We start from the raw sequence: 121896 nt of genomic DNA, 5'->3' as shown, positions 1-121896 counted from the left end.
ACACTTTTATCTCAGAGATAAACGGAAGAGTGCATCCTCACCACATCTCTGTAACAAGTCTATAAAGACTGAGGGGAAAAGGTTCTTCACCCTGTAATACATTTAATGTCCTTAAAAGGCTTCAAATGGCCATACCACAATCAGGTTACTATCAGAATTAAATACTTAGTTCTATATCCTGTATTATAAAAGATTATATATATATATATATATATATTATATATACACATTTCGCTGTTATTATTTGAGTTGTATAACCACTTTCAAAAAGTAGACACACAAAAAAGACATTTTTGTCTTGTTAAACTAGGAAATATAATTTATTGCATAAAAATTATATTTAGTTACAGTAAGAAGTCTAAACATTTATGTACAGTATTACTTTACAGCATTACATGGAAAAAAAACTCCTGACTTCTTGTGTACCTTCTTTGATACAAAATAACATCTGAACAAAAAAAACAAAAAAAAGTTACGTTCAGCCACACTTGAGTATCCATGAACAGCAACTACCATCCAGAGAGAAGCAAAGCCCATTCAGCTTCACATGTGAAAGGCTCAAAGGCGTTTTCATGTTACATTGACTGAGAGACGACTGGAGACATTTCAGAGCCAGTTAAAAGCTTCAGCGTTCACAATCCATCAGGGATTTTCAATGTTCTTTGCTGTCTTCATCATGTAGAGGGTTAAAAAGAAATAATCCTCTGAACAAACTTCCTGTTGTTTATTGTGAGGACGTAAGTGACGGCCCAAAAGCTTCCTAAACAAATGAGGAGAACGGCACAGAGGTCATGGATCCCTGACCCCCAATTACAGTCGTTTTGCTTGCATTTATTACAGCTGAGAGGCCTAAGAGGTCCAGTTTTCCCCAGCTTAGTTACAGCAGTGATCAGAAGAGGGAAAGTAATAAGATTCCCATTCCACGTACTTCATACACGAGACATCAAGACGTCCACAGATTCACTTTTTGTTGTGCACTTGCATAGTACTTATAATGGGAAAAGGGGACAACAGATATGATGAAGCCTGTTCATTCATATACACTGTAGCACTGACAGATAGGTTGGTGCAAACAAGCTCTGTAACATTGTATTTTTCCATCTCTCTCTCTCTCTCTCTCTCTCTCTCTCTCTCGCACACAACACACACATACCTTGGTTATTTAATTCACACCTTTACAGGCATAGACAGATACTGCACATTTCCTTTTTGTTTTGTTTGTTGCCATTTGAACACTTGTGAAGAAAAGGTCAAGAAAAATAAAAGAAATGGACCGGCATCCACTTCAAATGATTATATGACGTCTGATAATAAGTAGTACGTGGCTTTCAGGCTTACTCAAGGGAAACCCATTAAAACCCGAAAGTCAAAACAGACAATAAAGAGCAAGCGGGTCATACTGCAATCAACAGAGCACTTACGCCACCTTTCAAGGCTACTATTTATAATTTAAACAGCACAACTGACTGGCATCAAACCCTCAAAAGGGCTTTCTGCCATCCGCACAATTTCATACTCTTTAACCAGTGCTGCATATTTGCAGTACGCTTTCCCAAGAAGGATCAAAGCATATTTAACCTCAGCATAACATTTCAATTTCATCCCATCTCAATTTCAACGACCAAAAAAGCCAGCTCTTACTTGTGAAGTACATCACAAAAACCTTTAAATGCACGGTTTTACTGCCTATTTTCAGTCAGAGACGAAAGCAACAACGCAGCAGTTTTTAAAAAAGAACATTACGAACAGAAGAGTGAAAAACAATGATCCACAAATAGGGATAATAACTTAAAAAAGTCCGTTCCCTATAGGAAACTAATATGAGTTTATCAGAAAGCTCTCCTGCATTAAAAATGATCAACTGAATATAAAAAAAAAGAGAGATAACGGAGGCTAATGGAAGTATGATCAGAGAAAGAAGAAAGATTGGTTTCCTCCACACAAATCCATTCCTGTATGCTTTTTCAAAAGAAACACACAGAAAATGATGCTTCAAACTAAATTCAGAGTGAAGCAACTCTCTGAAGAATGTGGTTTGTTTCAAGTGAAATCGTTATGAAAGCTGATTTTAGTGCAGGTGTTTTTAGCTCCTAGTTTTTCAATGTTTCTACCTTTACTCTTGTTTATTTGTGTGCGAGCATGTTTCCTGAGGAGCTTGGCGCACTGCTGTTTTACCGGACACAGAATCTCAGTGTCTTTAAGCATCTAGCGGTCGCTAGGAAACAAAGCCAGCTGCTCGATGTGCAATGTTGTTTGATCGTGTACTTTCACACTTGCTATGTGTAACAGAGGATCAGTGTGTATCAGTATGATGCAACTATCATTTAATCATGAGCTGATCGAAACCGTACCAGCAAATGCACCATAGAACTGACTTCCTTTTCAGACAACATCTCTGTTTTGTGATTGCAGCATCATCGCATTTGCTACATGTAGATATGTTTTATTCAAAGATCATCCAGAGTGCCTGACCACAGCTCATACGCATTGCAATCCTTGGAATATTCCGCATGAGCACAAAGGAACTGAGGTAAAAGGCAAGTTGTAACGATGTACTGGAGTGCAGTTTCCATCCGCTTGCATTAATTCTAGGTTTTTAGTGGCAAATATGTCCCTTTTCACACTTTTTGATTTGCCGATCAGCAATCTCCGTCCGTCGTCATGACGACCAAGACCTCACTCTTGCCCATCTCTTCAAGAGCTGTCGCCAAGGAGACCAGGTCTGCGTCACCCTGGTGACAAGCTTCCCACAGGTCTAGCAGCACACCTGTGGGGCTGGGTTTGGTTGCAAAGTAGTTCAGATACCTGAGGGAGAAACGTGGAAAGAGATGAAACCATTCTCATCGTCGACCGTTTGTAAATAAATATGCAGATTTTTTTTTTTTTTTTTTTTGGTGCCGTGAAAGATGCAAGCAAAAATACCTGTCAAAGTCCAGGCTGCGAGCCAGCATTCTCCAGTCACAGCCGCGTGCGCTGGGGGCATCCAGACTGGCACAAATTTTCTGCCGTATGGATACGGGCAGTCGGAAAGCATATGGGCCCACTTGAGATGAAGGCAGACACGAACCTCCTGCTGGCAATGGTGAGTGGGGGGGCAAGGTCTGAAGAGCATATGCACAAATTCAGGAAATGAAATCAGTGCCAGTAACCATATATTATTTTCAAGTTATTAATAAATCATATATAAAAATATATCTACATCCTGTTTTCTGTACCTCTTGGATGTCAGTGTTAAGCTGGAAGATCTGTCCCTCCCCCTCCACCTGTCTGACACAGATCTTGCAGGTGAGCTGGGAAACCACCAGGCTTCCTCTCTCCAGACTGAAGGTGCAATGCAACGGCCGCTGACTCCCGCTCCAAATGTGATAGAATGGGATTTCCTGGGACACACAATACACACAATTAAGAGGCAAATTTTTAGTGAAATGGAACATCGTGAAGTACATCTGAGGATGCTCCAATGGGTAACATTTTAATAATACTATACAATTATATGTATATAATTTTAAAAATATTTAAAATATTATAGTAAATATAATAATTAGTCCTAAAAAAATCCTTTAGTTATATATAAAAGTTAACTGCTTAGTAGTTCCTGTACATTTAAAATCAAATCAAACTGTCTATTTGAACATTAAAGGTAATGTGAAATATCATTAGCAACTCAGTTCAGTTCTGTAATCTGATGTTATTCTGATGAATATTTATAGAATATAATAATAGAATATTTAGAATTTCTAATAATTTTATAATTTACATGTAATATAAATGTATATTATTATAATTACATGTAATCTATACACTCTAAAAATGCTGGGTTGTTGTGTCAAATATGGACAAACCCAACTGTTGGGTTTAAAAATTTAATTAAAAAATTTAAACCAATGGTTGGGATTGTCCATATTTGGCAGCATTTTTTAGATAATAATAATAGCAATATCAAAAATAAGTTCTTAACAAACAATATATAATGCTTAAATGCTAAGCAGTTCCTGTACATTCACTAAAAAATGTATATGAAAATATAGGAATCAAAGCGTTTATTTGTATGTTAATGTCAAAATGAAATACCACCAGCAATGGGACTTTATTTTTTTATCTATCTATATAAAGTGGTCAGACAGGAATCAGGGGCCAGTTGCATAAACTTAGCCAATTAAGACTGTTTTAAGAATTAGTTTGACCAACTAATAATTAGCCATGGGGTAATAAGTCTTGCTTTTCAATTTCAAAGTAGACCAAACTACACTTTATGTAACTGAATTTAAAAAGTTAGGACCAGTCTTGAGGAAAAAATGAAGTGACTCTCTTTAAGACTAGTCTAAGCAGCTTATGCAATGGACCACAGGTGTTCGGAGGAGAGGGTTTGAAAACCAAGAAGGATTTGTGACAAAAATCAAAGTCGTTTCACAGACGGAGCAAGTTAATACAAGTCTACTTATCTAAAAGGTTTATTTAAACAAAACAAAACAAGGAAAAATTATAAATTCTAACCATATAACCAATAACACTAAAAAATCTCTCACCTGATACTTAGCCAGGAGTTTACTCCTCCAATGCGAATGAGGAATGTCATGGATTGATAGCCGCAGGTTGTGGTAACTGTCCTTAAAGAGAAGGGGTTTGGGATCCTCTAGTAAAACCCCACCCAGACTTCGCTCAACTTCTAATACTTCCTGCAAGAAGAAGACGACAAGATTTCTGCTTATTTTCAATAAATAAATTTGGGAAGGCCCATTAAACGAGGCAGGCAGACTGACCTTAAGGGCATGTGGGGTGTCCTGTATACAGTAGACCCTTAGGCTGTAGTCCAATGAGAGGCACGGGGCCCGAGGAGCAAAGAGGGCCAACTGCAGTCTCTTGCAGGCTGGCCGAGGAGGAGCCGACTGTCCCACCAGACCATACGTTCCCAGTTGCTCCATAAGAATATGACAGCTTTGCTCCTCCACTTGTAGGTAGCAGGGAGATGACAGACTCTCCTCTCCCACAGTTAACACCTCCTAGTGGATGGGAGGAAAACAAAGTTGTTACACTATGGCCTGGTGTCACAGACAGGGCTTAGATTAAGCCAGGATTAGGCCTTAGTTCAATTAGGACATTTAAGTAGCTTTTATAAACATAAAAAAACATAACTGGTATGCATCTTGAGATAAAACAATGGCACTGGCATATTTTAACATTATCATATTTTAAAACAGCTCAAACATGCATTTTACCATGGGATTAGGCTTAAGCCTTGTCTGTGAAACCAGGGGTATGTCTAATGATGCGGTGTCTGTCAAGAGTATATATCCTGAATTAACTTGTCATCCGTTAACACTCATTATTCCTCTTCTTCTTTCAAATTCCCACCCTCCTCCTAAACTGATTCTCTGTCATTATCCAATGATCTAGCCTCTCTCATCTTTTAGACATCATGCTCACCTCCCAGGCGCCTTGATGGTTCTGCATTTTGAGGGTGAGGGTCCAGTCTGGGGGCTCTAGCTGTGCGCAGTGGGGCAGACTGAGGACCACAGGTCTGCTCAGCAGCATGCCGGAGGGTCCGCAGCTCACCACTGGACTTAATACCGTCTGACTACCATCTGATGGCAACCTGACACAAAACACGGAGCAAGAGAGGTAAGCAGTCTGAAATCAATGCCACTTCCCAAATTAAAGTGCACAACATCAAAAACACAACAGCACATTCTGTAATCCCTTATTTGGAGTAATATAAGATTGAAAAAATTGTTTGTTTTTGACACTTACTTTTGTACTTTTGTCACTTTTACTTATTATGACAGTGGAAAGGAAAGATGGGGAAGTGGGATATAAAAATGCTGTATGCCAGATTCAAACTTGTGTCGGCCACATGAGAAACAAGACTCACTGTGCCAAAAAAGACAAGCCAAAGCTAAGCCTCTAACAATAATTGTTTAGGTTTTGAGAAAATTTATGATGCATACAAATGGTGAGAGGAAGACAAAGTTTGAAAGCTCTTAAGGCACAGTGATATTTTTATATTTCATATCTGACAATAACAGTATAGAAAGAAAGAACAAAAGAGAAAGCCTCAGCAAAAAAGTCAGAGCTCAGACAACCATTCAGTGTTTTCAAGACATATTTGTTTGTTTGTGTTTTTCTGCTGTGTCATAGTTTTGAAATGTTATGTTTTTCCCTAGCGCTGCCACAGGGGTCAAAACGTTTCTGCAGTCAATATTGCTCTGCAAGGGCTGTCGAGATGTTTTGAACTGTTTGCAACTGCACAAAGTGACAGATAGATTCAAGAGTTACATGTCGGGAAATGACAGTGGGATGGGGGCAGGGCACTGAGAAACTGTTTTAAGTGGCTGACTTACGTTGTTTTTTCCCATTTGTTTATAATGAGATACATCTCGTAGAATTTGCCCTGAGGAATTGTCCCTGGTGGAACCAACAGGCTCACCCCTGGCAGAAGGAAGGGGGAACAGAGGAAGGATAAAAAAAACACAATATACATTTTTAATTAAATAGTTTCAGTATATAATTGCAGTATTTTGCACTGTAATGCGAGCTATAAGGATGTCTGCAGAGATTTCAGAACAGTAAAACCTATTTATAAACAGCAAATTCTATGAAAAATACAGTACAGTCCAAAAGTTTGGAACCACTAAGATTTTTAATGTTTTTAAAAGAAGTTTCGTCTGCTCTCCAAGGCTACATTTATTTAATTAAAAATACAGTAAAAAAACGTAATATTGTGAAATATTATTACAATTTAAAATAACTGTTTTCTATTTAAATATATTTGACAAAGTAATTTATTCCTGTGATGGCAAAGCTGAATTTTCAGCATCGTTACTCCAGTCTTCAGTGTCACATGATCCTTCAGAAATCATTCTAATATGCTGATCTGCTGCTCAAGAAACATTTATGATTATTATCAATGTTGAAAACAGTTGTGTACTTTTTTTTTCAGGATTCCTTGATGAATAGAAAGTTCAAAAGAACAGCATTTATCTGAAATACAAAGCTTCTGTAGCATTATACACTACCGTTCAAAAGTTTGGGGTCAGTAAGAATTTTTATTTTTATTTTTTTGAAAAGAAATTAAAGAAATGAATACTTTTATTCAGCAAGGATGCATTAAATCAATCAAAAGTGGCAGTAAAGACATTTATAATGTTACAAAAGATTAGATTTCAGATAAACACTGTTCTTTTGAACTTTCTATTCATCAAATAATCCTGAAAAAAAAAATTGTACACAAATATTTTGTACAATTGTACACATTAAATGTTTCTTGAGCAGCAGATCAGCCTATTAGAATGATTTCTGAAGGATCATGTGACACTGAAGACTGGAGTAATGATGCTGAAAATTCAGCTTTGCCATCACAGGAATAAATTACTTTGTGAAATATATTCAAATAGAAAACAGTTATTTTAAATTGTAATAACATTTCACAATATTACAGTTTTTACTGTATTTTTAATTAAATAAATGTAGCCTTGGTGAGCAGACAAAACTTCTTTTAAAAACATTAAAAATCTTAGTGGTTCCAAACTTTTGGACTGTACTGTACATACTAATATATATATATATATATATATATATATATATATATATATATACACACACGGGTGTGTGTGTTTTGGTCCAACAAACTAATAAATGTATTTAACACAAGTAGACTTGACTAACAGAAATTCAAAAGACCCTATAAAAGAGTCATATACGGCTCCTTTAAAGCCTATTACCTGTATTAGGGATGGTGAGACGACCACCCAGGGAGCCCAGTGTGGCGCTGGCACTGTGACTGGGCTCCCTGGGCAGCGTATGTCCATGGTAGTCTTTAGGTCCAGAGCCCACGGTCTTCAGGCTCATGATCTCCCCATCATTAGATCCCGGGCCTGTCGGCAGCTCGAGGGAGGACATGGTAGAGGAGTTGTACACCTTTATCTTCAGGCTAGGAAGTGGGTCCAGCAGGGGAGACGTGGTCATAGGGATTTTATGCTGAGAGTCCAGTGTGGCCTGCTGCAGTGCGAAAAGCGGCCCGCGGAAGGTTCCGGCACTGGCTGTGAGGTCAGGAGGGGCTGTCGGATGCAGTAGGTGTGGATTATCTAACAAAGTAGAGAAGCGGAAAGAGAGAAGGAAATGTTTCTGGCTAGCTGCAAAGTTACAAGAGAGGATTTGCCTAAGAAATGAGAGTATTAAAGGGGAGAGGATTTAAAAGAGGAGCCATATAAACAAGTTATAGCAGATTAAATACTTTTGTGAGAGCAGGTGACAGCAGGAGAAGGGATTAAAACTTAACATATCGGAAAAAAGAGTTTATAATAGGTTTGAAGGGGTGAGAGGAGTGAGAATGAACAATTTCAAAAAAAAGTGAGTGAGGAAGAGAAAGTGAGGAAACACTGATGTCTCACCCTGTCGTGGTGGTTTGTAGTTGCCAGGGTGGAAGGCAGCAGTAAGGGCCGATGACGAATCTGTGATTTCACCATGGAAATGGCGGCAGCTCCGGCGATAGACCAGGATGCCCACACACAGCACGAGGATCACGCACAGCAGCAAAGCCCCCACCAGCCCTGCGTACACCACTACACCAGCACCGGGGCCAAGAGCTGAGACAAATACAGGTACAGATTTACTCATACATACAAACCTGTCACTGATGTAAATAAATACATTATGCAACACAAAAATGCGATCAAAGGAAAATAAATAGGGCGGAAAAAGGAGAAGAGCTTAGTACCCAGACTCTTCACTATCTGCATAAAGCCTTATAGCTTGTTCTGGTCAAGAGCTTCCCACTTATGCAGGAAACAACAGCATGTAAAGTGACCAATCTGAGTTTTTGTTTTCTTTTTATATATAATTTACAGAGGTAAATATCCACCATATTTTTAACGTAAGTACGGGTGCGACTATTTTTATCTTCAATGTGTGAGGCTTCCAGTGTCATCTGCTTCATGTTATTTTTAGATGTACAAAACAGCTCGTAATGCAGCTTGATATTGCAAACTGGTATTTCTTATACTATTTTAATGTATAATCATACTTATAAACACTTGTTTGTAGCGCAGATAGTTTTACTGTTTACTGCACTTGGTTATTGTTCTAGTTATTTACAATTATTGTACCTATAGACCTTAATCAGGGTAGTGCCATATATTTCATTTTTGACAGGAATGAAAATGAGGTTGTAAGAGATAGAAGTACAGTTTGTTCAATGGATTGAACTGTTGTTTAACAACATACCGACTGTCCAACTGACAAAACAAAAACTTCATAAGATCTTTTGAGAGCTTTCAGTTGTGAAAATTATGTGATCTAGGACCTTTGTACAGTGCCTGCCATTGTAAAGATTGTAAGTTTATCCCTCACAGCCTCATTTTCAACCACATTAAATTCAATATGGCGTCTAATCTGACTAAGGTCTAAAGCTGCTAATGTATTAGAAATCTCGCACATTCACAGAAAATAGCATTGCAAAATAAGGTGGATATGCAATACTTCAAATACTTCAGCTGTTTTATTTCCAGGAAGTAAACCAGATTACAATTAGATTGTAACTGGTGATGCTTGCAATTTTTGTGGCCAATAAACAGTGTGTGGGTGGTCTGAGGATAAGTGAAAGTGACATGCAAAGGCCAAGTAGGGTAACCCATACTCAGAATTTGTCATCTGCATTTAACCCATCCAAGTTAATGCACATACATGAGTAGTGAACACACACTGCAAACTGTGCACACACACACCCGGAACAGTGGGCAACCATTATTGCTGTGGCACACGGAGAGTGATTGGGGGTTAGGTGCCGTGAACCTGTATGAACAGTTGGGGGTGCTGTCGATCTAACCATTATGGGACTCTCTTCCCTGTCTCCTGATTCCTGTCTCTTTTTTTATTCAGTCATCGCTGAATTAAGCACTATATTTACATAGTATACTATAAAAAGTCTTTAGGAGGAGAGGAGAGATAGAGGTGATCACATAGGTACTGCACCCAAGAGACATAGAGGAGAAAAAACGAGGAAGAGAGCAGATACGTGTGAAGAGTGAGAGTGGGCAAAAGGCCTCACGTGGCGGGACGGAAGTGAACCTGACAGCCATCTTAACTTATTATAGCAAATGGAACCAAGCCGAATTAGGTGCGTTATTTTTTGGTCTCTCAAGTGCTGAATGTCACATTGATCTCAGAATATTAGCATCACTTGAACTGTAAGCTACACTATTGATCGCTCTGGGCCAGTAAGATGCACAGTCATTAACTTCAATGTCTTCAAAAAGCACTCTATATCTGAACCAAGACTGCATATGTATTATACATCATCTTCCAGGAAGGCGTATGCACATTTTCCTCTCTGTGTGTGTGTATGTGTGTTTATAAATTGCATAACTCTGCATAATATACTGAACAACCTCTTACGCCTGAAAATGATATTTAAATGCTAATCATGAAAGATGAACCTATATTGAAGCCAAACCAATTAAATCAAACAATATTTGGTCATTTTGAGACTCTCACTTGGCCAGTTAACAGAAGTGCTACATGTCAGTTCCAAAATATTGTGACAGACTACACAATGTACAATTATAGTGAATTTTGAGTAATATAAAGGTTTAATTTATTTTAAATTTAAATTGACAGGTACAATATGTAATAATTTTGTCCGCTAGAGGTCGCTAGAAGCCTATTCAAAACAAAGGCGTAGCTTGATGATGCCAAGTTTTAGAGCGGACTCTTGGGACATGTGGTCTCCACCTCAACGGATGGTGCAAAAGAATAGGGATTGGAGTCGGGAAGAAATCATGTTCATGGATGCGATTATTAACGTTAATGTAGTATGAAGCAGAGCAGGACCGAGTGTTGTGGGAGCTGAACGAGGCTGCTGGAGCAATTGCGTAACACACGCCTCACGAGCAGCAGAACTTTTATTATGTCACAGTCGCCGGCGCCGCTTCCGCTTTTCCGGTCGAGAGGTAACGGAGCTCTATTTAGTGTGTTGAAAATTGTTATAACGTTACTCTGTGGGTTCGCTCGACGGCTGCTGTGAGACATTGTTGCACAATGCAGTAAGATAGATCGATTTTAGAATATCATATTAAATATTGGATGGCGTGTGTTGATAAATGGCATGCAGTTAATTTTAACGTATCGTATTGTATGATGGAGAAAATTATGTATTACTGTTAATAAAAATAAATTTGCATCTGATTATGTTATGTTAGCTACTTCACAAAATAGTGTTTTTCTCTGAGGCATGGTAAAGCATGGTACTCGCAAAAAATCAAGAAAATTAGATTTAAACAATAAGACTAAATTGAGCTAACTTATATAACAATAATTCGTTTTCTGCATATAAATATATCAAAACATTTGTTCCCTTGTCTATTAAACATGTACATGTAATATATTAAAGCGTCTTTGGTGTTTCTATGGTTTCTACAAAATAAAACCGGAAACCGAGGCATACCGAGGGTAACGCGGGTATGACGCAATTGAAAGGCGACTCCTCACACGTCCCGGAGCCTTGGTTAAAATTGCAATTTTCTCACGATTTACAAATAGTTGGAAACATTTGGGATATTGTAAGTACTCAAGTTAACAAAATACATAACAGTGGCCTAGTGGTTCTTGGATATTTTACTGCAAAAATATTACATATTGCACCTTTAAATTTATAAATTAAAAATTAGTAATGGTAATAAGAAAATAAATAAATAATCAAGAAAATAAATAAATAATCATAAAAACAACCCCCAAGCTGCACAATATGTCTCATGCCTGTAGATAATTTAAAAATTTACTGCTTATTTATTCAATCAATCAATCAATAATAAAATTGTCTGAAAAAATGTCTGTAGATAATTTTTAACAGACTATGAGGTGCTGTCATCTATATTTCATAATCTCAATTCACATGTTTTCACTTTATTTCATGTGGCTCTGTTTTATCATGCAAGACAAGTGTGCTGCATATCAAGAGAGGAACAGGAGAGAAATGACAGAGTGAAAAAGTGCACACACAAACACACACACATCGTACATATATTGCATCTTTTAGATTAATATTTCCAGTCACTTTTTCATGGCTTTCCCAGACACAATCACATAAGTAGCCAGGCACACAGAGGGAGAGGGTGAAAAGTGGATGCAACGAAGTGTCAAATAAAAAAAAAACACTGTTATTAAAAGGAAAACTTACGATGGCTTGAATGTTCAATAGAAACCTTTTTATCTGTTAGAAAAAAAGGCAAAAACAGAAAAAAAAAACAAAGAATGAACACAAGGATGGATGAACAAAGTTATGAGCATAGATCAGAGATGACTGCAAATGAAAGTGGAACAAGTAATCAATAAATGCAAATACAAGATTCAGCAAATGAAACATCAAAGCATACACACTGAAATCATACTGTAGGTTTATGGCAGGCAGAGCAAAAGTAAATATCTTACAGCTCTCAAGGGATGGTAGGCACTAGAGGAATCATTTGTCTGCAGATATATACTGTATATGAGTGTGTGCGTGCATGTCTATGCTGCATTATTAATGCTGGAATCTGGGTTTTAAACCCAGACAGACCGCACTAAAACTTCCAGTCTGCACTGTGTTCTGGCTGAACAGTGTGTGCATATGTGAGTGAGTGTGTGAGCAAGCTATTGATGTTCTCCTGAGAGTATTCAATGCTGTCAGCTGTGCTCTTCCAAAACCAGCCCTGGGATGAGCACCCCGTGTCAAGATGAATCTGGCTCACCGTCACATGGCTGATGTGTTTCTTCACTTGCTAGTATTAAAGTACATTTCGTCCGACTGCACAAAGCTCACCGTTTACCCTCCTGTCCATCTGTGCTCAGAACCCTGTGCTAACTCATTTCCGAGGATGTGAGGACCAGCATTATTTTAGTATCATTTAAATACCATTTCATGCTTTTTTAATATTTTGAATTTTATTTTTCTGTTTTCGGTTTAATTTTAGTTAAAGTTTTACTAATTTTGTTGTTTGTTCTGACATTTTTATTAGTTTTATTTTATTTTATTTTTTTAAAGTTTTAGTAATTTTAGTAAAATCAAGTTAAACTAAATAGAAAGGAAAATGTTGACTTTTTGTTTGGAAAAAGTACATACTTTTGAGTATGTAGCAGAAAAGTATGCAAGCTTTGGGAAATACCACTTCATCATAATTGCATCTTTAACGGACGCCCTGTCGCTTAGTTACCTGTAACCGTTTAAACTGCCCTGTCAATCATCTTGTCACAGTTAAAATCCTCCACATTCAATTAAATTTAATTTCCTACCGTTTCAGAGAGAAATGTAGTGGCACGTTGATCTGCCAGTCATGGGTCTTTTATGCGGAGAACTCTCCTCATGATTCCATAATGATGTATTTAAAAGTTAATGACCAAACGCATCGTTATAAAATTTCACAATGCTGTTGCAGATGGAATATAATGTGGATAACATTTAATAAATATCTTTTCGTCAGGTTAGATACTGACTAAAGGGTTAGTTCACCCAAAAATGAAAATTGTCATTAATTGCTATAAGTAATTAATATAGTAATTACTTACTAGTAAATAATATAGTAATTACTTACTATATTAATTACTTATGTTCCGAAGATGAACAAAGGTCTTTTAGATGTTTTGGAACAATATGAGGGTGTCATGTTGTTCCAAAACATCCAAAAGACCTTTGTTCATCTTCGGAACACAAATTAAGATATTTTTGATCAAATTCAATGGCTCAGTGAGGCCTCCATTGCAGTTTGATGCACGCTCCGAACCACTGATTCGAAACAAAAGATTCGTAAAGCTTTGAAGCCTAATGAAGCAGTGTTTTGAAATCGCCCATCACTAGATATTGTTGAATAAAGTCATTATTTTGGGGGGGTTTTTGCCGCACAAAAAGTATTCTTGTCACTTCATAACATTAAGGTTGAACCACTGTAGTCCTATGAACTGTTTTAAATATGTCTTTAGTATTTTTCTGGGCATCTGAAAGTGTTAATTATCTTGCTGGCAATTCAGGCCTCACTGAGCCATCGGATTTTATCAAAAATATCTTAATTTGTGTTCTGAAGATGAACGAAGGTCTTATGGGTGTGGAACGACATTAGGGTGAGTAATTAATGACAGAATTTTTATTTTTGGCTGAACTAACCCTTTAACCGTCGGTCTCGCACATCTGTCATGTTTGTAGATTTTTAACACTTTTTATTTGTGTTTGCAGTTCTAATCGAATCCTCATCCAAAGTGCAATATTAGCCGTTAGAGTGTGCACGGATCTGCACTTCGGATTCTAACCAGAAAAAGTAGAGGTATCTTTGGAGTACTCATTTCAACATACTACGGTTTGGGACACACTAATTCTAATTTCAAATACTATTTAAGACAGATAGTATGCGAATTGGTATACAGCATAAGTTTACTTTTTTATATTTTATTTTACTTTAAAAATGACATTTTGTCACTGTTGATGCTGGGTCATGTGACTTACTGCGGGCACACAGTCCCTCTGTGCAGTTCTTGCTCTCCATCATGCTGCCGCTGCAGTGGCGTCCTCCGTTACGGGGTGGTGGCGCTTGACATTCACGGCTGCGCCAGTGTGTGCACTCCGTCCCGCACGCGGACCACTTGGCCCACTCTGTCCAGCCTCCATCCACTAAGAAAATACATAATGAGCAATTAAGCACTGGATCATGTGTGAATATATTAGTGGGGGGTTATACAATGTGTCATGTGAAGTTGTTACAGATGTCAGTCTTCACCTGGACAGAGGGTGGTGCAGGTGACTCTTTGGAATGGTGGGCCATCACAGAAGGCTCCTCCATTGAGTGGTGCTGGATTGGTGCAACTGCGTGTCCGTCGCTGCCAGCCCCGCCCACATTGAGCATTGCACTCTGACCACTCTGTCCAGGATGACCAGCCCCCACTCACTAAGGAAGGAAAGCCAGATAGACATATACATATCATGAGACATGCAGTTTGATCTGAGGAGAATGGAGCCTACAGTAACTGGACTACAAAAGAAAAAACAAGCAGCAATGCAAAAGAAACCACTTTGAGCCATACAGCAGGATAAGATGTACAAGAGAGTTGCATAGTATATCATGCATGAGGAATACTGTACAGTCAGCCAGATATTATCATTACATAAACCTTTACAGGGCTAACCAGGACCCCAGTTTGAAGCAGAGAGAGTCTTGAAACATCCTGAAGGGGTTTATTTTGCAATAATGACCAGATGAATGTATTTTATCCCATTTATTACACAGGTGCTTAGCAAATGAATTAATAACTGAACCAGAAATATTGATTTTGTGCTGAAATATTATTTACACTACTGTTCAAAAGCTTGGAGTTGGTAAGATTTAATTTTTTTTTTTGAAAATGAGTTTCTTATGCTGACCAAGGATGCATTTATTTGAACAAAAACACAGTAAAAGTGTAATATTGTGACATATTATTACAATTTAATTTATGTTTTCTATTTGAATATATTTAAAAATAAATAAATAAATGTACTACTGTGGTGACAAAGCTAAAGTTTCAGTAGCCATTACACCAGTCTCCAGTGTCACATGAACTTTCAGAAATCATTTCAATATGCTATTTATTATGCTGAAAACAGTTGTGCTTCTTAAAGGTGTCATCAAACGTTTTTTTACAAGATGTAATATAAGTCTAAGGTGTCCCCTGAATGTGTCTGTGAAGTTGCAGCTTAAAATACCCCATAGATTTTTTTTAATTAATTTTTTTAACTGCCTATTTTGAGGCATAACTAGAAATGCGCCGATTCAGGATGCGGCCCCTTTAATTGCTCGCGCTCTCCGCCCCCTTCCGAGCTCTCAACTCTATCACTGCATAAACAAAGTTCACACAGCTAATATAACCCTCAAAATGGATCTTTACAAAGTGTTCGTCATGCAGCATGTCTTATCACGTCAGTACAGTGTTTATTTTGATGTTTACATTTGATTCTGAATGAATTTGAGGCTATGCTCCGTGGCTAACGGCTAATGCTTCACTGTTGGAGAGATTTATAAAGAATGAAGTTGTGTTTATGAATTATACAGGCTGCAAGTGTTTAAAAATGAAAATAGCGACGGCTCTTGTCTCCGTGAATACAGTAAGAAACGATGGTAACTTTAACCACATTTAACAGTACATTAGCAACATGCTAACAAAACATTTAGAAAGACAATTCACAAATATCACTAAAAATATCATATCATGGATCATGTCAGTTATTATTGCTCCATCTGCCATTTTTCGTTATTGTTCTTGCTTGCTTACCTAGTCTGATGATTCAGCTGTGCACAGATCTAGACGTTAATACTGCCTGCCCATAATGATATTAATATTAATGACCCCGACTGTTATGTAACAGTCGGTGTTATGTTGAGATTCGCCTGTTCTTCGGAGGTCTTTTAAACAAATGAGATTTATATAAGAAGGAGGAAACAATGGAGTTTGAGACTCACTGTATGTCATTTCCATGTACTGAACTCTTGTTATTCAACTATGCCGAGGTAAATTCAATTTTCAATTCGATGGCACCTTTAATATTTTTGAGGAAAGCGTGAAACATTTTTTTTCAGGATTCTTTGATAAATAGAAAGTTCACATGCACAGCATTTATTTAAAATAGACATTTTTGTATGTTCTTATGGTCACTTTGTTTTGATCAATTAATGCATCCTTGCAGAATAAAAATATTAATTTCTTTAATCTTACAGATCCCAAACTTTTGAATGGTAGTGTATATATTTCAACTATTTGATTATATAAGAAGTAAAATAACACAATAGAGAGTAATACGAAAGACATCAAACTAGCACAGTTTAGGTCAAATATACAGTTAACGATCATTATAGACTGTAGAATGCTGGAACTGACCAATAAGGATTAAGTATTTCATGTAATATTCATAAACAACAGGGGCGATTCTAGTTTTCTTTTGTGTTGTGAATATTCTGATTGGTCAAGTGGTTACCATAGACGATGAGTGTGGCAGTGCTGCTGCGTCGCTTAGCGACCACATTGCGAGCAACGCAGGTGTAGTTAGCCGTGTCAGAGAGTCGAGCCTGCTTGATGATTAGGTCATGGTCGATGGTAATAAGAAAGTTAGAATCCAGCGCCGGGTCAATGAGCTCTTCGTTCTTTAGCCAGTCCACCTGTGGCATTATTAAAAAAAAAAAAAAAAAATCAATCCATTCAGTTTGTAGAAGAATGATGAGTATCGGGACCAAAAACTGTACTTAAAATCATTTGAATTGAAAATTAAAAAGCACCATGCTCTGAATACAAAAGAGGTGCAATTTAATGAAAATGAACAGTGTAAAATATCCTGAATGTCCCAAAACAGTGTAAAATATCCTGAAATATCCTGAATGTTTTATCAAAGCCTGCAATATTAAAGCAACCCCGCCCACAGGTTTAACTGTAAATGTCAAGCAATCAAACATTGTTTTTTATAAGGCATTAAACAAACTGATGAAAAACCCAGATGAAGGTTGAGACAATAACAGAAAGGATAGGAAGGTGAGATGGCACCTCAGCAGGCGGGATGCCCTCTGGTGGACGACACTGCAACAAGACTTCCTGCTCCAGACGCACCTCCCTGCCAAGTGGCTCCTGCTCAAAGTTCTTCCTTAGGTCTGATAAGCAAAGAAATTATTTTTTAAAAACAAAAACACACAATAAATAAAAGTCTTTCCGTTTTTTTTTTGTTTTTGTTTTTATTATAAGCAAAGAAGTATTCATATGTGTTATGGATTAAATAGCATAAGCAAAAATAGTGAGTGTTTATAGTCAAAATACTTGGTTTCTCTTCAGGTGCTGTCTTCTGAAGGCAGAGTGCCTGCCTCAAAAGGCATGTCACACCGACAGATCACATAAGCTGCTGAACACAAACTCACAGGCGATGCGGACGTAAGCCCGCCGGCTCTTTGTGGTGCCTGCCGAGCTCCAGGCAACACACTGGCACCAATAATCCTCCAGCCCAAACAACTCCTCTACCTGCGTCCGGGAGACAGAGATATCTACTTCTCTTACTACCAGACCTAAGACAGGAAAAATGAAAAGAGGGGAAATGTGAATATATATCTATCACATTTCAAACCTACGTGTCACTGAGTGATACATCCTGAGTGTAGTGAAATTGCAAGCTCCCAGACTGTGCTTTTTATTTAAAAAATAAAACATTTGCATTTACACTGACGCATTTGGCGTACATAATAAAAGGTATATAATTATACAAATTTATAAATATAGTAAAAATAAATTAATTAATAATTTATATAAAATATATTTATTATTTTGTTTTAAAAATGTAAAAAAAAAATCATGAAAATAAAAAATATTTACAATAATGTAAAGCTAATGTAAATATAGTTATTGGGAAGATCATAGGCACTCAAGGAAAATAAGCTTGATTAGAACAGAAAGGGTGATAATATTATGATTCAGGTTTCCCTCAGAAAATTGGACAAATAGACAAAAGGTACAAGACTGTGTACTTTAATGAGGAAAGAACTACAATCCCATGAAGCATAGCGAATGACACATTTGAATTAAAAACAACAGCTAAATATAAAACTATTGATTTAAAGATGTTGCTTGTGTATAGAAACAACATATATGTTTATTAAAATATATATAGTAGTCACCATTTGAAGTGGATCAAAACCTTTCATCAAAGTTGTCCTAAAACCTTCTTCTTAGGACAACTTTGATGAACTTTTTTGATACACTTCAAATGTTGACTACTATATATATTTTAAAAATATACTATACATATTTACTTAAAAATATTTAAGTAGTTTGAGAATGTAAGAAGATGAACTCAGTTGTGTCATTCAAACAGGGAGTGGGTGGGTGAATTGGTGGAGATGTTTTTGCAGAATCATGGGTAATGTAGTTTTTCATCAGGAATTCTGCTCTTAAACAATTAACTAAAAAATAAGTTGATACAATGCAGGCTGATGACTTCAACAGAAGTATTATACCATTGATAAACAAACATGTTCACAGTAGGTCTGTCTTTCAAGGTTTATACGTTATCATTCAAAATCATTTCCTCTATGGAGAAAATGAACAGAATTTTTATTTCCGGAACTCGACTGTTGCACTCTATTCTGTACAGCCAACTTTCTGGAATCAGTCTGGGAAGGGGCTATCCCTATGCTACAGCACACAGAAACTTCAGCAGTCCAAGACCTGAACCCTACTTAACACTTTTGGGATGAACTGAAATGTATAACGCCATATTAATGTCCATAGTCGTACAAATGTGGGTCTTGTGTTCAGGTGTCCACATATTTTTGGTTAGCAGACTTTACCTGTAATAGGGTCCAGACTCTCCTTGGTCACATGGTCATTCTGGTTCACCCATTCTCCATTGCATTTGAAGTATATTTGAGTGGCAGGAGCAGCCTTGCAGGAAAGTTTGACAGGTCTGTTTTTCACTATGAAGGCGTCCTCTGGCTCACTCTGGAATTCCGGCAATGGTTCAGCCGGAGCAGACGGAAACGAATCCGGGAGAACTTCGCTGTAATCGCTGCCATCTACAAAACCAAAGAGAGAGTGGTAAGAACATGTGTACGGTTTACGCGAGTGTGTATTCACAAGCGTGTATCTGTCACAGCAAATGAGTTTGGCCTCAGGGGTAATGGCGAGACATTCGGTGTGTGTTGAGAAAGTCTTGGTCTCTGGCATTTCAAATGTACTCTAGTAATACAGAATTTGCTCTTCTCCATCCCAGTGAATTTAAACGGAGCCAAGATGAAGGAAGGGGAGCTTGACCTTCCATTGAAACACCCAGTGATCACGCATTATCCCTTGACATTTTCCCAGTGACAGATCCCTCCCAGCACCACAGCACAGAGCTCATCCAGGGGCCAGCATGTTTCACGGCTCCGCGCCCAGGCCCTGTCACCTCCAACACGACAATGCTGTTAACCTTTCAAGCATTAAACGCTACACAGGCTATTGACTACCAAGTGAAAATGAGGTCTGAAGACACCGGCCCCGCAGGGCATAATGGTAAAGTTGTTTTGCACTTTCTGTGATTTGTAGTACACACTTTTCCAAGCTGACAAATTTTTAGGTTTGTCAACTGTGAAATGGTATTTTTCTGACTAACCTTAATTATAGTGGGGTGATAATGTGCTATAACTTAAAAGCATATGTTCAGATGTCCTTGGTTCTCCTCTTCCCCCAATTAAATACAAGGTTATTGCGCATCATTTGTTTTAATTTTCTATTCTTCCCTAGTCTGCACTGTCAAGCCTAAAAATGTATCCCAGAGTTGCTCTGTCATTGACAGGCATAATCACAAATGACAACAAAGAAAATTACAAACAAAATAAGACTCTGAGCGAGATGACAACTCCCTTTGGCCATAACAGGAGGGAGTTCGGCCATTAAACTGCAAATGCTATCATGGTTGAACAAACTGCTTTAATTATCACGCACATACAACTGTCATCATTTGGCATTGTAATGATGTGACTAAAACATTATGTTGGCATAACTTAGCTGGCTATAGTGCATGAATATTATTTAGTTCTCATTCATATCCTGATGCTGGTTGTTGAAGCAATTATGGCGAATGTAAAGAGAAAGATTGAAGCACAGAATTGGAGAGAGCGTCAGAGACTGGGTGGGGAGAGGACATCATAAGTGCTCTGAAGGCTGACATGTGGGTCAACCGTCTTCGTGCACCTCTGTGTTTGATGGAGCAAGCGTGTGTGAGAGGTACAGGGGTCTGGACTTGTCCGCAGACTGCAGAGGTGAAAGAGGTGAGGGAAGAGCAAACTGAAAATTGGATTTGGGAGGGTGTTTTCACATACAAAGAGGAAGGAACACCATACAGGTCAGTTTGAAATAGAAAGGGCAGAATAGAGGGAGAATAAGAGATAGAGAGCAAACAAACTGGGCTTGACCAGTTTTGTTGAATAATTGTGAACATAAATACTGTTATACAAGAAAAATTTCAGACTTCATATAAAGTATTATCATATCATACAGTTTGACCAAAGACCAGAATACACTAATGCATTATCACAAACATTTACATCTTCAGTGCTGGTATTTCAGTTAATATAGCCTAATAAAAATAGGGGCTTTCACAACTAGCCACCAGAGAACTGCATTTTCCTATAGGGCCATTATCCTGGTTGCATTTGCACCGCCAGTAGGAACTCTGAAGTGACGTAAGCTGGCCGACAGTCATGTGAAGCGTGGCATTCAACAACGTCATGATCGGAGCTGTGATTTTGTTGTATTTCGTGGATTCCGTGATAATGTAAATGGAATGTAAACATAAGTTATGCAATTGAAAGACCAAAAAGGAGGGCTAAGAGACAAAATCTGCTATGACAACTTCATATCATCGAGGCTGAGAAACACAACGCTGCAGACAAATGCGACAGGTAAATGCGACAGGTAAATGCCATCCACTGCTGTGTTCCATGTTCATAGAGTAAGTATAACAGCTTTACATGGCTTTTTAAAAATGGCAGGTACCGGTGTTTCGTATATGGCATGTGTTCGACCAATCAATGTACACTTACTGTATGTCACTGGTAGTTCCTATTGCGCTGGGTTAGACCCACTTACTCTGAAGTAGGAGTTAATTTAGTCCCCCCCCAAAAGGCGTTCCTATAACTAAAATTTTTCCCTGTTCCTGGTACGAACATGCGAAAAAGCGTGTACTTCCGCCAATAGTTATAGGAACTATGAAACGTTTCTCAGGTGCGAAAGCCCTAATATCTCAATATTATTTAAGACACAGCATCTTGAAATTTTAATTCACAATACATGCTGAAATGGGTGAAGCCCTGTGTAGTGTTATTGTGTGCTCTACACACAACAAAATCTAATTTATCAACACACATCAGATAGGTCAGTGGCTGGAAGGCCACTCGAAGGTCCTAGCAGAAAGTGTCAGTCCAACTTTGTGTCATTACGTGACAGCTACAGTACGTCCTCTCTCCAAGCTCACAGCAAGAAAACATTAAGAGACATGTATCTATGTATCTATAAATAAATTAAATTAAATTAAAAAAAATAAATCGGGGTCACAAACCAAATTTGATTTTGTTGCATGTTGTGGGCCTGATATTGTATGTAAACAAGTTATGCGATTGAAAGAGCAAAAAGGAGGACTAAGAGACAAAATCTTCTACGACAACTTGATATCATCGAGGCTGAGAAACAATGCTGCAGACAAATGCGACAGGTAAATGCCACCCACCACTGTGTTCCATGTTCGTAGAGTAAGTATAAACTGTATTTACACAGCTTTTTAAAAATGGCAGGTACTGGTGTTTCATATGGCATAATAAAATAAAATTATATAAAATAAAAGTGTTCTATCTATCTATTGATCAGGATCACAAAAACACAAAACATTTTTTTTCCAATCTCATCCTTAAAACATGCTGTTAATATAATTATCACTATTATATACTCTCCATGTCATAAAAAACGACAAAAAAATAACTCAGAGATTCAATCGTTACAGCACTTTAACAAATATTGCACTCTTTTTCAAGAGACGAATGTGTATTGTGCCACTGACTAACAGTGCATCTCTATTTTTTCTCTCTCTCTCTCTCTCTCTCTCTCTCTCTCGTCCCTTTTCTCCTTTCCTCCCTTTGTGTCATTCTCTCCTCCGACAGCTGTCAGCTTGTCTTTTTCAGACTTTGACTTCTCTGTCGATAAGCAATTGTGTTTCTCTTTTTCCACACTAGCTCCATATGGCATCGATTGCTACAGAAAATCACCAGTCAAAAACATAGCCTGTCATTCCCTGTCACACACAGAGAAAGAGAAAAAAATCAAGACATTTTGTCGAAACAACGAGAGAAGCTGAGTGAGAATGTGTAAGAGTTTTTCACGTGCATGTGCGTGTGTGTGTGAGTGTGTGAATGCAGGATCTTTTGGGTGACAAAGCCTGTGAGAAAGTCAGTGTGAAAGAGAAAGAATCAGTGAGACAGAGATACAGACTGAACATATGGAAAGATGTCCGTTTTTAGATGCACACACCAACTGAAAATCTATCTATCTATCCGTCCGTCCGTCCATGCCTGCCTGTCTGTCTGTCTGAATAAAGAAATAGCAAATGAAGGGTGCATAAAAATAAAAATAAAAAGACCAAAATAAATAGATTTAAGAACTAAAATCAATAAAATAGATAATGATAAAACAATAAAATAAGATAATAGTTTTTTTGGAGAGCAGTTTGACAAACAAAAACACTGGCCCTCCATTGGGTTGAACACTAACTTTACAAAGATTGCTTTCACACATAGTTTGAAGAGCAGACAAGAATACCCATCAGGCCTTTTGGCAGCCCACAATTTAGCTGGAATGGTCCTGGCACTACTAAAAAGAGGGAAGCTCTTAAGAGGCCCCCGACTGCAGGTCTTTTATCACGGTAATGATAGACAAGACACAGCCGGGACCAAAGCCTCCCAGATCTCGGTCTCTGGGAAGGGTGTAAACATCCACACATATGTGCAAACAACCACACATACTCATGAACACAAAAACAAGACAACATCCAAAAGCAGAGGCAACTGCACTTTTGAGATGTGTGCGATGCAATTCTAGAGTTAAGAGTGCGATGGAAGAGAAACAAAAATGCTCAAAAGGACAACACACACACACACAAAGAAATACACACATGGTTAACAATGATGCTGAATAACATCGGAAATGTTCCTGGACCTGTCTTGTCTCTCTCACAAACAAAAGAACAATGGAAAGTCACAAATTACACACAAAAGAATGGTGACGCTCACTCAAAAAGCCATGGAGGGTATCAGACAGTGTAATTTTGCTAGCTCCAGAATGTCTGCAGTCATGGGAGCCACACTTTATCATTAGCTTACAAGGGCTGTCATTACAGTCCACATAACATATATATAAATACAATATATAAACTGACTACAGCTTTAACCTCAACTTTGCAGCTCTCTAAATGATGCTTTTGAAATCTAGAGGATCTGGATTTCATCAATGCTGAGAATCAACATTTCTCAACAGTCAGACCACAAGCGGTGAAAATGGGTGGTAAAATCCTGCCCACAGAGACTGTAAGTACTAGCATGTCTCAAATCCTCAACCCTAAAGTGGTCTTGACTACTCACCTATTAGCATTTTTTATTAACAGAAATACAGAATATACTGCTCTGCCAGATCATTTAATGGTTCAACCAAAAATCATTTACTGGGTGCTCATGTTGTCCCAAACCTGCTCCGTGGAACACAAAATAACATATCTGATGAATGTTGGTAACAGTTTTGGTGATCATTGACTACCATTGTATTGACCAAAAATAATAATAAAAAAAATCTTTCTCCTGTATTTCTTTCCGTAAAAGAAGACATTTCAGGAAAACGGATAACAATTTCACAGTTTCAACCATGATATTCTGTTCAAACACACATTATACCACTCAACACAAAACAAGTAGAGCTGGAAAAACACACTCTACGAATTCAAAAATAATTATCACTTTACAGCAATTTGCATAGAAAACATCTGGTGTTACTGACTCATCTAAGATTTAACCTTGATATAACCTGAGCTACTCCAACCTGTTATGATTTATCTTTATTCGAAACAATATCCTTCCTGTTCTTGTAACTGTATCTGATTGGATAAGGCTAAAAACTGCTGATTTTCAAACAGCAGTTATCACACATCAGTTTAATTATAAATTAATGCATCATGTTGCCATGTTGCTTGGCAACCATAATCAGCCTATGGGTAATTTAATGGACAATATTACTTGGCAGAAGTATTGTGTTTGTGATTATTGTTATTAATAATTAAATTATGTACTGAACATTGGTGTATTTTCTATCGCTGTTAATGAAAGGAATACACTAATGTTCAAAAATTTAGGGTTGTAAGATTTTTTGTTTTGTTTTTAAAAGAAACCTCTTATGCTCGCCAAGGCCACCATTTATTTGATCAAAATGACAGTAAAATCAAATCAGTAATGTTGTGAAATATTACTACAATTTAAAATAACGATTTTTACATTTTAATATATTTTAAAATGTAATGTGGTAATGTGATGGAAGCTGAATTTCCAGCATCATTACTTCAGTCTTCAGTGTCACATGATCCATAAGAAATCATTCTTATACACCGACTTGCTGCTCAAGAAACATATTTATTATTATTATCAATGTTGAAAACAGTTGTGTTGTACAGTTTTGTAAATTTTAAGGATTTAAACAATAGAAAGTTCAAAAGAACAGCATTTATTTGAAATAGACTATTGAAATAACAAATGCATAAATGTCTTTACAGTCACGTCTGATTAATTTAATGCATCCTTGCTCAATTGAAGAAAAAAAAAAGAAAAAAAAAAACTGACCACAAACTTTAGAACGGTATTGTTTGCTGCTCAAAGTTGTGCATGATTAACCAAACATGATTTACAGGGATTTATTGAGGTAAAATCACTGTAAGGCATATTAAGGCAGCTTACTGCTGTATTCATATTTTTGTATCATACTTTGTTCCCTCTGCAGGCTGAGAGAAGTTCTCTCTCTGTCTCTAGTGAACATAACATGATCATTTGAGTTATTTCTCAGTAATAGCCCAGCTATATCCTGCTGCTGATGAGGGTGCTGCGTCTGAGGAAGTGACACACAGCTGAGCTGACGGGAATATTCTCTCAGCATCTCTGCTAACTACAACAGTCATAGCGGAAATTATCTTATAATGGCTGCATCATTACTGACACACAATAACCTCTTTCAAACACACAGGGTATAAAATTAATACTTTCAAAGCATCAAATGAGAGTAAATATTGGCTTTAGAGTAAGTAAATACACATACATTGATATTTAAAGGTGCCATCGAACATTTTTTTATGTCTATAACATGGGCTGGCATATGCAAATATTGGGGGCGTACACCCCGACTGTTATGTAACATAACAGGTGTTGTGTTGAGATTCGCCTGTTCTTCAGAGGTCTTTTAAACAAATGAGTTTTATATAAGAAGGAGGAAACAATGGTGTTTGAAACTCAGTGTATGTCTTTTCCATGTACTGAACTCTTGTTATTCAACTATGCCAAGGTAAATTCAATTTTTAATTCTAGGGCACCTTTAAAACAAAGAAAAAAATCTGCCGTGATGTGCATATTCGAACGACTTTTAAGACAATGGAAAATTTAAAAGTTTTATAAATGAAATTTTTAAATTTTATTTTAAACTACTGTTTTATTAAGCAAGGATGCATTCAATTGATCAAAAGTGATAGTAAAGACTTTAACATTTTTACAAAAGGTTTCTATTTCGAATAAATGTTGTTCTTTTGAACCTTCTATTGTTTAAATAATCTTGTAAATGTATACAACTGTACAAACAAATGTACACAACTGATTTGTGAAGGATCATGTGACACTGGAGTAACGGCTTCTGAAAATTCAGCTTTGCCATCACAGGAATAAGTTTACATTTTAAAATATATTAGAAAACTATTATAAATTATAACAATATTTCACAATATTACTTTTATTATTTTATTTGAATTTTTACTCTAATTTTGATTAGACAAATGCAGCCAAAACACACACAAAAAAAAAAAAAAATAATAATAACACTGTACAGTAATGGCAGTTTGGACTACAGACAGACAATGATAGATGGATAATGAAAAATCCCCTGGTGTTTCTTATGGGACAATTATGAGTGATTGATATTCCAAGCGAATTTACACACACATAATATCTGAAATGGAGCAAGGACAAAAACATGAGCTGGACAGTTCTAAACATGATCTGTTCTACACATTTTTTACTCCTCCCAAGTTAGTTTATTCAATATTTTGCCTTATTGATTATGTTTTCAGTTACTAATGAATGCCTATTAATCTTAGTACAACACATCTGGCCACATTACAATCAATTTTACAGACTTCTGTGGATTTCCTCTAAAACGCGGCACAGAAAATGTGAGGGAAAAAAAACATTCCTGATATCATCTGGGCCTACGCTGAGAGGAGGAATCGAGGGTAAAGAGAAAAGGAGATGGGGATCAGAAGTATCAAGGAAGAACATGAAACAAATCAAGGAAAAAGTGTGAAGAGGACAGGAGGAAAACGACAAGACTGGGCGAGAACAGATAAAAACCACTCGAGACAGGAAGAGAGAGTGACACTGCTTACTAGAGAGTGCTTTTATATAAACACTGTGAGAGTAAGGTGTATATTGACAGGTTTCAGCGGTCCATTAGCACATCTAAAGTAAAGAAAGTAGTAACATCGCAGTTCTACAAGGTCACGTCGAGTTCACTGCACACACACAAACAAACTGTTCGTCTTTACTTGCTAAATTGCCAAAGCATAAAGGAGGAGGCAAAACGTGTCTGGAAAAACAGAGTGATGGTAGAGGACAAGAGATACAATACATAAAAGAACAAAAGCAATCAGTTAACATAAAAGACATATTTCATTCTGGATGGATTTTCCAGAATGCCCTTCACTTTATCAGTCTATATTTTCTCTCTAATCTGAATCAGAATCAACACTGCTTCTTGTCTAGAACAGTAGAGCATGTTATCACTTGGCTTTCACTCTCTGACACACACACACACACACACACACACACAGCAACATGTAAACACTAGCATGTACACACACACATTCTTCTACTCAAATGAGGTGCGAGAGGAAGATCTAAGAATAATGGCTCTGGGAATCATCACGGCGACAGAAATGTCACGCCTTTGATTGAATCTAGCATGTTAACAAGCACTAGTGTGACAGGGCTATTTCGGTCCTGTGTATGTGGGAATGTTTGTGCGTGCGTGTGTGTGTGTGTGTGTGTGTGTGTTTGTCTGGTGGTGGGTGGATTGAGTCTCCAGGGTGGCTGGCAGATTGGCATAGGTGAGGGTTTGTTGGCAACAGATATTTGAACTGACAAGAATGCTGCTCTCGTTCATTCAGCACATTTTAAAAGCCGCCGGACAAATATGCGCACGTACGCAGATGGCGAAGTCCCTTTGGAGATGTATAATGGTGTGTAAACGGACACAAAGAGCACATGTCATGAAAGCATAGATATTTGATTATTTGCATAAGAGCTGGGCTTGACTCCACCCCTCCGCTGCAGACACGCCTACTCCCCCATGAGGCTTTATAATTACCACTGAGAATATTAACAAACAGCAGCTGTGGTGTGTGTTTGTTTTTAATATCAACAGCTGGTGGTCATTCCCAAAAATCCATCAAAAAACCCAGCTACTTGACCAGATGATCTCAAACGAAATATCGTAAAAATACAATTTGCCACCAGTTGAAAAAGTGTTTAGTACATTAACATGGAATGACAGAAGACATTAAATTTATATTTTCTAAATTGAAATCTGGCTCAACCAGTGGCATGAGTTTGGGTAGGACGTTTTCCAATGAATCGATGGAAAATTGTGATTTTTGCTTTGGATAAAACATTGGCTAAATTAACATATACTGTAACTTAAATGCTGTTTCTTAAAGGGTTAGTTCACCCAAAAATGAAATTTCTGTCATTAATTACTCACCCACATGTCGTTAAGACCTTTGTTCATCTTCGGAACACAAACAAAGATATTTTTGATGAAATCTGAGAGGTTTTTTGTCTCATTTTAATTTCATTGCTTTCTATGGGAGAAAAAAAAACAACAAAAAAACTTTTGTTCTGAAGATGAACGAAGGTCTTGCGGGTTTGGAACGACATGAGGTTGAGTAATTAATGACAGAAATTTCATTTTTGGGTGAACTAACCCTTTAAAGGGAAAGTCCACCTAAAAATGAATGTTATGTCACTATTTACTCTTCTTCCTTCCATTTCCATGGAGGATAAAAGGTAAATAAAAGAATATGTTATAGTATTTAATATACAGTATAATATTTTTAAAAAAATCGGGGAAAAAACGGTATATGTTTGCAATACATATAATGTATTACAGTAATATATAATAAAATATTCAATGTTAGCCATAAATATGTGTGTATATATTTTACAGTTATATAGTAGCATAAAAGTGGTCTACATGATTCAAAGTTTTATGAGTTTGGAACAACATGACGCTGAGCAGCTGATGGCAGAATTGTAATTTTTGGTTCTAAATCAGGTGTTCCTGAGTTTCAAGAATGTGTACTCCGAGAATGTGACACATTCCATGGGAATGGCATGAAGATGGAGAGCCCATCAGTGCTCTTCTTCCTGTACTGCTGACTCTGTATTGGGACACAGCTAGAGGGCGCCGCCCCCCACTGAGCCCATTTATCAGCCACCATCAATAACTGCCCCATTCCGCAAGAACCCCCTCTGTAAACCTCTCTCCCCCAACACCACCTACTGCATGGGAACAGACAGAGAACCCCCAAACCATCAATCACCATCAGACAAACATCAGGGAGAGAAAGAAAGAGTGGGATCAAGTGAGGGATTTTTAGTCATGTGAAAGTGGTCACTGAAACAAGCAGGTCTTAACATCAAAGTCAAATGATGGCACTTCATGGGTGTGTATGTTGTGTGTAGCTGTGAGAATGCAAGGTGGCACATGTGTGTGGCCGGTTGCCATGACGTTCAGTCACATGGACTTGATCTCCCTGAGGAGCTTTAGTTGATACACAGATCTCTATGGAACAGCACAGCACTGAATTCAACATCACCCTCCTCTCTTTTCTTTCTTTTTCTCCAGAGGACTTAATGAGTCTTTATCCAAAAGACAGAAGCACAAAGGGTAATTCAGTGTCATATCTGGATGGGAAAAGCTTTTCATCTGGAGTCAAGCAGAGCTCCTGAGCAATTTCTTTATGTTTGGATATTTTGATAATTTTTTTTTGGCTATATTTTGCTATGTTAAAAAGTGGTCTTTTCTTCTGACGTTCCAGAAATATTTCAATGAAGGTGTCTTTGATCATGTGAACTAATTGCATTCACAATCTGATCATGTTTATCAACTTGAGCTTAGTTATACACACTACTAACAATTATCATTAAAATGTAATGTCATTTACAAAAATATTTTAGAATATATTATATATATATATATATATATATATATATATATATATATATATATATATATATATATATATATATATATATATATACAGTAGTCAACATTTGAAGTGGATCAAAATCTTTTATCAAAGTTGTCCTAAAACCTTCTTCTTAGGACAATTTTGATTAACTTTTTTGATCCACTTCAAATGTTGACTCCTATATATATAAAATTGCATCTCTTAATTTTGACCCACATATGCAAGTTTTTTATATGTTCCAGGGATGAACCTAACTAAGGATTAGGCTATTTTACTTCTACAGAGAGTACATAGAGAGATCCTTCTGTGCACCTTTACCCCCAACACATACCCCACCCCCTTGTTCTGTGGAGCCAGGCTGCTTTAAATGGGTGTAATTAGATGAGAAGATGAGCAGCATTCCTTCCTAAGGGCAGGGTGATTACAGGCCCTCTCTAGACTCCCTACAATTACCCACTCTATTCCAAACACACACACACACACACACACACACACACACACACACACACACACACACACACACACACAGGAATGTTCTCTCCCCTCAACAAACTACTCCACCTGATTACTACTCAGCGGAAGGACACATAGAGGACGAGGCACACACATACACACTCAAGCACTCAAAATTTAAAATCCCAATTTTGGGGAGGTGAAGTGATCAGTCTGACCTCTGACCCCTGATGTCATCAGACACAAGCCTCAGGCAGGGATGGGGTAATGCCCAACATTTCAGTAACACCCCCTAACGTGGACCTTCTCCCCCTCACCCTTTCAAAACTCTTCACGTTCATCTTAAACCATAGACACAGACTCTTTGTCTTTCTTTCAATGTATCATATCACAGAGACTGTGGTAATTATAGAAAATGGCATGTTGAGAGAAGCTCGCTCGTTGTGGATTATAATGAAGACCAACCTGTGAGTCATTCAGTCTTATGCTGCGCTTGGAAGAGTCAAAGACTAAACATTACCTTTCAAACCTCACATTTCTGAAACATTCATAAATGCACTCTCACATGTATCAGTTAGATCCATAGATCATAGATCAAATAATTCATTTACACAAAATTAATAAGCAAAACTGAATAAAATGGTCAATATGAACCAGTAAACAGCAAAAATAAAAGATGAACATGATGCAATCCATTAGGTCACATTAGAGTCATTTTCTGATTCAGAGCCATTGGTATGTGTATTCATTGTTACAATCTGCAAAAAATAATAGCTTCGGTAATCCTGTATATCTTATTTGCTCTAACTGTTTGTCTATAATCACAGTCTTTTTGAGCAGAGTCAGCAAAAGATTTTGGTATGTTTAGTTTGATTAATACATAGACAAAAGTGGTCAAATTTGCATGTAAACTTTGTAATTAGTCCATGTGTTTCCAATTGTTTGAGCCATTCATGCAAAATTGTTGATCTCAAATCTCAGAATGCAGAAACACAGACTTGAGACAATGAGATGTCATCATTCACAAAACATTTCCAAGCAGCCACAGGCTGATAATTGTATCATTCTATCCAAATATGTCACCTGACAAAAACCTATTCTCACCTTTTTAAAAAAAAACATGTTAAATGCTACAGTACTGTGTGTATTTAATGAGCAATTGCCTAGTTGGGTGCAAGAGTGAACGTGTGTGAACTGCAGCATCATCAGAATACCAGTGTTACCTTTGAGATTTTGTGGCTTCGCACATGAGACGAGGGGAAAGAAAGAAAGAAAGAAAGAAAGAAAGAAAGAAAGAAAGAAAGAAAGAAAGAAAGAAAGAAAGAAAGAAAGAAAGAAAGAAAGAAAGAAAGAAAGAAAGAAAGAAAGAAAGAAAGAAAGAAAGAAAGAAAGAAAGAAAGAAAGAAAGAAAGAAAGAAAGAAAGAAAGAAAGAAAGAAAGAAAACTCAAAACACAAAACAATACAAAACAATACAAAACAAAAAGCAAGCAAAACAAACAAAAATACAAAAAACAAAAACAAACAAAACTCAACAAAAAAAACAAAAAAGCCACCCCCCCAAAAAAACTCAAATCAAAAACCCAACACAAAATGCAAATAAAAACACAAACACAAGAGACACACAAAAAAAAAAAGAATGAAAAAGAGCAAACATCAGTGCACTACTTAGACATATACTGTATCTGTGGCTGCATAGAGAGGGATACGATTAGATGAACCATCCAGCAAAATTACATCTGGACTCAAGAGAAGATGCTAAGAAGATATGGAGAAAAGACTGAGGGGAAAAAGAACGTGAGATAGAGGGGAAGGGGAATTTACCCAGCAACTCTTGAAATCACGGGAGAACATGGAAATGTGCTGAGGCTAATCCTAAGAAAGAAAGTCGGAAGCCTGAAATTAAACGACATAGCTTGGAGACTAGGCTGAGAAAGAGGTTGATTGTTTAAGTAACCAAGGAAAAAGGGGAACAGTGGAGACAGAATAAGGCAGTCTGTTAAGGAGGAGGAGGACAGAACCAGGAAGAGGGAGGGAACGAAAACATGTGTGCCGTGTCCAAGTAACCATGGGAAAGGCTGGAGCATGGAAAGAAAGAGCAAGCGGCGAGACAGAAAGAGAACGCAAGAGGAAAATAAAGAGACAAGGTATTAACCCAATTCCCTGGATGAGTTTAATGCAGCCAGGGGTATGTTGGGCCGTTGTCGTCTCTGACTCTGAGCTGTCCTCAAGAAATTAGTTGTGACAGCCCGGCATCTCTTGACAAAATTATTTAGCAATGCTGCACCACTGTCATGTTAATGAAGACATGTGAAGACGTGCAAAACCGCCAACCACTTGACACATTGCGATGGACTAACACATATCGGTATATGCACAGATGCACAGCGGTAAGAATAGATGGCCGACTGAAGCTCGCTGATGAGCCGACACAATGCTGTATCACTCCCGTATCCCACGTACATAACAGATGCTGAAAGACTGGCATGATCACTCATGCCTGTGAATGGATGGGATGTGATATATTGGCTGTAAACAGCCAGACACACACAGACATTCACACATACACACACGGATGAGCATGCAAGCAGGGGGATTGGCATCACTTGGTTCTGTCATTGCGTCCCCTTGCATCAGAGTGCTCCCCTGGTGCTCGCTCAGGCAAGAACAGGTACAAAGAGCACCAATGGTGCTCCTCGCTGAAACACTACACACACACACACACGTTTAAGATGGAAAGAAGCTTCGAGTTGGAGCCAGAGGGTGAAATTAGCAGACACAAAGTTTACTTAAGAAGAAAATAGATAAATTTGATAGAGTGAGCAAGAAAGGTAAAACTGGAGCGGTTCATCGATCTCCTGACCCTACACTGGCCAAGTGAATGTATCTTGTGCTTAGATTAGCTAAGCTTAATGCTTTTTACATCCTTTATCTACCTTACTTTTTGCTCTTTCCTACTGATTTTTTTTTTTTTTTTTTTTTACATCCACCATGGCGCTATCCATCTTATAGATTTAACCTATTTAACCTCTCACCTTCAAACCCTTCATAACCTTTAATTTTCTCTTGGACTCACCTTGTAGGTAGACAGCACAGCATTCCTCTCCTCCATCTCCATTAAAACAACAGTAAAAAAGCTCTTACAGGCTATAATGCCTCTCACTCACATTACTGGTTGTTTTCCCAGTCTAGTGACTCAGCACTCCGATTTAAATTATTCAAAAACAGCCACTGGCATGCTGATGGTATTTTTACTATGAACAGACATGAGCGAGTGTGAACATGTTTCGGTGTTGCTACTGTAGATTGTAACAAGTCATTTGAAATGTGAGATTCGTATTAAAATGTACACAGTGAATAGCAAACTATTATCTAAATTTGTTATTAATCTTAGTTTTTCGGTTAGAAAAAAATGCTGTTGTATTATCTATTTCAGATATACCAGCCCCTAAATGGCACATAAGACAAATTGGGGATGCACAATTTGTGCAACTGTAAATGACGATATTTTTTACAGCGGCATTAATTGAGCCTTTATTTTATGCGGAAACTGCAGACAGCCCCTTGTTGACAACAGCCGGATTATATACATTTCTCATTACAAGTTTGGGAAGATGGCTGGTGTAAATGCACAGTTTAAGCATCCCTAACTCACAGCGCAGAGATGGAGTCCATGTGGAGCAGCATTTACTATGAAACAAGCCACTCTAAAACATTGGATCATGAGTTGCTCACATGTAAATGAACAGAGCTGCGCTTAACTCTGAAACAGGCAACACATTTATTTAAAAAAAAAATCATAGATTTGATTTAATTACCTTTTTTTTTTTTTTGCAATTTAAAGGGTTAGTTCGACGCATACGCATGATCGTGATGCAGGAGCCAGCCAACAGTGAGTCGCCGTTCGGACGTAGAACCCAGAAGCGCTGCACCGTGTTTATACGTCAACAGCGTATGACAATGCAAATGGTTAAAATGTAGTTATTTTTGTTTTGGTTTTGCACACAAAAAGTATTCTCGTCTCTTCATAACATTAAGGTTGAACCACTGTAGTCACGTTGACTATTTTAACGTTGTCTTTACTACCTTTCTAGACCTCAAAAGGTGCAATGACATTGCTGCCTATGTGTGGTTAAGATACCCTCGGATTTCAACAAAAATATCTTAATTTGTGTTCAGAAGATGAACAAAGGTCTTACGGGTTTGGAACGATATGGGGGGGGGCACTTAATGACAGAAATTTAATTTCTGTGTGAACTAAACCTTTAATAATCACAGTAAGCTATATTGAGATTTCAGAGAATTCAATTAATCGTCCAGCTCTAAGGCAAACTGTAGATGGACGCGGTCAATGTCAGTTATATGCTGAAAGTCAAAGTCTGACTAAATTTATACTTGTGGGAAAATATGGCAACTTCTGATGAATTAAGAATATATGCTTGAACTGTAATCAGCATCCAAATCTTCACAGAACGTCAGTCATTTGATGTGTCATGACTGATCTAATTCCTCAAACCATATTTTGGCAGCATGGTTTGATCAATTTGGTTTGAAACGGTTATATTGCATTATTAATTAAAGGGCATTGTGAAAATGAAAGCCCTCCACTCGACATACAACAATCTGCAGGTTGTGTGAAATCACAGCTGCACTGCAGTGATGGACAGATAGTGACAGTATGTTACTGGGAGCTGTGGTCAAGAAAGACTGGTCCTGTCACATGTCCAGAGCCCTGGGCTTGAATGTTTTCCTCTCTGATGCCGAGACAGAGCGACTAGCGTGACAAGCCCCTGCGCCTGCTATGACGATAACAAGCAATGACGTCCCCTGTCTCTTTCTCGTCTCCTTCAGCTGCTCTTCCCTCCTTCACGGTGTCTTTTCCCACTCATTTTCCCTCAGCCAAGACACTGGGCAAGGAGTTAAGTCTCTGTAACATTGGCAGTGCATTGGAGTGCAGAGTATGCAGACTCTGTGCCTGCATTAGTTCAAACAACCCTGCTGTGCAGGTTACCACAACCCTGTAGCACTGATTCATTATCAGTCTGTTGAATTTTAATGGTGTTTTTGTTGTGTTTTCAAACAGGGCAATAATACCTGATGAAAACTAACAATTAGCATTCCCATTCATCTTAACATCTCAATTTTACACTACTAAAATTCCTTCTGGAAGAAAAAATGTATCACAGTTTTCACACAGAGGACTGGAGTAATGGATGCTGAACATCAGGGTTATTATCGTTAATTAAAACCACTAAAAACTGTTATGTAATAAACTGAATGAACATTAACTGAAATAAATATAAAACTTATTTTATTTCAGCTAGTCGTCAACACAACATTTCTCATTTTTGTTTAGTTTCAATACTAAAATTACTAAAACTAATAAAAACCAATCAATAAATACAATATAGACATTTAAAAAATGAAAACTAATAAAAATGACAAAAACACAACAGAATTACTAAAACTTTAAAATTAAAGAGAAAACAGAAAACACAAAAATAAATGTCTAATTCAAACTATTAAAAACTATAACAGAATATCAATGATAATAAAAATACTGCAGAAAGTTCAGCTTTGCCATCACAGGAATAAATTACATTTTAAATTTATAAATAATAAATCTTATCAACCCCAAACTTTTGAACAGTAATGTATATAACATATAATAAAAATATATTCTGTCAGAGTAAACAGCTAATTTTAAATGCTCGTCAATGGAGAAACGTGTTGGTGTAGATGGTTTAGTTATGACATCTACCAGCAGGGGCAAATGAGGTCATGATAACCAACCAAACCATGACCCCTTTGGTACAGGCATGTCCTGAGACTCAGATTCTAGGAATTTAAGTGTTTCTATATTTGTTGTTTGCAAAGTTTTCTTTTATGCATAATATGCATAATTTTACCATTCCACTCAGTGTGCATCAGTATTAGCGGCTTTGACATGCTGCATGGATGTCTCATGCTGTCTCTGGGTCAGCTGTTTGAATGCAGCGGTGTTCTCTAGATAGCACGGCTGCATAAGGACACTGCCTCCAGAGCAGTAGGGGTGGAATGGGCCTGATTATTGCGGAGCTTTCTGTGGTCCCTCACTGCATGCAGGCAAGCCCAGAGCTATGTGGCTCCCATTAGGATGATAAAGAGACCTCTCATCAGCTCAGTCCCTCTGGCCAAAAGCTGACATAAGATTTACCTTCAAAAGAGCTTCGTATCAGCCAAACAGCCTGCCGAGTGACTGAACAGACGGAGATAGAGAGGGAAAAAAAGACAGAAAGAAGCCGGACTGTACCTCGTGGCCATTTTATTATATTTCTAAGCTTGTAGGCTTGTAGTCTAGATTTCTAAGGCTGGAGTGTAATAGAGGAGCCTTCATAGTAAAACAGCACTATGGCCAGGGTTCTAAATGTAGAGGGTAAATCAATAGAAAGACGGGAAGACAGATGAATGGGGAGATGCTGTGTGGACAGATAGAGTGAAATAATGAGGAAAAGGTAAGAGAAAAATGATGTAGGTTGAGTCTGACCTGCATAAGAGAGAATAGTATTGATTACTACTAAATTAGAGCAGGGTAGACCAAGAGCGAACAGTTTAAAAGAGTAAAAAGACTAGACCGAACATAGACTTAAAGAGATCGTTCAAATGATAATAAAAAGCTTATCTTTGTTTACTCTCCTTCGCGTCATTCCAAACTATTAATTCCAATCTATTAATTTCCATGCAATTACTATAAAAGGGATTGTCCACCCAAAAATGAAAATACTGTGATCATTTACTCACCCTTATTTTGTTCCAAACCTGTATAACTTGAAGATGAAAGAAGATATTTTGAAGAACGTTAACCAAACCATTGAGTTCCATTGTATTTTTGTCCATACGGTGGAAGTCAATGGGAACAGAAACGGTTTAGTTCCCCATATTCTTCAAAATATCTTTTTTTGTCTCACAGAAGAAAGCCATCTTTTAGTATGCTAAAAATGTCCAATTCATGAATTTGTCATTCTTTTGAGTCAAAGCTTTTTAATGAATTTGTTGATCCAGTTTGAATGATTGAATTATTCGTTCACGAGTTGAACTAACCCGTTCGACTCACTGAATCAATTATCCAGTAGTAGCAGTTCTCAACAGCTCATCAATATGATTATCAGTGAATAATGACTTAAATTTAGGCCAGCTTCTCATTTAAAGTTATTAAATGGCTTAAGAAGATTTGGAATATAGTGCACAATTCAGTCACTTATGATCCTTTTGTGTCCTTTTTGAAGCTTGAAAGCTCCATTCCTCATTCATGAAGAAAGAAAGTCAAAGAGGTTTAGATTAGAACAACATGAGGGCGAGTAAATGAAATTTTTAGGTGAACTATCCCTTTAAACACAAAGCCAAACACAATTAGAGCGGGCCAGCCAGCTTAGACGAGAGGACAGAGACAAATGACATGAGGTGCTTTAGACAAATCACTTTATCTACGAGTGTGCCGTTACAGACAAATCTGTGCGGATTCCACGGCAACACGGTGACCGTTACTAAAGCCAAAATCTGAGAGAGTGGGTAAATCCACTTACAAATGTCATTAACATGAGCAAAGGCAACATATGGGGGATCTAACAGATGATGTCATGGTCTGGGTGGTCTACAGAAGCAGAGGAGAAAACAATGCCACACATCCTGCCCCCCCTCCCTAAAAAAAAACCTCCACCCTCCTGAAAGCCCAGATTATTGCAGTCAATCATAATAGATTATCTTTCCACGAGCGCCTATAATCGCTTTGTGAAATCATAGCAAAATCACATGCAAGCCAAAAACTGTTTTCCAAGTAAAAGCTTTGGGAAAAAAAACAATGTAGGTGAAACAACAGTTTCTGCTGTACGTAAACACTCTCACAAACATGTGAATGCTTTACTCAAAATGTAGAATTCATATGCACCAGACAATAGAAAAACAATACCAGTCCACAATAATTTCCACACGCACCGCAACCGGCACACACACACATCCTCACACACACCCACACGTTCAAAACCAATATAATATCCAAGTGTCCCTGAGGGATGCTCTCAAACCTTTTAGGGCCAATGAACCTGCTATTTCAGTGAAATGGGCATGTATTTTTTGAAAGTGCTTGTTTGCTATTAAGAGAAAAGCCTGTCATATGAATGTTACATATCTCAGGGGTCTTGTATGAACTGACTCTTCACACTTAGGCGTCTGAAACAATACCCAGGACAACTACTGACAACAGGCCTGAGTGAGCCTCTGGCCATGGGACAACTCAGAAAAGACATGAAAGGTTATTAACAAGGGCCAATCAGAGCTTTACAATGAAGATACAAATGGATGGATGGAGGTAAATGAAGTGCAGTCAGAGCAATCATGCCTGACCCTTTAATAGTTGCAGTATCATTTACACTACTGTCCAAAAGTTATGGGTAATTTAAAGAAATTAATACTTTTATTCAGCAAGGATGCATTAAATTTGTGACAGACATTTACAGTGTTACAAAACATTTTAAATCAATTATTAAATGTGGAAATCTGAAATCTATTCAAAGAATCCTGAAAAAAAATTATTATGGTTTCCATATAAATATTAAGCAGCACAGCTGTTTTCAACATTGATAACAAGAAATGTTTCTTGAGCACCAAATCAGCATATTAGAATGATTTCAGAAGGATCATGTGACACTGAAGACTGGAGTAACTATGCTGAAAAATCAGCTTTGGCATCACAAGGGGCATACAAGACTTCCTTCAAAAACATTACCACCAAAATTTTGAACAGTAGTGTATGGAGCAAAAAAAGTTTAAATAAAGTTAAAACATTATCTAACCAGTACCAGTACTGATAATGTGGACTGCAGAACTGGCCTACAGACCTAAATGAATTTAGTTTGTATACATACAGTAACAGTTCTGATTATTATCTTAGAACAAGTAGCAACATAAAAGCTTAACAATTACTAATTTAACTGCATTGAATCTCTGCCAAATTCCCTCATCATAATACATTAAAGGAACAAGAAAAATACAATAACAGCCATTTTAAGATTGAATAACAGCTCATTGATATATTAATAGGCAGATCATTGAAATAAAATGCTTAAATGGATGAAAAAGACGAAAAAAGTATGTATATTTTCAACAGAATGGAAGGTCTTCTGAAGTTATACTTCAGGGAATTTAACTTTAGCTGAATAGTTACTCAGCAGACATGACAGTTTCCCTGGAGCAACCTGAGGTTAAGCGTCCTGCTCAAAGGGCAAAATGGTAATAGTGTTCTCTTAATAATTGCCAGTTCACAGGTCACCTCATCCTGGGATCAAACCTCTAAAAGAACCTCACCACTTAGCTAGCTACCAAAGCCCTCTGCATGATTATAGTACATTGTATTGTTTGATGAATCACTATGAAATCCAATTACATGGTCACACATAAAACATATTTTACTTCTAAAGTGCAAAGTGTGTTAACAGAGTTGATTTCAGTGAGGTGTTTTAATTGTAAATTTGGCAACAATAGTTAAAGCTTAAAAAAAAAAAAAACTTAAAATAATGGTTAAAAATGGGATAAAGCTTTTTAGCAAGTAACAAGAATGATTTCTTCAGGGAAATAAACCAAATTAACACAAAATATCTGGGGGCTAATACAAAAACCACCACAGTGCAGCGCATTTCTGGTGAATTAAAAGTATAAATACTATTAAAATCTTTTCATTTTTATCACCGCACATAAACACGCTCGACCCTTTAATGTACCTTGGAGTACACCAGTCAGCTTTTAATGTAATAAAGTTATTTGAGTCTATGTATGAAGTACTCTAATATCACACCTGTGTATTTAAATGTAATTTAAGTGGCTATATTTTAGCCTAGAAAGTTTAACACCTCTACAAGGCAACCATGAGTCACTTACATCGACATTGAGCAATTTATCACCCCACCTAAGTGCTATATATTTAATAATGCTGTACAGTGAAAAACTATTTAAACCATGTTTCATCTTCTGTACGACATTCGACATACACTTCATGTTGTGTATTAATGCCCTTAGTTAACGTTTATGAAGTAAAATATTCAATGACTGGTAGAAGAGAGTCTGCATCCACTGCGACTCATGCATACTTAAAATCTATCCCTGAAGTTTGAAATGAACAAGGGTGTTCCAAGTCATGCTCTAATCTCACTGTACCATGAAATGCAATTCAAAAACATCGCGTGAGAAAAGAGAGAGAGAGTGTGAGAGGGCAAAGGAATGATAAACAGACAGACGTTGCAAGAGATTGCTATCAGCAAACTGAACCAGGCGAGAGAAAAATAGGATGAAAACACACAGAAGAAGTGCATGTAAATTGGATAACATCACCAAAATGTTCAAGTTGGGAAGCTGATATTAAAAGAAGTGGTGACCAATTACCTGTCAGCGCCCTAAAATCTTCCAGCTCATAATCTAATTGTGCTCTGTTTAGCCTAGCCCACCAGATCCTCTCAGGCATTCCCTGGAGGAGGGAAGAATAATGAAATGTACACTGCAGCCCGAGCCGGGCCCCGGCTGAGAGGAAGCTAGTGTAAACACACAGCAACCCCCTCAATCTCCCACATATGAGCAATAAAACCAATTCTAATATGAGGTTTGGTGCATGCTTTCATTTGTTTAGCTTAGGTGAGTATTACAGGGTCCAGTGGGAATGGATGCATTAGTAAGCTAAAGAAGAAGACAAAGTCTCCTTCTCTCTCTGTATCTCTCTATGCCTGGGGCTGAACACCTCAATGCTCACTCTCTGCAGCTCTCTGCTTCCACTTCTTGTTTCATAATTCATCTTAAACAAGGGGGGGGAAAACACAAGCAGTGAAGCAACAAGAGGATGCTAAGAGCAAAGCCCATCTTTCAGGAGACTGTATGTTAGAGAAAGTAGAAGAGGACAGATATGAGTTTGTATGTGTCTCTCTCTGTATTAAATATGAGCCTCTGCAATTACATAACAGCCCAGGTGCCCATGTACAGTTCCACGAGTCTTCTGAATGACACCATACTAAACAACATTCATTGAATAAGTGATGTAATTCAATCTCAGACAGACAGATTATTTTGGCTTGCAGCAGGTCTGGTCCTTACTGTAGTTTCAAACACACCTTTTGACCAATTAATTTCTATAACGTTTTTAGAAATTAGTAATCATTTATTATTGAATTTTAAAAAAAGGATTTAAAAAAAAAACTATAATTTAAAATATTGTATTTACCAAAATGATTTCTGTATGGTACCAAAGACTATAGGATAACACAAGACGTGTCACTCGTATTGTTTCGAATGGGAGAAAGTGTAACGCGCAATATGGCGGAATAAGTCCCACCTTCTAAATAAGAGGCAATTGCCGACTGGTAAAGTCATCGCGTCACTGCAGCAGCCGTTAGAAGCACCGGTTTCTATAGAAACAGTCAGACGCGCGTCTCTGAACATAGCAGAAGAGACGCCATTTAGGTCTGCGCATGCGCATTAGCTTGATCCAGCCTAAAACATTTTTTTTTTTTTGTCATAATTCGAGCGTTTGGATAAAACATTTATAACACAGCTATTGTCAGATTTCATTGGTGATTTCAAATATGAAATGTAATCGTAAGGTTGGCGAACAGTTTTGGAGAATTTGATGTTTCCCCATTCAAAGAGATAGGGCATGATGCCCAGGATGCCAGAGAAGCGTTTCAAAGATGGCCGCCAAGTGAAATGACTTGTCTTAAAGGGACTTTGATGGTACACAACTAGATTTTTATATATTTTACATCCAATATTAATTTCATTTTTAACAAAATTAATACTTCTTTTTAGCAAGGATGCATTCAATTCATCGAAAATGATGGTAAAAATATTTATAACGTTACAAAAGACTTCAACTTTAAATTCATCAAAGAATCCTGAAAAACACTATCGCATTTTCTGCATTTTTCAAATATATCCAAAATATTAAGCAACACTGTTTTCAACATTGATAATAATATGAAATATTTTCTGAGCAAAAAAATAGTATTAAAGGACGCAACACTGAAGACTAGAGTATTGGCTGCTGAAAATTCAGCTTTGCCATCACAGGAAATTTTAAATTTAAATAAATATAATATAATATATAAAGAAATATAAACTTATTCTTAAAGGCCCGCTGAATTGTCATGGAATGTGCAGCATTATTCAATGCGTTGAACTGAAATAGGAAGACAGGGTGGGACATATCGAACAGCTTTGCCCCTTTTTTAAAATAGCCAATAGCGTTTCATTTATACCACAGCTCGGCCAGAGCTTCTAGCTTCTAATCTCTAATCTCTTTTCCTCCTAATGTCCTCTATATCACTTTAAAATACAGCATTCTGTGCAGAATTCAAATGGGTCCAATTAATACCTTTTGTGGTCTGAGCTGACTTGCGGTCTGCGAATATGACCCACTCTGAGCTCTCGTGTCTCAGGACCAGAGCAGACTGTGCTCGCGCTGCGGTGGTTCACGTCACACACACACGAAAACGGACTTCATTCACGCCAATGGAAAGCATATTTACACTGTCTGAATCATTCCCTATTCTCTATATAGTGCACTATGTGCCATTCACCATGTAGAAACTAGTAAATGTGTAGGAGGGGGCGGCACTTCAGATTCTAAAGAGCATTTGATTGGACAGAAGATCTGATAAGAAGCTGAAGTGTGATGTGATGTCATGAAAATCCATGACCCATTTTAGCAGAAGTGAGAGACTGCAAGTTTTGAATGCTTATATCTCCTAAATGCGAATGTTGTCATTGTTTTAGAAACAAACCAGCTTATTCATAACCTTAAGGCTAACATATTCATACTAAAAGCTGAAATCTTAAATTTTGATTTCAGAGGGACTTCAATAATTCTTATAAAAGATATGTAAAAGGAACCCTTCATCTTATTCTGTCCAAGAATCACTCATTTAGACAAGAAGAGATTTTCTGACAACATGACAACAAAAATAAATGAATAAAGCAGAAAATGTGTATAGACTTTGTGATCAGAACTTCTATCACTTCAAATGAAAAAAGCACTTATTTCAGAGAATATACTGTTTTGTTCATGGACAAAACAGTCTTGCTACTAAATGCCTTAAAACTCTAATCCAGTGATAAGTTCTTCTTCAGAAGAACTTCTTATATCAACTTAACTGAACTTCATTTCCAGATCTGAAAAAAAAAAAAGAAAAAAAAAGAAAAAAAAACTGTGTGCACTTATATAAGTTGCATTGCTCCAAACAATTAGACGTTTGTGCACATTATGCATCAGGTGGTCAGGCTATGTAATCCTTAGTGTTTTGTGCCCATGAATCAGTACATAAACACAAAGAGTAAATATGCTAAAGGGGGAATATGTATGACACAATGACAGAGCTCATCAAGTAATCTTCTCAACGTTGGCCTGTTCCCGGTCAATCTCAGTCTCTTCGATCTCCCTGTGGGCATGCTCAAACGTTCACACAAACAAAAGCGCCAACATGTCAGTGAAGAAATCAATTGCGGTGTGTCATCGACGGTGAAGCGATGAATACATGAGCTGTAAACTGATGTAGTCTGTTTATATCATCACTCTGATGTCATGTTCTTGGAATCTGGGACAGTGGTCAAGCATTTTAATCAATTTTCTATTAGAGTAACATGGTCGGTATGAGCGTGAGTTGGGTACAGGCCCAACCCTAAAAATAATACAGAATCTAATCTGAATTATGGTTCAAAGAGATTAGGGATCCATAATCCTTTGAATAAACAGGGGGGAAAAAAGTGAGCATGAAAAGAAAAAAAAAAAAAAAAAAAAAGCTTAGGTGGGGGGTTGAACTCCCTCCTGCGGACACCATTTGATAATAAGTCTGTGTGTAGGTCTTCTGAGATGGACAACACCATTTCATCAAAACCTCGCTAATCCCTCTGCCATCTCTCTCTTCTGCGAGCCCTTCCTCCTTTCTCTTTGACCATCCAGCTTTCTCTTTCCAGCCTCAAAACAAATCTGAAAGCAAGGACTGAAAATCCTCTGGTGACCGAGTATGAACCAGTTAGCTAAACCTGCTCTAAACAGGGCTGCGATCCAACAAAACAGTCCATGAAAATCTGGAGCTCCAGGAGAGACCTGATTACAGGAGGAGTAAATGAGAGAATTCCATCCAAAAATGAATGTCATTTACTCACCCTCATGACATTCCAAACCTGTATGACTATCTTTTTTTTTCCTATAGAGCACAAAAGAAGATATTTTTAAAAATGTCTCAGTGTCCATACAATGAATGTCAGTGGGGTCCAAAACAACATTTTACCACACTGACTTTCATTGTATGTCTTCAAAATATATATATTTTTTTTTTTGTTCCGCAGGTCTGAAACAAAATGAGGGTGAGTAAATGACAATTTTGGGTAAACTACTCCTTTAAAGTATGGCTGTTTAAAAATGAACAACTATTCCCCAAAAAGTGGGTTGGATACACTCTTAAGTAAAGGTTCTTTATTGGCATTGATGGTTCCATGAAGAACCTTTAACATCCGTGGAACCTTTCAATTGCACAAAAGGTTATTTATAGTGGAAAAAGGTTCTTTAGATTATTAAAGAAAGAAAAAAATGGTTCTTTGGGAAACCAAAAATGGTTCTGTGGCATCACTGCAAAATCCTCTTTTGAAATCTTTATTTTTATGAATTTAGAAACTACTAAAAGTAAGGGAAAGATGTCCCCTAGTGATTGCTCTGCATTAAATGGTGTTTAAGTTGGCAAAAACGGGCAACCCAGTCACAGCATGGGAACAGACAACATGCTATAGATTTTGTGCTTCAGCTGTGAGCAGTACAACACAGGAGGCAACTAATGTTGTGCAAAAGACACACGCACGCTCTCACACACACAGGTTTGTTTTGCTATCTTAGTGAGGACATTCCATATGCGCAATGGTTTTTATACTGTACAAACTTTCTCCCTACACTTCCCCTACCCCTAAACCTACCCATCACAGAAAACATTCTGCATTTTTACATTTTTAATAAAACATTGTTTAGTATGTTTTTAAAGCTATTTTAAATATGAGGACTCATTAAATGTCCTCATATTTCATGTTTACGTCGTAACATCAGTGTAATACCCATGTCATTATACAAATTGGTGTACTCCTAAATCACAAAAACGTGCACACATGCACGCACATGTGCACACACACTTCAAAATTACTTTTGGAACATTATTAAATAATAAAGTATAACAAATATAAAACAAAAAAAATGTTGATCATCCTGCCAGTAAGATTTTTCGCACATGCACATTTCCATGGCATTTTAATGTGCATGACAATGTTTTATCTGCTATAGCTGCAAAATTAATCAACCCGCTCCTCTGTTTCATATATTTATCTGTCTTTTGTTCAAAATCATTTTTTTTGTGGAAGCCTTTGTTTTCTGACCTTTGGATGAGTTGTGGCAAAATGCCATTCGAATATACATGACAAACAATGCCTCTTAAATCTTACAGCAGACTGTGGTCTGATGCTATTATGCTCAATGAAATCACCAAATTTAAAGGGTAGTTAGTCTGGTACATACTGTCAATCTACCATATATAAGATAAACAAAGACATAATATTATTTCTTTTGAAACTTTTACATTTCACACTTATACAGTACTTCTTGACAGAACTGCTAGGATTCACCAGACTTTTATGAGTTCTTACTGAAATTGGAAAGTAAAGTCCACACTAGAGGCCTAGTAATGACTAGCTAGTTTGTAACTAACTCTGTATTTTTTCAGTTGCACCACTAGTAGCTCTCCGTAAATTAATGCAGTCACAAAATATGACATTTACCCTCAGTGAACTAATAGCAGCCTTCAAAAACTTGAGCAAAAGTTGAGTTAAAATGCTGTGAATTTCAGTTCATCCTTCAGTTCATCCAAAAATATTTAGTTGTGCGTAAGTTGTAACAGTATAAAAGACTAGAATATTTAGTTTCACAGTCCCTGTGGTGGTAAATTTACTGCACAAGAACTTTGCTGATGTTAAATTTTTGTTTGAAATCTCAAGCTGATAATTAAACCCAACAATTTAGCAACCATATTCAGGAAAAATGTTCAGGAACAACAGTATCTGTCATACTTTACAATCTCACTGTGACTGGGTGGGCCAAGTTTCTGATTAAAAGGCATCATTGACATGTAAATGAGATCATATTTTAAATGTTAGAAATCCAAGTAGTTTGCAACAAGCCACTTTGCAGCTTAGTTTCAGTAGCTGGTATTCTTGGGGAGGAAGTTTTGAGTAATAAAATTTAAAATATAATTTACATGTAGTTACATATCAAACCTGAAATACTATTGCAGAGCCACCAACAAAAATGTTTTATTCAAATTGCATTAATACTGATCTATAAAACAACATTGTTATTATATATTTGATAAACTCTGGCTCTATGAGTGCCTTTGTCCAGCCTTGAACTTGATTTTTGACAAGCCAATTTCACACATCACACATTCTGTGAGTGAAATAGTAACCCATTAAGGATTAATCATTAGTGCTAATTGTATCTAAAAAAAACACCAAAACTAGATTGCACTAGACTGCACACAGACTCTTCAAAAGAGAAGCAGCTTCAAGGTTCAGATTGATCAAACAAGTCAGACGACTCTTTTTATGTCCTCTGAGGTATTTAAGGCTGTATCTCTGTCATGGGGTGCGACAGACACCCTTATCCAGGACGTCTCTGTGTAATTACATGCAAGAGGACCGTCATTTCAACAGTGCTCCCCTCACTAGATGAAAGACAGGTAAGACATAGTCATGTAATTGTCCCTCTCATTGAGGGAAGAGAAAAAGAGAACGGGCGGGTTTGTTTCGATATATGTTCTGTTTATCCTTCTTCCCACCGTTTCTCTCTCTCCGACTGTCTCCAGTCGATTATGGGTCATTATTTTCAATGCGTCTGTGCCTTCAGGACAGATGTGTAAAATGTGGCGCTAAAGTGCAGGCCTCATTTAGTCCACACCACTGTATAACTGTCACTCGACCTAAATGTGCTCACAAACAAATACACACTCAAACACCACTGTAAGCAAGCGTATGAGACGTGGGTGGACACATCAACTAACAAAGACTCGCTTTTTTCCTGTCAGTCACATTTGGTAATTTAAATCAATGAAACAAAAGCTTTCTTGCACTTAATAACGAGGGTGTGTACAAAGCAACATAATCGTTATTTGCTACTGACAGCCTGCGTGATGAAGATTTAAGCAGCAAATGACTGCGAGATAGACTTCACATGTCTTTTCTCCACCATTTCACCTTCAACTCATTCATGAACTAAAACTAAAGTACCAAATTTGTATTTGGAAGTGATTATGAGGGACTAGAAGATGGTATTACAGTGACGGCACCTCAAAATAATAATTAATAAATCCATAGATAATTAAAAATAATTAATAACAGTAAATAACAAAATATTAAATAAGAGTAAAGTAATGAATAAAATATTAATAGTGAAAAAAAAGTAAATAAAAAGACAGAAAAGTGAATAAAAAACTATATTATGATAAACATAAATTAAATATAAATTTAAATTAAAATTATTTTTATTTAATGTGAATGCAATTATAAAATGTAAAATCTGTGAATGGGAATAAGTTTACCCTCACAGATCCCTGTAGAGTCTTTGTTGTGCCTAAATCCCTGTTATGAACAGATGGTAACATAAAGACCTCCACCAAAAGTATTTTCTGACCCCGGAACAGAAGTTAGTCTTTCATGCCAGTTTGTTTCTTCCACCACCTGTCTACCCTTGAGTGACATACTGTAGGCTACAGCTCTTACATCTCTCCTGACAGACCGGAGTATACACACAAAGACTCCCTGTGGGTCTGTCCTTCCGAAAGCATCTTCTATCAAACCTCTCTATCCCACAGGATGCTGGTTGTCTGTCTGTCCCAGGTCAAGTCAGCTATTAAGATTCAAGATTCAGTCGTTTAATGTTAAAATGCTACACATCAGACAAAGGTAAAGGGTTGAGGTTTAGGCTAACCTTGTGCAATCACACAAAAGGTTAGGCTGTGAGGCTTAACTGCAATGTACGTGACTTACAGCAGAGACGGCTCAGATAGACATGTTGAGACAGACTAATTTTGGTACTATAGAAAGAATGAGGCCAACTAATTTATTTTGTTATCTTCAGTGCAATTTTCAAAACAGCCAATGTATTTTTTTTTTTATTTATTGTTATTGGCTGCTAGCTATTGGATATTTAATTGTTTATGCTCAATTCTCCTGTTTTTACATGATTACCTTTGCCGTCATCTAAAGTTCATCTTTAAAAACAATAATTATTTAACAACACTGCAATCTTTAACAAATCTCATAATGAATATCATTTTTCATACTGCATGTCAGGGGTCGGCAACCTATTGGCATGGGGAGTGATAATCACCGGCACATGACAATAGCTGAAGAGATGTACGCATTATGTTATAATGTTGTAGGTGTATCTACAGTGATTGATTTTTTTTTTTTTTTTTAATATATATATATATTTTTTATATTTAACAAGGTATAGACTTCGACTATAAGCCATATATATCGGTTATGTGACATAACATGAAAATATTTATCTGCTTGCTGGTTGAATTATCAGCTTATTTTGACTAGAATTTTGTTAAAAGAGTAAATTTAGGCATCACACTATTACAATGTACAATATAAAATATTAATATTCATTTTGAGATTTGCTAAAGATTACACTTAACAGTGTTATTAAATCATTAGTGTTTTAAAAGGTTAACTTTAAGCAAGCGTTAGATAATACATTAATAATGGCAAACTTAACCATAATGAGCATGAACAATTAAATATGTTATATTAGCCAATATATATCCAATATCACCAATTAATATCTAAATATTTAAACTAAAAATAAATCAATCTAATAACATACAGACACAAACCTCAACCTCATAGACCTATCCTCACATACAGAACTCCATAGGGAGAAAAAAAAAAACTCTCCCTGCCCTGGTCTGACAACATGATGTCAAAAATCATTCTTTAAAGAAAGTCCCACTGCTTCACTTCAACATTAATCAATCAAGGAGAAACACCCTGCCCACATCTCAGCTTACAGATCAATAAACATCTTCACAGGCTTCATGAGTGCAATCCCCCTCCCCACAGACCTCAGGTCTTGGCTCAGCTCTGTGTGGAGCACTCCGGAGCGAGACGTGCAAGGGCGGCGGAGTTTAGAACGGTCGCGCGGAGAGTTAATGAAGCCACACCAGTCAGCATGGCCGTCCATCTGTTTCCTTAATCCTCGTAAACATGAGCCACACTGAGATAGGGCGCTGGCCAACCCCATTGCTGTGATTTACAGACATTAAGGCAGTGCTCACTGGATGGACGGGCAGAAGGGGTTTGGAAGGGTGTTGGACGTGACAGCTTTTAGGAGATGTCCCTGTAAAGCTTTGCAAGTAGCTGCACCGTGCTCAGCTCACCTGCTAATCGGAGCAGAGAAGTGGAGCGGAGCTGAGTGAGCAGAAAGGTGAGAGTGAGGTCGGCCTTGCCGTCCATCTGTCCATCAGCGGGTAAGAGGCTTGGAGTACAGAAGATGGGGCACACACGTGAACACACAGAATATCCAAATATTACGCCAACAATACACGCCAAGATGCCAATCTAAATGCGATTAAGGTAAAGTGTCAAAAGTCACAGAGCAAAGCATGTTGGGTTTGCGCAAGTGAGGTGTGTGAAAACACACCTGATTGACAGGCCTTATGAACATGGCCTTGCTGTGAACCCCAGTTTAAGATACACTCCGCTTCACTGAACTGTCCAACTCATGCTCTCTCAATCATCCAATAACCTGTCAGGTTCTGCTACCTCTTGCACCCCTTTTAAACAGAGATTGTGCTGGTTCTCTCACATTTCAATTGACTTTGAGATGAACAATGACATGCTGTACCTGGTTATACATTTGTTGTCTTTGTTTACAACTTTAATGTGTTTTGAGAACATAATTTAACATCTAAAGTAATAGTGCTGGGAATCAATACAAATTTCCTGATTTGATTCCGATTCCACTTCTGATTTCAAATTCATGTGGGTATATTTCAGTTATAATATTAATTTTGCTTATTTTGTTCTGCTAATGTCATGAATTATACAGTACTTCAGACTCTACCAGTAATTTGTCTGTGAACTGTTCATAAAAAGAACTAACTTGTAAGAGTCCTTTGTTTTGGGAATCAGGATACACTGGTTGCACAATTTTTTGATTAACTAAAAATAATTGGTTTAAAAAAGCCATTAGCGCTTTTTTTTTTTTTTTTTTTTGCGTGCAGCTCATGAGGACAAATCAACAGAAACACTGTATTTTTATTGCATTACATTCAACAGAGACAGCAAGACGCTCACAATCGATATTGGGACTATTCAAATCAAGATCAAATCTATATTTTTCAGCCCTACAACATATTTTGGTTCAGTGTCTTCATGCAATCAGAAGCTGATTTTAATGCAACAGACTGACCAATAAAAATGTAGTGTCTGGGAGCCTTTGTGTAACGTGACATTTACGTAATGTCTGTAAAAAAAAAAAAAAAAAAACTTCTCTAAAAAAAAACATTTCTGTATCAGGCGTTTCCAGTGTAAACAGATTCCAGTATTGGTACATTTTTGCTTTACATCAATCTTGGAAGCCTGTAATGTTGTTGTTGTTGTTTTTAATGAAAACTTTTCTTGGTGTACATGTCCCACCAATTTATCCTGATTCACCTTCTTCTGCAGTGGAAATATGTTAAATGCTCAAGATTGGGCACCGGCTCCAGAAGTAGCAAACGGTCAGTGGGAAAGTAGCACCACATTTTGGGAGTCATGCCAGAGGGTGTGGAAGTGGTAACAACGCACTCCATAGGGATTAAGCATCACAATTTTTCCTGTTCCAGAACAAGTCCAGCAGTCAGGGTGCAGCCAAAATCCACGACACTCATTCCAAGGGCGTTGACTGTGGAACCAGGCCTCTTGGACTAGACATGACCTGCTTTGGATGAGTAAAGAGTGCCTGTCCAACGGGATCATGTGTAAAGGTCAAACACAATGCAGAAACTCCAGTGCATAAAACTTTTTACTGCATTGCTGTTGCTGTGAAACTCTATTTGAAGACCTCTATATATATTTATTAACATTTATACATTTCTCGAGTGTCAAACCCCACATTCCCATTTCCTGGTAAGGCAGAGTCAGGGCTGCTCTGTTACAAAAGCACATAGTGTGTGGCCTTTTACATGTGGCACAAAGAAAACTAAAGCGACGCCACAAGAGGACATTACTCTTTGGTCACACACCATCAGGCTGCCTTTACCAGCACGCCACACACACAGGGGACGTTTCGTTCCAGCACTTCGACATTGAAAACCAGCCGGTGAGCAAGCATGTGCGTGTTCTCGGGTGAGACATGCCACATCCCTCCCAAGAGGCCCCCTGCAGCATGCAAACCATGGTAGAACCCTAATAAAAGCCCCCTAGAGATCCTCAGCTCCCCATATTCAACTATCCCTGGGGCAGATGGGAGTCTTAATAGGCGTTAAACTCAGAGAGATAGGATTCTCCACACCGCCTTTCAAAAGGTAACTCCACTAACCCCCATCACAATAAAGGGGCCAGAAAGAATGAGAGCACATGAGGGAATGCGCAAACAGGAAATACAATGGACTAGTAAAAAGAACAAGAGAAAGGTGTTTGACAATAAAAAACAATTAAATACTGAAAACAGATGATGGCTGAAGGAATGCATAAATGTACATCTTTTTTTTTTCTTCTAAAAGTTGTTTCCAGCAATAATCAACAGCATTCTGCAGAATTGAATTTACCTTGAATATTCCTTTTTATCAGTGTACATTATCATTTCTCTTCTATGTGAGACAGAGAAAAACATATAGTCACACCTGGGCATAAACCACAGATTGGCTGAGGTCTAATCTTCAGGCATGGACCGGGTTGAACTTCCTTTGAAGGCTAAGAAGATGAGGGAAATCTCCATGGCCTCAGAAAGTCTCTCTTTCAAGGCAAAAAGCACAAAGCCAGGTGGACCGCAGGAGACCTATTCACGTGGCCCTGGCACCACCGCTTTCAGACCCCTGCCGAAAGGAATCCGACATGCTACCCAGACCCCCACAGACACCATCAGGGGGTCTGAGCTGAAGGCCCTTCACTCCTGATTTTTTATAACTCTTTTAACTTTCATATATTACTTTCAAGATCCTGATGCAAGCAGTCGGTTTGCCAGTCAGACTTAGAAAATAAGATTAGAGAACAAAAAAAGACCAACTTTACAAGTCACATCCATCTATCAATCAAAATGAGTAGTTATGGTTCTCTAGCCAGTACAACTCAAATTAAACTGTTTGACAAACTGAGCTCCTAGATGTCTGTCATGCAGTTGGGCTTGGAATGGAGCTACTGTATGCAGCAGTTGCTGGACACTGCCAGACACAGCAGCCTGGAGAAAGGCTGTCCGCCAAAGACACTGTTGGCTTGGCATGAGCCTCGGCTGCAGGTCTGGCTCATTGTGAATATTCAGGAGTTACAGTTTGCTAGAAAGGAAGTGTGAAGCTTGGAGCCATTATGTTGGCGTTAGCAAGAAAAAAAAAAAGATGGAAGACTTGGTCATATGTACAGTAAAGCCCCACGAATTCTGACTCAAGCATGTGGGTTCTCGGCAGTATTGTTTGTGAGAACTGAATCAGAAGTGTGACTATGAATGGAAAGCCGAGACAGGAAACACAAACATACACTGTCAGTCACTCCTTCATCGCCTAAAGGAGTTGCGAGCACACCGACCCCTCCTTCCTCTAGCCCTTCACCCCACAAACAACCCCACACACGGTGGCAGAAAAGAGTCCCATTCAGTTCTCTATTCAACCCTGGCACAAAGCCACCCCACTGAGTCATTCTTCTACGGACCCTGTCACTCTCCGCCCCTCCGACCCACCACCACCACCCAGCTGCCGTAAACCCGGGTGGGGTGAAGAGTCTCCTTCTCTTGTATTCTCATTCAACTATCCACTCCTCGCTTTGACTTCATTAAATTCTCTTTCTTTGCTTTCCCATCATTCACCCATTGCTTTACACACAATGTTCCCCCTCAACTTTCTCTGAACGGCTTCTCTGTTCCTCTAGTTCATGTATCCTTGAAGTCACCGTTCCTAATGCTGGTGCAAGTCCAATAAGTATTTTGCAATATCAGGTGGTCGTTATTGCATAATAAACCCAGATGATCAGAACCTTGAAGTGAAGCTGAAGAGGTTTATTTTGTGATAATGACCATCAGACAGTACAGTGCTTAACTGCAAGACTGCTTACCAAATAAATAAATAAATAAACAAAAAGACACATATTAAATATTGATTTGAACTGAAATTAGTTATCTAACCTAAATTAGAATAAAGCATCTAGTCCAATGAAACACGGAGGGGAGATGGCCTATTCAATTGCATAATATTATTAATCTGCAGTCAAAGTTGCTTTTTACATCGAACATTTTTTCTCTATTTTAAATCCAGCATGAAATGGAAGTTGCAATAGGCTTTTCTTCTCTATTATGGCGAATATCTGAGTGAAATGGCTTCTTGAATAATAAAAAAATAATAAATCATCCTCGGGAATTGACTGGATTGCAGGAAGCTGGGCGTTACTAACTAAATTAATGCAGATCTGATTCGTGTCTCTTCTAGCATTCTGGTGAAGATTTTATAAAAGTTAAACGTTTTTCAAAATAATTTTAACTACAGTGAACTATCCTGGTATAAAAAGACATACAGCAAAGTGATATGGCAGACATGAAAACAGCATGGTATGTTGCATGATCAACAGTGAAATGTACAATATAATGGTCATTATACATAAATATAAGACTGCTGAATGCAACTATGGACCAATCAGAATCAAGTAGTACAGAGACCCATGTAATAAATCTTTTTAACCTAGTCTCTTCCTTCCTCTCCCACACTCTCTCTCTCTCTCCTGTTTGTTCCAGATTTATGGTGGTGTACATGCACAGTATTGGCAAAGCATTAAAACTGTCCACCATTAATACAGAGAGGTTTAGGCATCGATAAGAACCTTAATAAAAACATCTCCACTCAACGATCAGCTCATCACATGCTCCTCTGTTGCTGTCCCTCACTCTTCCTCCTCCTCTTGCCCTGTCGTTGTCTTCTTCTCTCAGACTATGCCAGAGACTTAATGATGCTTGAATGCCAAAGCTTCTGACTCCTGACTTTTCACTCTCACTCTCTTTTTTTAATAAAGTCTATTTAAATGGCAATCCCTGGGCTCCATCTATCTCAATACATCTCTCTAAGATATATTTCTCTGGCTTCTTTATCTCTCCCTTTTACTCTTAAGCACTAGATGGATATGGCTGCACTTTCTGAAACTGTCTGATCTTCATGCTTCACACACACTTTCCCACATGGGTCATTCTGTGTACTAGAAACACAAAATCAACAGAAAAATCAAGTACTTGAGTATTTTGGGAGTGGGACTGAGAGTGTATTTTTTATCATTGATCAATGTACAGTAAATGTGCATCAGATAGAAGTGTTTGGCTGTTGAAGATCATCTCAATTTTAATCATGCTTTGTCAAGTTAAAAAAAATATGGATGCACAGATGTGCATGTACAACACCATAAATTTGCACCATAATTATCGTAAAAATACAGTAAAAATGTAATATTGTGACATATAATTACAATTTTAAAAAGTTTTCTATAATTTCATATGTAAAATACTATTTATTCCTGTGATGGCAAAGCCGAATTTTCAGTGTTTACTTTAGTCTTCAGTGTTACATGATCTCTCAGAAATCATTCTAATATGCTTAAAGGGTTAGTTCACCTAAAAATGACATTTCTGTCATTAAGTACTCACCCTCATGTCGTCCTAAACCCGTAAGTCCTTTGTTCATCTTCGGAACACAAATTAAGATATTTTTGATGAAATCCGAGGGTTTCTGAACCACAGATATGCTGCAACATCATTGCACCTTTTGAGGTCCAGAAAGCTATTAAAGACATCGTTAAAATAGCCAACGTGGCTACAGTGGTTCAATCTTAATGCTATGAAGCAACAAAAATAACTACTTTATTTAACAATTTTAACTGTTGTCATATGTAGTTGACGCAGTGAACACAGTTCAGAGCTTCCGTGTTCTTTGTCCGACCGCTGAATCATTATTTGCCGGCTCCTGAGTCAGCATCACACGCATGCATCGTGCTGCTCAGACGTAAACACAGAAGCCTGCCCTACGTTCACTATGTCAACTGCATTTGACAACAGTTCAAATTGTTAAATAAAGTCATTATTTTCGTTTTGTTTTTGCGCACAAAAAGCATTCTCGTCATAACATTAAGGTTTAACCACTGTAGTCATACGGATTGTTTTAATGATGTCTTTAATACCTTCCAGGACCTCAAAAGGTGCAATGACATTGCTGCCCACGCGTGGTTCAGATACCCTCATATTTCATCAAAAATATCTTAATTTGTGTTCCGAAGATGAACGAAGGTCTTACGGGTTTGGGACGACATGAGGGTGAGTACTTAATGACAGAAATGTTATTTTTGGGTGAACCCTTTAATATTTTTGTAACATTATAAATGCCTTTACTGTATATTTTTTATTAATTTAATGCAACCTTCCTGAATGAAAGTTTTTTTGTTTTGTTTTTAAAGTACTGACCCCAAACTGTTGAATGGTAGTGTATATCAAATACTGACCAATACAGATACATCATCAAAAAGTCACCTGACAATTCAGCATATAATCAAGTCAGGCAATAATGAAGCGCTACTAACAGCTCAACAAGTTTCTGTACCGACACTCACACCTGCATGCACAGACTACACATGTCCAACACCACTTCAGGAATCCACTGCATCATAAACAGATCACAGACACAACCATAGACTGCTTTAAAATATTAAAGAGGGCCACTTTACAGTGATGAATAATACAGTATGGGGGTGAGTGAAAAACCAGCGATCTCATTCAATGCCCTCTCCTCACCCCTCTCTCTGCCTCCCACAGTGGCCATAAAGTTAATGCACACCACAAGACTGGCAGTTCAGATCTTTGCCAGACCTCTCACCGATCCATGCATTCTTCTTTCCTTCACATTTCCCTTCCTCTAAACCTAATTACAAGGCTTACTGGTTCTCTTCCTACCTAGGTTCTCTCCTTTCTGCCTATTGTAGATTTTGCATTGAAAACTGAATTTTGCAATGAGTATCTTACATTACACAGCAAGCAAACTCGACCACAGATGAAAAATTCTCAGAGATAACCAATTATCCCCCCACGCCCTGGACTACCGGAGGAGAATTCCGGCAGCCTTGACTGGGAGGATTCTACATGTTATGCTCTCTAAACATGATGGGCATGCAAGAGCACACCTCCCTCCTTTTTCTTGACCTTAGGCACTTCAGCTTGACCTATTCCCGCCCACTTTTCTACGAGCGTTGCTGGCCACTGGGCCTGAACTTAATCCTCTTGAATTCAGAGCAGTCTCGAGTGTGTTATCTTCTCCAACTCCCAAAACACACACACGCGCACGCAAATCCAGACAGTGTGACTCCATTACGTACACAACAGCACACGTCTCTCTTCTCAATCCAGCTCAAGCGTGTACACAGGGATGTTCTGCCAAACAAACACACTTGCATGCATACACACACACACACACACACACACACACACACACACAGGGAGGAGAAAAGCTGATGGGGCAAAGGAGCCAGAAGTGGGTTCCTGGCAGTCTGGGTAATTAATGTGTATGTCAACACTAAGAGAGCTGTACCATACAGGAAATCTGAGCTCAGCACATCCACAATACAGACAGACAGGAGGGGGAGATGTACAATACAGGAATGGACAGAATGAGAGAGAAGATAAACGTTATCCATCTTGACTCTGATGTTTTATGGATGATATGAAATATGTGCTGGCATCTTCTCAACGAGAGACGGGCTTCTGTAAAAAACTACACTGTTCATGTATGCACAATGAGTTACTCACATACTGTATAGGGGAGACCAGGACAAATTGTCACACATTTATACAACAGTGAAAATTTCTCTGAGTGGGAATATCTAGTCATTTTCTGTATGTCTTGATTAAACAAAAAAGCAACTAAACATTTCCTTTGTTATTGTTTAGGACAAAAGATACAGATCACTGAACACATATCCATTAGCAGGGCATGTTGTCTCACCATAGTGTGTGGGCTAAGTTGTCACAACACGACAAAATTAACAGTAAATCAAGTATAAAATTGCAAAAATCTAGAAACTGATGTACAAAAACATCAAACCAATAAATATTTTAATCTATACATTTTATAAATGTATAACATGTAAAACATGTGTGACAACCCACCCATATAAATATCCACAGAACACAGTTTTCAGCTTTTCAGTTCAAATTCAAACCCTTATCGTTACTTTTAGACATCTTCCCTGTGTGACAACTACAGTTTCATCCCCATCAAAACCCTCAGGGCGAAATGGGCATGTTTTCTACAATGGACTCTTCTGCAGGTAGTTCATTTAGGGGAAGGACACTTAAACTATAGTACACATTCGTCTCCACATCTTAAGTTAAATCAACCTGTCCTTTTTCTTTCCGATTTCTCCTTCCCATTGGAAAACCAATCAGCTAAACTCTTTGAATGTGCAATTCCATGTCAATCTGATTACATATGTGGCCAGAAAGCAGAGAGGGAGAGAGATTTCTTTGACGCTTCATTGCTTTCTGTCACTTCTAAGGTCAGACAGAAGGCAGGCTAGCCTTCATGCAGAAACAATAACACATCACAACATGATCTACTTGCGAATATGTCTCCTCTGTATGGTATCTACGTATTATATCCATAACCTGTCATATATGTCAGCAAATGGTTTGGTTTTTTTATTATTTATTTTCAGGATGAGTATTTTAGAGGAATGTAGAACTTACTGCGCAGTCACTGCTGCCAAATCAACTTGGTTTCCTCCTAATTCTTCTGTACAAAGTCCTTATAAAACAGAATTGGGCATCTCATGACTTGTAGACTACATCAGTGAATACAACTGAAATCAAAATTAAGCTACGTTTGGCAAAATGTATTAGGCCACAAAATAAAGCTTTAAAAACATCTTCGGAGAAATGAATACCACCACTTGATCAAGAGCATGTGCTAAACGTAACCCTAAACTACATCACAACTGGAAAAGTAAAATAAAAGAGAGGAAGAGATTTTAAAACAGCACACTTTAATTCAGAACTCACTTTCTCTGCTTTCCCTCAGATGTTGTTTCCTTTTTGTACAAGGTTTATTTTTTTCTGTCTTTCAGGAGACAGGAAGGCATTGAGCTAAACCTTAATTACTCCATGAACACCAGGGGTTCTGCTTTTTATCCGCTGCTTGGAAGCTCAACATGGCAAGCAGAAAGAGAGGAGATCAACAGAATATTCCTCTCTGAAGAGAGAGAGAGAGATGAGTGCACATGCAGCAGTCACATCCCTTCATCTGGTTCTTAGTTTCCTATCACACTGCCTTACTACTACTAGATAGACAGAATCGCTGTGCAGGTTTTAATATTTAAATAAATTGAACAGTGCCACCTGTTATAATTCTGAGATAATGTATGGATAAATTTAGTAACGTGAAACAACAAAAGCCATTATTGAATGCATGTTTCTCCATAATTCCTCTATTAACGCTTCAGTCTCTTGTGCAAGGTTGTAGAAGCTTTTATGCAATGAAAAAAAAAAAAAATGTAATAGGCCAGAAAATATAGCTTTCTTTATAAAAGACCCATGAATCATCTGATTTTATATATATATATATATATATATCCTTGATGGTCGACAAATGTTGAGAAATACAGATCCTGCTTGACATCACTATTCACTATCAATAAACTTATCTGTGTTTTGGGTGTGTTTATACTCCTGTATGTCTAAATACTGAAGGTATTAGGAAGTGTTTTATTATTAATATGTAAAATTTCTTTAACTGAAAAAAGAAAAGAAAAAGAAAAAACACTGGCTCGTACCTGCATGGATCACAAAGGTTGCGCAGAGTACAACTAAACCGAGCAGGGGAGCGGGAGACTGGTCGCGGTGTATCCACGCCGAGAGCATCTTCACCCGGTCAAGCTACTGCCAAATTCCACCCAGGTGCTCTCGCTCCAGTCGGCTGAAGTCTCGCTGAATCCTCTGCGAAGGATACTTCAAACAGTGTGAAATGTGGAGGCGGGTTCCTCCCAAACTTCACAAACTTACAAAAAAAGACTGCAGCGTGGTTTATAATAAAACCTACTCACAGTCTGTTCCAGAGTTTCCCCAAATTAGGACGCGATACAATTTGAATTACAGTAACACAAACTGTTCATTTAGGCACACTGCAGTCCCCGTCCGTAGTAAAACGCAAGATAGCCAACAACCTGCGTAAAGTTCATCTCATTCACAACTCCACTGAACGCGTTTTCTCCGCAACTCTTTGAAAACATTGAATCTTCCGCGAGAGAATCGAAAACAAAAGTACTTGACAGCTTTATTCCTGCTGGGACGAGAAGAAAAAGTTGTCCGTAAGCGCTGAATATAATGCCATAGTTGTGAGATCTCCGCTGCTATCTGTGGAGCGCCATAGTCCTGACGCTGCCGCTCGTCTGAGTCTAGAGTACTGAGTGTAAACACACGAACGCGGGTATGAAGCGCGAGCCTCCAGACTCTCATCTCCCTTTAGCCAATCATCAGCCTTCACAGACCCACACTGAGCGCTGGCGAACAGAGACGCGAATTGAGATGTGAACGGAAACACGAAAAGCCCGGAGACGGACTCCAGGATTCACGAAGACGAAAAATATTTCATATATGAACAACAATGTTGTTAATATATAACTAAATGTTGTTACAACAACATGTAAATGTTGTTACAACACACACACACACACACACGTATATATTTTAATGATATAGCTTAAGGAAAATTATTTTATTAGTCATATTCGGGTTTTTTTTCTTAATCAAGGTGAGCTGCATTATTTTGCAATTAGTAGTAGTATTGTTGTCTAAATTGCCTATATTTTAACCATATAACTAAAGAAATTTGATTTAGCCTAGTTATGTATATAGCCATATCCAATTTTGGCCTTTCCCATGTAATTGCCCATCTTTAATTCTGATCTTCTATGATTATAATTATGATTAGGCTAATTAAGGGTGGTTTGATAATGAAGGATGGTTAACATTGTATTAATGCTGGATTTAGTATTAGTGTTAGTAACTCAATTACAATTCACAGTCATGCCTCCCAGCATTTTTCAATCTGGTTCAATCAGTGCATTAATGAAAGTGTTTTCAAAAGCACCACAAGAGGGAGACAGTTCCTATATGTGATTTTGAGTCATTTCAGATGCTGAATATAGACTGATTTTCCAGTGTGTCCATTTGGTTTCATTGCTACCCCTTGGAAGACTGCAGTCAAAGCTCTCTGGTTTTGGTTTTGTAAACAGGAGCTAAATGTAAATAGGTTATTCAAATTGCAATCCACTTACCAAAGGAAGCAGAATCTTTTGAACTGTAATTGTAATGCAGATAGAGGAAGACCATGTATTGGAGTCTGGTAAGGGCAGCAATTCCTGATCTGCAGGTATTGCTAAAGAAGACAGGGAAAAATGCTCTGTGAACAACAATTACATTTATATTTAATGAGAATTTAGACTAGTTTGTCAATGTTAAAGGGTTAGTTTACCCAAAAATGAAAATAATGTCATTTATTACTCACCCTCAGTGAGGCCTGCATAGCCAGCAATGACACTTCCTCTCTCAAGATCCATTAATGTACTATAAAACATATTTAAATCAGTTCATGTGAGTACAGTGGTTCAATATTAATATTATAAAGCAATGAGAATATTTTTGATGCACCAAAAAAACAAAATAACAACGTATATAGTGATGGCCGATCAAAACACTGCTTCAGGAAGCTTCAAAGCGTTATGAATCAGCGTATCGAATCAGCGGTTCGAAGCGCCAAAGTCACATGATTTCAGCAGCTTGGCGGTTTGACACACAATCCAAATCATGATTCGACATGACATTCATTATACTCCGAAGCTTCATGAAGCAGTGTTTTGATCGGCCATCACTATATAAGTTATTTTATTTTTTTTGGCACACCAAAAATATTCCCGTCGCTTTATAATATTAATATTGAGCCAATGTACTCACATGAACTGATGTAAATATGTTTTAGTACCTTTATGGATCTTGAGAGAGGAAGTGTCATTGCTGGCTATGCAGGCCTCACGGAGCCATCGGATTTCAACAAAAATATCTTAATTTGTGTTCCGAAGATTAACGAAGGTCTTATGGGTGTGGAACGGCATGAGGGTGAGTAATAAATGACATTATTTTCATTTTTGGGTGAACATTAAAATGTGTTTGCAGATCTTAAATTGAAAAAAAAAAAAAAAAATGTTGACATGGGTTTAATAAGGTACACACACAGCACTATCACTTTTACTTTTCCTCACCATATATCAGCTTAAATTCTTGGGATATGTAAATACGCTTTATTTACACTTGCTAAAGCAGTTAAAAAATGATTAAAAAAACATTCTGTGAAAACACATGCTAAAAATGGTGGGTAGAAAAATAATGTCTCGTTAAGAGTGTTAAACAACGTTCTTGCTAAAATGACTGTCTGGCAGTCTTTAATACAACCTTGACAGTTTACCAGTGATGAATCTCCTCAACTCTCCCTCTTCAGTTTCCTGAAACATGGATGTGTTCACAGTTTTACTTGATCATAAAATACTTTGACAAAGCACCAAAAGAGTGAATGATTGACATTCCTGTTTAGGAATCATTTAAAAATGATAACAGATTTGCAAGCATGACATACAGAATTACTTTGCTGCTTCTTTAATTCAATCCATAAGACGTTGCCACTAGCTAAACAAACTGTCGATTTGATACTCTGCCAGTGTCATCAGCAAAGTTCAGAGCTTACTAATGGAACACGGTTTGCTTTCATTAGTTCTCATGCATATCTCAAACGCATCTTCACTTACTGGGCAGATGGCAATTGTGATAAGATTTGCAGTGCTTCAGACTGAAAAATGTTGAGATTAATTGAAAATGTAACTCATGATGAGCCGTGTAACAGTGAGGTGAGAGAAGATAAGGAGTGAGAGGGATATAAGGAGAGGTAGAGAGTGACGGAACGGTGGGGGTAAATGGGATGAATAATGGAAGATGATGCTGTTCATTGAAGAGAGACAATGAGAACACGCACATGCTAATATTGTCATTATAAGAAAGATGCTCAAATAAATGTGTAGCACTGCTCACATTAAATGAGGTTTGTCTTTCAAATTTTGAAAAGCATACAACTTGTCCCTTAAATTCATGATGGAAAACCCTAAAAATAGTCTTTAAGTAATGGGATAACAGAAAATTATTTTCAGGAATTATCGAGCCAACCCAAACCACAGACTAATTATCCCTGCTGTGCCAGAAAGGAAGTCATGCCATAGATTTCAAGTAAAATATGTTTTCTTCTTCTGATCATAGTATACTATTAAGGATGGTAGCATCCATGTTCTCATGTAACACCATCATGTTCCCATGATGGTGTTACATTACAACTATGGACTGTATATATGAATGTATATATACCGCATAAAGAAAACTATATATAATATTTGAACCAGTGGTTTTGTGTATCAATACACACCCTTAGAAATATATATATATACATACACACACACACATTGTGGGAACCTTCCCCATAAAGGGAATAATGTTTTAATTAAAATATAAAAATGCAAAAATGTGTTATATTTAAGTATAGGTGTAGGATTAGGATACCTAGAAAAATAACTAGAAAAAAAATTATTAAATAACTAGAAAAATAATTAAATCAACATTTTGTTCCCACAAGGAAAAAACCTGACAAGACCTGCATTCTGTGAACCTCCCAATGGTCCCCATGAGGAAAATGACTAAATGATGTTTTAATTAAAATCTAAAATTGCAAAAAGCTTTCTGTGTGGGTTAGGTTTAAGAGTAGGTGTAACATATAGAAAATAATAAGCTCAATATGACAGCAATGGAAAGTCCCTGCAATAAGGTGTGCGTGGTTATCAGTATGACTTGCGAGTGATTCCATGCTGAGTTCACCTGTCCCGCCTTGTTCTAATCCCCAGGTACACCTGGGCCCACGGGCTGCAGGGGCTTTTAGCAGATTGCATGGGCAAGACTATTACTCTGATTGTTGCCCTAGAAACTCAGCTCTCCTGCGGGGTATGGGGAAAACCTAATGAAATTAAAGGTGCCACAACAATTGGGAAAAATGAGAATTTTCTGTTCGCATGCTCCTTTGAACCCTTTCCATCAGCTGCATGCTGAAATGTAGGAGTGGCCTTAAGCTAGCAAAGTAAGTAAAGAGCATGGCAGAGAGGTCAGACAGAGGTTTCTGAGAGTCTTTGCCTTCTGACTTTTCAATTTCAGAAGCCCTAGCTTGAAATATGTGGAACAGAACGATTAGCATCATTAACAAAAGAAATAGATCAAAGTTCTGCAAAACTTGCACAAAAAGGATATAGATATTAGTGATAAAGGACCCAAGAAATTTACTATTGAAAAAGCTAAAGGTATCTGATAAAGTTTAATTAATTAAACTTTGAGCACTAAATGTTCTAAAAACTAAAATATGCAGACTAAAAATCATAAAAAGAGACAAGACAAATTCATAAATTCAAATCTCAAAAATGGCTCTGGCATATATCATATTCCTGTCGACGGGTGGCACAGGTAAACAATTTAATCAGAAATGCATGTTTTTGTCTGTAATTACATGCTGACAGACAGAAAAATACCTAACAATACCTTTCAGAGCTGTCAGACCTACAGTATTTCACACAAAATGCAGGTTTGCCACTAAATAGTAGGTTATTTTTTTATGTGAGAAGATTCAACTTAAATTGTTTTCCAAAGTAAACGGATCTATTCATACAGGAATGAGTCAGTGCTCCGTGAAATAGCTGGGTCCTGGTTGATGCGTACACACTGTGGCATTTAGAGCACATAAAAGCAGCGCAGATCTGAGTAATCCAGTCCTCACATCTCACTGTCACCAGGGTAAATACCTGAGCACGAAATGCGAGATTTGAGAATAAGATGGAACATTATGTTGAGACGAAGGCCTCTGCACCTGGCAGCCAAGTTAGATGTGAGAAGGACTCGCTCGTAATATTTCCTCCAAATAAGTAAATATTGCTTGAATTATATACTTGATTAACTATGTTTGATTTTACAAGTAGTAGCCCTAGTATTAGCTATCTGTTGTGGATCTAATTGCCATGGAAAGATATTAATTCAATTAAATATTCTTGATTCTTGAAATATCCACACAATTGATCGCCATGGAAACGTTTTTGGTCCATTAAACATTCTTATCTGAAGTACCCCCACAATTACTTCTTACTTGCAATATACATGCAACAAATCTGATTTAGAGTAAGTGGCAATACAAGATTATGCTCTATTGAGGCTGTTTCTTTTCCCAGTATATTGAGTTCACATCTGTGCATCCTCTCCTCTCTTACTCTGCTCATTTATTTAGTTTGTCCTCCTCATGCATTTAGCTCACGCATAATGCGCTGAGAACGAGCAGACTAAATGAGAATCATCGGGGAGATGTAAGTTGATTTATCCAAATCAAGAATAAATTTGGACTATTTTGGTGCATACGTGCATGTGTGTGTTATGTTAATGGAGACTAAAAGGTTAATTAAATAGCATTTGCTTGCATAAAGGCCTTTGGGAACACTGACTATAAATACTAAAAGTTCAAATGTCAAGATGGGTCACATATATCAGTCAGTGATTTGGTGTAAATGTACATATTTGAGACAATGGTAAGAGGCTCTGTTTCCCTATATTTTAGAGCTTGTGTGGTAATTGTATTATTAATAATTATCGGAATAAGCAATTCATAAAAACCTGTGTATGCTTTTGCATATATTGTCTGGTATTGCCTCTTGTACTATAGACCTTTTGTAGCCCCGCTCCTTTTTAGCACTGTGCTTGTTGTGTTCTTACAAATTTATGAATAAACCACTTTTTTTTTTTATCTTCCTGGTGTACTGACGTTTGTTGACATCCACTTCAATGCTCAAAATACGTTCTGTCATGAAACTGTAGATGGTGCAAGCCCTTTAACTCAACCTGCTCGTAATCACATCGTTATCTATAGGGCACAGCTGATTGGTTCTTGCTGTATCAGTAGCCAATAAGCTTGCGTGCTCAACCTTCAAAATACTTGGGTAGCATTTGCCTTAGTAGTGCAGTGGCTTTTCAGAAACCCTCCACCTTCCCCAGCTCCACCTTTATAGATCTGCTATGGATAATTAATGTACTTGCTCTGCAGCAGCAAAAACCTACAGCAGCATGTAACAATGTCAGTAGATGTGGGAAGAAGGAGGCGGGAACCGGCGAACATTCAACAAAACTTTAATATAAAATAAACAAAGAACAAAACGAAAGTAATGCCGGCAGACCCTCACGGACGTCCGCCGGCCACACAAACATAATAAAACATAAAATAAAGTCCAGGCCTGGTCCTCTCTCGTCCTTCATTGTAGTCGCTCCTCCTTTTATGCCTCCGGAGCTCCTCCGTGAGAGACTCGAGGCCGGCACGCCTCGCAGGTGACGCTCATTATCACTCGCGTCACCGGCCTCGCGCCGTTCCCTCACGGCTCTCGCCCGCCCTGCTCGTCACATACCCCCAACGCCCCTCGCAGGCCGGGGGTACCTCCGAGACTGCGCTCTACTCCCCCCCGGGGCCTGTCTCGGCGGCCGCAGCACCTGGGGGTAAGGACAGACGAGACGAGAGAAAGGAGACGGAAGCAAGGGGAGCGACAGGACGAGAGAGGGGAGAGAGGAAAAAGAGAAAAAAAAAATCTTGGTCCGGTTCCCCGACACACTGCCGCTCGGTCCTCAGCCTGCCAAGAGGCTCTTCTTCGCGGTGCCATGCGGTGGCACTGGACGCTCGGTGGACGGCCCGATCCTCGACCGCCTCCTGGCGGCCGGCGATGGCTCCTCCGACTGAGGGCAGCCGGCAGCGAGTCCCCCGTTCCCTGCTCCTCCCCTTTATGGCGGACGGCAGCAGGCTCCGGCCCACGGCGAACGGCGGCGACTCCTCCGCTCCCTCTTGGACGGCAGCCACCCCACCTCGTCCCAGGGGCACGGCCTCGAGCTCTCCGTCCCACCTTTCACTAGGCTCCAGTACCACCGCCTCGGGCAGCCTCTCGCGGTCTTCACTCCCGCGCTGCCCGAACTCCACAACACCGCGATTCCCCTCAGCAGCGAGGGCTCTCCGACAGCATGTCCCTCCTTCCTCCCGGGTTTCGGCACCAATGTAACAAGGTTAGTAGATATGGGAAGAAGGAGGCGGGAACCGGCGGACATTCAACAAAACTTTAATATAAAATAAACAAAGAACAAAACGAAAGTAATGCCGGCAGACCCTCACGGACGTCCGCCGGCCACACAAACATAATAAAACATAAAATAAAGTCCAGGCCTGGTCCTCTCTCGTCCTTCATTGTAGTCGCTCCTCCTTTTATGCCTCCGGAGCTCCTCCGTGAGAGACTCGAGGCCGGCACGCCTCGCAGGTGACGCTCATTATCACTCGCGTCACCGGCCTCGCGCCGTTCCCTCACGGCTCTCGCCCGCCCTGCTCGTCACACAGCAATAAAAGCAGCAGCAGCGAAGCAGATGTATTCTGCCAAGACCAAACATATCAACACTGTCATACACATTACCATGCCAAACACTCCTAAAGTTGTCATGACAAAACTTTCATTAACTCTACAATAAGTAAATCCACTTCATCAGCTGATTACTCTTCGACAGTGATGCCATAGAAATATACAGAGCTACCGTAAAAACGGAAGTTCAAAGACAAAATGCTCTTGTTTCTCTGGCGCATAAGGTCTATATTGTATAATATACTGTATTTTATAATGTGGTTTGCTCACCTACTGTATGTTAGAGTCTATTCTATTCTATTCTATTCTATTCTATTCTAATGTTCACCAATAATATACTGTAGTTTTTTCTAACTGTAGGTTGCCAAGCAATGCTGCTACTTGGCACAGTATCACATAATGCATGTTGAATGGTGTAATAAACATTTAAATGTGGCTCAACCAATTAGAATTTATAGTCTAAACTATCCACTTAATCAAAGATCAGCTTAACAAAATAACTAATTATGAATGTACACTTCAGAATGCAATGGAACATTCACCACTGCAACAGTCAACAAGCATCTATAGCAACCGTAGGGGAAAACTGTGCAGAAGTGTTATACTGTGCAGCTGTGCATATGGTGTGTGTGTGCTTGTGTGTACGTTAGAATTAATGAGCATGGGCCAAGGAAATGCCACCTACTGGCGTTTTACACAAACAACCTCTAGTTTGGTGACGAATCGGGGAAACACCCGAGGGCAGAAACATGTCTTTTGCTGTTCTCTCTTATTCCCTCCATCATCCTTCACTCCATCTCTCCTGGACCACCTCACTAATGATCGCTCAGAGTCTGGGACCCAGCTATGCATCATTTACTAGGAGCTCTGGAGACAGAAAAGGAAAGAGGGAGAAGGGAAAATATAGGAAGAATTAAAGAAAGGGCAAGAGACTAAAGTGAGAGGAAGACCTAAAGGGATTGGAGATAATGTAATTTGGAAAAAAAGGGAGCATGACATGTAGAAAGAGGGAAAGAAAAACAAGATGAAGGAATTGAATTGAAGTTACAGAGTTATAGAGAGAAGGATTGAGGGGTGACAGTGGAATTGAGAGTGATGGAAAGACAGTGTGTTGGTGTTAATTTCATTGGCAGAGAGATCAGAAACAGCTGATAAAATCTGTAATGTCTTTGACCTTCCAAAGTCATGGCTTTGCTACTAAAGAAACAATAAAAACCATGGGGATAAACTTTGCTTCAAATTCAAATGACCGAAAACAAAGACCAAAGCTGATCAAGGATGGTGCATAGAAATGCTTGTTCAATGGTATAAACAGTTTTAAAAACATTTTAACATTAAAAAAGGAAAACATTTGGACACAATATTGCAAATTGTTTCATTTATTTTTGCCTTAGTATTGAAATAGTTCAAAATTAAGCCTAAATAGGTCAAGCAAAGAGTGGTGTTTAATTAGTGAATGAATTAGTCTTTTTAAAACAAAGTGATTGACTGTCATGAATGGGAGCTCAGGCAGAGGATCCAAGCATTTTATCAATAACAAGAGTGGTCGTACAGGCAGGGTCAAAACAGGAACAGTAAGGAACAGGCAGAGTCGTTGCCAAGGGACAGGCAATGATCAGGACAGGCAGCAATGGGTCAATAACGAGAAACAGGCAGGAACGATAACAAGCAGGCAGACAGGATATAAACACTCAGAAATGACACAGTAGTAATCAAGACTTTGCAGTGTGTGACAGTCCTTTATAGTCCTGTAAATGAGCTGCAGCTGGGTGTGGTGATCAGTGCAGTGTGCTAGGGTGGATGTGGCAACAGGTGATTGGTGTGACGTGAACATGTGACTGACAGGGAGGATTGTGGGAAGTGTAGTCCGGGAACTGACAGGAGCAAACGGTGATCGTGACATTGAGTAAAGTATTCAATGACTCACTCATAAAGACAATTGCCTGTTTAAGTCCTAAATGAATCCATGTTTTTGAATAAACTGGTTGAATGAATCATTCAATGACTCACTCATAAAGACAATTGCCTGTTTAGGTCCTAAATGAATCCATGTTTTTGAATAAACTGGTTGAATGAATCATTCAATGACTCACTCATAAAGACAAATGCCTGTTTAGGTCCTAAATGAATCCATGTTTTTGAATAAACTGGTTGGTTGATTGAATCAATCAATGACTCACTCATAAAGACAGTCGGCTGTTTCATTCATAAATGAATCCATGTTTTTGAACAAATCAATTGAGTAAAAGAATCAGTGATTTACTAATAGAGTGGTGCAAGGATGACATATTTTTGTAGGCCAAAACCTGGAAATGAGTTAGCATTTGAGCACTTCCGGTTCCAGCCTCGTGTTTATAATTGCGTTTTTGCAAGCTATTCTAACTCACACCTTCAACGAAAACATTTTTGCATAGGCAGAAAGTTAATGAAGATTGAAAGAGTTGTCAGAAGCTTGGTGGTGAAGTTGAAGTCGAGCGACCGCGGTGTAGTTCATTTATAGCCTAAATGTAGCTTTTTATTTCTGTTTTTTCTGTTTTTAAGCTTCAAAATACATAAAAGTTGCATTCATTTGCAAAAATTATCTTGATGTACTAACCGTGTAAGAATCATAAACGTTTGTTGATCACAGAGCTTTTTTTTTTGCAATACTTTAAAAGACTATATGGAACAATCCTTTTGGGTTTAGTCAAGGGAATGATTGTGATGCTAACTTCCGGGTTGGACTACAAAAATATGTCATCCCTGAAACACTCTAAAGACAGTTGTCTGTTTCATTCCTGAATGAATCTGTGTTTTTGAATGAATTGATGAAATGACTCACGTAAGACCCTGTAGAAAGAGTCAATGAAAAGCCCCAATGCATAGACTGAAACGCACAAATGCAGACATCTTGTACAAAAAGTGACACATCTGCTTTTCTTGAAACATCACTTGGTTAATCAAATTCGAGGACTGGAACTAAATGTTATAAAATGCTCAACTGTAATCGCATCTCACCTTCTATACGTTGTGGATTTAGGAAGGAATCTCACATTTCTGTCTTTGGCAGTGTAAATAATATCTTGAGTCAAAGGTTTACACCAAGATTAAAACCCACCAATAAAGCTTTTAAAGGGCTGTCGATCTCATAAATGTCTGGGTTTTATGAGCAGTTGGATGTATTGACTGTTTTGCAGTATCATGGTAAAATGAAAGTATATCTAATGATCGTCAAGGATAGCAGAAATCATCTGCCTGCCATGTGAGCAGAGCTTCCCAATGTTATCGGACAGGAGAGAGAAGGAGAGCTGTGCACAGAGTATAAATGGAGAAGGTGAGAAAGCGCTGGAGGCTATAGGAAAGAAAAGGCCCATTCTATTAATCATGGCTTTGATGGAGGGTGCCATGGAGTGACAATAAGTTCTGGTGCTCCTGCAGCAAACCATGGGTCTCAGCTGCTGCTGGCCTTCACTGCAGCTACCTAGAGAGACCCCCATGGGCCCACTGCTCAACCCCACTCTATAAAAGAGACAAGTGGAGACTAGCTTTAGGTAGCAAGGGATAAAGTAGAACAGAGTTATGGAACAGCAGTTCTTTGGAAAAGCTATAAAAAACGAGCAAAATAGACACAAAGTGCACCTTTTATTTGAAGTCAGAAAGAGAGATGATAGGAAAATGCTTGTAAATTATCTATCACAATGGATTTTAGAAATCTAATAATCACCTAAAGCCACCTTCTGTCACCTTTGGTTGTGAGCAGACTGTCTGATAAATGAGTCTTATGACCTCAAGAATAATAACGTGTGAATGTTCTCTTTTTGGACTACAGCTGCTCGCTGTCTTGGTCACCTTATTAGAGGCCTATATAAAGGTCCAGGTGTGTGTACGCTCTGTTTGCCTTCACAATCTCCTGCATCACACCAATCCCACTTCCTCCTCAGGGGAGGAAGGATGGAATGAGAACATAAAAAGAAAGATTTCTTTAATACCGTGTTACTTTATGTGGTCATTTGTGAAGTGTGAGATGTTATATTACTGCTGCACTCAAGCAATAAGGCATGAACTGTCTAAAGTAGATTAGGATTTTTTTTCTTTTTCTGGCCATTTCACGTCTTTTCAGTGTAACAATGAGTTTCTTTTTATTTAAAAAGATTACTTGGATTTCTAGGAGTTTTATGCTGCTTTCTGCTGTAGCCCTTTTTTTCTACTGCCCAAATCCATAACAGTTACAATACTTTCTTTTTCTTTTTTTTTTTAACATTTCCATGAAACATTATATATTGGAAAAAGACAAGGAGTCAAGGTGTGGTTGGTTATAGGGCCAAGTTAGCTCCTGTTGGTAGATACTGAAATTACACCATCTGGACCACAAGAAACATCTTTCTCCATTTACAGACATTCAAATAAAATAAAAATGAATAAATAAATACACTTGATTGAATAATCATTTATATAAATAAGCATATCTATATTTCCTTCACATTATCATATATGGTACCATGATGTTTTATAATTTAACAGTACCTTATGCAACATTAATACTAATAGTATTAATGTTGCATAAGGTACTGTTAACTTTTTACCATTTACTGTATTATTGTGGCAATATTTAAAAAGCAAATTAATAATAAGAAATGTATATACTACTGTTCAAAAGTTTGGGGTCATAAGATTTTCTTGCTCACCAAGGCTGAATTCAAGAATACATTATACAAACTGTAATATTGTTATATTATTAAAATTTTACATCACTCCAACCTTTAGCATCACCTTTTCTAGATCATTCTAATATGATGATTTTCTGCTCAAGAATCATTTCTTATTATTAATGTTGAAAACTGTTTGAAAAGTGTTGCATAAGGCTGCGATTACTTTATGCGCAGCTTGTCAGAGCTGTACAGCTCTGTTCAGTAGTAAATGCTTCTCCATATGAACGCCAGAGGGCGCTCTTGCGCAGAAACTCCAAATATGGCCTGCCACAGAAGAAGATAACACACATCATGTAGCTGAATAAACAGAAGATTGAAACGCTTTGATTGATATAGTTATATATTGATATGTATCAGGGGCGTTTCCTCCGAGTAGGCAAGGGAGGCAGTGCCTCCTCAAAAAATAGGATGAGAAAATAATCCATATTACATATAAAACAACACAAATATTACAAATTATGACATTAAAAAGAGTGCAAGTCACGCGTATTTCTTAAGGAACACTGCCCAACAGCGACACCCGTAGGTAAAGTTACACAGAGGAGTCATGCCTCCCATAGACTGTAAAAAAAGATGGACGACGCGACGTCGCTTCCTTCCATTGTATTGAACTGAAGCCAAAATGGGCTGATGAATGGGCGCTGACACGTTACGCAATACGTCAAAAAAAAAAAAAAGTTTGGAGCCTGGGCATGCGCAGAAGGAATCGTCCGTTGAGCCGGAGGCGGAGTCGCGATATCAAACTTCCGCCCAGACGACTGCGTCATCATTCATGTATTTTAAATAGACTATAAAAATTATACACAATTTAAAAGTCTACCTATAAAATAATAGGCTATTCTGTTTCTAGAGCAATAATATTTTTGAAACAGCAAATTCAGTAGATAAAATCAATATAATATGCCACTAGAAACAACTCTAAATCGTCAGAAACGGTCCTGCCATTTTAAATCAAGTTCAACTAAGCTATCATTAGTTTTGTCCTGCTAATTATTATTTTATACCCATAAAAATAATAAGTAACTGCCAGATAACGATCACCTGCTTTTTCCCGACATGGTTAACATTAGGTGTGTTATCTTAACTAATAACATTTATTAATTAGCTTATAACGCCCACATTTGATGTTACAGAAAAAAAGTTCAGTGATCCGTCAGATCCTGTAGGTCGGTTAGTACAGTTTACTGCTGAACAACTCATTTTGTTGGTGTTAATGACAAAGAAATCGAAAATTAACAGTTAGTTAATACATCTTCAATCTCCCCTCGAAGCTCCGACAGTCCTCAGACAACCTGTCAATCAACTTCGAATCATGACGACACGCCCCGTTTTTATAGAATAAAATTGCTAGCTAAAATCTAAATCATCACAAAAACGAACAATTGAATATATATCAGTGTGATAACAACTACCTTAAATGACCAAAACCATCTTTCAGAAAGTTTTATTTGAAGCAGACTTTATTTTTAAGTTTTCACTGAAGTCTCATTCGACTGCATTGAGAGGGCGGGGTTTATGACCTGTACTGCATCCAGCCTCCAGGGGGCGATCAAAGAGCCCGTGGCTTCCCTTTTCAGAACGTATGAGACACACCCGATGCCTCCCTTTCCTCTCATAGGAATCCATAGAAAATCATCAGAACCCCGGCGTGCGGTGGTAATTGAGAATGAATGGGGAATGTCACGTGAGAGGAGGCAATGTCTCCATCGCGCTATGATTGGATGTCATTGGTTATGATTGGATATGATTGGTTTGTGCGATAAATCCCGCCTCTCGTTGACGTGCGCGTTCCGCGCGTAGGTTTGACTGAACAAATGATGGCGTCAATCGGAAGACTAATCGAAAAGTAAGTAAACAGATCACCCAGTTAGATATATCACTACTTTATGTTACGTCAAAATCAAACTTGAAATGCACTGAAAGCATGATTACTGCGGGGTTTTTTAGTGCAATCAGCTTGGTGAAATTAAAAATACAGTTTGTGTCTGTGACAGACGGTGTTAATGGAGCATGACTGATGATCCAAAATATTCTAGGTTGACAATTAAAAAGAAAAACCGCAATAAACAAATAAAATATATTGTTTAAATTATTATTGCCTTTAGTTATTATTTTGGAATGGATGTAGAAATGCTTAAAACACTTGATGCTTGATGAGATTGACTTGGTTTTGATAAATAGAACATTACATTGTTAATGTAAAATTACAAAATAGAGTTGTATTTGGTTTATTTTCATTTTTTTTTTTTTTTTTTTTTTTTTTTTTTTTTTGATGTACTATAAAGTAATGTTCATTTAACAAGGAAGATTTGTCAACTTTAAAAGTAATGCACATGAATTTACAATGATTCATAAAAAAAAAAAATGTGCCTCCTCATTTCAGAGCACCACACCACTGCACGCCACTGATATGTATGTGTGTATATATATATATATATATATATATATATATATATATATATATATATATATATATATATATATATTATTTGTTTATTTATTTTAATTTTTTTAAGTCACTTTTGATCAATTCAGTATATCTGAAAATTAAAAAAAAAATCATAATAACCCCAAATTTTTTAAAGATATTAACATATATATATATATTTAAGTGTCTGATTCTTGGAGGGCTATTTATAGCATAAATAATTATTTATATTTTCCCCTTGTCTGCTGCTTTTGGCCACAGATCAGGCTAGTCACTTGTGCAAGGCTCTACTTTTTTTTTTTTTTTATCAGTCAGTTTTCACTGACTAAACATCCTCCCCAAGAGGCACATCAGCAGCAGCATGTAAGCCCAAGCTGCAGGTTCGATTCCACCTCCTGCTGATCCTGTGATCCAATCCGCCAACCACCCAATGATACTCCTATCTCAAACTGCATGAATCATGCACCAGTCTAATCCGTCTTCTGTTTGAACAAACAGTGATAACAGAAGCAGAACTGCATTAAGTTATGTATTGAACTATCAGGAAAATGTAATAAAGTTTTAGCACAGGTCAATTTAAAAGACTCAATCAATATTTTCCCATGTATGCTCTTACTCACTCTTATTACAGACAGTGTCCTGTATTATCAACTGACATTTGATGCCAGTGAATGGAGGCAAAACGAAGAGGAGATCAGCATGAGCGACACTTCGAAATGTGTCTTTGAAATGGCATTAGTCCCATAAAACGGGGGAATGAAAGATTGAGAGGAGAATAAGGGTAACAGGCGGAGGGGAGTGGTGGGGGGTGGGGTAGGCGGACATGGCAGAATAAAGGGTTTTTAGCCTGTGGTGTTGTAGCTTTTCTTAGTGAAGTGTGAGGAGAGCACATATTTCCCAGAGTCTAAACGGGAGCAGGGCAGCTCAAAGAGGTGCTAATTTAAACGCAGAGAGACACCTGGACACCTGATTCCAGCTATCCACGGTCCTCACACAATGAGCACACAAGCCCAGCTAAATATAACTCTGCCACACGCTTGTTCTGGCTCTCACACACATGTCATACCCTTTCCGCTAGCATATGTGTGTCTACAATCTCAGTCACATAAGGCACATCTGTCACACTAGGAAGGTGAAAAATAGATTTATTAAGTTTTTAAACATTTAAGATTGAATATTTATAATTTGGTGGGGAATGTCTATGCCCTAATTACAGTTTCCCTAGTGAATTTAATTTACAAAAAAATCCCCCTTTTTTTAAAGATATCATTGCAGGAAACAAAAACACGCACTCATGTAAGTTATAAATGCAGCTCAAAGAGGACACATATGGTGCTAGCAAGATCATTGATTCCCAAAGAATGCACAAACTGATATCTGAAATGTACTTTGTTCAGTTCCAAAACATAGTGATGGACTGTAGAGGAAGTATTTTAAGGCATTATAGACTCTAAAGTGCTCATATGTCAAAACAAAGGCAACATCTTGATTATGCTGCTTCTTATGGGCAAACTATAAGGAAATAATTCTATAGAGCAAGTGAAAGCAACATTGCATTTTAGTGGAAAAAAAATCCAAAATGGCACAAAATGGCAAATAAATGTATGTGTCATGCAATACTGAAAATTATTGACAAAAAGAGATATAATGTTAATTAAAACTTTTTTACCAAATAATGGTCAGATTGAGGTTGGTAAGACTCTTTAATGATTTTGAAAGAAGTCTTTTTCATGCTCACCAAGGTTGTGTTTATTACGTTAACAGCAATATGGTGAAATGTTATTACAATTTAAAATAACTGTTTTCTATGTTTGTATTCGTTGTCTTTAGTGTCACATCTTCAGAAACCATTCTAATATCCTTATTTGGTGCTCAAGTAACATTTATTGTTATTATTATTATTATCACAGTTGTGCTTAATATTTTTGTGGAAACAAAATTGTCTGATTTTAAAAGATTTTTTTTTTTTAAATTAAATGATTTTTATTTGTGATAATATAAAGATCTGTAATATGTAATTTGAAATATGTAAGATTTTTGCTGTAAAATATCCAAAAAAACAAGGCCAGTGTATATTTTGTTCAGTTGAGTACTTACAAAATCCCAAATGTTTCCCACTAGTTGTAAATCGTGGGAAAATCACGATTTAACCAAGGATACGGGACATGTCCTGGGAGTCAGCTGTCACTGGCGTCATATCCGCGTTAGCGTTACCCTCGGTTTTGGGTTTTATTTTGTAGAAACCATGGAAACACTAAAGACATTTTAATATATCACATGTTTTATTAGACAAGGGAACAACTGTTTGGTTACATTTATAGACAGAAAATGAATTATTGTTATATAGCTCAACACGTTTAGTCTTATTGTTTAAATCTAGTTCTTGATTTTCCGAGAGTACCAAGCTTTTACCATGCCTCAGAGAAAAACACTATTTTGTCGAGTAGCTAACATAGCATAATCAGCTTTATTTTTAGTAACAGTAATACAGCATTTTCTCCACCATAATATATGTTTTAAAATGAATTGCATGCCATTTATCAACACAAGCCACCCAGCATTTATTAATATGATATTCTAAAATCAATCAAGCTTACTAATGTGTGCAACAAGTGTCTCACAGCAGCTGCCAAGCAAAAGCCTAAAGTTATAACATCATTTTCAACAATCAAATGTATCTAATATGATAAAACAGTGCTGCGTTACCTCATACTCTTGACCGGAAGAAGCGAAAGTGGTCATCTGTGGCATAATAAAAGTTCTGCTGCTCTCATAACATGTGTCGCATTCGTCTCTCATTAGCAATCGCTCCAGCAGCCTCGTTCAGCTCCAACATCACTTGGATCTGCACTGCTTTACACTACAGTAATGTTAATAATCTCATCCATGAACATGATTTCTGCCTGAGTCCCATCCTAATACTTTTCCACTGGCTGTGAGGTGAAGACGACATCTCCCAAGATTCCGCACTCAAACTCTGCGTCATCAAGCTATGCCTTTGTTTTGCATAGGCGACCTCTAGCAGCGAAAATCTACATATTGCTGCTTTAATTTCTTTAAAAAAAAATGTTACTCACCCCAAACTTTTCAAAGTTAGTGTACTATTTAGAATGTTTCTTAGAAGACTGCTGCCTATTAGGCAGTTCACTTAGTTTTGGAACACAAGCTTATACAGAAATATCATGCATTTTCCTCAGTGAACATTGTGGTGTACTTTGGAATAAAATCGAATGTCTTCAAAGCTCAACCCTGAAGCATAATTCAATCGTAAAGTCTGTGTCAGATAAAAAAATAAAATAAAATAAAAAAATCAACAATTTAGAAGAAACTCACTGTGTGCTTTTAACTCAGGAACGGGCTCTACGCTGTGTGAACCCTTAGCACAGAAATCAGAGTCCGAGTTCAGTCAGGCCCCTGCAGTGGGCTCTTTTCAGACAGCAGGGGTCCAGGGAACACAGAAGACAAAGAACTGCTCTCAAACCCAACACAGAAGGAGAGAACGGCTGCTCGCTCTCGGGAGAGGAGAAACGCTTTTCTTTATTCTCCTCTCCTTCTTATGTGTCTGTTTTAAGTCTCTTCCCCAGTGCAGCCGTTGCACTGGGGAGCTCTTTAAGCCGAGGATGTGTATCGTACACAGATGTAACAGAACATGAGCTCTTTAAAGCTGCAGCAAGTCAATGGTGCTACATTCACTTTTTTAGATGCATTTTGAACTGTTGTTTATACTGTAAAAGCTGAATTACAACATCTCTCATGTACTTCACAGCAATTTTGCACACACATGATTGTGGTTAGACTGAAAATCCCAAATGGCTACCAGCAAAACAATACAACAGATGCATAAAAAGAAGAGAAAATGAAAAACAATGATTTAAAAAGAGGGGGACAGAGACAAACTGATGTTGGAGTCAACCATCAGAATCAGATTGTGAGACTGGCCAAGCAAGAACATGCCATGGACAAGATAAATGATTCCGATACAAATTACAAGGCGCACAGAGATATTCTGGCGCCATGCAATCCATTCAGCATCGTACCGAATGCCCAATACACAGATGTTCAAAATCAATAAGAAAGGAGTGAAGAAAAAAATCAAGCAAGAGAAGAACACCTGAATCAATGAACTCCTTGATGATAAGTATAGGGTGGAAGTGCACCGCATGCAGATATCCGTGTATACTTTGATATTAGGGGTTTGTGGACTTCTGAAATAAGGAGGCAACATTTAATATGAAGACATGTTTGTCTCTTTAAGGCATATGGAATACCATTTACAAGCAATTTATATGACCACAATTATATTAAAACCACAGCGCAATGAAAGTATACAAACTGCATTTGAACTGAATGAAATATTGTAATATGTACAAAATATGATTTATGTACTAAATCCAGCAGAAACTTCAGCTCAGTCAGCATATTTTGAAATGCATCGCTACAGTTTTCGTTCTTGGTGTGAATAGACCTCTACATGGCCTTATCTTAAAGGGGGCCTATAATGCCTCTTTTATAAGATGTAATATAAGTCTCTGCTGTCCCCAGAATGTGTCTGTGAAGTTTCAGCTGAAAATTTTGGGTGTGAGGAGCAAAAACATGCCATTTTTGTGTGTGTCCCTTTAAATGTAAATGAGCTTCTGCTCCTGGCTGCTTTCCAGAAGAGGGTGGAGCTTTAACAGCTTGTGCTTTTGTTGCTCAACAACAAAGGTAGAGAATCTCACGCAGCCAAAATGACGATTGTCAGTAACGGTGTTCAGCCTTACATTGTTCAAAACGATTTGGACATTCTGAACAGTTAGTGGATAAATTTATGTAGTTGCTGTGGAGTCGATTCAACTCATCGACTAGCATGTGCCGTCATGTTAATCTTTTGTGCAAATCCATCAATGAATTGACCCTTGTTTGTGAAGCAGTCTGGCATAAAATGACGGCATGGTAACGACACTATTACAACAACTCTTTGTCCTTTCTAAAGCAGCCCAACACGGCTCCGCCCCCTTTGTTGCATGTTCCCGGGGGCAGGGTTAATGTAAATTTTAGGGTTAGTGATGTCACTAACCCAGGAAGAAGCTCGTAGTCCCTACCAGCTGTTTGTAGTCCTTAAACAGAGAATTCTTTAAAAGAAAATATCTCCCTTTGTATTGAAATTTGAGCATCGTAACTTTGCAGATGTTGTTTATGCTCTAACAGCAACATTACACACTAACTAAAGTTAAAAAAGTGAAATCATAATAAACCACCTCTTTAATATTTTACTAGTTAGTTCTTAATAGCGGGATATGTGTGAAGTTCTAATTTTATGATTTACTTAATTCACTAAAGCAAACTTTAATTTTATATGTGTGTGTTTCAGCCTCTGTCCACTTTAGAAATGGAGAGCAGGCAGACCCTCAAAGAGCACTGAAACAATTAGAATACAGTTTTTTTAGCCATCAGTGCATATATTTGCCGCAGATGTTTTGCTCATTATTGATTTGTGAATGTACGGCTTCTTCCTGAATTATGAAGTGAAAGAACAGAAACTACTACACGTTCTTTTATCAATAAAACAAGGGAAAGGGAAAAGTGTGGGAGTAAAACACAGTGAAGACGAAGCAGATACAGTAGGGACCCCACACAGCATGCTGTCAGTGCCAAAATCAACAGATATCTTCAGCTGCTGAAGTGTAATAACACTTTTGATTTGTGCTGGCTTTGTTATTGCCTTCTTGCAGATCGAGTACCATTACAGGCATCTTGCTGGGATCATTTACAGTAACGACTACGCAAAAGAAAGGTTGTTAATCAGAATAATCATTATCATGAATATACTGCAAAGTTATAATTGTTTCCTGAAGTGTTGCCGCAATAATTAAATCAATTCAATTCAATCAAATAAATAAATAAAAAAGACACCCAGGCATATTGAGAAAATAAAAAGTTTTAGATTAAGATTTGATCTGATATGCGAATTGTACAATGTATTTGTCACATGTAGACAAAGGCTACATTCACACTGTCAGTCTACATCCGATTGGAATCAGATCTAAAATTACTAACGTTGCACATTCTGCGTATAGTCATCCGCCGGAAGCTAGTTTGAATTTATAATTTTTTTAATATGGATGTTTTTCTTACAAAACTGCATCGCTTCACTTCAGAAGGCCTTTATTAACCCACTACAGTCATATGAATCACTTTTTTGTATGGATGAATGAATTATTTTTGACTTAAAAATGTGGCCCCCCATTCACAACCATCATAAACCTTGGAGGACTATTTTAAAAGGTGCCCTCGAATGAAAAATTTAATTTATCTTGGCATAGTTAAATAACAAGAGTTCAGTACATGGAAATTACATACAGTGAGTCTCAAACTCCATTGTTTCCTCCTTCTTATATAAATCTCCATTGTTTAAAAGACCTCCGAAGAACAGGCGAATCTCATTATGAAAGGCATTACACAAGGGCAGTCTGGAAATGTGCACAGCTGAATCATCAGACTAGGTTAGCAAGCAAGAACAATAGCGAAAAATGGCAGATGGAGCAATAATAACTGACATGATCCATGATATCATGATATTTTTAGTGATATTTGTAAACTGTCTTTCTAAATGTTTCGTTAGCATGTTGCTAATGTACTGTTAAATGTGGTTGAAGTTACCATCATTTCTTACTGTATTCACGGAGACAAGTGTCGTCGCTATTTTCATTTTTAAACACTTACAGTCTGTATAATTCATAAACACAACTTCTTTCTTTATAAATCTCTCCAACAGTGTAGCATTAGCCGTTAACCACGGATCACAGCCTCAAATTCATTCAGAATCAAATGTAAACAATATAACAGTATACAATACTCACATAATCCGACGCATGCATGACGAACACTTTGTAAAGATCCATTTGAGGGTTATTAGCTGTGTAAACTTTGTTTAGGCACTGTTTAAGGCAAGCGCAAACTCCGTGGGCATAGAGCACGAGAATTAAAGGGGCCGCACAGCATAAATCGGCTCATATTTAATGATGCCCCAAAATAGGCAGTTAAAAAAATGTATAAAAGAAATCTATGGGGTATTTTGAGCTGAAACTTCACAGACACATTCAGGGGACAACTTAGACTTATATAACATCTAGTAATAAGATATATTATATTATGTTACATTACATCTAGTCATAAGATGTCATATACACCTAGGATGGCTTGAGAGTGAGTAAATCATGGGATAATTTTCATTTTTGGGTGAACTATCCCTTTAATTAACAAATGAGGAAACTAACTAGGAAATCAAGAAAACAGACACAGATTAAACAGAGTGAAAATGGAACTATAACAGGACATAACAGAATATAACTTTGCATGATTTGGGTTCTGTCTTTTAGGGAAAAATGTTTAAATGCTTGTTTTTATGTAATTATTTCCATAATGCAGTAATCTGGTCTATTGATCATTGTTGTGGGCTCTCAGATTAGCCTAATCTTACACTTGAGCAAATATCATTAGGTGAACTGGATAAAGAGAGTTAATCTGGACTTAGTCTTTATCAACATGAATAATAATCCAAACTGATGAATTCTTTTCATTCTAATTACCATAATAGGAAACTGTTCTTTTGTTCCAATGACAAATTTGTTCTGTTAAATGTCAAATCAGGTCAGAGGTATAGCCAAAAGGAATATTTGTTGGATGATGTGTCAGAATAACTGCAGGATAAATGCATTAGGAGAGATTGGGGCTATTGATCTAAATCTTAGTGTTTTGAATTAATTGTAACATTATACAATGTTTTCTCTATAAAATTGCTATTGTGTAGGCCTCAATTTGGTCATGTTGTTACAAAATGTTACAAAATTTTTCAATAAACATTTTTTTTGCGTTACAGTTGAAAAATTCAGTCTCCCCTATATGAGTAAGAATCAATAATATATTGGTATTCCAGTCTTTCTGAAAATATTCATGATGATGATGATGACAATGTCTCTACAGTGCAAATGTTGTTCATATTTAAATAAGTTTGAATTTTAAACATAATTGAAAACCTGAAAATGTCTTTGTGTGTATTTGTGCTTGGGGGCTGTCGGATGTTAGACACTCAACTAAAGGCGTCAGACATATGGCTGAAATTAGATTACACAATCACAAATGTCCCAATCAAGGCCTCATGCATAATTCATAGCTGCGCCTCATGGCATGATAATTACTTAATTAATATCCTGCCAACCTGAGGCTCCACTGAGACTGGACCGCCTGTAATCCCATGCCATCCCAAAGCAAGCAGCGTGCCCTTTGGGATGGGTGAACCTCCACCGTGGGAGCTCCTGATGAGCATTCAGCGTTGCAGACTCCCACCTTGTAACTGACAGTCACCATAGAGCTAAATCCGGCCTGTTTGGACCTTCTTTTTTCTTTGCTTTCTTTCCCATAATCTGGCCGATCCAATAATGTTCTCAGCTGGGCCTCGAACTGAAAGATTTCTCCCCTGTGTCGTTCCCCGAGCCACATTCCCAGGAGCCACGGGGTGACGGTGGATTTGCGCGGTTCTCCCTGAAGATGGATTAGACATGATTGATATGAGAGGACGGGTGGTTTTCAATAAAGGTCTCAATCACACAAGAATGCATTTTCACGTCCAAGGGAAAGCGATTTATTGTGGTCCGCATTAGTCTGTGTCACGTTAAAGGCTACAGAAATCCTAAAACTAAAGGCTTAAGCTGAATTTGATGAAAACATTCTTGTTCTGTAGATTTGGCCAAGCTGATTATTGTCAAATAATTGAAATACTTAATCCATTGCTGTTAGTACTCTAAGATGGCCGTAGCAAATCTTTCAGTATCCCTAACTGACCTTGTTAAATATACTGCAAAAAAGAAACATCCTCCCACTTTCAACTGCTGTTTTTCCCCCAGAAAATTTCTTATTATGTGTAAATATTTGTATGAATGTAAAAATATTCAATACCTGAGACATAAATGGAACAAATTACACAATCATTTGATGAACAGAAATGGAATAATGAGTCCCTGAAACAGAGCAGGGGTCAATATCAAAAGTAGCAGTCAGTATGTGGTGTGTCCACCAGCTGCTTTTAGTGCTACAGTGGATCTCATCTTTACAGACTGCAGCAGATTTGCCAGTTTTTGCTGTGAGATGTTACTCCACTCCTCCACCAACCCATTCATTCCCAAACACATCTGGCTGGACACATGGTTACAAGTGGTTTGGCACTGCAAGGACGATCAGCTGTCCTTCCTGTCTCCCTGTAGCATTGTCTCAGGCCTCTTACATTACGGACATTGCAGTTTTTTGCTCTGGCCACATCTGCATTTCTCATGCCTCCTGCAGCAGGAGTGAGCAGAGACCCTAGGCAAAGATGTCAGTAGAAAGGTCTCTAAGTTTAGTTCATTCATTTCTACACTGACAAGCTTAAGTGAATTTCTTTGAATTACAATGCGAGTAAGCAATGATATGTCTACATAAAGTGTGATTCTGGCACCCATACAATTTCGCTTACATAGTCAGTGAAACATATACTATTAATCCATTGACATCATCTAAATGTAAATATTTTGCATATGAATAAATTTATGTACAAATGTTTTCAATTCTTATAGGATCAAAAATGTAATGGAATTTTGCTGTATTTACTTAATGTGATTTATAAAAATGTTTTCTGTAATGCTGGGTCATGGGAATGGGAGATGAAGTGGATCCAAGTGTAACAGAGGCCAGCTAGTGAGAGCTGTGCCAGGTAAATCTCACTCCCCTGATATCAAGAGGCGCACTAGCAACTGACACTATAGGCTGCAGTCTCTAGCATCCTTGTTAGTGAACCCGTCTCCCATGCTGGAAACGGCAGTTCGAATCCTGCCCGGAGCGGGGCGAGTAGGACTGGAGGGGTTACACTGGTGCCGTGACCCGGATGGAAGTGAGGTTTAGGGGTGTGTTTTAAAGGTTTATTAAAACAAACTAAACAAAGGGAAAACAGGGACTACAAACAGAAACAGGAAACTAAGGCATAAAACAACATAAAAGTCCTTAAACACAAAACACAGGGGAATTGTGACAGTCACACTTAAAGGTGCCCTAGAATTAAAAATTAAATTTATCTTGGCATAGTTAATAACAAGAGTTCAGTACATGGAAATGACATACAGTGAGTCTCAAACTCCATTGTTTCCTCCTTCCTATATAAATCTTATTTGTTTAAAAGACCTCCGACGAACAGGCGAATCTCAACATAACACCGACTGTTACGTAACAGTCGGGGTGTACGCCCCAATATTTGCATATGCCAGCTCATGTTCAAGACGAGGGCAGAACATCTGGATGTGCACAGCTGAATCATCAGACTAGGTTAGCAAGCAAGGACAATAGCAAAAAAATGGCAGATGGAGCGATAATAACTGACATGATCCATGATATCATGATATTTTTAGTGATATTTGTAAATTGTCTTTCTAAATGTTTCGTTAGCATGTTGCTAATGTACTGTTAAATGTGGTTAAAGTTACCATCATTACTTACTGTATTAACGGAGACAAGACTGTCGTTATTTTCATTTTGCAGTCTGTATAATTCATAAACACACCTTCATTCTTTATAAATCTCTCCAACAGTGTGTAATGTTAGCTTTAGACACGGAGCACTATCAAACTCATTCAAAATCAAATGTAAACATCCAAATAAACACTGTACTTCTGTGATTAGACATGCTGCATGACGAACACTTTGTAAATATCCATTTTTAAGGTTATATTAGCTGTGTGAACTTTGTTTATGCTGTTAAAGACAAGCGCGAGCTCCGTGGGTGGGGAGCGTGAGCATTTAAAGGGGCCGCAGCCTAAATCGGCTCATATTTAATGATGCCCCAAAATAGGCAGTTAAAAAAATGAATAAAAAAAATCTATGGGGTATTTTGAGCTGAAACTTCACAGACACATTCAGGGGACAACTTAGACTTATATTACATCTTTTAAAAAGACGTTTTTAAAACGTCATTTTACCTAAACTTAAAATAATAATAATAATAACAAAAATTAATTATTTTTTTATTTGGGAAATGTATGGCTACAATATCTATATAAAAGTAACTGTAGCTGAAATTATTGTCACTATAAATGTATCTGCCTATTATGTTATGCAAATTGTTGAGGTTTGGGGCTATTGTATCAAATATAGGATAATTGTAACTTTACTATAAAAATATATACCATATATTTTAATGTAAATTATAACATGATAAAAGGACTGCATGAGAAACACTTTCATGTTTTTGCTGTCAATACATCCATATTGTAAGTTTCAGCATTTACCCAAACATAAAAATGTTACAAATACTAAAGAGGTCAGGCTATGTTAGAAGAAAAAAAAAAAAAAGCTTGCTTAAGGCAAAAGCAAGTAATATTTATCACTCATGTAAACAGCAAATTCTGTTTAAAATAGTTACTTAACCTTTGCCTCTTCCTCTTGCCAATGAGGATTGTGCTGACAAATATGAAGCAGTAATTAACATCATTCTTTGAATATAATAATTAATTTAAGGTTGCATGAAATTAATTAGAACTTTTTACGCTTGTTCTTTTTTACCAAAGCGTATGCACAGAGGTGTCAAACTTGTGGCAACCCAGAGAAGAAATATAAGAAATGTAACCAGAGCGTTAATGTAAGTGTAGGAAAGTGTGTGTACACCTCTATCCTCTGGGCTCCCAGTGCCCAAGCATCTAGAGACATGGCAGAAAAACATCTTTCCACTACCTAATCAATCAATTCCCACTCTGTGGGCCAAATCCATGTTACTAATTACCCAATCAGAGTGGGCAAACTCCTTCAGCCTGTCACACCAAACCCCACGGGGGTCCCTGGAGACCTGCTCCGTCTCTTCCCCTCATTAACTTCTCCTGTCCGCTCCCCTTGTCCAGACACTCCCGAGAGCAACCAGGAGTTGTGGGTAATTCAGTGGGCAGTCTCTGAGGTGACCAGACGCCTCGGGGCTGGAACAGTAGAGGACACATTGCTCCCTCTTTGTCTCTTCTCACTTTTTCTGTCTCTCTTAAAGTCCCTCCATCTCCTCTCGCTGTTATTCGCTCATGAGAATCTCGCTGTCCCATCCATGTCTCCGTTTAACCTAACACACTCCTTTATCCTGCCTGTCCTGTTCCCTCTTTATCAGTGATTCCACCTCTCTGTTCTGTCTGGCGAGAGCAAACGCATCCGCCGGTTACTAACAGCTCTGTATTCTCACATTTTCTCTACACCTCAGGCGTTTTCGCTTCTGTGCCATTCAAATTAAAATCACTATACTGAAGAAGAAGGTTCTGTAGAGCAGCAATGTTATTATGCTAATTAAACAACAGATAAATAGGAATATCTGGCTGTATTATGACCCTTTTTTTGGAATTGAAACTTTTTAAAGGTGTCCATGATTATGATTTGACTTTTTCACTTTAGTTAGTGTCTAATGGTGCTGTTTGAGCATAAACAACATCTGCAAAGTTACAATGCTGCAAAGTGAGATATTTTCTTTTATCGCTTTTTAAGGACTACAACGGTTGTCCCAGGTTGGTGACATCATAAACCCCAAATTTTACATAAACCCTGTCCCCTAGAACATGCAACAAAGAGGGCAAGGCTGTGTTGGGCTGCTTTAGAGAAGTGGAAGAGTTTTTGTAGTAGAGTGTAGTTACTATGCCATCATTTTACTCCAGGCTGCTTCACAAATGAGGGTCAATTCAATGATGGATTTGCATCATGCCTGCGTGAGATTCTCCAGCTTTGTTGTTGTTGAACAACCGAAGCGCAAGCTGTTAAAGCTCTGCCCTGTCCTGGAAAGGGGGCGGGGAGCAACAGCTCATTTGCATTTAAAAGGACACACACAAAAATGGCGTGTTTTTGCTCACACCCAAATAGGGGCAAATTTGAAAAGCTATAATAAATTATCTGTGGGGTATTTTGAGCTGAAACTTCACAGATATCTATCTATCTATCTATCTATCTATCTATCTATCTATCTATCTATCTATCTATCTATCTATCTATCTATCTATCTATCTATCTATCTATCTATCTATCTATCTATCTATCTATCTATCTATCTATCTATCTATCTATCTATCTATCTATCTATCTATCTATCTATCTATCTATCTATCTATCTATATTAAAAAAAATCTTATCACAATTTCACCAAAAGCACATAACTACATTTCTAAAACAAACTAAAATTATAATGACCACTGAAAATATAAAGATTAAAGCTAATTCAAATTATTAGTAAATAACATAATAGTATATATATAATAGTAAAATAACACTGTTCACATCAGTGTTCATAATTCTTTTTGAAAGAAAGTTATACATGTTTAGAACGACACAAGAGACTTTGCATGTAAATGCTTCAGTTCTACATAAACATTGTCCTACTCACCAGAGATGATATCACTGCACCAGTTTTCTCCATTCTCTTAGGCCACATAACAGTGTGATTATGACCTGTGATAAACAGGGAAGCTTAACTGAGGCAATAAAACACAGGATTAGTGTTTAATGGGCTACAAACTACCATCTGGTTTTGTGAAGAGGCCACTTTCATTGGCCAGCAACTTCTCTTTCTTTTCTGATGTCTCTCATTCTCCATTTGCACTTGATTCCTTTTTAGCTCGCTCACACTAGGAGGTATAATATCCGACAAGTTGATGCAATGGTGGTACCATTTTTGGAGCTTGCGCACAGACACGTATTTGAAGGAGGAAGTTTCAAAAACAGTAACAACAGCCATAGTGTGAGCTATCACACCTACAGAACTCTGCCAAAGCAAACAGGAAATCTATGGAGAGGATTTAAACATGAATTAAAGGTTTTCACCAAAGTAACTCCATGACATCACTTTTTTTCCCTTTTCCTTGACTAAATAAAAGATTGTTTCATACTTTTGAGGTTTAACTACTATACATATATATACAGATATTTTTAAATGCTTTTAAAAGAAGTTTCTTGTGCTCACCAAGGTGGCATTTATTTGATAAAAATCTGCTGATTTGGTGCTCAAGGAACATTTCTTATTATTATCAATGTTAAACTGAGAGAAATTAATAGTTTTATTTTTATTTATAGTATTAGTTTTAATCAAGGACACATACATTTGATCAAAAGTGACATTCATGGCATTCATAATTGTGCAAAAGATGAAAAAATGTATCACAATTTCTACAAAAATATAAGTAAAAGACCAAAATTGATAATAATAAGAAACATTATTAATAATTGAGCACCAATAATAATTTATATTCATTGAGTACCAAATTAAAATATTAGAATGATTCCTGAAGGATCACTTTTGACAAGTAGTGTGTGTGTGTGTAAAACCATCAGATATACATTTATATATAAATATATATCATAATTTTTATTGGAAAATATATGACACTCAATGATTTCTGTTTCTTGAAGACACTGTAACTTGAAAACTGAATTTGTAAATATTTGAAAGAAACATGGTGAATAAATTTCATAAATCTTTCATAAACCGTACCTACACAAATCTAACTCTACAAAAACACACATGTCCAGACACCAATAGACACGATAGGCCCTTTTGACAGGTGTGGCATGCCTCACCGGGCTCAATAGGTGACTAACACAGTGTGACAACTGAATAAAAGCAAAGCGGACATTTTTAATCCAATCAGCATCCACCACACCCGCTCCTGCCCCACCCGTCCCACTCTCCTTCACCTGTCACCCTCTGCCACTAATGCTTATCTGTCCAGTTACAATGTCCCAGTGGAGATGGGTTTGGCTGACACTGCAGTAAGATCAAGGTGGGAGAGCCGCGCTTGTCTTGAACACATCATTGCCTACCGCCCAAAAACTCTATCCCTGCTCCCCCTTGGGGCATTGATAATGAATCCTCTCCCTTCTCTGCATTTGGTAGGTTTCCATCCGAAATGGTCTGTGGGGATTATCATATCGGAGGTGAGATTATGTTTGACTCTGGTGCCGTGTTTGAATAGAGTTGAACAGAGGTGGGAGGTAATGAGAAAAAAAAAGACTCTCTCCGTTCACTAGCATCAGGGGAACGGTAAATGATTTGATGAAAAGCAAGCAGGCATCCACGGCTGCTCTTTATTTTAGGTCTGAGTGGTGGCAGAGGGGCAGGAATGGATTCTAAATTACTTTTTGTGGGTGGATGAAGTATGAGTTCAGAGATTTACAGTCTCAAGAAGGAGAGAGCCGTGGCGTAAAGATTAACTGGGACGCAAGTCACGCTACTAAACAGTACCTTGGGTATACTGTGTACAGTTTATGCTCAGTTTTGAAAAGGACTGGCTAGACTGAAGCAAAAAACAAGCAATGCTATATGTAATACTTTGTGTGCATGAAATGCATATAAAATGACAATAAATTAGTTAACAATAAGGGGTAACTTTTAATAAACCAATAAAACATGGAAATATGAGATGAAACATATGACTTTTAACTTTTTAAAACACCTAAATTAAAGTAGGATGTATGCAATAAATAAATAAATAAATAAAACACTTTTTAGGTTGATATTTTAAAAATATTAATCTGTCCAGTCCTGTAGTACTGTTACAATGCACACAGTTTTTACACTGTACACTCTAAAAAATTCTGGGTTAAAAACAACACAAGTTGGGTTGAAAATGGAAAAACCCAGCAGTTGGGTTAAATGTTTGCCCAACATGCTATGCAGTTTTATTTAACCCCACTATTGTTTAAAAATTAATATGGCTGGTTTAAAATGAACTCAAAATAGGTTGGAAATTAAAAAGCAGACACATAATTACTAGAGGCAACAATAATAATCAAAATGTTAACTTTTATTAATAAGCAATTTAATAAATGCTTACTGTTTAAAGGTTCCCCTAGAACTTTTTTTTAAAAAAAGATGTAATATAAGATGTAATATATATTTTTTAATTAATTTTTTTAACTGCCTATTTTGGGGCATCATTATAAATGAGCTGATTCAGGGCTACTGGCCCTTTAATTCTCCTGCTCCACGCCCACGGAGCTCGCGCTTGCCTTAAACAGTGCATAAACAGTTTACACAGCTAATATAACCCTCAAATGGATCTTTACAAAGTGTTCGTCATGCATGCGGCATGTATGCGTCGGATTATGTGAGTATTGTATACCGTTATATTTGATTCTGAATGAATTTGAGGCTGTGCTCTGTGGCTAACGGCTAATGCTACACTGTTGGAGAGATTTATAAAGAATGAAGTTGTGTTTATGAATTATACAGACTGCAAGTGTTTAAAATGAAAATAGCGACGGCTCTCTTGTCTCCGTGAATACAGTAAGAAACGATGGTAACTTTAACCACATTTAACAGTACATTAGTAACATGCTAACGAAACATTTAGAAAGACAATTTACAAATATCACTAAAAATATCATGCTATCATGGATCATGTCAGTTATTATTGCTCCATCTGCCATTTTTCGCTATTGTTCTTGCTTACCTAGTCTGTTTATTCACCTGTGCACAGATCAAGAAGTTAACTGGCTGCCCTTGTCTAATTCCTTTCATAATGTTGGGATCATGGGCTGGCATATGCAAATATTGGGGGTGTACACCCCGACTGTTACGTAACAGTCTGTGTTATGTTGAGATTCCCCTGTTCTTCGGAGGTCTTTTAAACAAATTAGATTTATACAAGAAGGAGGAAACAATGGAGTTTGAGACTCACTGTATGTCTTTTCCATGTATTGAACTATTGTTATTTGACTATGCCAAGATAAATTCAATTTTACATTCGAGGGCACCTTTAATTATTATTCATTAAGCTTATTAATAAATGTTAATTTCCAACATACTTTGGGTTCATTTTAAGCAAGCAATACAGTAATTTTTAAACAATTTTGAGTTAAATAAAACTACCCAGCAGGTTGGGCAAACATTTAACCCATTCACTGGGTTAAAATAACCCAATTGCTGGGTTTGTCCATTTTCAACCCAACCTGTTTTTTTTTTTTTTTTTAGAGTGTACCAAGATGCCATTTAAAATACATACATTTACTTAAAAAATGCATGATGCCTCTAATTTTTCTACAAATATCTTTTTTTTTTTACACTATACAGGGTCCCTTTTGTATTGTTGTATATGCACTTGACTTTATGTGAGACACGTGTATGTGTATGTGTATGTGTCTCAGGCTGATGAATGAAACATTTCCTATGGCTTGACACTAAACATGTTGTCCAGCTGGCTAAACGCCTAGCGTTTGACTGACCTCATGGCTTGGTACAAACTGTTGACCCTCCTGGCCATGTTCTGTTTAATAGATTCTGTGTATCTGCTGCCAGCTCTGCCATGCCCTGGCAAAGACATGGACACCCAGCTGACCTCCTCTGCCCCCTTCTCTCATTCAAGCCAGGAGCAGCTAACCCCAATGGATTTCTCATTTGTGGCTTGTGCACAATCAATGCACCTTCTCCTCCTTCCCAGACAGGGACCATGGATCAGCACTTTCCTGTATGTGTGTGTGTTTGTCCACTTCCTTTGTTTTCACTAACCTTTCCCCATTGCCTGCCCTTGCGAAACCGCAGTGTCCACCGGCATGTCTTTATCATTCTCTCTCTTTCAGACTTCCTTGCTTGGTGTGTAACTCTCCAGCCTGTTCCTCTACCCCTTCCCCCTTCTTGTTCTCTCAGTCTGCGACAGCCGGAGTAAACAGAGATGAACGAGGCGTACAGCTTCCTCCCTGATCCTCTGCATCTCCTTTGCCCACTGGTGTCTCCTCTTCTCTTCTCTTCTTTAATGTTTCCATAGCTTGGATTGGCCCATTTCAGGACCATGGCATGTCTGGATATGCTGCAGAGGGAATTGCGAGCAATTTTGAGCCTGTGGGAGAAAGTGGGGCAAAAGCCAAATCCATCTATGACAAAAGGATAAAGCCTCATCTATTTTCAAAACATGTACAGCAAACAGACTATCCTGCTCACAGTGGTGCTCATTCACTAACTGTGTATGTATCCGTGCATAAAATCTGTACACAAATGTTTTCACAAGATGTTTGCACTTTTTTATTAAGTGTAAAGTTTCTTCCAGTGGCCTTTAATAACATGAAATATGTCATTTATATATATATATATATATATATATATATATATATATATATATATATATATATATATATATTGATTTTTCTTTAAATATAATTTAATTGAAATATAAATCTTTAAATATTTTGTTTTGTAACATTATAAGAACTGCTTTTCTTTCATGCACTTTAAAAAGTTACATATTTTACAGCAAAAATAATAATACAAAAACACATCTTGAATCATTTTAAAATGGGCAACTACAGTTATCTGGTTGTATATGATAGTAGATGACACATTTAAACATTTCCTTTTGTAGCTGTTTAGTTTTTGTTTTGTTTTGTACTGTTCCACTGCAGTCAGATTCTATTACATATGTAAGTGCGTAAACTGAGAGAGAGTGCTTGAGGGTGACAACCATGTCCTCATGTTATGGGTTACACCGCAGGCGTCTATATGTCAAGTAAATATCCTTCAGGTCTTAAAGAGGCAACTGGATTATCAAGTAAAACTCTATTCAGTGGTATTATAAGTATATTTTCCCTTGTAAAATGTAGTACTTAAGGCAAGTAATTATGGTTATCTTGTTAAGCATCCCTGAGGCAGTAGAACAACTGTGAGCCAATTAATACTGGATTTTGATTGGTCTTAAAACCTTTTTGCCCTTTCCCATACAGATAAATTCAGGTTGCTCGCTGCAGAGAACAAGAATAACATTAAAGGTCTTTGGTCTGCCTTGTCCATATTTGTATAAATTTAAGTTAAAAGAGGCGGATTAACCATATCTCTGGATTACACAAGAAATCTGAAGACAATTTCTGTATACTGTAAACAAAATATTCCCCATCTTCAGTTGCAGCACACTTAAAAGAAGAAGACAGACATCAAGGAATATGTTCACAATGAAGGCATCCAATGGTCCCCAGTGCACACACACACACACACACCTGCGCATACATGCACGTATCACACTGATCTGACAGCTCCCTGCGGCCCAGCAGGTAACGTTTTATGAGGCTGTAGCTTCTCATTATCAGATCTCAGGAAAAGACCATCGCCATAAAACATTCCTTCCCTACTGTGTTAAATTGAGACCAACGTTTTGTGGCACTTCCGTTTGATGCCAACATCAAATCTAAAATGGATTTCAAAACTTTTGTAGATGCTGCTTACCAAGGAGCTCTGTAATAGCTGGAGAAAGCTACTGTAGCTGTTAACATTACCATTCATCTCAATAGCAGTTGCTTGACTGGTGAAGAACACCCTGGTGGTGTGCGGCTTGAAACCTGACAGCCTTGCTCAGGGCTACTCAGTACAGTTTTTTTAGACACTGCCATGGTGCTACATGACAAATTACTCTCAAAATGGAAAAAAAAATTATGATGACAACACTAATGATACAACAAGAAACTGTTTACTACTGAATATGCTGAGCTGGAAAAAGTCGAGCCTGCCAAAACAGAATTGGTCACTGGCAAACTTTAATATAATGAAATGCGGTATTCTATCAGTATCACCAAGGGAACTGTTTCACCATTTGAATCACTCCATTGTCAGCATTCTCACAGCGAGTGTCATGGCAGATGAGCAAACCCACCATATTTTTATAGATAATACTGTTATTTTGTAATGGAATGTTCTTTTAAAAGTTTTTTTTAGGTGAGAATATAGTTGTTTCGACATAAGATATGTGATTTATATGTAAAAATAGTGCCTATTTGAAAATTTGTTTAAACACTTTCGGAGATGCGAGTTCCAGGCCATCAGCAACTGTTCAGCGCTCATGTACCCGCAGAGAACAGCTTCATCTCAGCCATTCCTTCGGGAATTTGCCGCTGGGTCTTATGTAGATAGTGTTTAAACATGAGTTATAATTAGTTTTGAGTAAGTCAAACAGGCAATATTTGGTCTTATTAATCTATTACTTGTTCCAGAGATAATAGATTTGGCTGAAGGACTATATTAAGTTTTATAACTTTATATTTACATCGGAATTAAATCTTGTACTAAGTAGAGCGCTGCTTTAGTACGTTTGACTGGGCTGTTTGCTTGTGTTTATTTCCTATTTTACTTCTTATACTGTTAAAATGGCTATTGTTGTTAATTTAAATAGTGTTGTTCAATAAATAATATTTTATATAAATAACATAACATTTTTTGGTATTGAGAAAAAAATTCATTAGTGATTTCGACTTCAGTGACAGTTACATTAAAAGGCCACGAGATGGCGGCAAAGACAGTCTTTATTAGTGAGTCAGTCAGTCGCAAAAACTTTTTGAAATGGAACTTTTTGAAATATTGAAATGGACTGAAACAAGGAAACAAGGATATTGTTTTTACTATAAACATGAGACGGAACTGACAAATGCATTGACTAACGCTGTCATGGGAATGTCTTAAATGTTAAAAGGACAAAGGCAAAGATCGCTTTCCTCAGCAGACATTCAAACTGATTTTGTGATTATGAATATAAGATTGACCTGAAGAATATCAGCTAACTTAGATGCAGGTAATACACTCGCTCAGGTGATCTCTCTCTCTTGATGCTCTACATATTACAGTGAGTTTTAACGAAGCGACTCAACGTTCCTTTATTACTAGTTCTAAAGTGACGTTTTAGAATTAGTAACGGAGGCTTGGGCTCAACTGTTAAACTTGAGATTTGAATCTGTGGTGGAAGGAAGTAGTTGCTCAGAAAAGGTTTTTAAAGACACTCTGTTGTTGTTCTTATTTATTTACACATTTGTGCCATCAAACTGTTGTATAAATGGGCAATCTCACAGGAGTAACCATGCGATATGGCTGTATATCAGCACGCTGTGATTGCCTACAGTCATATCGCATGGCAATCTGTGTGATATTGCTCATATAATATACTGTACACCAGCAATCAAAAGACTGGGGAGGGTGCTTAATATCTTTGTGATTCATTTTTTCAGGATTTTATCTTAATAGAAAGTTTGAAAGAACAGAAAGAAAATAGAAATAGAAATCTTTTTTGAAACATTATAAAATGTCTTTACTGTCACTTACTGTCACAAAAAAAAATTAAATGAAATTTGTAGCCAGATGGAGCAGGTACAGTATCTACAGTACCAGCAGGGGCTAACTAATCCTGCATATATGCTAATCAGCAAACATTTAGCAGTGTTAATTTGAACAGATCCACACACATATTACTAATCACAAAATTTGCACTAATTTGTTGCCAAATCAAATATAATGATTGTAATGACGTCTAAAAAAATATGAATTCATGCACCATGCAAGTTTGAAGGATGCAGGTGGTAGATTACACACACAGGCAGTGGCAGGCGTTGGATGAGAATTGGCTATGGCAGATGGGACACAGGTGTGTGGTTCATGGTGGGCCAAGGGTGGATGTGGGCATGAATGGAGCTAGTAAACCTCAGGATCAGTGTCCCATACTTTTGGTGAAGAAAAGGAATGGAAAAGGGATGTTAGTGGGAATAGGTCCCAAATATTGCTAAAGAGTCTACTGCTACAATCTTAAAAATAAAGTTTCCGATTTGTAGGTTCCCCCCAAAGAACCTTTCAGTGAACAGTTCTTAAAAGATTGGTGTAAAGAGCATTTTAAAAATCTGAAGAACCCTTTTTTGTGATGGAATGTTAAAGGTGCCATTGAACGTTTTTTTGCAAGATGTAATATACGTCTAAGGTGTCTCCTGAATGTGTCTGTGAAGTTTCAGCTCAAAATTTATTAATTTTTTTAACTGCCTATTTTGGGGCATCATTAACTATGCACCGATTCAGGGCTGCTGGCCCTTTAAATGCTCACGCTCCCCGCCCACAGAGCTCGCACTTGCCTTGAACAGCATAAACAAAGTTTACACAGCTAATATAACCCTCAAAATGGATCTTTACAAAGTGTTCGTCATGCAGCATGTCTAATCGCGCAAGTACAGTGTTTATTTGGATGTTTACATTTGATTCTGAATGAGTTTGAGGCTGTGCTCTGTGGCTAACAGGCTAATGCTACACTGTTGGAGAGATTTATAAAGAATGAAGTTGTGTTTATGAACAATACAGACTGCAAGTGTTTAATAATGAAAATAGCGACGGCTCTTGTCTCCATGAATACAGTAAGAAACGATGGTAACTTTAACCACATTTAACAGTACATTAGCAATATGCTAACGAAACATTTAGAAAGACAATTTACAAATATCACTAAAAATATCATGTAATCATGGATCATGTCAGTTATTATTGCTCCATCTCCATTTTTCGCTATTGTTCTTGTTTGCTTACCTAGTCTGATGATTCAGCTGTGCACAGATCCAGACGTTAATACTGCCTGCCCTTGTGTAATGCCTTGAACATGGGCTGGCATATGCAAATATTGGGGGTGTACACCCCCAATAGTCAGTTTTATGTTGAGATTCGCCTGTTCTTCGGAGGTCTTTTAAACAAATGAGATTTATATAAGAAGGAGGAAACAATGGAGTTTGAGACTCACTGTATGACTTTTCCATGTACTGAACTCTTGTTATTAACTATGCCGAGGAAAATTCAATTTTTAATTCTAGGGCACCTTTAAAGGTTCTTCATGGAACCATAGACTCCAATAAAGAACATTTTTTTTAAGAACATTTTTAAAGAGTGTACTATTTTTAACAATCAAAAGGTGACCCTATAATGGGCATGAGGTGCAATAATGTGACAGGATGTCTATGAGAAGTGCTACAGAATGCTACAGAGATAGGTGCGGATATATAAAACATTTGACATTGTGCCAGAGACAGGCTAACTTCTGCTCAACAACACAACTCTGAGTCTCAAAGGTGTATTTATGTAACTTCCACAAATCCAAGCCCCGAGAAGCATTGCCTTCCCTCCCGGGCTGTGGACAGTAATGACAGGAAATGATATGGTGTCAGAATAGCAGCACTTCTACAGGGAGAAGCAGAGCCGTACTTACTCTCAACCCTTCAATGAACCAGTTGAAAATTAAAATCCTCCCTTTCTCCTCTCTGTAATTACCCACCTATGGGGAGGATGGATGAAGGCAGGTAGATGGATTGAGATGGGGAGGAGAGCGAGGGAAAACGAGAGAGTCGAGGAGTGGAAGTAAATGGAGGCTCAGAAGAAGACAAGGCAGAGAGAATATATTTTTATTAAGCTTCCTCCCCCCAGATGTGTTCCTAATGTGCACTCAGCACTATCTTTCCCTCCATTCTTCTCTCCTGCATCCAGCCTCATGCTGCTTGAGGGAGAGATCAAGGCTCTTCTGGTGTGGAAACAGAACAAAAGAGAGAGATATAGCAGAGACGCATTACCCAGTGACTCAGTAATTCTATTGCAATGAAATTTAGTGCTGTTTTCATTACCCTCGTGTTCTGCTGGGGGTCTGAGACCCCGAGGCCCTTTTTTAATGTCTCAACAAAACAATCTTATTATTAAAGTATAATGATTACAAAGTTGATAACATGCTTCAAACAACCTCTATGGAAAAAAAGTTACATGCATTTGGGATCTTAAAGACCCCAGGTATAAAACATGCTTAATTAATATTAATATAATGAGACTCAAAGTTACATTTATTGGAATTCTATTGTCATTTGGTTTTGATTAATGTGTAAATGTAAATTGCAAGGTATTAGCTGGTATGATTTCAACTGGACTATAGCATTTACATGACATTTTAAAAAGGCAAATTATTACTTTAATCCAACTGAACTTTTAAAGTGCATGTAAACGTACTGAGTGTCACTGCATAATGATGTGAGGCAAATTGTTCAAGTATACAAGGCTGCTGGTGTAAAAAGAATAAAAATAAATAAACAAAACAAATTTACTAGAGGAACTAAATTGCAGAAGACATTAAGACTTGTTTTCAGTATATATATCTTGAAGTATTTTTATTTTTCTTACCTCACTTATCTTAGAAAAAACAATAAGTCAACGGCATGAAAAAAAATAACTCCAGGACATATTCTATGAAAACATGTCTGCAAGTTATTTGTCAAGTATATGGTTCATTTTATTTTAAGGCTGTTTGTTTAGAGTTTTACTGGAACACAAGATTAATAATGATCATAAAGTAAAAGCAAGTCAGGTAAATACACACAGGACCTCATTACATCTGTTTTTAACACTGTCCAGTTCAGATCATACAGGAACCATAATTGACCTTTCATTTCTTAATATCTAAAAGCACTTCCAGCATACTCTGTCTACATGTCTAAGGCATATTGTTTTCTTATTCTTTGAAATGCATAATTTTCACTGCTGTGAGCACATCAATATTTTATGCAGTACTGTATTTCATTCAGTATCACTCAGTATGTGGTCAAAGCAAAATTGTCACTGTTGTAACTGTGAATTCGAGGACACGGTTATCTGCAATTCCTTTAAAAGAAAGGTTTATGACCTATTTTATGAATTCATGTCACCCTGTTACAAGATGATTATATTAACTTCTTCACAAGTGTGATGAATATGAAACAGCTCAGAACCATTTACTCTTTATCTCTAGTGAATTGTGGGCTTTCTGCAGGCAGACATCAGATGTAAGGTGGACTAGACTTTTAAAAGCTTGCTTCATTTAGCTTTATCTTGATTTTGTATATTTTTGTACAATGCTAAAATTTTGTGAAATGTAGAGATTTCAAATAAATGTTATTTTGAACTTTATATTTATTAAAGAATCCTGAAAAGGTGCATCGCAGTTTCCAAAAAAATATTAAGCAGCACAACAGTTTTCAAAATTGATAATAATTAGAAATGTTTCTTGAGGACCAAATCAGAATATTAGAATGATTTCTGAAGGATTATGTGACACTATTATTTTTGATCAAATGAATGCAGTTTTGGGGAGCATAAAATACTTCTTTCAGAAAAAAATCTTGCCAACCACAAACTTTTAAACTGTAGACTTCACAACACTGGAGGCTTCACTACTCTATAGAGCACACTTGGGTGTGATTTCTGATGATTACTGAAGAAAAGTTGCCTGAACAAACAAAAAACACATCACATCACATTATGTCAAGGCAATAATTCGACAGAATTAAGCCCAGCCAACCCCTCCTCCCAATGTGAACGCCGCATAAGACACATCTCAGTTTAACCTCCTGCCTCTCTGCAGCTCTGCACACAGCCTTCGAAGCCCTTGATATCACTGCCCATTTACAAAAACTCGCCTCGCAAAACCAGGAAGGCCATAAAAAATCTCCGAGCGCTGAGGGGAGAGGAGGAATCATTACGTGCAATTTATAAACCATTAAGAGACTTATAAAAGAAGAGAGGCAGCAATCTGATGGAGGGAGGAGTGTGATGGAGCTTTGAGACTGAGGGGGAGATGCTTTTCATTTGGGAAATGTGCTCTGGCTGCTGACGGTGAGTTTGGGTAATAGGACTGGGGGGTCACCTCTAGCCCACTGATTCACACACCGAATAACTGAGAGAGAAAGAAAGAAAGAAAGAGTAGATTTGGATGAAGAGAGGACTGCAGCGGTTCTCTGCCTGCCACAGAAGCCCTCGGGATGCAATGGGACCACTTCTCATGTTACTGTAGATGAAATGATAAAAGAAAAGATGAAAGGACTGATAAGAAGTCATCTGGGTTCTACAGGGTCAGGAAAAGAACAGGACTGACATTGGTGCTGCAGTCCCCGGGAAATAAGTTCCATGTAGCATGAATACTGCATACATTTGGGTCATTAAGATTTTGGTTTTGAAAGAAATTAATACTTTTATTCAGCAAAGATGCATTAAAATGAGCAAAAGTGACAGTAATGACATTGATAATGTTACAAAAGATTTATATTTCACATAAATGTGGTTCTTTTGAATTTTCTATTCATCAAATAATCCTGAAAAACATATCAGTTTCCAAAAAAATATTAAGCAAAATATTAAATCTTTTCTTAGCAGCAAATCAGCATATTAGAATGATTTCAGAAGGATCATGTGACACTGAAGACTGGGAAGCTCAAAAATCAGCTTTGCCAGCACAGGAATAAATTACATTTTAAAATAGAAAACAGCCATTTTAAATTGTAAGAGCATATAAGCATATGAGCATATAAGAGACTTCTTTTCAAACACACACACACACACACACACACCCATATATATCCAATATCAGTGGCCGCAATTTGTTCCTAAATTCCTCAGTGTTCATGGAAAACTACAGCAAGATAATCACTGATGTCTGAGATTAAAAATAAGGTGTTTGGGAGGGGCGGCACTGCTATGCACTTCTTTGCACTTTCATAAGTAGAAATCAGTATAGAGAAGATCATATGCATAAGGCAGCATGTATGAAATAGAGCTGTTGGAAGGTCAGTAAGGTCAATAATTGCGGACCAGTATGCGTCTGAGTGGAGCCTGAGGGCAAGTCTCACCGTATCATAACACTACCACAGTCAATACACTCCAAAGTGAGCCCTCATCCTGCAAGCAAGAAACGGGAACAGAAATCAATAATCTCAAAAAGATTATACAATAAAACTATTAAATATATTATTGACCCAATTCAATATCTGTTGCACTGCATGTCTATTTGGAGATGTTTCACCATCTGAAAAGTGCATGGAGAAGATGAGACTATAAGTAACCATTTAGTGGATATTTTGTACAATAAAAAGGACTCGCCTCAATATTTTTGGCTTGTGACGCTGAAAACGCAACCATTTACACACCATTTTTTCTCAAGGTTTTACAGTCAAGGTTATTTTTGGAAATTTCCAGGAAAAAATAAAAAGGACTATCTCTCTCTTAAACCAGTTCATCTTATTTCTAGTGGCTGTCACCAGTGCAAGCTGGGAAAGAAGTTGTGCAGCCTGGAGACTAGGAGATCGACACAAGGTGTGATGGCATCTCTACCATTTGTCTGTCTAGGAATTTGATTCCATGTGGTTCAAACCACATCACCTCATAACATAAATCAGGCTCTGTCAATCAACTATCAGCAGAGACACATTGCTTATGTAACATGCCCAGAAAAGCCCATATCTCACAGGTAATGGAGCACTGAGAGAAAGACCAAAACAAAACAACTGATTGGGCCAGGAAGGAGGAAAGAGAGCTATGATTGACAAAATAGATTATAGGTTCTAGGTACATGCGAGATAATGAAGCTCCCAAGCAGAAGAAAAAGTAGAGGAGAAAAGAGTAAAAGTGTTATAAGGCGGAGTGTGAGAAGGGAATGTGAGATAGTGGAGGTGAGAGAGAAAAAATGCCAAAAACAGTGAGATGAATGATAGAAAGGAGCAAAAACGTGTCTGTTAGTAAGGAAAGCATGTGAACGCTGTTTTTGAAATGTGCAGGGAAAAGGGGCTTGATAGCATGTGAGGGAATAGGTATCTGGTACTTCAAATGAACAGGAACAAAAAAGGACCAAAATGGTTTAAAAATAAAGGGGGGAAAAAGCATCAAGAGGTGCTAAACTATCAGAAAAAATTGTGATTGACAACCTCTGGATTTAAATGTAAATGTGTTCATCTGTTCATTTTTGTTTGCCATTTTTGCAACTCTGTTCCCAGTTTAAAATCCTGATTTGTGTCATTTTGCGATTAAAAATCTGCTAAGGGGTCAGAATCTGCTAAGGGGTAATTAAATGTAACAAATCATGTAAAAATGTATGATCTTTTATTGGAAAATGAAACTTTGATACTTGTCTTAATATTTAAAAAAAAAAAAAAAAAACTGAGAAGATAGTGATCAAACTATATTTTATAAAAATTACCTGTCAGGTTTATTACATCAGCATTTGAGAGTCAAAACGGACAACTACAGGGACCCATAAGATGAATCATTTAACAGTTCATCGTTTGCCAAGTTTATGAAAAAAGATCAGTCAAGAATAGAAAATTATTGAAGATATTCAAATGAGGGATGTCAGAATTAGAATGTGTAGTTCGTGCATAAAAAATGTCTGTCAAAACCAACATACATTGAACAATGTTCACAAACCCAGTTTTTCAATTGGATTGCTGTTTTTTTCTCTTTAGCATGCAGTGTGAATTTGGAGCCCGATCACACGAAAATGCGTATAAATAGTAATCTCGTAGAATAATATACGGCAAAATGAGTTTTGGCGTGCTTGTGGTACGCAGTTTTTCGCGTGCATATGATACGCACTTTATGGCGTATTATATGTACGAAACATTTTGGCGTATATATTCTACGAGATTACACACTCGTACTATTTATACGCATTTTCATGTGATCGTGTTGGAATTTTATTCATTTCTCTGATCATTCCTATTCAATTTCAGCGAGTGAACAACAAACTTATACGTGGTGTATTACGTACATTATCAAATCTGATAGATAGCATGTTGAAGCTGCTCAGGCCGCCATTTTCTCCCCTTTCTTGGAAAGCAATGACAAAACATCCAGTATTGTGGCTTTTCCAGGAAACACGTCTACTCACTAGACCTCTGCTTCTCGTAAACACTACTGTATATTGTGTACATTATTTTTTGACAGACATCAATGTTGTGATATTCAAATGATGTGGATTTGAAAACAGATGGATCAAAGGGTAATTATTTATTTCTTAGCCGGCAAGTATTCGGTGAAGTGATTGATGCCCATGAATGTTTTACAATATGTCAATGTTGTTAATTCTAATATTCCAACCGACAGCCAGCTTTTTGACAGACGTGATAACATGCGTGAGGGGTGAATTATGTTTGACTTTGGGTAATTATAAATACGTGCTAGAGACATTCTGAATGCTTTTTGCGTAGTTCATTATACTTATTTTACAAAATGACGTTTATTACATGTTACTAAGAGACTGACATGTTTGGCTTGTCAAAAATGTTACATTCAGCAGTCACAAATTCGTTTAAATTTTTAAAATCAACTTTTTACCAGGAAAGCAGCAATGCATATTAGCGACAATGTATTTTCACAGATTGAATCATTAAAGGAGTGCATTTTGTCTTCTGCACTAGCAGATTGTCATAGGTGCATACAAACTGAACACAAGTGATACAATATAATACAATACAGTACAATACAATATAATTTTTTTTGTGGGTAACAGGGTTGGAAAACATGCAGTAACACGTTTGAGCACAAAATAAATAGTGCCGTATTTTGTGGAAAATGTCCTTTGTATGTAAAAATAATGCAAAATAAATCCTTGAAGATTGTGCGACAGATAGATCAGATAGAAAAAGATAGAAAAATAGGAAAACTAATGCAATAACACATTAGTCTTCGGTGACCAGCCATAATAATGTGAACGAGGGGGGAGGATGACACAGCCAGAGTGAAAGTCAAGAGCAACAAAAATGTGCTGGCAGTTATGAATGAGTGATCAATACAAGACAGAAAGTGAAAGAGATCGAATAAGAAGGGAGAGAGAGCTGAAGCAAAAAAGCCCTTGCGTTTCATGGAGAGCGGGAATGAAAAATGATAGCAGTTACCGACGTCTGGTGAAAGATCGGTTATTACACAAGCTGAGAGACAAACAGCTTCTTTTACGGAGAAATAAAGACACTCATCCATTTAAATCATCAAGGGCTCTTAGGGTGGCCGCGCTCGTCCACGGCACAGGTAAGGAGTACGCCGGGTGGTCTTCCGTGCCATCCTCCAACGCAATTCATCATGTTAGGGGTGCGTCTTCTCTTCCCCCGGGGCACGCTGGGTAATTTCGTTGACCAGAATGTGGCGCTGTCGATGGAGCCCTTTGTTATTTACTGCACACTTAGTTCCTTTCCTCACCCTGACACTCACACAATTTATGAGGACAATTGCAGGGCCCGCCGCGCTCCAACGGAGCCCTCCCTGATGGATAGAAAGCCAGAGATGGGGGAAAGATGTAAGAAATGGGAAAGAGAGAAGCATGTGGGGCAGAGCAGGAAAGAGACGGTCTCGAGCGAAACTTGATGAAAAGTTTATGTTTCTTTGCCTCGCTGGATTTCAATCTTTCAAGAGCGGAGAACATGAGTTTATGATCAGGGTCACCGTGACAAGAGGGGATACATGGTGTTCTCCTTTCCACTGCAAGTGGAAAAGAAACATGAGAATTCTGAAGATTTTGACAGCTTGTGTGAGAGAGAATGACAGAGTAATGCCTGAATGTGTGTGTATGCACATGAGTTGGAGGTTAGTGCACGTGCCTCAGGATAAAAGAGGGCTGAGTAAAGCTGTTTTGTGGAACGCCTGGTCTTAAACTCAGCTGAAGTGAAGCTCGCTCTCATCTATCTTGTAAAATGCCAGTAAGCCACCAAATGTCACCCGAATGTCACTTCCTTTTCCATCTGTATACTTCACATATGAGAGAGCAACTCTGTGGTCCAGCGCTAGGGATGTGCCCAAAGTCCTTATTCAGAAAAGCAGCTGACTATGACTTCAATACAAATAACAAATACAAATAAAGATAAATGTAATGAATACGTTTAATATAAAAATATTTGAATAAACAAAGCATTTATTTCATATTCGCTATCATTCAAAAGTTAAGTACACTAGTACACTACCACTCTTGTGCCCAACAAGGCAGCGTTTATTTGATCAAATATACAAAAACTATTTAAAAGTAATTAGTAAGCAAGTACATTTTGCACATTTTAAAAACAGTGTTTTACAGAAGAGAAATACATGTGTGCATTCACAGAAAAGAAACACACACACACATAATAGGACTGAAATAAAGAAAACAAAATACAACAATACAATAAATTAAGGAAAGTAAAACAAATATATTTTGAGACACTTTATAAAAGTGCATTTAGTGAGTCAATTTCTCGTAGGTTGTCAGGAGAGTTCCATTGCTTGGGAACGAAATGACTAAAGGCTGACAACAAATAAGTTACTATTGGATCTTCGGAGCGATCTTGCTGGAGTACGTTTACTCAACAAATTCGAAAGGTATATTGGGGTAGTATCATGAAGACATTTAAAAAATAAGAAGACCTTGAGTTCAATTCTAATTGGGATTGGGAGCATTGGGAGTGTTGTGATTTCTCATTTTTGAGTGAGTTAGCATTTGTGCAGCTGCATTCTGAACTCTTTGTAAGTGTTTAATAGAGCTCTGTGGTAACCCAAATATGTAAAGTCTAGACGTAACAAATGCATGTAGAAGTTTCTCATTGTCAGAAGGGGAGAGAATATCACATACTTTGGAGATGTTTCTGAGGTGATTGTAATCATTTTTACACCACCCACTCTTGGAAATTCTTATATGCTGATTTGCTGTTCTAGAAACATTTCTTATTATGATCAATAAAGTTTTAATAAAGCTCAAACAAACAGCATTTGAAATAGGAATCTTTTGTAATGTTTTGTTCTCCCTGAATAAGTATATATATATATATATATATATATATATATATATATATATATATATATATATATATATATATATATATATATATATATATATATTCATATTCTATGTAAATGCTATTGGGTTTCATTAAGTTTAAACCTACACTGCAAAACTCAAGTTCAGTCAGAATACTCAAAACATTTAAGTAAACTAACTTTTTTTTTTTTTTTGTGGTTAGTAGACCTTAACATTTTTGTGACAAGTGGGGCGGGGCCAAGAGCTGTGGAAGCGGAGCAAGGCAAGTATGGTGCACAGGTATCTCTCATTAAAAATCAAGTCACCGGCATCCCTTTGCTCCCACAGTTCTCATCCTCGCTCAACTCATCATAATGTTAATTACATACAGTTCATTTACATAAACATAACATTCAGATCTTGGTTAAATGTTAGATAGCAAATAACACATGCTATTATAACTATCAAAAAGACTGTCATTATATACTTGCATATAATCAAACAACATACAGTATATGTGGTCTTAAAAGTTTTGCAGCTCATCCTCAACCTAACCACAGGCTCTATTCTTTGCCACAGTGGTAACCCTACAAAACTAACATAACAGAACCCCCCTGAATCCCAACATAACACAACATTAAACATTAAACTTATGTCTCTCTATGTTAATCTTGTGCAAAAACACACAAAATAACACTTAATTTCAACATTTATTTAAACAGTCTGATGCAAAGCATGCTGGGAATTAGAAATCTGCTGCAGCTCAACTCAATCATATTAAGTTCAGCTTACTACAATGAAATTTTGAGTTCACAACTTTTTTTCTATTAAGTACAATGACCTTTCATTATTATGTGAGTGAAATACTCATTTCATTTAATTAATTTCATTGTTCAGTTTTATAGTGCTGCTCATTACCGAAATTTGAATGCAATCTGAATACAGATACAAAAACACATGCTCAACGCAACAGATACAGAATAACAGCTGCACACCCCTATCTGACATTTCTATCCATTCCACCACCGATTCTTCATGTCTCTCTCAGAAGAACCTTCACAGGCTCCCTAAACACTTACAGCCATCAGATCATAACAATCCATTAAAGTAATCACTCTGGATAAGTCAATTTTCATAAAGGGTGTTAGATTAAACTTTAATGAGATTAGTCCAATTTATGTACCATTTTATTCTAGGTTATAAATCGATAATCCGCTGATTATATTATTCACTCAAGCAAAGCGCTTAAAGACCCAGTGCTTCTGATTTAGGCTTTATTTGATCAGTGTACACATACTGTTTCAGAGCCAGGGGTCCTATTGGGACCGTTCACTAGCAAACACATATATTTTTAGTCTCTTCAACACTGCCTGGTGTAAAAGACAACAAACAGGATGGAGAAAAGAAATTACCTAGAGAGATGAGGAGCGAAGAGGAGAGGGAACAAAATCAAGGCTGTAAAAATAAAGCTTGGGCTGATGGGGAATACAGACCTTTGTTTTATTTGTTCCTTCTTTATATTCAAAGATATTTTCATTTGGCCTTTTCAGTCTTATTGAATTGGATTCCACCAATATAAATACAAACATGCATCTCCAACTCTCACAGCTCAAATCTCTGCTTCTTGCCAAACCTCTATCACACCAGAAGAGCCATCGGGTGATTGAACAGAAGAAAGGCGAGAAATGCCCCTAATAGAGCATTGTCCAGTGGTGGGTAGCTCTGATGGGGCTCCCGGCGGAAGGGCTTGTGAAGCAAGCAAGGTTAATTTGAAATGTGTCGTGGGCAACGATGCACAAAAAAAGCTTTTCCTAACTCCAGCTGGCCGCACTAGTCCCCCCCACCCCTCAAACCGCTCTAAGGTAGCACAACTCCACAGGGACACAGTGAGTGGACTGTCAAAGTCTGTCAAGTTTGTATGCTGCTTTATTGATGTGTGCCTGGGAACAAAAACTTCTACTCATTTTGCTACTTCTGCAAACCTTTAAATGGATATTTCACCCAAAAATGAAAATTCTGTCATTATTTTCTCACCCTCATGTCATTCAAAACCCTTAAGACTTTTGTTAACCTTCTAAACAAAAATGAAGATATTTTAATGAAATCTGAGCAATTTCTGTCCCTCAGTGTCTATTCATTCTATTCACTCTGACAGTTCAAAATGTTCAAAAGCGATTGTATAAAAAAAAAAATCAAAAAAAACACACAATCACTTTATATGATGACCGGATTTAATTTAGGCTTTTATTCACATATTAATTGATCAGCGAATGTACATAGAACACTCAAATTTGATAAAAGGAAGCTCAATCATGCTTGCTTGACACACGAGAACCAATGAAGTTCATTTTTGCGTCATGCCAGCATTTTTGATCTTCTACAAGAACCAATGAGGTTTGTTCTCGCCCATCAAGCAAGTATGGTTGAGCTTTTGTTTACCATATTTAAGTGCTCTATGTACAGTAGTAGCCAAAAATGATGTCCAGCCTAGGAAAATGTACATCTTAATTCTTTATCGAAATATTAGAAAAAATTTGTTAAAGATGCACCAATATCGAATGTATAGCCAATACTGATAAGCCGATAAATATTTTCATGTTATGCCAGATAATAGGAAGTGGATAATTTTATAAATCAATATTACTTTGTCTGAAAAAAATTAAGTCAGCGCCAATAGCCTAATGGCCAGCCTTCGGGCAACCCGAGTAGCCGTCCTTTCCTGATCCCACCCCCCTCTCCCACTTCACTTCCTGTTTACATATTGTCTTATCACAGTAAAGTCAAAAACGCCAAACAGAAATTAATTGTTTTAGGCTACAAGTGAATTTAGACAACATAATATATAGTTTGACATAAAAATTAATTCTAAAAAACAGCTGACGTTACTTGAAAGTGCTGTGATATTTTAGCCTTTTTTTCCCTAAGTTATTCACAATTATTTTCTATGGTAATCATCATTATTCAGCAAATGCTGTCGACTAAACCCAGAACATTTGTTTACCGCCACATAAACACATTCATATCCAAGGATTCTAATTGAAACACCCACAAGGCAGTGTTAGAGACATATGGTGTGATCAGATACGGACATGCATTTGTATCATTGCATAATAAAAGCCAGCGTCCCCGATGAACTTTCCTCACTTGAAATCCTCTCCGTGGATCCCATCCAGCTATCAGAGCGCATATGGCCAACAAATGGCTCCTGTCCTCTGCTTCCAATGTAGGTTAATGTATTCATTGTCAGTCAGCTGGTGTGGTCATCATATTTTCTGTCTTCACACAGAAACACCCACACTTGACTGCCTCTGTGTCAGATTGTTGCACACTACGGTTTGAGTGCTCCGTGCGGCATGCTGGGCACGGGACCAGCGTGGGAGTGACGGAGAAGGGCGATGCAGAACAAGCAGGATGTGCCCATTCATCAGCAAGCATGCCGGGAGCTAATAACACACACAAATGTGTGATTCAAACACATTTTGGAAGTTGCATTAATCACTGCTCTGTAGGAGGTGCAGTCTGACTTTTGTTTGAACATGTGGGTGTGTTATAATTATTTTCAAGAGTGAAAACAAGCCTTGTCTAAGCAAAAAAATCTTTTAGCTGTTTTCACACTACTGACATCAGCAGCAGGTGTGAATATTGGCTCTCACAATGGTCTTCCTCCATTTGAAGGTGGCATGGAGTTGGGTCAGACATTTCGGACTCAAACAAGCATTAATAGAGGCACATTGATTAAAAAAAAAAAAAAAAAACAGTGCAGGAAACAACAGACTGCCCAGATAAGGATGGCTGGCTTGGAAAAAATGCAATTCAGATGGCATTCTTTGTTCACTTTTAATTGAATCTATTTTGTTGTTATATCTTTTGAGAGGACAATTACTCACTGCAACGTTGCCAAGGGTTTCAAAGCTCGAGCAATAATAGAAAACAATACAATATCAAGGACGGCGGGAGGAAATATTTCTTCAGGATTCAGCTGAAATGTTGCAGTTGTAAATGTGACTATTTCCATGTTAATCATCTTTAAAGGAGAAACTAAAATGGGAGAGTTATCCACAATGTTTACTGCAAATGTGTGGAGGGGTTTTATAGCTGATTTTTATTGCTTTACAAATGAAAGTGGGCTGCAAGCAATTATTTAGATCTGTTTAATTAAAATTCATTTAAATGCGAGGATTTGCAACCTCTGCCCTGTTTCTTTCACTGTTTACATTTACATTTTCAAAAAATCCAAAGCAAAATTTAAAGTAAACATATTACCAGTCCTTGATTTACCTGGGAATCAAACCTATGACATTGTTGTTGTTAGCGCCACTTTTCACTGATAGAGCTACAGAAATTTTGGATCTTGGTTGCAAGATTATGACCTTTGACCTTGTTGTTTCTTTTAAGTCCCTTTGTAGTCAATAATTTTATCCCTTCAAGCTCATGTTTGATCATCAAAATGACATATTTAAACATGTTTTTCCTGTGAAAAAAATTCTTCAAGCCTTAAAATAGCTTGAATGTAACTCTACACCCTTGCCTCATTTAATATACACGGATCAATGAATATGCAAATTAGCCCCGCCTCCCCTCACTCACGCCAGCTCAGAGATCCACTTGATTAACTTACTGGGGTAAACACTGCACAATGTATTGCTCTTTACAACATCGGACACATAACCATAAGTAATATGATTAGCCTTTTGCTTGACTACGTTATCAAACAGCTAATAATGTGTTGCTAGAGTTACACAAACCATGTTCCTGTCCGCCATGTCAGAGTCAGACAGTTGCCTTCTAACAAAACTGAATCCTTGCAAACGCTTTAACAACTCAGAATGCCGGTGGAGAAAGGCATATAGTCATCATAACATTGTAATATACATCATATACATAGCGCTATATTGCTAAATATACCCAATTTTTCATATCAACAGAAAAATATACAGTGATAACCTGGCTTCTCTCGAGACTCTCCTGCTAGTTTGCCGTTAATGATATGCTAAAGCCTGCCGGCATGTTGACGTGATTGGTTACAAGGTAGTTTGTTACATCACAGACACCAGCGACTTTTTTCACTTCAGTTTTAAGGAGAAAATTTACTCAGCAATGGTGTTGACTTATGAATTTGCACATGGTTTGTCTTAAAGCTATTAAAACACTCCATAGACATATAAACAACATTAAACACTTGATTTTCACCACAGGGGTCTTTAAAGATATGAATTCTTTTATTCAGCAAGGATGCATTAAATTAATCAAAAGTGACAGTCAAGACATTTAAAATGTAAAACTTTCTCCAGTCTGAATCTGATGGCTCCTTAACTTAGCAAAATGTGCACAGATGTCTGCTATCATGAATAATGAATATTTGGACATCCCTATCCCATATTTTTTTGCATACCGTGTAAGATGGAAAAATGCATATTGGGACACAGAATGAAAGATAGAAAGAAATTAGTCAAAATTGCCTGTAGAGATTTTTACTGGATGAATGCACTACAAATCCATCATCAACATTTATGAACACACCTTTGCCCAGCACAAACACCTTTGTCTCCCAAAACAAGTCGAGCGACCAGACATGCTGAGCAGGCAGAAGGTTCCATCCCTCCTTACATCCAAACACACCTCCTTTCTCTTTTCTGTAACTGCAAATGAGACAGAGACCAAGAGGTCTGCTCTACAAGCAGCAGCTTAAAGGATTACCATTAATTAGATGTCAGGGACAGAAAAGGGCTTTGCCTGTCTTGGCCATGATACAATATCTCCTAATCTTGCTGTGCTCCTGGATAAAAAGAAATCAGTCCATTGACAGAGAAAAGAGCAAATGAAAAAAGAAAGTATGAGAGGGGAGGGGAAGAGGAGAGATAGTCTTGGGGGAGGTAGAAGGATGGAGAAAAGAGAGAGCGGGCTGAGATATAGATGGAGAGAGGGATGAAAAAAAGTCTACGAAAAATAATAGTGCAGGAGATCTTTAGGACTTTCTGTGTCTTGCGCTCAAAAGGACAATGAACCATCTCTATGGAAACAGAGCAGAAGAGAGCAAAGAATATTGATGGGGATGAAAGGATGTGGCCAACAGACAGGAAGTGACAGAGTTAATAAAAAGGGGATGTGGGGAGAAAGAGCGCGGGCATGTCAAGGAAAAGAACAAGGACTGGGAAATGATAGCACCATAAATGAGATGTAACTCACATGAGCCAAAGCACACAGGCAGGTGGATGAACAAGAGGTCAAAATCACACCACCTGCACACTGAGACTGCGTCCAAAACCACAGGCAGCTGCCCAGTCAGTCAATAACTTCATGCTGTTGGGCATGAAGACACCTTGTCTATCCAAAGAATTATTACTAGATATGCTTGAAATATCTATATATTTTAATAACTATATATTTAATAAATTGCAAATTTGCAAATATTTCTTGAAGAGAAATGAACCCCTAATTATAATAATTATATGGACTACTATTAATACTAAAGCATCACAATGTAAGCACTTTTTTATACAAAATAGTATCAGTTTTTTATAATCAGTTCATTGATTATTGGCCATAACATGAAAAGTCACCTTATCAGTACTTGCTAATCATACTTTGGTAAATTAATCGGTGGTTGCATTAGTGAAACTTCTGCAAAATTTTGCAAGCACAGGAGGTCCATTGTCCAATATGCATAAAGCATCAATTACTAAGAGGTCACTACCAGTATAAACTGCTTGGTTGTTGGGAAAATGCAGTGAATTTCAGTGTTAAAAGTTCAACAAGCTTGAATCCAATGTGAAATCCATGTGGGGAAATTTTTTGCCTTACGTGTAACTCACACGAAAATTCTAGATTGCGTAGATTCCTATTCAGACGACAGCATTTCACCCATGGAAATTTTGCCATACAAAAGGTAAACATGACCTCCCTCATGACCTAGAATAAATTTAGAAATAAAAATCTTAAAATATTTAAAGGGTTAGTTCACCCAAAAATGAAAATTCTGTCATTAATTACTCACCCGTAAGACCTTCTTTCATCTTTGGAACACAAATTAAGATATTTTTGATGAAATCTGAGAGGTATAACACCTCCATAGACAGCAATATAATCAACACTTTCAATGTCCAAGGTTTGGGGCCTGGAGAAGTTTTGACATGCCCTGACATTTGTGCTTTTTTCAGTTGTTCATAAACATATTAATGGAAAAAGTGTCATTACACTGTATTCAGCACAAACTAGGCTACAATAATATGTGAGGAACATGTATGTACATGTTTTTATTTTTGAAGGAATAACGTTTATGCGTGGTTATTGAAAAAACTAAAAACTTAAGTCACTGAAATAAAGCCAAAAAATATAAATTAAATCTGTGTTCACAAGACTTCTGGGTATTGGAGGTTGTAGACTAGAGTTTTTGCTTCAAAATTATGTAAAAATTATCATTCCTACTCCTTCATATAAAACAATAGAGATATTTAAATTTTCTAAAACATCTTTGGTCAAGAAACACAGTATGCGTGGAGGCGTGAATTATCATGAACAATGGGTGATTCTCACCTGAGAAGACAAAAGAATCGCATAAAAGAGCTCTAATGACCTGCATAAATAATGAGGCCTTTCAGTCAGATAGGCTGTGAAAAAACCCTCTGTTGATCATGTCTCAAGCTCATCATAATGTAAATCAAACATACAGAAAAAACAGCAATACTGTGAAATATTATTACAATTTAAAATAATGGTATTCTATTATTAAAATATAATGCATTTCTATGATACAAAGTGTCTGAACAGTTATATTACCTCTATGGCATTTCATATAGGCTTTTAGCTTAAATATTCATTATTTATTGTCGTCACTGTGAACGCTGGATACTGTTTTCAGTTCATACTCGCAGCCGGAGGGCGCTCTGTGCACTTTTAGTCCACAAATGCCAATGCTAAAGAAGAATAGGCACTCCAGGAAATAACTGAACTAACAGAGGCCAGAGATCGCTAACTATGGCTATTCAAAACACTTTTCAAGACAATAAATACACGATTGAGACGATGAATGCATGTATTGACTCTGAATTTGCCTCTGAATAGCGCTGGCTCCGTGGGCGTGGCCGCATTAGCGGATAATGAGCTGAATCAATGACTTCTGACATGGCTCTCTTTTCATACAGATTACATAAACACAGAAGGTTTGTTTTGACTTACACAATTTAAAACCTGACATTTCAACGTTTCTTTAGACACAAGTCTAATTTTTTTGTGATTAGTATTCACTAAGTTACAGTTCATTTTCTGAGAACTATCAGATTGGACTTCGTTCAGAGGGAGACGAGAGATCATGTTAGTTTTCTTTATTTTACAAAAAGCACAACATTTTGTTTTTACTCTGAGTGTACACAAATAAAAGAAGATATTCCACAGATTAAAATGGTGTATAGCTCTTAATTGTATGTGCAACATTGACAGAGTATTTTGAGTCTCTTTCACACTGGTTAGAAAAAAACGCGGTGATCACGCCGGCATGACCGCCGACCCGAGGGAGTTAAAACATTCAACATGACTGCAGTGGGTTAACCTTAATTTTATGAAGCGACGAGAATACTTTTTGTGTGCAAAATCAAAACAAAAATAATGAATTTATTCAACAATCTCTTCTCTTCCCTGTCATTATCCAAATGCTGGCTCAGTATTGTCTAAAGCTGCACAATGAGTCAGCGTTCTGACATAGAACCTGGAAGCTCTGGGTGTAAACGATGTATGGAGAATAACACAGAAGAGAAGATATTTTTGAATAAAGTCGCTATTTATGTTTTGTTTTTGTGCACAAAATGTATTCTCATCGCTTCATAAAATTAAGGTTGAATCACTGCAGTCACGTCGACATTTTTAACGACGTCTTTAGTAGCTTTCTGGACCTTGAAAGTGTTGATTATATTGCTGTCTATGGACGAGTTATACCTCTCGGATTTCATCAAAATATCTTAATTTGTGTTCCAAAGATGAACGAAGGTCTTACAGGTGTGGAACGAAATGAGTACTTAATGACAGGATTTTCATTTTTGGGTGAACTAACCCTTTAAGGACTACAATGAGTAATTCTCAGTAGAAATTAAATTAGAAAAGTAGCTTCATCAGACTGCAATTTCTTTCTTTCCACCAATTGTCAATCACGTGCAAAGGATTATGGGATATCATAGATAGCAAAGGATACATCTATGTTCAAAAACAACTAGATTAAGCCATATCAGTCGATAGGAAGTGACATAAATATTGAATCTGAATATGCCTCGTTGCCTTCCTACTATATCTTCATATGCAAATAAACAAACCAAATAACTAGAAACAAACCAACCCAGTGTATAAAGCTTTCCCTCAGACCAGAAGGCCATATTACCTCATGACAGCCACAGAAACATCAGATATGTCTGCTGATGGGCATTTGACAGCTTGGTTTTTGATAAGATGTATGCCTTTAATGGGTAATAGGTTCCCTGACCTGGCCTGCAGCCATGTTTCACCAGACCTGCATGGAGATGAGGGGACATGTCGTCCTTATCTAAGACAGACGCCGTACTCCCCCTGAGGCATGTAAACACCCTCATTCCCACAGTGTATATTTTAGACAAGGAAGGACAGTAAAACTATATTTTCTTGTAAATAAGAGCTTTCTATTGTGTACAAAAACATTTATCTGACACATATCACCAGGTGAGATTTTTTTGTGTTGTTTTATCTCAGAAAATGTTAGAAAACTATCCCCTCCGACAGATGCGGTTTAGAAGAAATGCGGTAAGCATGTGTACGAGGCCGTACGCTGGAACAGGACACCCCAGTGCTTCAGAGCTGATACATAATGCAAGCAAGTTCTGAACATGAAAGCTGTTTTTTTTTTTTTTTTTTTGTGTAGTACTACTGTATTTGCAGCTGTTTTGCAGCGTTCAACAGCACACATGATAAAGTTGCAGCATTTAAGCATCAAACTCAACATTATCACTAGCGAGAGGGACATTGCGTGCATTGAACAAAGAACAAGGTTTGAGAAAAGGAATAACGCAACTGTGTGTGTGTTCTTGAGGGGCTATGTCTGTGGAGGTAAGGGGTTCAGAGGGGCTTCCCACAGAGCCCCCATCTCACCCGAGACGCTAATTACTTTGGGGACCTTGAGATTTTATGGGATTTAAAGCAAAGGGGGGGAAAGATTTTCCAATTTACTCCGATACTTGATGTTTGCTTCCATCAGAGTTGCGCTTCGACGTCTAAAAGCAAACATGCTGAGTGCACACTGGTGTACTCTGATAAAGCAAAATGCTATTAAGACACCATCTACCTTCAGGGTTTATCCCTCAGGACTGCATATAAGGTAATAATATCCAGGACAAACAAATTGTCCCTCCTGAAAGACACAAAGACACATATATAGGACACAAATTCCCATCATACTTGCATCCAACATTTGCCTGAGAGAGACATTTTCACATTTCCAAAGACATCTTAAAGAAAAGAAAAACAAAAAACCCTGTGAGCATTTAAAGACGGGACGAGAGGCTTCGTTTGTTGATGAAGTCATAATTCAGACGTTTTAATAGGGCAGGACATGGACATTTACTGAGAGCAGTGAAAGGACAATGATCAGTTTGTAGATGAAGACTTGTCCTACAATGCCTTTGTCCTCTACTTTTCCTTTTCTAATATCCAACAAATTCCCTGGAATTGAAAGAAATTCAGAGGCCTTTGCTTGAGTGAGCTATATGCGCTCCTTAATATTAACATATGATTATGCATGTTGCTAGCATCACTCATGGTTCCTGTTACTCTGGGGGCCAATGCGTAATACTGTATCTATCACTGAGATAAAGGGTGTTATTCACTTCTGACATCTGTTTGCTAAATGCGACGCTGCTCTTGCGTAAATGAAAGTAAATAAGAAATACTTCACATAAGATATGCAAGCTTTTTCCTTCATTCATTGTCATATGCTAAAAGACTCCCATAATCTTTTAGCACCATATTGATTAATGTGCTTCATATCAATGAAGCGCACAAACAAAAGTGTCACCTATACTAAATGATGATGCCCTGGCATGACAAATGTTAATTACTTTTTTTTTAGGCAGTTGAAAACAGATAAGGCGTAATGCTAGGTAAAAGAGAGAGGTTGAAACAAAGCCACAGCGAGCACATATATTTCACACTGTAATACAACAGAGTCACACTTTATCAACAAAAAGTTCACATCATAGTGCAGATGTGTCCTAACGGAGTACGGTATAAGCTGGGTTATACTGTGTGTGTTTACATGTTTATTTTCACATTTTTTCCCAGGCCTACGCGTGTGTTCCCAGCAGGACCCGTTTGAGAACAGAAAGTGGAGCTGTCATGCCTATTATTGATGCAAGTAAATGTGAAAGTTATGCAAATGAAGGTAGATATTTGCATATCACTAAGAATAAGACTAAGTATTTTTGCTTTAACTTTATGCAAATGCTTTAAGAATTAAAGACCATATGGAGCTCATATATCTACATTAATGGGTTATGCAGTCCTTCTCTTTGAAAACAGATTAAGCAGAATAAGACTTGCATTTCTCCACACTTCAGAATTAGCAACGGTATTGTGAGAAGCTTTGGTTATCATCTGCCACTCGACTTTAAAGACCCCCTAAGCACCTGCCCACCCACATGCATACCACAGTGACCAATAAAATGAGGACTAGATGAATAGTAAACCACTGATCTCCATTCTTCTACCATCAATCTGCTATTGCCATTACTGCCAGTTTTGTCATTTTAATAAGGAAGATGCTTTCATTTAGCTGAAGTGAGAAACCCTAATGAATGTGTAGTGCTTTATGTCAATTAAGCTGGTTATTAAGATCAGTAATCTGATTAAAGGAATACTTCACACAAAAAGGAAAAAAACTATACTTACTTTTTTCCTCACCATCATGTCATTTTCAAGCTGCAAAAATGCACCAAAAAAGTTGATTAAACTATAGAATGTTTATTGTATGCATAGAATGGTATGCATTATGTTCTAACCATGAAATATTTTTTCAAATAAGTTTTTGGGATGACATAAAAAAATCATGGAAAGGATTTCCACATGATTAAGTTGCTTTATTTCAGCATTATGCAATTCCGTTATTCCAATTTAATCTACTTACGTTGGGTAAACTTAATTTATTAAAGTTGATTCAACTTATTTACTATGGTTGGGCACAGCTTAATTTAATAGTGTCAGCCCAACTAATTTGCAATGTTTTGGACCAACTCATTTACTTAAGTTGATCCAATCTATGCAATTTAAGTTAGCCTAACAAAAGTGCTTAATGCTGAAAGAAAGCCATTTAATCACGCGGAAATCCTTTCCATGATTTAACTACATTAATTCAAAGAATAGCTTTTGAGTGTTAATAAATTAAAACCTTTTTACCATAAACTCAAAAAAATGACACTTTAAACTAACTCAAGTCAATTATGGGCAGTGTTTCCACACAACCAACTTAGTTTTTAATAACATTAAAGGTTTATTTTTACTCTATGCAAAATCCTTGAGTTGTGACAAAACAACTGACTAAGGAAGAATCTATGTAAAATAGTTATGTCGAACTTACTCAATTCAATCATGTACAGTGGTTCCACATGATTGAGACTGAAGTAAAATCCAACAGAATCAACCATGTTAAATGAACTAGAATCAATTGTGTTCATTTAAAATCAAATAAATAAAAAGCAATAAATAATAAAAAAATTTAAAAAATTGTTTTCAAATATATTGATTTTTACAATTAATTCTTCTGGTTTAATTTTGTGATTTACATAACTTTTGTGATGTTCTGTGTTAGAAATCTATGGATTCATCCTAAATTGCCTTAACCAAGAACATTGTAAAGCCTAAAATGATCATAAGTCCATCGGTGGCAAGGGTTTTACAATCAACATAGGCTTACAATGCTTTTGGGAAAAGCAACCCAGAGCACTACCACAGTGATTACTTTCTTATTAAAGTAATTTGAAAGTTTGTTAGCAGGTCCTCAACCCAAGCACAAGTGCAACAATTCACAACAATGGTAACCCTAAAACTTTTAATTAACAGAAACTTTTAAATACCAACATAATGTTACAGATCCCTTGTTCTCCTAGACTCCATTTCCCATGATCCTCCTGTTCTCCACACCTGCACTCACTTCCCTCGTCATCTCCCCATCATCACGGATCACCTGCACCTGGACTCTATTGTTAGCACTCCCTTTATATTGCACTCACTCCCTTCACTCATTGTCCGTTCTCTGTTGTGTTAATGTGTATGTTCGGTGAACTCTGCCTGTGTTTATTAAAGATCATCTATTGTTTGTGGAAATCCGTATCTGCCTCATCTCTGCACCAGCATACCGTAACAGAAGAACGGACCAAAAACTTTGGATTTCCACAGAATGGAGACTTTCACCAGCTCCCTGGCTCCTGCTCCTCCAAGGCCTCTCTCCCATCTGGCAACTGGCGATCGGCTCATCGGGCTTCTTCAGGTGGGTCGTTCGCTGGAAAGGTATGTGGAGGAGTTCGTTGAGCTTGCTTTCTTGTCTGACTGGCCTGAAGCATGTTTAATCTCCCTGTTTCTGGATGGACTGGACGACAACACTATCCGTTTTGATGAACCTGATTATCGTTTCTCCTTAAGCGAAACAATCAATTTTATTTTGTGGTTAAATGGCTCCAAATTCTTCGTGGATGAGGTTCAGGATAAGTGTATGTCTCCAGTCCATCCAGAAACACGGCTGGCCGGGCCAGTCAGTCAACCTCCGTCTTCCTCCGCATACCCCTCCAGCGAACTCCCTGCCTGCCCCAGGCTGGACCCATATTCCGCTACTGGGCCCAGTAAGCGGAGGAGGAGGAAGAAAGCGGCTCCAGTGTCTCCAGAGCCCGCTCCAGTGTCTCCAGAGCCCGCTCCAGTATCTCCAGAGCCCGCTCCAGTATCTCCAGAGCCCGCTCCAGTATCTCCAGAGCCCGCTCCAGTATCTCCAGAGCCCGCTCCAGTATCTCCAGAGCCCGCTCCAGTGTCTCCAGAGCCCGCTCCAGTATCTCCAGAGCCCGCTCCAGTATCTCCAGAGCCCGCTCCAGTGTCTCCAGAGCCCGCTCCAGTGTCTCCAGAGCCCGCTCCAGTGTCTCCAGAGCCCGCTCCAGTGTCTCCAGAGCCCGCTCCAGTGTCTCCAGAGCCCGCTCCAGTGTCTCCAGAGCCCGCTCCAGTATCTCCAGAGCCCGCTCCAGTATCTCCAGAGCCAGCTCCAGTCCCCACAGAGCCAGCTCCAGTGCCTGTGGGGATTTTAATTGTATTTGAGGGGATGAAATGGCCCTCAACCCCAGTCTCCTCCGAGCAAAGTTCTCCAGTCTCCGCCGCCGAGCAAAGTTCTCCAGTCTCCGCCGCCGAGCAAAGTTCTCCAGTCTCCGCCGCCGAGCAAAGTTCTCCAGTCTCCGCCGCCGAGCAAAGTTCTCCAGTCTCCGCCGCCGAGCAAAGTTCTCCAGTCTCCGCCGCCGAGCAAAGTTCTCCAGTCTCCGCCGCCGAGCAAAGTTCTCCAGTCTCCGCCGCCGAGCAAAGTTCTCCAGTCTCCGCCGCCGAGCAAAGTTCTCCAGTCTCCGCCGCCGAGCAAAGTTCTCCAGTCTCCGCCGCCGAGCAAAGTTCTCCAGTCTCCGCCGCCGAGCAAAGTTCTCCAGTCTCCGCCGCCGAGCAAAGTTCTCCAGTCTCCGCCGCCGAGCAAAGTTCTCCAGTCTCCGCCGCCGAGCAAAGTTCTCCAGTCTCCGCCGCCGAGCAAAGTTCTCCAGTCTCCGCCGCCGAGCAAAGTTCTCCAGTCTCCGCCGCCGAGCAAAGTTCTCCAGTCTCCGCCGCCGAGCATAGTTCTCCAGTCTCCGCCGCCGAGCAAAGTTCTCCAGTCTCCGCCGCCGAGCAAAGTTCTCCAGTCTCCGCCGCCGAGCAAAGTTCTCCAGTCTCCGCCGCCGAGCAAAGTTCTCCAGTCTCCGCCGCCGAGCAAAGTTCTCCAGTCTCCGCCGCCTACGAGCCCTCAGCTCCAGCCGCCGCCGCCGAGCCAGCCGCTCCAGCCGCCGCCGCCGAGCCAGCCGCTCCAGCCGCCGCCGCCGAGCCAGCCGCTCCAGCCGCCGCCGCCGAGCCAGCCGCTCCAGCCGCCGCCGCCGAGCCAGCCGCTCCAGCCGCCGCCGCCGAGCCAGCCGCTCCAGCCGCCGCCGCCTACGAGCCCTCAGCTCCAGCCGCCGCCTACGAGCCCTCAGCTCCAGCCGCCGCCGCCGAGCCAGCCGCTCCAGCCGCCGCCGCCGAACCAACTGCTCCTATGAACTGTGTTTTTGAACCCTCCAGCCCAAAGACTGTTTCCCCTCCCAGCCACCCACTCCCCCCACCACTCATTTGTCTCCACTCGTCACATCCACCTCAAGCCCCTTCGCCCAGATCTCCACCTCGGACCTCTGGGCGATTACCTACACCCTGGCTCCAACCTCCCTCGTCTCCACCATGGCCCATCAGTCCACTAGTCTCACCAGTCTCCATCCTGCCCCCGTTCACACCTTGTTCCTTCGTCGGCCTGCCCTCACTTCTGGACTGCACTCCTCCGTCTCTGCTCCGTCCCTCCGTCCCTCAGTTCCAGTTGGCCTCCTCACTCTCCCCGGTGTTCACTTTGTTGTATGTCGTCTGCCTTCTACTGCGGCTTTCTGGAGCCCCGGCTGCGCTTCGGTCGGCGGAGCCGTGGATTCCGCCATCTCCCGCCGGTCCTTCAGTGCCGCCTGGGCTCGACGGCTTCAAGGCTTCGGCTCCTGACCCTCCATGGCCGCCTTCGGCTCCTGACCCTCCATGGCCGCCTTCGGCCCCTGACCCTCCATGGCTGCCCACGGCTCCTGACCCGCCATGGCTGCCCACGGCTCCTGACCCGCCATGGCTGCCCACGGCTCCTGACCCGCCATGGCTGCCCACGGCTCCTGACCCGCCATGGCTGCCCACGGCTCCTGACCCGCCATGGCTGCCCACGGCTCCTGACCCGCCATGGCTGCCCACGGCTCCTGACCCGCCATGGCTGCCCACGGCTCCTGACCCGCCATGGCTGCCCACGGCTCCTGACCCGCCATGGCTGCCCACGGCTCCTGACCCGCCATGGTTTTTGAGCCTGCCCTGGAGACCTCCACTCCAGTCTACTCCTC

General features: G+C 38.1%; 1 protein-coding gene across 2 annotated transcripts; it reads right to left on the bottom strand.

Moving 5' to 3' along the window:
- Positions 1-416: 416 nt before the first annotated feature.
- On the bottom strand, positions 417-61198 carry unc5b (unc-5 netrin receptor B). 2 transcript variants are annotated; one of them, XM_067385291.1, is made up of 17 exons: positions 61077-61198; positions 19308-19532; positions 17886-18029; positions 17521-17624; positions 16961-17141; positions 14733-14900; positions 14462-14626; positions 12170-12202; positions 8388-8582; positions 7719-8081; positions 6339-6426; positions 5425-5593; positions 4761-5000; positions 4527-4676; positions 3216-3380; positions 2923-3101; positions 417-2805 (listed from the first exon to the last, which is right to left on the bottom strand). In XM_067385291.1, exons 1-17 carry the CDS (start codon positions 61129-61131, stop codon positions 2640-2642), a joined length of 2790 nt encoding a protein of 929 aa, XP_067241392.1. In that variant the 5' UTR covers positions 61132-61198; the 3' UTR covers positions 417-2639. The 2 variants fall into 2 exon arrangements, with proteins under 2 accessions (XP_067241392.1, XP_067241391.1); XM_067385290.1 differs by lacking the exon at positions 61077-61198 and adding an exon at positions 59574-59702.
- Between the last annotated feature and the right edge of the window lie 60698 nt (positions 61199-121896).

Source organism: Chanodichthys erythropterus, chromosome 5 (genome assembly GCF_024489055.1).
Source record: "Chanodichthys erythropterus isolate Z2021 chromosome 5, ASM2448905v1, whole genome shotgun sequence".
In the NCBI taxonomy this organism is placed as follows: Eukaryota; Metazoa; Chordata; class Actinopteri; order Cypriniformes; family Xenocyprididae; genus Chanodichthys; species Chanodichthys erythropterus.
The sequence above is the reverse complement of the archived record's forward strand: the minus strand, read 5'-3'. Positions and strand labels throughout refer to the sequence as shown.

What these genes read in the sequence shown, in the direction of transcription:
- unc5b (XM_067385290.1), bottom strand. Translation starts at nt 59,661, where the DNA reads ATGCTCTCGGCGTGGATACACCGCGACCAGTCTCCCGCTCCCCTGCTC. An exon ending in ACACCCCACATGCCCTTAAG is followed by an intron (nt 4,677 to 4,760) that starts GTCAGTCTGCCT and finishes TTCTTCTTGCAG; the next exon opens with GAAGTATTAGAAGTTGAGCG. An exon ending in AACTCCTGGCTAAGTATCAG is followed by an intron (nt 3,381 to 4,526) that starts GTGAGAGATTTT and finishes TGTGTGTCCCAG; the next exon opens with GAAATCCCATTCTATCACAT.